This window comes from Eleutherodactylus coqui, chromosome 7, assembly GCF_035609145.1.
Source record: "Eleutherodactylus coqui strain aEleCoq1 chromosome 7, aEleCoq1.hap1, whole genome shotgun sequence".
Lineage (NCBI taxonomy): Eukaryota > Metazoa > Chordata > Amphibia > Anura > Eleutherodactylidae > Eleutherodactylus > Eleutherodactylus coqui.
Genome location: NC_089843.1, coordinates 164,905,415 through 165,019,788, shown reverse-complemented (window position 1 = coordinate 165,019,788; position 114,374 = coordinate 164,905,415). Strand labels below are relative to the sequence as shown.

The 114,374-nt window shown below is 46.3% G+C and overlaps 1 pseudogene; it reads right to left on the bottom strand.

Moving 5' to 3' along the window:
• Positions 1-29,253: 29,253 nt before the first annotated feature.
• On the bottom strand, positions 29,254-77,193 carry LOC136572925 (centromere-associated protein E-like; annotated as a pseudogene).
• Between the last annotated feature and the right edge of the window lie 37,181 nt (positions 77,194-114,374).

The following is a 114,374-nucleotide window of genomic DNA, read 5'->3' as shown; positions in this document are numbered from 1 at the left end:
TGGGTGAATGAGATGCTTATGGGGGGGCAGCACATAGTGATCGTGTCAACACTTATGAGCACCATAAGTTAAGTTATGGTGCTTGTAGGGCAGGTTTCGAGGAGTCCAGAGATGTCATTTTTATTGCCCCTCATTCCTTGGAAGTCGCAGGGACAACGCAGCACCCATCTCGGCAGGTTGTGCTCTCGCACACAGTGGAGTGTGCACACAGGCTGCAGAGATGAGTCCAACTGCACCGACCTCCACAGGTGCCGGAATGGGGAGCCGGTAAGTCTAAAAAGTACATCTCGGACGTCTCGGGACCCGTCGCAGGAGCGCCATAACTGCAAATGGAGGCTGTGGGATGCCTATGGAGTCCACAGGGGGCGTACGGTGTGTTGGTGCAGCTATTAAGATGTTATGTGGAGGTGCACTGAATGGTGAAATGCTTGTTAGCACTGTGTGGCGGCGCGTGTCTAGGGTGGGGAGCAGGAGACAAATGGGGAGCTGGGGGAGAGGGATTCGAGAGGCACATTGGATATTGTAGAAGTGTAATGGAGTTAATGGTAGAATGCTAGTTAACCATGTGGGGGTGCATGGGAGCACGTGCGGGGGCTTGTGTTCTCCCAACAGTCTACAGAAAAAGAAGTGATGATTCTCACAATATGACAACAAAAACAAAAGCTATAGTAAAACTTTGGTATTGTAATTAAGGGCAAAACTAAAAGTTTAGGAGCCCAGGTGCAAAAGTTCAGCTCAGGACCCCCCCCCCCCCCTCTTCCCCTTTCAACCTTTTGCGTAAAAATTTGTTTGTAGCCCCTTAAGACGGGCTAACATGAGCGTATGGTTACTGTAGTGGCCCGAAGTCTATATTTCTGGCCCCTCCATAATTGTCATACATGTCATGTCTTTTGTGTTGATGCACTGTGCAAACTGTCTAGTCTCTTGTTATGTGTATTGCACAGCTGCAGCAAGTGAGAGGTTAATGTCTGAAAGTGGCATGGACATGTTTGGAAAAGTATCAATTTATGTCCTGTCATGTGGTATGTTAGACCCTAAGGCCGCCCTGCACATGGGTGGAAATCCCACGGCGGGATTTCCCGCGGGATTTCCGCCGCTCAAAGCCTGCATAGGAGTGCATTACAATACGCACTCTTATGCAGACGGCCGCGGTTTGGCCGCGCGAAATCTCGCGCGGCAAACAAACCGCGGCATGTCCTATTTTTGTGTGGGGCTCGCAGAGCCTCGCATAGAAACGTCACTCACGCAGCCGCCGGCTCCGGTCTGCGCATGCGCCGGCTGCCCAGCAGCCGGCACATGAAAGAGCCGGGGGCCGCCGGGCGCGGGTGAGTACGCGCTCGTCTCTGCAGGCGCTCGGGTCGGGTCCCGCGGCGAGAATTCTCGCCGCCGGATCCGACCCGCTCGTCTGCAGGCGGCCTAAATGTGAGTGTCTGAGAGCGGGAAAGGGTCTTTGATCATCTTCTACGGTTGATTGTGGAGTAGAGTACCGGCCTGCCACATGGGGGTACCTTCAACCCTCATGTGGTGAAGCGATGGAGGAAGAGGAGAGGTATCCTGAGGCCTTCCATGCCAGGAACCACCTCCTGAGGAGCGACTGAAGTGAGGAGTCCGCTGTGCAGTGCTGCTTGCAAATACTAAGTGAGTGACTGTGGAGTGTTCCTACCCCCTTCCAGGAGCGGTACCATACAGATAACATGGACTGTAGGTCCGGTTTCATCCTGTCTCCTCCCTGACCTTACATTCTCTGTCTTTCCTGCACTGGCATGTGTAATGTTGTACTCTGACAAGCTTCCAGTAAAGTTCATTGGTCATTGCCCGTTCCCAGTGACTCAATTATCAAGTTTCAACTGTCTGTGTGGACTCTCTTCATTTAACCGCCGGGTACAAGCTACAGTGAGAAGGAGCGGTGGCGTCACGTGTGACAAATCTACAGTCCACCACACGTATACAGGTAATCGCTGTCTCAGCGTTGCTGGAAGAGGCCCAGCGGTGTCTTGGCCGAGGTTGCGTGCAGCCCTCTGAGGAGGAGTCTGGTAGAGCAACCTTGACAAGTGCCAACTTTACCCCGTGAGCTCCTCAGTGTGGGCCTTGTGTCTAGGTGGCCTCTGGGATGCGGCAGTTACCACGTATTACATATGTGCTATACGTGCGTGTGATATGTGGTAAAATCATAGAAATGTAGAGTTGTAGGGGACCTCCAGGGTCATCTGGTCCAACCCCCTGCTTAATGCAGGATTTACTAAATCATTCCACACAGATACCTGTCCAGACTTTGTTTGAACACTTCCATTGAAGGAGAACTCGCCACCTCCTGTGGTAACCTGTACCACTCATTGATCACCCTCACTGTCAGAAAGTGTTTTCTAATATCTAATCTGTGTCTCCTCCCTTTCAGTTTCATCCCATTGTTTCTAGTCTTTCCTTGTGCAAATGAGAATAGGGCTGATCCCTCTGCAGTGTGACAGCCCTTCAGATATTTGTAAGCTAAACATTCCCAGATCCTTTAGCTGTTCTTCATAGGACATGATTTGCAGACCTCTCACCATCTTGGTAACTCTTCTCTAAACTTGCTCCAGTTTGTCTATGTCTTTTTTAAAGTGGGGTGCCCAGAACTGGACACAGTATTCCAGATGAGGTCTGACTAAGGAAGAGTAGAGGGGGATAATTACCTCACATGATTTAGACTATATGCTTCTCTTAAAGGGGTTGTCCCGTGAAACAAAGTGGGGGTAAGCACTTCTGTATGGCCATATTAATGCACTTTGTAATATACATTGTGCATTAATTATGAGCCATACAGAAGTTATTCACTTACCTGTTCCGTTGCTAGCGTCCTCGTCTCCATGGTGCCGTCTAATCTTCAGCGTCTAATCGCCCAATTAGACGCGCTTGCGCAGTCCGGTCTTCTCCTTTGTTGAATGGGGCCGCTCGTGCCGGAGAGCGGCTCCTCGTAGCTCCGCCCCGTCACGTGTGCCGATTCCAGCCAATCAGGAGGCTGGAATCGGCAATGGACCGCACAGAAGCCCTGCGGTCCACCGAGGGTGAAGATCCCGGCAGCCATCTTCACAAGGTAAGTATGAAGACGCCGGACCGCGGGGATTCGGGTAAGTACTATCTGTTTTTTTTTTTAAATCCCTGCATCGGGTTTGTCTCGCGCCGAACGGGGGGGCCATTGAAAAAAAAAAAAACGTTTCGGCGCGGGACAACCCCTTTAATATGTCCCAGAATTCTGTTTGCCTTTTTGGCTGCTGCATCACATTGTTGACTCATGTTCAGTCTATGATCTATTAGTAATTTACAGGCAATCATATACATTGCCATACGCAGTCCCACTCACATTTGCAAGTAAGAATTGTGTAATGCGCGAGAACAAGAAAATAACGCAGCGTGTCCTGCTTGGCAGCATGTTACGCGTGAGAGAGCCCATTGTTCTCTATGGGTATGTAATCAACGCCGCCCCTATCCAATTACATTGCATATGTGAGGCGTATATATGCGCCATTGCGAAGCGATGGTGCAGGAAATATCACACACCCCCACCCCCAAAAAAACAAAACAGGTGAAGCGTATGTGCAATACGCTGTCATGTGCAGTACAATTTTGCTCTCATACACTGCGATAGGCCGGGTCACCAGCAGCTCCACAGTTGTAAAACGCTACATGACTAATACAGCATTTTACGCTTACAGCCATGTGAATCCGGCATTGGGCTGTGGTCATGTTTTTTGTTGCATATTTATGAAATTGCATACACTATTAAAAACCGCGTGTAGATTTAAACAATACATACATGTTTTTTGTTTTGTTTTTTTTAACCGCATGCAGGGTTTTGATGCAATTTTTAATTTTGTGGAAAGTGTGCAATCATATACAGGAGATACATGGTCCATATCACTATATACAGGAGATGTATAAATTATACCAACTGTACATATATCATTATATACAGGAGATACCCAAGTTATACCAGTATATTCCATATCACTATATACAGGAGATGTATAACTTACACCATCTGTACATATATCATTATATCCAGGAGATACCCATGTTATACCAGTATGGTCCATATAATTATATACAGGGAGATGCATATAAATCTTCTGTATGCAGTGATATTGACAATGCTGGTGTAAGTTTGGAGGGTCCATTACAGATGTGGCTAAAAATACTGGAAGAAAAAGTATTGAATGCAGCGCCTTTTTTTCCTCCAAAATATGGATGGAAAGCCGACGGACCCCATTATAGTCCATGGGGTCTGTTCGGTTTTGTCCAGAGACTGAGCCGCAGGGATTCCTAACCTGGGTATCTCCTGAATATAATATATGTACAGCTGGTATAACCTATGCATCCTGTGTATAGTGATATACCAGTTCACACCAGCATGGTCCATATTACTACATACAGGATGTATAGCTTAATGCAGCTATACATATATAATTATAAACAGAAGATACCCAGGTTATACCAGCATGCTCCATGTCACTTGTGAGTGAAAACACTTTTATGATCTGCCTCAGGTAACCAAATTGTTTTAACCCCTTAACGCCACAGGACGTAAATGTACTTGCTGCGGTGTACTTAACGCAACAGGATATACACTTATACCCTGGGGATAGTGCGAGATCAGAAGACATCCTGTGCTATCTGGCAGCGGGAGCCGGCTGTCACCGATAGATAGCCTCCTGCTGCAACAGCAGGGGTGCATCGGGACAGCGACCCCCTCTGTTAACCCCTTACACGCTGCGATCCATGTAGATTGCGGCATGTAAAGTGTTCACAGAGGAAGCGCACTCCCTCTGTGATGTCATTGGGCTCTCACGATGAAATCGCGGAGGGCCGATGGGTTGCCATGGCAATAGGACGCCAGCTACAGGCATCCTGCTTTGCCATTGCCTGTGATCGCTAATACAAGCAATAAGGCATTGCAGGACAGAAGTCTTGCAATGCTTTATCATAGCGATCAAAGCAGCTATGGTATAAATCCCCAACAGGGATATGAAAAGCGTAAAAATAGCGTAGAAAAAAATGTTTAAAACCCCTTTTTTGTGCTTTTCCCCTTAATAGTTTTAAAAAAAATCACACATATTTGGTATCGTCGTATCCGTAACGACTCCTACAACAAATTGAACACACTTTTTATCCTGCATGGCAAAAAGTATTTAAAAAAACTAAGGCAAAATGCTTATTTTTTTCATTTTGCCTCCCAAAAAACACAATAAAAGTGAACATAAAAGCCATATGTATCCCAAAATGGTACCCATAAAAACTACAGCTCGTCACGCAAAAAACAAGCCCTAACAGAACTCCGTCCATGGAAAATTAATTGTCATTTATGCTGCATGATTGATATTGTAAAAAAAAAAAAGCAATGCAGAATTGATGTGCTTTTTCTCCCTGCTATCATTAAAAAAATGAACATTTTACAATATAGTTTATGTATTCAAAAACGTCACCTATAAAGACTACAGTTTGCCACGCCCTCATACAGCCATAGCGACGGAAAAATTAAAAAGTTATGGCTTTTGAAAAGTGGAGGTAAAAGTCCCCCCAAAATCGTTGCGTCCTCAATGCCAAAATAGGCCATGTCCTCAAGGGGTTAAACAGGAAAATATGAGCTCAAAGAAGCCAATGAAAGACACGCATTATACAGTGTATACTACAGGACATCTGCCTTTACTTTTGGTGGGAAAAGGTTTATATAGTATTCAAACAAAGGAAGGTGGGACATTCAGATACATTATAACATTTGGTGTGCTGATCGGTCATTCTCATGGGGGGTGTTTATGATGTAACAGTTTAGCAAGAGGAGGGGGGAAGGAAATTATCAGACATGCTCAGTACAGATTTTGCCACATTTCACAATTAGCAACGGACTTGGCAATAGTGCCAACCTTATAATCTGCGTTCCGACGTGCGTTTTGCTAAAGCTTCCCCAAAGGGCTACATATGTAGTGTTCAATATGTTTGTTTTATTATAGTTATCAGTGGTAACATGACTGTGATAGTATTGGATATCTCCTGTATAGACATTTCTCTACTAACATGACCTACTATATGCCTTCCTTTTTTGATGCATTATTTCTTTTTGTTTGGGAAGTCATCTCTTCTGTTATGTGATATTTTAATATGATTCTATTCAATAAAATGTAATCCTTCTTTTGAGGCTTTTGTACCCTTTTTCATGTTTCCCCCATAGTAACATGCATTAAAAACGGGTCGCAGTTGCATGGCCTGTGAGTGTGATCTGTTTTTTTTTCTTTAATCCTCTCATAGAAAATAATGGTGATTCTTGAACAAAAATTACATAAAAATAGGATTGCTGCAATTTTTCAAATTCGTACTATGGGTCTGAGTTAAAAAAATTACATGTGTGAATTAACCTATAGAAATGAATGGGGTTTTTCTCCATGAGAGTTCTGTCCATCTCGGAACATGTGCGTGAAAATTGCCTGCGAGAATACAGCCTTTGGTCATCATACCTTTAGTAATGTATAAAATGTACTGACTCTAACCAATTCCCCAACAAACCGGAAAACAAGAATAGCACAGAACATCCCTCCTAGTGAGGAGGAAAAGCCATTTTTACATTTGTACCCTGGAGCGAATAAAACTATACTGTATGTTCTTAAACATTTCTGTAGCTCCCTGGATTTCTCAGCCCCATAAACTTTTAATTCAGAGGACTAATCCTGCATTTTGAACCACAGGTGATGAAAATTAAAGGGGTTGTCCCGTGCTGAAACGTTTTTTTTTTTTTTTTTTTCAATAGGCCCCCCGTTCGGCGCGAGACAAACCCAATGCATGTGTTAAAAAAAACAAACGTTTAGTACTTACCCGAATCCCCGCGCTGCGGCGACTTCTTCCTTACCTTAGCAAGATGGCCGCCGAGATCTTCACCCACGATGCACCGCGGGTCTTCTCCCATGGTGCACCGTGGGCTCTGTGCGGTCCATTGCCGATTCCAGCCTCCTGATTGGCTGGAATCAGCACACGTGACGGGGCAGAGCTACGAGGACCAGCTCTCCGGCACGAGCGGCCCCATTCACCAGGGAGAAGACCGGACTGCGCAAGCACGTCTAATCGGGCGATTAGACGCTGAAATTAGACGGCACCATGGAGACGAAGACGCTAGCAACGGAACAGGTAAGTGAATAACTTCTGTATGGCTCATAATTAATGCACGATGTATATTACAAAGTGCATTAATATGGCCATACAGAAGTGTATAACCCCACTTGCTTTCGCGGGACAACCCCTTTAAATGTATCTTATTTTCAGAAGTTAGTTGAACCAGGCACTTCAATAGGAATATCAACAAGATCCCTTACTTTTCTTAGAATGGTACAACTTTCTTTCAAATAGGGAATTCTAATCAGCACTGGTCTTGGAGGGGCTCCCGGTGGTGGAGAGTGGAATTGCACCCTGCGGCAACTTCCTGGAGATAATGTTGCTATCTCAAATTTGGTTTGCAACAAGAGTTCAAATAATTCCACCAGATTACGTTTTTTGGCTTGTTCAGGTGCCCCATCAGTCAGAGTGTTTTCAAGATCATCCAATTTATTTATAAGGAGGGAAACGCCGATTGCTTTCTTGAGGTCATGCTTAACTGCATGCATTTGGTCTTCCACAGTGCTGACTCTCTCCTCCGCCTCATTCATAAGGTCATTCACCTGTTTGAGACTGTCTCCTGAAGTTGACTTCCTCCTTTCACTCTGCCATCAGGTCACACCAAAGTGTTTTTTTTTTTTAATTAAAAAAAGTTTTATGCATTTCTTTTTATACAAGCATTTTTTGGGTAGCATATCAGAATGTTAAGCATATATTCTTTTAACTAACTCTCTGCTGGCATACTTCTGCATGCCAACATAGTCAGGCTGTGCATAGAGATATGCACAGGTACTTGTTGTATGCCCTAACGGGCTAATGCTGGATTCACACGAACGTATATTGGCTTGCTTTTCACGCGAGCCGATATAAGTCCTCTCTCTCTGCAGGGTGGAGGCTGGAAGAGCCAGGAGCAGTGCTCTGAGCTCCCGCCCCTCTTGAACTGGATTATGATTTTCTCCAGCAGGCTTTTGGGGTATTTTGTCGCTTTCCTAATTGTATCGTGTGCACACATCATCGTGGAGCAAATTAGACACAAGCTATCAGCCTCATATCCAAAATGGCTCTCTGCCCAGAAACAGCCAGACAGGGCCTTTTATTGTACAGACACACAATGGGCGTGCAACAGGTTACATCAGTAACATATAGGATTCTCATTTGTCGGATCATATAGAATCCCCCGCCTCCCCTTCTCCCCACCTCTCTCAAGTAGAAGCCTTTGTCTTTAACATGTGTCCAAATCTGAAAGTGAAAGTAGATATCCCTTTGTTCAAGAAGATTCTGTGTGTGGGGGATGGGGAGGACTGGGAAAACACTCAAGCAATAACATATAACACTGTGATTTAACTCTTTCCTTATGCAGCAGAGTTCCACATTAGGCTGAAGTCATTACAATAGCATAATACATTTGGGTTATACAAAGCGATAGACATTTTATAAATAATCATCATGTCTATCACAATCCCCCCTTAAAATGTCTATCCTCTAATTCTTTATCTAATTTTCACAGTCTTCTGCGCATGAGCCTATAACTGGAGCGCGTTGAAGGTTCGTTTTAGGGTCTTCAAGGGGGTGTAGGACTTGTCCACTCCTTCTGGGGATGCATCCAGCAAACTCATGGTGGGAGCGGCTTTTCCAGCATCAGTTTCACAGGTCTCTCTGACACAGGGGATAACACAGCAGACTAGAACAGAAAAGATAACCATCAGTTCACATACAACAGCGACGCCCGTCTGTGCCAGGATCCTTTACCACCCGCTCATCCATGGCGAGTGCTGGTCCCAAAAGTTAGCTCTTTTTAGTTAGTGCGGTCAGCTTCTTAATGGCAACTGCGTCTTTACCCGCGGGTCACGTGTCGTCTAGGATGTAGGTATGACAAGTCTCCCCTATCATCTTTCAGACACTCCCCTTTTTAGCTAAAGTCGTCTCTAAGGCCATTCTATTTTTAAAAAAGTCATAGTCGAGGTAGGTCCTATTGGTCGACTAGTCCCTATAAGGCGTCTCTAGTATAATTTATAAACCACTGCTAATTATAATAAACATAATTAATCCAGTCAACATTTATTTACCCTAATGATCAGGAAAGTGGACTCGAATCTAGTTTTAACTTGGTCTCTAATTTTTAAAACTTGTCAGGTACCCCCCTTGGCTATCCCATGACGTCAATGTACACGTGTAGATCAAAACTACCACCAGGGGTCTCTCTTCTCGCTCTAGCATAATGTTACAATACTAGTAGCGTACACAGGTACGCACGGCGTGGGACTCCCTAATCTTCACCCACACCAGTGTCCCTCCTGGAGATAGTCCTAATGGTGAACACGTCCAAGTCGCCTCACCCTTGCGTCAGGGTTTTCCCACTGCCCGTAAGTCCCTACTCCTAGGAGGGGGGGATCCCTACCTCACCTCAGAGGGAGGCCATGGATTCCCTGGGCTCATTTCCGGGCATCCATACCCTCTATCTGTACAAGTTAACACCCCACAGGGTGTGCCCTCGCCGGAACCTAAGGTCTTCTGCACTATCCCTAGGCAAATGGGAATTCCACTGACAATCCATCTTAGGAGATCGGGGCAGGCACAGTACTAGTACATTTCTCCTTTTTCTTTGGTAGCGCATGTGGTTGGCATTATCGGAACTGGCTCTTCATCTTTTTCAAACAAGGGAAACGTTGGTGTCTGACAGGATGTGGAGGAGCATAAGGGCTTTACTAAGGCACACTCCCCTGTCCAATTACCCTCCAGGCGGGTCCTCTACCTCATGTCTCCACAAAGCCAGTAAACGTCTCCTAAGGACTGGACCTGATTCTGCATCTATTCCCCTCCTATCATACTGTAGGAGGAGCAATACCCGTTGGTGAGTTCCCCAAAAATCTCCCTCCACCCTGCCTATTTGCCTGGCAGGTGTAGTTTCCAGGGTAGTCAGTAATACTCTCTCCGGTGCAAACACTTAAGTAGTTATAGAGTATTCCTTCTTTCATTTCTCACGGACAGTGAAATTAGCGGAAATGTTCGTGAAGAGACTAATAAACCACTCTTCAGCATCTACAGGGAGATTTAGGGGGACCATCCCCGAGTGTAGTCGGGCACTACCGCACACGCAACAGTTAGACTTGTTGCTCCTGTTAGCATTGTACCTCATCAACTCCAACCAGAGATTCTGGTCAGAGTAGCCAGTCGCTACTGTCAAGGTGTCCTCAAAAGGTAGGGTCGGCTATGATCATCATGTTCGTCAAGGTCTTTATCTTACGGCGGAGGGGGTTAATTATGGGCACGGGACTAAGTGAAGGCTTCCATTCGGCTGCATCTACCATATCCCTTATTTTAAACTTCCCTAAGGGATCTATCCTCCCGTACCGGTATGTCCCCAGACTATAAGTCTCCCCCGTCCCCCGGGCTTGGATCTCCCATGGTTAGTGTAACAACCGCATTAAAACCAAGCAGCATACTAAGTTCAGCCTTCCAATACCTGCTGTCCTTATTATTCTCAAGGAGGGTTATACGACTAATTAGGGATTTCCCGCTCCTATTTTTCTTATTTAAGGCACTTCGCGGTTTATAGGACTAGTCTGTTCCTGCGTTCCATCCCACTAATCCCCAATAACGGCAGTCTTCTCCCCAGACGTTATCAGTGGCGCAAGCATATTGTATTCCCCGGGTATATAAGTCATATAACCAGCTGGACTGAGCTAAATCTGGCCTGCGGTGGGATCTTGCGCCTAGACACGGGACCACAGTACAATAGTCGAAGGAATATGCGGCTACTTGAGCATTGGACGAGTTATACTAGAAGGTAACCATACCCCCATATTCTTCCGACTAAGGATTCCAGTTGCTACCTTCCTCTCTCACTAGCCCTAACCAGAGTAACGTCTTTGGCACAACTAAGACTGGTCTCCCGGATCTGAAGCTTTCTTACAGTATGAAGCGTTGATCCATGTAAGTCTTTCGGCTAGTTTCACAGCTGTGGCAGTAGTCAGAAGCACCTGGTAGGGGCCATCAAATCGGGGCTCAGGAGGGTGCTTCCTGGGGAACTTCTTGATGCACACCCAATCCCCAGGCTGCAAGATATGTGTCCCAGTGTCTGCCTCTGAGTCTGGAAGAGAACACCTGTGCATAGGCTTTGGTTAGTTCTTTAACAACGGAAATCACATACTCAGTCAACACATCAGATTGTAATTGTAACTACTGAGGATAGTAACGACCTAGTCTTGGGGCTAGCCCAAACAATCTCGTAGGGAGATAATGTATAATCCCCCCTGGGTTCATATCTAACACTGTATAAGGCTATTGGATGACAGTCTTTCCAAAGTGGCGTCATTTTTAAGTATCTTACTTTTAGCGTGCCACTACGTCTCTCCACCTTTCCACTACACTAAAGGTGGTACAGTATGTAAAAGGCCTGGGATACACCCAGAGCAGACATGACATGTTACATTCACCTGCGAAGTTTATACCTCTGTCTGACTCTGAATCACCTCTGGTACCCCATATTCACAGTTTACCTCGTTCATGAGCTTCTTTGCGGTTACCTACTTGTTTACCTTGGTAACAGGGTCGGCCTCCAACCTGCAAAGACATCAACAACAACAAGCACGTATTCATACTTCCCAACAAGTGGGAGCTGAACGTAGTCAATTTGCAATCCCTGAAATGGGTAGAGTGGTCCCGGCAAGTGTGGTGTGGCAAATTTACTTCTGCCCTGACTTACCCATGGCATAGATCATGCTAAACCGGACAAATGATGCAGCAGCTACAGAGAACCTAGAAGTCGCCCAACCTCTTTCAAGCGTCGTCGTCATTACTGCTTTACTAGGTGGGTCTTTGCGTCCATCAGCTGGGCCATCATGGGATACAGGAACTGTGGTGGGCAAGTGCTGTTGACTGTTCACCACACGCTGTCCTGTTTCTGCTGCTCCCATATTAGTCCATTTATTCTTTCCTTCCTTGCTGGCTGGTAACTGTAAAAGTCTTTAGCATATCAAAGTCCAAATTTTTGTCAATGTCCAAAGTTTTTTTTAACACTGACTCATGCTGTCAGTATCTTTCTTCTTTCTTCCACGGCTTGAGGGCCGCTGCCTTTGCTGCGCTGTCAGCGAGGGTGTCGTCTCTCGCCTCTCCAGTGTAGGAATCGGTGCGAACTCTCAACTTTGTCAGGTAGAAGTAGGGCCTCCATGCGACTCTGTACCGTTGCACCATTCTCAATTGGTTGTCCTGCTAAGGTAAAAAACTGTCTGGCCTTCCATATTGGGCCGTAATCATGAGCTATGCCAAATGCATACCAGGAGTCAGTGTAAAGGATTGCCGGTCTTACCTCTCGCCACTCTACACGCCTCAGTGAGGGCCTTCCATTCCGCTTATTGTACTGTGACATGCGGAGGCAGAGCTTCTGCTTCTAGGACATCTTGTTGTGTGACCACTGCATATCCGATGTGGAGTCATCAATCCTCACCCTGGTACCATCTGCAAAAAGCTCAACATATGCATTATCAACAGAGGTTCTGATAACTGTTTGCATATCTGCAGTTTCTTACTGAATTAGTACTAAATAATCGTTCTGATGTTCTATTTCACATGGCTCGGAATCTTGTAGCACAAAATCATTTATTTATTTTTTTTCCAAACCCAATAGCTGATCTACAACACCTAGATCATCTATGACCCAGATCACCTATGCCTCCCCCCTTTTGAACCGCAATACTCAATGGAAAAAGAGTCATTGCGTTCAAACTAGTAAACCAAGAGGCACAAAAACAAGCACTTTGTAGGTCAAGGTGACATTGTATGCAGCGAAGTCTGAGCAAAAATCTCCTTAAAAAAAAATTTTTTTTTTAATTTCAGGTCGCAGTTAGCATTTTTTAACACAAGGGGGCGCAACACAAGTAAAATTTTACGTCACCCAGTGTAATAGTATTTCAGGGTATGGCCAGCGTTTAGCTTTTACTCTCCTGTCGGAATATAATTATAGCTTCAGTGTAGACTGACACTAGAATATACAAAAGACTTAAAAAAAACTAAAGAATACGGATGAATTAACATCCTACTCTGGGCAATTCAGTCCCTCTTTCTTCACATAAAAAGTAAAATTAATTCACCAAATTGCATGAAAAAGTTTGCTGGGTGACTATAGGGAAATTATTCCATCTGTAGGAGCCTTCCATAACATCATCTGTCTGAGTATCCATTGGAGAAGCGGGCAGTGGAAAACAGAGCCCCTGGGAACATGAGAGAGCGTCCCCTGTCATGTATTCCCGGCCTCTGCCCCCCATGCATCAACTCCAATCTTCCATGCACTATAAACCAGCTTAGTCATCTACCATGTCCCAAGCTGCATCTCCACAAAGGTTTGTTTCCCTGAACTTATCACACATCCAAAGTGGCCACATCTTGGAGCGTAACAAAGTCTGGTCAAACAAAACCTTACTTCAGACAATCATGATGTTAGCACTGGATACAGTGGCATTGGGGAATATAGGCCTCCCAAATGCAGCAAAATGACCGCCAGAGGCAGAAAGGGGCGGGGCTACAAATCTCCCAAGTGAGGCAAAATGGCTGCCGGAGGAACGGGCGGGGCCAGGGGCAGCAGCACTTCCAGGTGAGGCAAGATGGCTGCTGGAGGAGGAAGGGGCGGGGCCAGGTCCTGCCCCGGATGGGGAGGGACCGGAAGTAACATCACACACCCTGAAAGTGAGCACATGGGGGGAAGTAACTTCAGGGTGGGGGCAGGCCTCACTACATTTACTGCAGAGTCACACCATGTTGGATTGTAAACATTGCAAGCACGGCCGCCATTACAGGGAGGGGCCGCAGTCAACACAAAGACATTACATTGTTCATTAGCAATACACATACCCCCCCTACATGCTTTCCCCTCTTCAATCTCTTAACTACATTATACCTCCTTCTAGCAATCTAAAAACACATTTCTTTCTGCTAGGCTTCCTGCTCATCTTCTGAAAACTTTCTACAACCTATCTTACCTGTCCATGACCTAGCATTTCTGCTTATCTGTCCATGACCTAACATTCCTTTCTGCAACTTTTCCTGAGCCTTCTCTTTGTATAACATTTCTACATGTTTTGCATATTCCAAAACATCCTGTACTGATCCCTCATTCTATTCTGCCTGCTTATTCTATTCTATTCAAAGTTTCTGCACACAGTACTGTTTCTTTTGTAAAATCTGCTTTCTTCAAATCCTTCCCATATAACCCTTCTTTCCCACTCAGATTACAATACGCATTAATTCTATAAAACACAGGGAAAGACAAAGTAAACAGAAAGGGTTAATTGAGAAGTGCTCTTAGTGGCTTAACTTCAGTCCACTCTCTTACCAGCACCCCTCCCCCAATAATCAACACTGCACATTGTTTCTATAATAGCAGACAGACGGGATTACTGGAGAATACCCACAACGGCTCAAGGTATATATATATATCCACCTTTATATCAACCCAAGGTATATATCTCATCTACCTTTATAACAGCCCACCGTATACTAGTAATCCCCAAGAGCACTCCTTGTACACGATCTAGACAGGACATTTAGCTATACACAGAGACTGACGATTATTTTCAATGACCAAAACCTCAATAATATTCTGGAGAAATCAGCCGTCACACCACGGCTATATTCACCCGTAAATACCTTTCCACATATGAGAACATAACACGCTCAATCATATGGTAAGTATTCGTATCATAAATCTTCCTAACCTCACACTAGTTTTACCTAGGAGCACGTGTCACTGGCGTGTTCCCTCAGACTTAAACAGCCGAGTCCGCCCTCCCGACACATTAACCCTCACAGAATTTATCTCTTGGTCTTGTATACACAATTTTTAACCGTCTCAGACATAACAGACACAGCATACAAAATACCCCTTAAGCAGGTTAAAACGGGGGTCTTTTCCGAGTAAGAAAGAACTATATTACCTGCCTTTCATTGATTTATCACTCTGGATCAGGTACAGGCAGAAAAGCAGTCAGAACCCAGATCACATCGGTAGATTTACATAAAGCAATCTTACCGTGTTCTGTAGATTTTCGGGCCCCTGAGTTCTGCGTGCCATCCGCCGATCTCTGTATTTTTCCAGAATGAAAGAAATCAAAATCTCTTAACTCGGTCCACCCAGAGACGCCACTGAACTGGATTATGATTTTCTCCAGCAGGCTTTTGGGGTATTTTGTCGCTTTCCTAATTGTATCGTGTGCACACATCATCGTGGAGCAAATTAGACACAAGCTATCAGCCTCATATCCAAAATGGCTCTCTGCCCAGAAACAGCCAGACAGGGCCTTTTATTGTACAGACACACAATGGGCGTGCAACAGGTTACATCAGTAACATATAGGATTCTCATTTGTCGGATCATATAGAATCCCCCGCCTCCCCTTCTCCCCACCTCTCTCAAGTAGAAGCCTTTGTCTTTAACATGTGTCCAAATCTGAAAGTGAAAGTAGATATCCCTTTGTTCAAGAAGATTCTGTGTGTGGGGGATGGGGAGGACTGGGAAAACACTCAAGCAATAACATATAACACTGTGATTTAACTCTTTCCTTATGCAGCAGAGTTCCACATTAGGCTGAAGTCATTACAATAGCATAATACATTTGGGTTATACAAAGCGATAGACATTTTATAAATAATCATCATGTCTATCACACTCTCTGCCTCCTCTCTGCCCCTCTGCACTATTTGCAATGGAACTTAGCCCCACCCCCATCCCCGCCTCCTTTCATTGCAAATAGTGCAGAGGGGCGGAGAGGGGGCGGGAGCTCAGTTCCTGCTCCTGGCTCTTCCACCCCCCCCCCCCCTCCTGCAGATGAGTACGACGTATATCGGCTCAGCGTGAAAACCGAGCCGATATACGTTCGTGTGAATCCAGCCTTACAGTGAAGAAAAATCTGGTACTCATTAGTGTTGCAGGAATATTGTTTACATTTTCTTCAACAAATATTTTATTGAATTTAAAAAAAAAAAAAGAGAACATGTAAATGACATATTGCAAATGTTACCCCGTGCATGGGCTGTACAATACACAATTTATAGCCCATAACTTTACTATAGACAATCAAGTAAGTTTTTATTTAAATGTATTTAAATCTGTTAAAATTTTGTATCACGTTACAATCCACAATATCGAGGTTCATTTGACATGTCAGTCGATTCAAGACCGCACTGAGATCGCGGGACGGTTTCCATCCTGCCATGGATTTCCTCATATATTTTGTTACCCAATTTCAAATATAACACACTTAACAAAAAAAGATATCAAAAGTCGTACTTGCCCTAAAATGGTACCAATAGAAGCTATAGCTCGCTCCCCAAAACAACACCCTGACACAGCTCCATCAGTGCAAAAATAAGTTTTGGGGGTTAAAAGATTTTCATTTAAAGCATTTTTTTTACAGCAGTATAACAGGAAAAAATGTTAGTAATGGCAGTAATTGTGCTGACTGGCAAACTAAATTTAACAAGTCATTTTTCAACAATTCATGGACAGCCTAAAATCCACAAAAAAATAGTGCAATTGGGGTTAATTCACACGTCCATATATTGGCCAGGTTTTCACGCCCGGCCGATATACAGTGTCCCTTTTTGCAGGGGGAGGAGGCGGGCCGGGAGCAGTGCACTGAGCTCCCGCCCCTCGCCACTGTTTGCAATGGGAGGGACGGGGCAGAGCTATGTCCCGCCCCATCCTGCCCCCTCCCATTGCAAATAGTGGCAAGGGGACAGGAGATCAGTGCACTGTTCCTGGCCCGGCCCACCTCCTTCCCCCGCAGAAAGGGACACCGTATATTGGCCGGACGTGAAAACCTCGCCCATATACGGACATGGGAATAAGCCCTTAGACTGGTTGATTAATAAAATTCAATTTATTACTTTTTAGATTGCAAGGATAGAAATCCCCTACTGCATCCATCACAGCTGCGGCAGGAGATTGCAATGTTCTTCTACTGTTTTTAATGGGGTTGGCGCTGCTACTGGTCCCATTGAAAACAATGGCGATATCACAAAAAGATAGATGTTGTGTTTTTTTTTTTTCTTCCACACTGCATCGCAGGAGTGAAAACTTCGCAAATGAGAATGAAGCCATTGAAAATTATTGGCTTCATAGTCATGCGTTTTCACTTGCTCTCGCATCGCCAGAAAACCGCATGATCTTCTCGCCAGTGTGAAGGAGCCCTTAGACCGCTATGTTAATGGATAAATAAAAGAGTTATGATTTTTCAAAAGTGGGGAGGAAAAGTTGAAAGAAAAAAAAAAAGGCTGCATCCTAAAGGGGTTAATTAGGAGTGTGCACTGAGCTCTGAATATATTTTGGGGTCTGTTCTGGGGTATTTTGCCTCTGCTGCCCCCATCCTATGTTTAATGCTTCTGAGGCTCAGGGTGCATTTAGACGACCGTATATCGGTCATGTATTCACGCCAGCCGATATGCGGCGTCTCTCTCTGCAGGGGCAGGAGGCTGGAAGAGCCAGGAGCAGGAACTGAGCTCCCGCCCCCTCTCCGCTCTCTGCACTATTTGCAATGAAAGGAGGCGGGGCTAAGTTCCAGGAATTAGCCCCGCCCCGCCTCTCCTCATTGAAAATAGTGCAGGGGGGTGGAGAAGAGGCAGAGAGGGGGTGGGAGCTCAGAGCACTGCTCCCGGCTCTTGCAGCCTCCTCCCCCTGCAGAGAGGGACACCGTATATCGGCTGGGTGTGAAAACCCTGCCAATATACGGTCGTCTGAATGCACCCTTATAGTGTGTATGATACCACTGATCCATTGAAAGAAAAAAGCATTCCTCTAGATTTTCTGTCTATGAGAAGCATGCCACAGCAGAGGTGCGGGCAGTTATTGAAGCCTGAAGAGAAGACGAGCACGCCAATGCGAACTGCAGCAGAGAGAGAGCCTGAGAAAACTGAGTACGGCAAACTTTGGCGCTGTGCATCCCTGTCCTCTCATCTTAGACTTCACAGCTTGGTAGATAAAAGTAGGGGAAAGAAGACGATTGAGGCTATTGAGGTTCACTTCCAAAATCCTGTATTTGCCCCTCTAGTGCTACTATAACAGCGTTATTGTGTTCCCCATTAACAACACAATACAGCAAATATGAACATTTTACTTTTCATTATTTGCGTAGTGTTAGAAACATATGTTGGACCTCGCCTTGCAGGGGAATCTCAATGTAGGACGAGGTCTGACACTGGATTGGAAAGGGTTAACCACTAGAGATGAGCAAACATACTCATTAAGGGCGATTTCGCAATTGAGCATCGCTATTTTCGAGTACCTGGCCATTTGGGTGAAAAGATTCGGGGGGGGCAGGGGGGCGGTGTGGTGGAGCGGGGGGTAGCAGTGGGGAACAGGGAGGAGCTCTTTCTCTCTCTCCCCCCCACTCCCCTCTGCAACCCCCCGCTCGCTCACCCCCGCCGCCCCCCGAATCTTTCCACCCGAGTAGTCAGGTACTCGAAAATAGCGATGCTCTATTGCGAAATCGCCCTTAACGAGTACGTTCGCTCATCTCTATTAACCACATAAAGCATCCTGTTTTTCTTTATAGCTTAGGGCAGAGGACCCCAACCTTTTATGTTTCCCTTTGGAGCCTCCTTGTTTATCGCATCGCACAAAACTTGCAATTTTCATGGGATGCGATTTTAATATTAGAAACTCCTATTGACTTTCGCAATAAAAAAATTTCCCAATTTTATTGCATGCGATGCAAGATTATTCTCCAGAAAAACATCGCTGACCCTACAAAATCACAGGAACAAAGCTGCGATATCGATGCGATTTTTGTATCAGCGATATCAGTCACCCGTGTGATAGAGGCCTAAGTAACAATTATTGCTGCATAGATTGTTATGATATATTCAGCTAATACGTTTAGAGGTTTTTAAGAAGTTTAGGAACTCCGATCAATATGGTGTACATATTATATATGATGAAGAAAGTTCTGTGTTCCTCAATGTTTTCTGAAGGACGTTCAGGACACAGAATCCCAGAACAGAATAAGCCAGACCGTCTCTGTTCACTGCTGTAACTACTGTGATTATATCCTCTGGCAGTGGAGCATTACCAGAGAATGGCCAGCATATAAAATACCATTTTAGAGGATACTTTGTGAGACATGAACGTCTATAAGACATAACTCTGGATTATACAAGGAAATGTTTTCAGCTCCCTCACAATCAGAATTTTATGCTATATTGAGGAAAATTGCATGATCGCAAGCATCTCCATTAAATGTGGCTTGCAATTCCGACAGTCTATCATGGCTTGTTTCCCTAATAATAGGCCCTACTGTGATTTTCGGGGGGAGGGTGGGGTGGGAGCTTAAAACATAAGCCTTCCCCGAAAATAAGCCCTAACTACACTACATGTAAAAAAAAAAACAATAATACTCTCCTAGCAGCCAGGGTTTGCTTCCCTTCGTCTGGGCTGCGGCGCTGCTGCAGGCTTCCGTGTCCTCCCGCAAGCCGACAGAGCAATTCTTCCTGATAGCAGGGTTTAAATACCCCACCTCCAGCAAGCTAATGCTCTGATTGGTTAATCAAGTCTGCGTTAGCCAATGAAAGCCGGCGCTCGAATAATCAATCGCAGCCATTCATTGAATGACATCATTGAATGGCTGTGATTGGTTAATCGAGCGCCGGCTCTCATTGGCTGACGTGGTGCTCGATTAACCAGTCAGAGCATTAGCTTGCTGGAGGCGGGGTAATCAAGCCCTGCTATCAGGAAGAACTGCTCTGTCAGCATGCAGGAGGACACGGAAGTCGGAAACCAATGCGAGAGCCGCGAACGCCGGCTGCTATGTAAGTATTATGAGACACCCCCGAAAATAAGACACAGTGCCTCTTTTGAGGCAAAAATTAATATAAGACAGTGTCTTATTTTTGGGGAAACACGGTAGTAGTGGTCTGTGATTTTACAATCCTATTGCTGACTTAAAGGGGGTTGTCCCGCGATAGCAAGTGGGGTTATACACTTCTGTATGGCCATATTAATGCACTTTGTAATATACATCGTGCATTAAATATGAGCCATACAGAAGTTATTCACTTACCTGCTCCGTTGCTGGCGTCCCCGTCGCCATGGTGCCGTCTAATTTCAGCGTCTAACCTCCTGATTGGCTGGAATCGGCACACGTGACAGGGCGGAGCTACGCGATGACGCGTAGAAGGGGCGGAGCCAGAACGCAGCTCGTGCCGGACCGAGCCGAAGGCAGACCCTTCTGCGCAAGCGCGTCTAATCGGGCGATTAGACACTGAAATTAGACGGCACCATGGCGACGGGGACGCCAGCAACGGAGCAGGTAAGTGAATAACTTTTGTATGGCTCATATTTAATGCACAATGTATATTACAAAGTGCATTAATATGGCCATACAGAAGTGTATAAGCCCACTTGCTATCGCGGGACAACCCCTTTAAATGAAGGGCGTTTGTGTGCATTCCAAACATTTTTATTGTAGTAAACATTTGTTATGATGCAAATTGTTTCTACTGTCTTTATGTTATTTTATCACAAAGCTAAGCTTAGCTAGTTAAAGGGGTTTGACATTGGTGGTAGTTGGGGGGACACATTACCTGTAAAACGCAAACCCTAACTTTCACCTCTCGCTGCGCGCTGCTCCCTCGCCACCGCTGGCTGCTCTAGTCTCTGTTTACTTGGACTGGAATGGTCATTCGGGTTATTTATCCACATGAGGACTGTTGCCAATAGGAAGCCGGGAGGGACGTCACCAGTGACATCCTGTAAGTCTGCCTCAGGACTTCTACATTAGAAGCCCACTTATAACAGGTTTACGGAAAGTCACCAGGCCTGCTAACTGGGGAACGCACCTGTCAGATGCTGCAGCAGCGGAGCGCCAAAGTAGTAGTCCGGTGTCATGGTGAGTACATTGGTTTTATATAGTGTTGGGCACAGAAGTCCAAAACTATATAAAATCAATAACTTGGAAAATTCCTTTAATGACATGAAAAAATAGAAATACATTAAGGGCTCGGCCAGACGAGCATTTTTTCCTGCATGTTTTGCAAAACGCATGTATAAAAATTGCGCGACCAAAGCAGGAGATGCCTTTTTAAATTCGCACTTGGTGTACGGTCACATGATTGCAAAAGTCACACAAAGTGTGGTGCCATCGCTATCCCCTGCTGCGGCTGTGACAGCTGCAGCAGGGGATTCCTTGGATTTGAAACCCCTGGATGCTGTCACATCCAAGGATTTCACTTTGTTGTTGAAAACATAGGGAGAAGATTGCGATCCTCTGCCACAGCTGTGACAGGTGATTCCTTCATCCCTGCGCACAGTCCCCTCATCTCTGAACACTGACAGTGCTGTCACAGTGTTCATTGATGAGGGGACTCCCCACGGGAATGAAGGAATCACCTGTCACAGCTGTGGCAAAGAATCGCGATGCTATCCCATTGCTTTCAATGCGGCCGCCGCTGCTGCCAGTGCTGTGGTGCTTCTGATCCCCATTGTATGGGATGAACAATATATGTAGCAGTGCTGTGTGTGTGATGTGCATGTAGAAGAGCTGTGTGGCGCCACCAGAAACACTGGTACTATGATTTCCTAACAATTACTAATTATTTTAAAACCAGCACATCTACACGTTTTGGGGCTAAAAAAGTCTCTTCCTCAGTATTTGCTGGGGATACACTAGACATAAAACAATATGGTGGAAAGTAACAGATGTGTTGTAGGTACGGTAGTAGGTAAGATATAGAGGAATAGGTTCAGAATAGAAAAATAGAACAGTATTTAATTAATACCTGGTGCATAATAACATTCAAAATCAAATAACCGAACAATACATAGATAAAAATGAAATCAAACATATTCTTCGGTTGCATATGTATAGTTTTTGCAGAGCGGCTGTGGGTTAATTGAATGAAGTGAAGCAGGGATGGATTTAATATTCTTACCTAGTGGTTTTGAAAATATATGGCTTAGCATTAGCTGCTAAAGATAATTTTTTAATATATAGCAATTTATCTATTTATTCATAAATATTATTTTATGCTGAATATTGAGGGGTTTTAGAAACATATTATGTGATCAGCCTTGTTGCTATTTTTTAATTAATACCCCTTACATCTGGAAGGGTAATAGAAAAGTTATCAGATATGTACACACATACTCCGTACCTTTCTTCATTATTATAGTGTGTTAAATGTTTAATTCGGTATTAAGTGCTAAGCCGGACACCGGTCAAGGCAGAGCGACTAGAGCAAAGCAAAAATGTAAACCTGTGTGTTTGTGTGTGTGTCCGGGTCTAGGAACTTCCTGATGAGGTGACATGGATTTAGTACGGCTGCTTTCTGCAGCAACATGAATACTTTTTTATGTAGATATAAAGTTTGTAGACTTTTATGTAGTGTATGTGGTCCAACCCCTGTGGTAGAAAAGATGACAGGCACAATAAGTACCCCATCCATTCTCCACCGTCTCCCCTCCTGTGCAAGATCAGTGTATTATTACCGTATATATTCGAGTATTAGCTGACCCAAGTATAAGCCGAGACAATAAGAGTTAACCACAAAAAACAGGAAAAACTTATTAACTCAAGTATAAGCCGAGCTATACTCGAGTATATACTAGGTAAAATAAAAACCTCCATACTCACCTCCCAGCCGGTGTCTGTGTCTGTGCGACATGCTGCTTGAATTCTCCACGCTGTTATCCCCCCCCGTCCTCTCTGCTTGGCTCTGTCAGTGCTGTGTAAGTAAGCGCCGTGATTGGATTGAGCGCCAGCCAATCACAGCTGGCGCTCGATCCAATCACAGAGCTTACTTACACAGCACTGACAGCGGGGGATTTGAAAGCCGAGCAGGGAGATGTGAGCGGGGGAAATTCTATAGCAGCTTGATTGGCTGTAAATAATCGATCACCAGCTGTGATTGGCTGACGCTCGATCCAGTCACAGCTCTTGCTTACACAGCGCTGACGGCTGGGGATGACGCAGCCGAGCAAAGAGGATGGTGGGGGATGACAGCGGAGAGGATTCAAGCAGCCTGCCACACCGCCGCCAGAGACACAGGCGCCGTCTGAGAGGTGAGTATGGAGGTTTTTTTTTTTTTTTTTAAACCTTCCCTGACTCGAGTATAAGCCGAGGGGGGCTTTTTCAGCACAAAAAAATGTGCTGAAAAACTAGGCTTATACTTGAGTATATACAGTATTTTAATTTTTTAAAATGCACATATAATAATTTTTTTTTTAATCAGTTAATACGAAATTATATATATATGCAAAACCATTTAAACATCCCCTGCTTGACTTGATTCAATTAACCCACCGCCGCGCCGCAAAAATTATACATATGCAACAGAAGAATATGTTCGATTTCATTTTTATTTATTCTTCGGTTATTTGATTTTGAAAGTTGTTGTGCACCAGGTATTAATTGAATCCTGTCCTTATTCGTCTATATCTTACCTACTACCTACAAAACATCTGTTACTTTCCACCAAATTGTTTCATGTCTAATGTGCCCCTAGCAAATACTGAGGAAGAGACTCTTATAGCCTCAACACATGTATATGTGCTGGTTTTAAGATCAATAGAGAAGTTAAGCAATAATTCTACTAGTAGGCTTGTATATGTCCACAGATTGCGCCTTTTAACCAGTTTTTTAACACCCTTTGGTATATACTGTCTCAAGAGTATTTGCAGCCAGGAAGGACTGAATTGAGCTTGTTGAGAGCTATAGTGCTGAGAAGGCACATCAGTAAATGTCTTGGTTACCCTTAGTCCTCCTTCCCACGAACGGATTTACGCCGCGTAAATTCGCGACAAAAATCCGCTGCGTTGCCCCCTGCTATTAGGTTCTATTGAACCTAATAGCACAATGCTCACGGTGCGGAATTCCACCGCAGAATTTCGCACCGTGAAATCACCCGCCCTCACCCGCGGCATGCTCTATTTGCCGCGGGTGTACACGCTGACGGCTTCCATTGCAGTCAATGGAAGCCGTCCGTTCACGCTATCTCCTGCTATAACACAGCGGAAGATAGCGTGAAAACGCTTTCCCGCCTGCCGCCGCGTCATATGACGCGGCCAGCGCGTCACGTGACACGGCCGGCCGCGTCATGTGACGCGGTGGGCGTGTCACATGACGCGACGGCGGTGGGCGGGGAAGCGTCTTCACGCTATCTTCCGCTGGTAAGTATGGGGTCTCTGGGGGGCGCCGTGACGGGCTTCACTGCGGAATATTCCGCGGCGGAGCCCGTCACGCTCGTGTGAAGCCGGCCTTAGGCCAGTGGCTGCTAAACTCCCTCCGTCTGCTCTTCTTCCCCCATGCAGGCTCACCTCTGCTCTCCTCCCTGCTGGCTCTTTGCAGTGGGAGGGGGGGCAAGACAGGGGCAGTGCTAAGCGCTGCCCCGTCCGGCCTTCCCCCATTACTGGCTGAGGACAAGGGGCGGAATGTGGGCAGAGCTAGGCTCCTGCCCTATCCCTGCCCCTTGTCCATAGTCATTATTGGGAGGAGGCTGGATGGGCCGACGCTTAGCTCTGCCCCCGGCCCATCCCATTGCAAAGAACGAGCAGGGAGGAGAGCAGAGGTGAGCCTTTGATGGGGAGGGTAGGAAAGGGGCGACAGCATGGTGACCTCGGTGCATATGAGCCGGGGCCCATGCCGTGTGAACGCGCACACAAACGTTAGAATTGTGCACCCATTCACGAGCTTCTATGCCCCAGATGGTAGCGTGAAAATGCCGGCCGATATACGCTCGTGGGAAAAAGCCCTAACGGGGTAACATGTAGTTGTTCTCAGCAAGAGAAACTTAAAGGGGTTGTCCGGCCACACAGGGTAAAAATTTTTATAATGCTGCTGCTTTCCTTTCAGTAAGGATAGTAACAGACAGCATACAGGGGCTCAAACCGGCCAGCAGATCAGCTGCAATGTCAGTTTCTTACCTTAGATTCTGATCTTCACTGCAGCTTTCAAAGATGGCGCCTCTCTGCGCTCTCCCTCTTCTGTGTGCGCGCTCCCGATGGTAGTAAGAGACATGAAAAGGCAGGATTTCCCTCAGCTCACGTCCTAGCCCCGCCCATGACACGCCCACCTCTACTGAACTGCTCTACAGTCTCGCCCCGCCCCCTGCTGCATACTATAATCAGAGGGGGTGTGGCCAGGGGAGACTGCAGTATACACTCATGTCAGGATAAAATCCTGCCATGACTGTAAACAGCATTACTGTGCATAGTGAATGGAGAGGGGCAGGGGAGAGCCCAGAGAGAACTCTCCTGCAGCCCCCCACTGCAAAGCTACCTACTGCCCCCCACCCTGCTAAAGTAAAACAAAACATTTCCCCACACTCACATGCCCTCATAGTGCCCCTCCCACAGCGACCCCCCCTCACAATGACCCCCCCCCTACAGTGCACTCTTCCACAGTGCCCCCCTAATGATCCCCCACAGTGCCACAAACAGTGCCCTCTACAGTACCCCCTACACATGCCCCCCAGTGTCACCCCTACAGTGCCCTCCAAAGTAGCCCCCCTCATTCCCCCCAACCACAGCATTCTCCACAGTCCCCCCTCAACAGTGCCCCCCCCAGTATTCCCCCCCACAGTGCCCTCCGCAGTACCCCCCCTACACATGCCACCCCCCCCACTGCACTCCAAAGTAGCCCCCCTCCACATGCCCCCTATCCACAGCGTCCCTATACAGTGCCCCCCCCCGTGACCTCCCCCACAGAGTCCCCCTTTACAGTGCCCACACACAAGTACACTAACAGCACCCCCCTCCCCCCGGGACTTCTGACAGCCGGGTCTCCTGACATTGCACACACACATCACTGCCGCTGAATAACAAAACTACATGATGTTATAGCGAGCTTTTGGCCTGAGCAAGGATCCTAAGTAGATTGGAAAGCTTGCTATAACATCATTTTTGATCATTTTGGTTTTTATTACTGAGAACAATCACATTTTGCTCTACTGGCTAACACTGTGCCAAAACTTTTTTTTTTTTATTAAACGGGGTCAAATGTATGGGGCATATCAATCTTCCATGATAAGGGCATTACTATGTTAGCACTCAGCATGTTAGCTAGCTGCAGAGGGCAGACTGTCAGGGATAGTGATGGCCAGGTTAACGGTCTTCTTTTCTGTGCTGCTGTACAATATCTTGCCAGTCCCTACCTTTTTTATCTGACTAGGAGAGGTGCAGCACAGTTAGTGACATCACAATCACATGGTCAAGGTCCTGCACCAAAGTACTGCAGAGGATTGTGGTGTGCGTGCATAAGTAGTGTGTCTGCAGGGCATGCTGTGTGTAGCATGCAGTGTTTGTAAACACGTACATGGGAAATGTCATGGAATAGCAGTATATAAATTAGTTATGAATTGTTGTTCCCTCAGCTGACGGCTTGGGAATGCCCACACCCATATAAGTTGTGAAGTTGAACACCGGCCAGCGTGCTCATGGCAAGGTGACATGAATTATTGGAGTTCGAATGAAGTATAATAATGAATGCCAGACGGGTAGGACATTGCTTTTCCGAAGTTGTGCGGGTATTTAATATTCTTTGGTTCACAGTGTAACGTGTGTACCGAGAATACATCATAGAAGACATTACCAGGCAGTATGGGCAGCAGAATGGTTGCCCACAGGTGCTTAATGATTGCAACCATGATTGCAATGTCTGGCTTGGTTTGTCCATGTGAACAGACAATTGCTTTTGGCAGAAATTACACCCATATTCAATTCAGGAGGCTCATCATGCTGTGTTCTTTTACTGTCATTGGATACTGGAGCAGAAGACCCACCAGAGTGCTTCTGTTACTGTCATGACACTGGACACAGCGTCTCACCTGGGCTTGTAAGGTTACTAACTGGACCCTAAAGGACTGGCAATATTGCATGGTCGGTTAACACTTTCCAATCCAGTGTTGGCCCGCATCTGACATTAAGATTTCCCTACAAAGCTCTGATGCCGGATGAGGGCAGACACATGCTTCTAACAGTATGCAGGACAGAGCTCTGATAGTAGAGTTTGTTCTGCAAATATACATTACAGTATGCAGGACAGCGTTCCAATGTCGGAAGCTGTTCTGTATATGTATTTTACAGTATACGTAACAGCTAGAGATGAGCGAACGTACTCGTCCGAGCTTGATATTCGTGCGAATATTAGGGTGTTCGGGATGCTCGTTACTCGTAACGAGTACCACGCGGTGTTCTGGTTACTTTCAGTTTCCTCTCTGAGACGTTAGCGCGCTTTTCTGGCCAATTGAAAGACAGGGAAGGCATTACAACTTCCCCCTGTGACGTTCAAGCCCTATACCACCCCCCTGCAGTGAGTGGCTGGGGCGATCAGATGTCACCCGAGTATAAAAGTCGGCCCCTCCCGCGGCTCGGCTCAGATGCCGTGTGAGTTAGTGAGGGAAAGTGCTGTTCTATTGGAGTTGCTGTAGGGAGAGTGTTTGTAGCGAGTGTAGGCTTCAAGAACCCCAACGGTCCTTCTTAGGGCCACATCTACGTGTGTGCAGGCTGCTGTTAGCAGTGGAAAAAAATTTTTTTTCTTTCTCAAAATCGGCAGTGCAGAGCATTGCACCCGGTATTAGGGACAGAAGTGGTGCTTAGGCAGGGAGAGTGTTAGGAGTGAGTGTAGCCTTCAAGAACCTCAACGGTCCTTTCTAGGGCCAAATTTAACCGTGTGCAGTACTGTGCTGGCTGCTGTTAGCAGTGTTGCATTTTTTTTTTTTTCAAAAAATCGTCTGTGCAGAGCATTGCACCCTCCATTGATACTACAGGGACAGAATTGTGTAGGCAGGGCCACAACACAGTTATTGTTCATTGAATATCCGCAGTGGGGCCCTCCCTTTGCAAATTTGAGAAAAAATTATATTTGGCCTGCCTGTGTCAGTCCTAAGGTCTCTGTGTACGTGTGTGCTGCGTGGAGAACGTACAAAAATCAAACGGTGTTCCGGTTACTTTAAGTTTCCTCTCTGAGACGTTAGCGCGCTTTTCTGGCCAATTGAAAGACAGGGAAGGCATTACAACTTCCCCCTGTGACGTTCAAGCCCTATACCACCCCCCTGCTGTGAGTGGCTGGGGCGATCAGATGTCACCCGAGTATAAAAATCGGCCCCTCCCGCGGCTCGGCTCAGATGCCTTGTGAGTTAGCTGAGGGACAGTGGTATCGTGCTGGTGCTGCTGTAGGGAGAGCGTTAGGAGTTAGTGTAGGCTTCAAGAACCCCAACGGTCCTTCTCAGGGCCACATCTAATAGTGTGCAGTACTGTGTTAGCACTGTATTATTATTTTTTTTTTCAAAATTGGATCTGCAGAGCATTGCGCCCTGCAATAGGGACAGAAGTGGTGGTTAGGCAGGGAGAGTGTTAGCAGTGAGTGTAGGCTTCAAGAACCCCAACGGTCCTTTCTAGGGCCACATCTATCCGTGTGCAGTACTGTCCAGGCTGCTGTTAGCAGTGTTGCATATTTTTTTTTTTTCTCAAAACCGGCTGTGCAGACCATTGCACCCGGCATTAATACTACAGGGATAGAATTGTGTAGGCATTTAGCAACCTTTTAGTCCACGTGTGGGATTTTTTTTTTGCCACAACTATATGAACCTGCTTACTGTTGGATTGGTTCATTTTTCATAGATAGAGTGTATTTTGGTACATGTCACACACATGTAAATGTTGTGGATCCACGCGTGGATTTAGCCCCATCAATGGGCAAAATCTGCAAGCAGAATTCAGACTAGCAAGAAAGTTTTCCTCTTTCCCGAGAAGCGCCATTTTGCATACTATGCCTAGGAAGCTTTGAAGGCTCCCCCACTAAGTGCTGCATGTCCAGAAAGAGCAATAGGCCAAAAACACGCGAAGGCCCTGTTCTCACTGGTGTAATTTTTTTAAAGGATCTATGACATATTTGACATTAGTTTTTTGAGCCCATCAGACAGGTTTCTTCTTCCACTTAACGTTTCTGCCCACTAAAGCCAATGGAGAAGAAAATACACAGATGCCAGGGGGAAGCACATACAGCAGCTTGAAAATAAGCACAGCAAGTGGATTACGTAGATTTTTAAAAATCCCATCCCCAGCAGCCCGAATAACACGAACAGGGGGTTTAAGCACTCAACTAGAGGCCTCATGGCTCCTGTACATACTTCCCTTTGGAATAATATGCTGATGGCAATACCTTTTAAATAAACTACCTTCTTTTATTGTATCAGCAATAAATATTGGACTTTATTAATAAAGACATCAAACTCAAATTCGAAAACAAAACACACAAGACGATTTAGAATAAGTGGTAAATGATGTAAATAGGCGTACTATCTAGTGCCACATTTAACATGGTTACTGGTTTAGTAGATTGACTGAAGGAACGTGAAACTTAAAACGTTACCTTTTATTAAATATATTCTAAAATGTAAACTAAAAATCATTATCTTTTGGAGCTGGAAGGAACAATATCCGGCTTTGCAGAATTCAAATTTTTTCTTTTCACATTGCATTTTTTTTACTGTACAGACTAAGATGAGGGAGCCTCGTATATTGTGTATGGAGAAGCTCAGGAGGCTTTGCATTCATTGGGTTTATCCGTTGGTGCTTTATCCCACCAGTTATTGACATCACTAGTTGTTTCGGTTGCTCCAGTGTGCAAAGTTTTATCTGCAAGAGAGAAAAACTTGTCAGCCCACAAATATTTACAAGGACGGAAAAAAAAAAAATAAAAAATACAGGTGTTATTTCACCAGAGACGGCACCAATCATGTTCGTGGCATGTGTAGGGTATTTTGCCTTTCCACACGCTGCTGGGAATAGGCGGTTGTACGCGCCCAGGTACCTCCATATGGCCTTTTCCTATAAAGTTTGAATAGATTCAATCTATTTTTCTGTTATTTGTGGGAAGCGTTTGGTATTGCAACTTTAACCCCTTAGTGACGGAGCTTTTTTGCTTTTTTCCATTTTTGTTTTTTCCTACTCCCTTTTAAAAAAATCGTAGCTCCTTAATTTATCCATCGACGTCGCTGTAAGTGGGCTTGTTTTTTGCGGGATGAGTTGTGTTTTTCAAATGGCACTATTTATTGTACCATATTATTTACTGAAAAACTTTTAAAAAATTCTTAGCGGAGAGAAATGGAAAAAAAACCCGACATTCCACCATCTTTCGGTGCGTCCCGTTTCTACACCACACAAATTGCAACAAAAACGACCTGATATTTTTATTCTATGGGTCAGTACGATTGCTACGATACCAAACTTGTATAGTATTTTTTTTGCTGTAGTACTTTTATTTATTTATTTATTTAAGATATTTAATTTTTTTCAATTATTTTCTGCGGTCAGTTTGTGCGCGCAATACCTTTTTTATTTTTTCGTCGACGTAGTTGAGAAAGGGCTCATTTTTTGCAGGATGTCCTGTAGTTTCCGATAGTATCAATTTGGAATACATATGACTTTTTGATCGCTTTTTATTGCGTTTTTTTCTGGGAGACAGGGTAACCAAAAAAGTGTATTTCTGGCGTTCTTTATTTTTTTTTCAGACGACGTTCACCGTGCAGGAAAAATAATGCACTACTTTGATAGATCGGACTTTTACGGACGCGGCGATATCAAGTACATATTTTTATTTTATGATTTTGATTTTTTAATAAGGATATGGCAAAAGGGGGGTGATTTAAACTTTTATATCTTTTTTTTTTTTTAACAATTAAAAAAACTTTGAATATTTTTTTTACATTACTTTGAAGTCCCCCTGGGGGACTTTAACATGCGATGCTTTCATCGCTCCTGCAGTATGACGTAATGCTATAGCATTACGTCATACTGCTTTTTTACAGGCAGTCTTTCAAGCCACCCTGTGTGGATGGCTTGGGAGGCAGTCTGCTAAGGCAGCCCTGGGGCAATTCATTAGGCCCCCGGCTGCCATGACACCTGCACGGCTTCCCCAATCTCACCGCGGGGGAAGGGGGTCGGGCGGGACCCCCGAACAGCGTTTGGGGGATTTAAATGCCGCTGTCAGAATTGACAGCGGCATTTAAAGGGTTAATAGCCGCGCTGGCCGAACGGCCGAGCGCAGCTATTGCCCGCGGGTGTCAGCTGTAATAAACAGCTGATGCCCGCGCTGTATGGAGGGAGATAGCGCCGCTACCTCCCTCCATACACGTGCTGCAACAGCAGGACGTAGTTTTACGATAGAGCTGTCACTAAGGGGTTAAACGAATAGTAAGTAATTACTGTAATGCGCCAGAGTATCAGGGCCGGGTTTCATGGAGTTTTTATGGTTTTCTCTTGTTTAAAGGTAACCTGCCACGTCTCCACATGTGATGCTGTGGGGAAGTGACCACTTCCCTTTTAGCTAAATCCCACATACAAGAATAGCCAATAGTTTGTAGTTACATGTGAAGTGACAATTTATCAGTTTCCATTTCTAAACTCTTGTGATTTCAACAGAATATATATCTTAGTTGAAAATTAAGTCCCCTGAACCATCTAGGAGATTCGAACACTTAAATCCACATGTAATTTTGTACTAACTGATGCTTTCAGTGCGACTAACTGCTCCATACATCTCTATGCGAGCCCAACTAGATGGGGTTTCCAGGGTTTACATTGTAAAGAGAACTATAAACGCAGGGTAATGCAAAAACAATGGTGCAAAAGCAAAGCCAGTTTATATAATCCAAAACATGGCGCACTTGTCTTACCCTCTCGGAGTTATACTGCAATATGCAGGGCGATTCAAGAAGAATGGTGTAAAAGTCAGGCAGATTTAGTCATACACGAACAGACAACAGCCAGAAAGACATGAAAAGACAACAACTCAGTCATTTGTAATACTAGACGACCTAAAACAAGGCATCTCGACTGCAGTGGATTCAATACGGGTGCTTTCACAGCGACAGAAATGTGCTGCATTACATATGGCAGATTCTGCGCCAAGAGCTGCATGCTGCCATGTGGATATTGTAGCGGAACTGAACCATTTTGTATTCCACATCAGAATCTACAGGTATACCTGTGGGTTTTGGTACGTTTTTCTGCAGCACCAGAATCATCTCTGTGTTGCGGCACATAATGGAGAGAAATGTTGCCCACGTGAAAGCAACAGTAGATACGCCAGGATACATCTGGGCAGACCAGGACCATCAACTTGACATCTGCTATGTCACCAATGGCACCTACATCAAACATCTGTAAGGTACGTCAATGTGAAGAGCCTTTCTATCTTTTCATGCCATTCTAGCAGTTATGCAAATTCAAGTATGGAATAAAATAAATTGGTTTACTTTTGCACCATTGTTTTTGCATCACCCCGTATATTGCACCAAAATAGTATAAAATTTAAGATGGTAAAACTGCATTTTTTTGGATTGCTCTACTTGGCTAAAGGACTTTCTATGCTTGGGCCAAATTAATCACTTCTACACGTACTCATGTTCTAGGGTAATTGATGGTGCCACCATAACTGCAACCCCTCCCACCCCCTATATTAGGTATATGTAGACTGAACTGTGCTACTGGCAGTTATTGGAGTATGACAGACTGCGAAAACTGGAAGTGGGTTTAGCAAGCCCAATATTGACCCGTGGACCCTATGGGTGATGATCTGCTGCCCTGGCCTCTTGAACTGTGTGACTGTGGCCTTGTGTAGAGCTCTACTGAAGGAGTTCCCTTCAGCAAGCATTGATGGTAAAAAGTGTAGTCCGGCATGTACTGCAATCAGGTGAACTGCAGGGAGTGTGAAGAGGCATAGTGTGCATCAAGAGTGTAATATAACCCACTCCAACTGTATTTCACACCCCAAACGTGCAAAGTGATCACATTCTTTATGTCAAGACCAAACCTTCCAAAGCAAATACACATAACAGACTCATTCAAATAAGGTATCGCAATATGCTAGTTACATATTTACAGGGAATTCGCTTTTGGTCAAAAAAGCACATCATTGCACCAATCAGTATTGGGAAGCAAGTTGTGCTCCTGCATCTCCGTGCCCTTCACGCCGGCATTGCAGACGGGGGGGGAGGGGGGGGGGGGGCAAAAGTGGTTTAATGTATAGGAGGTCTTGTCATAAAGCGTGTAAAACAAAACATCTGACGGTTACCCAATTCTCCTCTAGGATTCCCATCGGCAGGTTCTGTACTTAGATCTGTCAATGATATAGTAAATGCATGTTGAATAAAATATCCCATACCCCTTGATCAAATAGCTTTTAAGCACCTCTGTGTATTGTATAATCCTGGCCTCCCACTGAAACCCTAGTAAAATACACCACAGCAGACTCTTCCAGTTCAGTCGTGGACACACTATTGTACCTACCTGTCAACAAGCTCCAAAAGTTTTTGTGACACTCGCTTTTAGCCTAAATAGCCGTCAGGCAGTGTGTCTATAGCAACTAGACTGTCAAACAACTAGTCTTTTCCATGCGTTTCTCTAGTTTACCTAACACTAAAGGCCCATTTAGACAACGCTTTTCGCTCAAAAGCCATCTTTTGAGCGATAATAGTTGCATGTAAATGTGCCCATCTTTCACTTTTCTGCCAAAAGAGGATTTTCAGTTTGGCATAAAATCCATCATTCAGCAGAACAGCTGATAAAGACTGCACGCTGTGTTCTGCCCGGGGAGCGCGGATTACATAGTCTGTTCTGCTGCGGGGCTGACAGCTAAAAGAGAACTTAGTCAGAGAACAGCGGGTGGTCTGTTCCCTGAATACAGTTCCCAGCGGCTCACATGCAAAATGATCGCTCAAAAGCCAAAAGCTTAAAAGCCGTGTAGACCGCTCCTCGAGCTGCTCTGCCTCCATGCTGGCAACGATTTAGGATCTAACTCAACGTCTCTGGAGAGAATACATAGGACATTCCACAACGGTCTACTGCCCATACAACCCTGTGATACAGAAATACACCTTTTAATTACCTGATAAAGTGCCAAGGTTGGAGTTATCAAAAAACTTGTCCGGCCAGTAAGGTAAAGATTTCGATCTCACGTCAAAGAATTTCTCTTTAGGCGAATCGGTTTTCACTGGCAACTTTTGCTTTTTGCAAGGTGATGCAGTTAAAGTGCTGAACAAAGGCCCATCTGTCTTGTGTGGAGAAGCTGGATGCTTTCTGTAATGATCAGTATTTCCCGGAGAGCTAGCAGGAACGCTGTGTCGCTCCCTATTTGGGGACATTGGTGGAGGTTTGTGAGTTACGGTCTTACTTTGAGACAAGTCCCGCTTTCTCTGTAGCCCAGTTTTGCCCAGTGAAGTTATATAGCAAGACGACATCTCGGACTTCCTTGGAGAAACCTCTGTAGCGCTGCAAAGGTCTGTATTGCTATGAGACATCATGTCATCATGCAATGAACTAAGGAGTGTAGTAGGGGTCTTAGGAGACTGTTTCTTCAGCTGTTTAAGCTCTTCTTCATAAGAGGATATGTTACTAGGAAAAGCAGAGAGGAGGAGAGAAAAAAAGTCAAAACAGTAACAGGTTGTATTTCCTAGGAAAACCACAATGCCGCTGATCAACATTTAACCCTTTCCAATCCAGTCTGGAGCTGTACAGCCTTCAATCAGAATGTCTTCAGACGTCAATGTCAAAAAGATATCTGGCAGGGTATTCTTACTGTAGATTACTGGCTGCTCTGTTGTCAGGGGCCTCTCCAGCATGTCCCATACCGCAGTACTGGCTTTAGCCAGCAGATGGCGCCATTGGATAATGGCAGAAAGAGAAAGCCCCCTAGGAAACCCTGAATCCAAAATTGGATTGCAAAGGCTTAAAATAAATATATGGTCAGAAAATCATCCCATCATTAGAAGATGGACAAGTTAGAAGGGGGTTTCCAACCAAAAGCCATTCAGGACATCCTCAGGATAAACTCCCAGTGATCACGAGAATGGTGCATTTGAAGCCCCCCTACTGAACAGAGTGGTAGTGTGCATGTGTGACTGCTGCGCCATTCACTTCTATAGGACCAACTGAGGTAACAATGTATCACTCAGCTATCTGTACACAATGAATAGAGCGCTGGTCACATGTACTTACCATTGCCCCGTTCAGCAGGGGTCCTGCTGCAGTTGGACATTACTTGTAGTTTAACAAAGACATTTTGGTCAATGGTGTTTCTTTTCTTCAAATGTAGCATAAGGTTTGGCATTCCCCCACCACCATAGAAAAACTAAACAAAAAACATAATACACTATTGCATCCATAGACCGCTCACCGCCGTCTCCCACGGTGGTAAAATGCTGTGATCCACCCCTGTGGGAAGGAGCCTGAAATGTGGCTCTGCTGCAGTATGCAGCATATACCATAAGAGGCCATTTGTGAGCTGTATAGAAGGAGAAGCTTTTTTGCATTTAAGACCCCCCTTTTCTCTGACGTATGGTAAGAGGTGGAGTTTGTCATCCCCAAGTGCTTTATAACACTTCCTAGAAATGCCCTACTCTTACCGCATAGTTTAGAGAAGCTAAGGCAGGAGAGATGGCAGCCATACCTTGACAACTGATGGCATTTTCTCTTGTACTGCGCAATTTCCCTTTTCAGCTCAGCATTCTTTGACTGTAGCACAAGCATAGCCGTGCTCTGCACGATGCCACTACCATCGCCGCAAGTCAGAGGGTACGCTGGGGCGCTGGAGCTTCCAGGACCAACTAAGGAAAAACATAAGAAATATTTTTAATTTTTCTGATATGATCAAGGAACACCCTCCTCTAAGGATTGAAGCCTCATTTACATGCCTGTATCATCTAGGTCTTTTTGTGATCTTCTGAGCTGCTCTCTTAATTTTCGTAAGCGTTCTTCTTTGTCCTCTACACAAGCTTTCAAGGATGAAATTCTAGGGAGCATGAAGAAATACATTTTAGTGTGGCTTATTGAGAGTATCAAGAAAAATCCCCTCCAGTGACTAGTCACAACGTTCTGTGGTCCTACAACAAAAAAAAAGCATCTCCCAAGGGCTCTAGAGCTGCTGAATTGCCTGGAGGGCTGCAAAATCTCTGCAGACATGTGAATTTTTATTTCCTTCCAGATCCAGCTTACTATATTTCCCCTTACAGTCTACATAGCAGCACAATGAGGAGGGTTAATTCTCCCTGTATACTATTAAGATGGGGTTTTAACTGGTTTCATTAAAATTCCATCCAACTACAGCCCCCTGACCCTTTAGAAAGGATGCCTCTCCCCCCCCCCCCCCCCCCCCTCACTTTGTTTTTTTCCCTGTTTTGTGTGGACGAGGACAGATTGTTAAACTGGTTCCCTACTGCTTTACCATGCTGGACTTCCTAGATGGTGCATTCCCCAGCACAAGCCATATACTGCGTTCTGCCATTGAGCTTGTTGGCACTAATGCACCTTTACTTTTCTTCCCTATAGGCAGTCCATTATAGCATTCTTCATCACATCATATGTGTGGGGAAGAGGTTCCCTAAGGCCCAATGTCCATGGGTGGATTTGAATTGCAGAGGATCCGAAATTCAAGCCGCCCATAAGGAAGCATGGGTGTCCGCAATGGAAGTAAAGCTTGCGGATTTGCTTTGCAGATCTTTTGGTCCGGAAAACAAATCACAGCATGCTCCATTTCAGTATGGTTCCCGCAAGGACGGCTTCCATTGAAGTCAATGGAAGCTGTCCGATTTGCGGCCCACCCACAGCTGACACTGCGGACGGGCTGCGAATGCCGTGGGAAAGCAGAGGATTTTAAAAGAATACATAAAAATCTGTACTGCGGATGTCTGAGGTCTAAAAAGGGCTATAGTTAGGAGGTTAACTCTTTTGTATGTTATGACAGATAGAATATTTAAAGAATCGATTTAAACACCATCATTGTACCATTTGGTCTAAGGAAAAGCAGATCAACGAGAGTAAAAGGGCTTTTCGGGGGATTGATGAAGTGGATTTTATTCATGATGCATACTTTTTATATCACACACAGCTAAACCTGACACACTTACTGCTGCTCTGTAGATTTGGTCAGCTTCATTCTGTCCATCTCGCCCTTCACGACTTGATCTCTGAGGCGCTCTATTTCATTCTTGTAGGGTGCTGCACCTTTGGAAACCTTTTCCTTGTTTAAGAAAGGAATAAGTTAAGCCCCAAAGTCAAAACCAAGTTTTATCAGATTTGTGAAAACAGCTGAAAGTGTTTAAGGGCCTACAACGAGCCCTACAACAAATAGTGCGCAAATATTACCATACACAAGACTACATGTACAGAGGGGAAGACTTCCCAATCATCTGAATACTTACATATTGCAATCTTAGGAGTAAACAGCAAAGTAGCCATTAACCCATAAAAGGCAGCACTGAATCCGTTAAAGACGACTCATGGAATAACATTCATAGAGATGCATTGTCTTAATGCCCTTTTACACGGCCTGATTGTTGCACATAACGTTCTTTGCTTGGGCAGTGTAAAAAGGCACAGACAATCCGCCGACGAACTAGTGAACGCTCATTTGTCAGCTGATCGTTGCTCTTCATAAAAAGGTTTGCTGGTCAGCCACATAACTCCCCGTCTGAACTGAGACATCTATAGCCGGATCATGTAATAAGGAAAGTAAAACAGTGTTGATCTTGTCAATGCTTGAAGATCGACAATCATAACATGGGGCTGAGAATCGACCCATATTAAAAGAATATAACTAGAGATGAGCGAGTATACTCACTAAGGCACATTACTCGAGCGAGTAGTGCCTTAGCCGAGTATCTCCCCGCTCGTCTCTAAAGATTTGGGGGCCGGCGCGGGTGACAGGTGAGTTGCGGCGGGGAGCAGGAAGGACCGGGAGGGGGGGGGGGGGGCGGGAGAGAGAGATCTCCCCTCCGTTCCTCCCCGCTCTCCGCCGCCAGCCTCCGAATCTTTAGAGATGAGCGGGGAGATACTCGGCTAAGGCACTACTCGCTCGAGTAATGTGCCTTAGCAAGTATACTCACTCATCTCTAAATATAACCTAACCTGTACAAAAATCAGCTGCTTCACTTTTTTCTACCACTACCATCGATTCCAAGAGTACAGAGATCTGAGAGAGAGCAGTCTAAAGGCTAATGCTACATCCCCGAGGTCCAGTAGGATATCCCCCTCTCTAGGTCCCATCGTTATCTTGGCTGGAATAGAAGGGTGAACGATGAGGATTCCGCTTCCCATTTGTTTTCTGTACTCACGAGTGCAAGAAGTGGACAGAGGACTATATAGCGCTCTGGAGCACTACTGTAGTACTCAGGAGGGCATGCTGCGATTTTTCAATCAAGCGATCTTGCACAAACAGTCTTTAATGGGTCCATGGACAGCTCACAGATGGAAAAAAGATGCCTACGTGAATGCTCCCCAACAGATTACTTCTAGAGAGGTGGAGAAAAAAAATCTGTTGCTACCTGGAAACGAACCTGGATTACTTTTTACCATGAAAAGCCCTGCCTCCTCCTCTCCTTACACAAACTTCTACCTGGCCCTCCTTACTTTACCACTACCAAGACGCAAAGTACCGGCCAAGTTTCATGCAGGAAGCGCCTACAGCTAAATGGTTAGTAGAGCAGTGTATTTTGGCATTGCCTATTTTACCTGGAGAACCTGTATTTCCTCCAGCGCTGCCTGGAAATGCTTTTCCTTTTCATTCATCTTAACCTCCATCTCAGAAAGCGCGGACTCTGCGGTGTTGGAGCGCAGCTGCTCTTCCAGCAGTAATGCCTTCTCCGCTTTTTCTTTGGCATCTGCTTTGGCAGAGCTCAGCTCATTTTCCAGACTCTGGACCAGACGCTGCTTTTCCTGCAAAACACCAGTAGACACGAGTCATCTCTAGGACATTAATGCATGTAATTGGTTGAAAGGATGCCTTCTGCTAGGCTTGCATAGACTATACACTGGCACAGAACAGTTAGCATTGTAAAGCTCCCAAGATTACTTAAACTGCCAAGTGAGGGGAGGAAAGACTAGGAAGCCGTCCAACAATAACTGCAGGGCTACAAAACAATAGTCCGCTAGATTAGAGCAGCTCAGCTGTAAGATCATTTGAATACAGCTTCTACTTCTGAATTATAAAAAAGGCAAATGAGAAATCATGAACTTTAAACTTTCAACTAAGGCACATTATACAAGTGGCAGTAGAGAACTTTGTTTTTTTTTTTAGGAAACAAAGTGTAATAGATACTGAATTTATACGATTAGTTTTGCCATGTGTAAAAGAGTAGACCCTGCATGTCAGAGCAAAACAAATAAGCCAGATAGGACAACAGCATATCAGAGTGAATCCTTGTGTTTGTGCACAAATCCACATGGAACATCCCCAGAGGATACAACAGCAGCTCCGTTTATGAGATTTGAACACACAAATTGACTATTTGGATTTCTCAACTCTGCAGCACATCAATTCATTTCAGCCCTTACAATGCAGAGGGGTGAAATATGTATGTTACACATATGGAGATTGATGATTTCCCATAACATTTGGGAGTGGACAAGAGGCTTCTGCCCACAACTAAGAAGATGCTCAGGTGTATAAAGTTACTACTCCCTTGAACCGCATACCGTACGTATTTTGCACTTTATAAGATGCACTTTTTACCCCTCCAAAGCAGGGTGGGGAGGGGGGGGGGGGGGGGGGGGAGGAGTTGCTAAGTCTTCTAAAGCAAATATGCCAAAAACTTCGTTCCGATCGCCATTTTAGCGCGATCGCGAATTTACAGCGCGAACGCGATGTAGTTCGCGCGATTGTGTGTTAAACTCGCGATCACACAAACAAATGTGCAACCAGTCTCCTCCCCACTGCTGCCCATACATACCTGTGATTGGTGGTGAGCGCCGGTGGGTACTACTGCTGCTCCCCGCCTCCACCAAACGGCTTCCTTCCTTCCTCCTGCGTCAAAGACGCACCGCTGTGATATAGACCGGTGCGTCTTATAAAGCGGAAAATACGGTACTTTTACCGAGGTAAAAAGTATATCAAGGTCAAGCCACAAAATCTATATTCCTACCCTTTATTTGAATGGTATGGCTTCATAAAAAGTTCTAAGCAAATGAAAAGTTACTTGTGTTGGCTAAAAAAAAAAAAAAAAAAAAAATAAAAAAAGGCCCGACATGCAGCAACTCCCCATTACATAAACCAAGTAGCAATAATATTTCAGCTGCACTTGATTAAGCCTTAAATGGTGCAGGCAAGGACTACGTAAGAGTCCGGAGGATTGTATAATTTAGGTCAACATCGATGACCTATCTGACCCTAGCACAGTCCAGTAAAAGCATAGAAACAGATTCTTAATGCATGTTGAACTACTATACCTTTAATTCCGCCTGGACATCTTTCAGAGTTTCACGCAATCGTACATTTTCTTCTTCTAAGATGTCAGAATTGACAGATGGTGCAATTTGTTGTATCTTTTGCAGCAGTTCCTTATTTTCTTTTTTCTTCTTTTCCAAGTCGGCATCTAAACTCTTGAGATACGTCACCGTGTCTCGCTTTATTTTAGGCTGAAAGATTATCTGTGAACAAACATTACAGAATTTCCATGATATCTTCCAAGTGTTAAAAAGGTATCAAAACAGAAACTAAATGTTTTCAGTCATATGCTTTAACAAATATTTGTTGGTGCATCAACATTTAATGAACACCCTTTAGAAGTGCTCAGCAGAAGGTGGAGCTCACTGGAACAATATGGCCAGAAAGAAATTACATCAGCTTGTTCTATCGAACTACTAACGACAACTTGTCAGTAGGTATGTATGCGAGTGCTTTTTCATGCTCCGCCCTCCATCATCGAAGGTCCTACAACATATATAAAACACAGAGTCTGACCGACAGAAGAAGAACAACACAGTTAGGGCTCTTAAAGGTGATGACAAAAACTACAAATGAGAATACAACTCTGATGTTATCTCAGACAACTCAGCGGTCCTGACAGGAGACACCGACCTACTGCCCCCCCACCCAGAGATCCAGGGGCCTGAATGACCTGCAGTGATGTCACTGCTGTGGGAGGAGCCAAACTGTCTTGCGTGAGAGACAAGATGGATGTAGTAGAGCTGTTTGTGTGTTGTGTGATCATAATGGATGTACCATGTAGCACAGCTGTGTAGTGCATTGCGCCACCAGGAACACTGGTACTATAATTTCCTAATTACTAGTCCTTTTCTGAAAAGTAGATGTCGTGCATGAAACGGATTAAGGTTTTTTTTTAAAACAACTAGATCTACCATAAAAAATTTATCTGTGGTGGTCTGACCAAACACTCACCATGAACGTGAGACATGGAAACAACCAAGCAACCACGATTGTTTCCATATGTATTTGAACTCTTTGAGGATGGCTCGACTTTTGGCATTAAGGAATATAATTTTGTCTCTGCGAACTAAAGCAAAGGGTGAAATTTCTTCCGTTCGCACCAGTAGAAGAAAGACTTCCAGACACTGTGGTATATACATGAGGAAGATTTCTTGGCTAACAGTCTGAATGACTTGTTCCAAGAAGCCACAAGTTCTTAACATGACAGCCTCAACAGCCATGCCGTTGACTAAAGTATGGACATACTGGGATGGAAGAGGGGTCCTTTTGAAATAAGATGATCTGAGGCGTAGGCACCAGTAGTAAGAAGCAGGATGGCTATATGGACAAATTACCTGTCACCCGGGCCGTTCTGACCAGATTATTGGGAGGTGTTAGGACCAAACTCCCTGCCACGTTCCTTCAAAAACTGTGTGCAAGCATACAAAGAATTGATACTGTTCTGAACGCAAAAGGATAGTCACACCAAATATTGCTTTGATTTAGAATTCTCTCTTCACCCACTGTGCTAATTGACTCTGCAACATTAGTTTTTGTTAGAGGGTTTTTAAAAATAGAACGTTTTTAGTTACTTTTTTTCCCACACCTGCCTAAAACGTTTGCACAATAAAACTCATACATTATGCATGATGTAATCAGTGTTGATGGCAGCACTCAAGCCTTTAAAAGGAAACGTTCAGCGATGTTGACGCTCTCTGCTGTTAGAGGTTGTGGGCACATTAGCAGAGCATGGGTGGTCATAATATCAACTATCTGCCGCTCAAGACTGGCATACATATCAGTCAATAACCAGTCAAAAATAAATAAATATAGACACCCTTGTGGGGGGGGGGGGGGGGCGCAAGTTTTTCACTGAAATGCAGGCATCATGAAGGTGATTAGATGAGAAGGAACCAAGTAAAGGAAGCCCGCCCCTGGCCACAGTAAACTGAGTGGAGGCCAGGAGAAAGAGCCCTCCCCTGTCCAAGCCCACCCACCACGTGTGCTACACCAAAGCCAGGGACTAAAGTAAGGCTTGAGGCCCGGAATATACCACTGTCAGCGGCCATCCCTGACAATACCCAGTGGCGATCTGCACCCACGGATGCCGTGAACACCACTCTGAAAGAAGAGAACACGCAGCCACAAAAAGCATGTGGCCTACCCACAGGTGAGACCCAGAAATCTTGCTTGTTTGTAGGTGACAAAATACCTATTTTCCACCATAACTTGCAAATAAATTTGTTAAAAATCAGACAATGTGATTCTCTGGATGTGTTTTCTCATGTTGTCTCTCATAGTTGAGGTCTACCTATGATGTCAATTACAGGCCTCATCTTTTTAAGTGGGAGAACTTGTACAATTGGTATCTGACTAAATACTTTTTTGCCCCACTGTATAACCTACAGAAATGCATTATTTTATTTTATATACAATCATAAAAGCTTATAATTCGCTTTTCTGTGTGCAATTTACTAAGCTACTTTATCACCAAAAACAAGTAGGGAACCCACAGTCCATTTTATTTACCTTCAGTCTCCTTGTTAGATGTTCGATGAGTCCAGCAATGCGCCTGTTTTCCCCAAGTACTCGGTCGCTCAGCCTTGTGGTATCACAGTGCAGGTCTTTAAACTCTTCCAGCCACACCGTGAATTCTTTTTTGCATTGCATTTCTTTTTTCAGATCAGTTTCTATACCATTTAGCTCCACTTGGGCCTCAGACAGGTCATCTACAACAAGCTACACATAAGAAAAATTACGTTAAAATCCTCCAGTGACAAACCTTACTTTATTAGTAGTGTGGGGTCACGTGGCATACATACCGTCATCATATCCGTTTTTTTAATTATCAGTTGGTTCATATATTCAGCTTGACGGCTCTTAAGCTCCTTTGCTGCCTCCTTAGACCATCTCGTGCCATGCTGTTCAAGAGACCGACACTGAAGCAGCAACTCCTGGTTTTTCTTTTGCACCTCACATAATTCACTCTCATAGTCCTGGACCAACTCGTAATTTTTATCTTTCACTGCTGAAGACCTATCGATAGCCTACAAAACAATTTTTAGAACCATCGTTAGGACATTAAAATATGGTCAAGATTCAGAGCTGCAATAATAGACAGATATCTATATGGATGAGCCAATGCGCCTGTGTAAGCAGTGAAGGGGCCATGGCTCCTAAACCCTTTAAAGACATGACCATTTTTGGCAATAAGGAAAAAATTTTAGGGGGGGGGGGGGGAAGGAATATTTTTTTATCTCCATCTCTACTTTTCAAAGCCATAACTTTATTTTTCCGTCAACATGACCATATGAGGACTTGATTTTTGTGCTTCCGAATGTAGGTTTTTATTGGCATCAATATTTTGGGTATCGATTTGTGTATTTGTATAGGCTGGGCAAAATGGTGGCGGTAATTTGTTCTACATCTGCTTGTCGCAATGGAACGCAGTTAGAACAAAGCTCTGGATGGCCCTTGTCTGGAGTCGGACATGGCGCTAAAGCAGCAATTATACAATTTACTGTATTATAGACAATTGCAAGATGTACTGCAGAAGAGACAGAAGCACAGGACAGCCAGCCACCAGGCAGAGCAGAGGTGTGGGATAATGATCCCAGGATTCCTTGCTGTGAGAGTTGTAGCTTCTTGTGAGAAGAGAAACTGCTGCCTGCATAGCAAGTCCTCACCACCTACCACGGCGAACACACCCTTAGAGTGCCCTGCCTAGGCCTGAACCTGGGACCTAAATTTTTGATGTTGGTAGTGAAGAACCAGTGATGAAAGTAGTAGCCAGCGGCAAAGCGCGGCGCAAACGAATCCGCCCATTGCACAGAGCTACGTCATCGGGCACAATTTACAGCTTCACACACGCGGCTTCTGACTTTCTGCACCAATAAAAGGAAAAAAAAGGACCTAGCGGGTCAAGAGTTACAGGAGCCGCTGCCAGGGAAGAGAAGCTCATAACTCCCCTGAAAAGGACTTTGATGTACCCCTTTTTCTTTCAAGGTTATGACAGACAACTGCACAGTTAACTCCATGGTTATTCCTCCTTGATGGGTCAACAGGGAAAGTCCTGCATGCCTGTATTCCCTGAACCCAAGAGCTAGTTGGAGTCCAGCAAGAACAATATCTGCCCCTTACAGACGCTAAAGGCCCATTTAGACAACGATTATCGCTCAAAATTCTCTCAAAAGCCAACATTTAGGCGATAATCATTGCGTCTATCTTGCGCCCGTCGTGCAGTTATCGTTAAAGATTCGCTTATCGTTGTCTTTCAGTCCGCTTAAAATCCATCGTTCGGCCGTTTGCTTTTCGTTTGGTCAAAATGACGTCATTCAGTGATTTTACAGGACTTTTCAATGCAAACATCACACAACGATAATAAAAACGACTGAAACGACTTTTTAATTAGGGAAAAAATGTCCGTCTTTAAAAGCAAAACCATTGCTCACTTTTATCATTATAATGAATTTCAAGCAATAATCTGTGTGTCTAAATGGGGCTTAAGCTAAAACTAGGAGCGGTGCCCACAGAAGGGGTGTAGCTAGTGGGAGGAGAGAACACTTTCTGCTTAGTGTCTGCCTGCCAGTAGCTATATCCAAGGTCTTCAGCTGTGTCTTTCAATGATACAGGCAAGAAAAAACTGGACGTCAACAATGTAGACCCTGAACTGAATATTTGAATTGCCTGTAAAAAGGAGTTGTTTTTTTTTACCTGGAAGCATTACCTTCACCACTTTGAACCTGCTAGATCTCTGCAGGGATGATTAGTACCTTCTGACACCTGGATTACATAACCTTTAGTATAGTATAATATATATATCATATATTTGGGGGGGTTGGCACGGCAATTGACTTAATCAATCACTTATCCAAACGATAGGTCTGATTAGTGGGAGTCTCACTGCCGAGACCCCCACTGATCCTGAGAATGGAGGTCCTGTGCTCCCCTTCTCCTTTCCGCAGGCTCACTGCACCCATTACAGCGATATGGAGATTGAATGGGGAGACAGTAGCGCATGTGCTGTACCACCCTTTCATTTTTCATGACACTTCGGGAGATGGCAGAGTACAAAGTGCTTGGCCATCTACGCCAGCCCCATTGAAATGAGTGGCGTACAAGAGTGGTTGTTATTCCATTGAAGATCCACATCACCGAGGGTGGGTGCAATGAGCCAACAGTGACCAGAAGAGATGCATTTCCCATCTTGGTGGAGGCCTCAGCAGTGAGACTCCCACCGATCAAACTTATCACCTACCCTACGAGTAGGTGATAATTCTGGTGCAACCCCTTTATGTCACCCAGACCAGAATTATACCTTAAACTTATGCAGCAGATTTTCGATTTGAGAATTTAGCTTGGTATGTTCAGTTTCCAGATTTCCAAAAGTCTTGGAGAGTGTTGATGAAAGACCTTCTTTTATCGCACTCATCGATTGTTTTTGAGCTTCAGTTTCTCTTTTGAGATCCCTAGAGAGGTTTTTCAGCAAACTGTGATGATTTGTATAAATGGTGGAAACATTTTCCACAAGATCCTATAAAAAGAAAAAAAAAAAAAAAAAGAAGGACATTTCTTAGAGATTGTCATATTTCATTTAGCCAGCCAATAGGAAATCCTGTTCTACAACTGTAAACATCAATATTACCTTCCATTCTTGATTCTTTCTTTCTAAAGATTCAGTACATACTGCTAGTTGATCTACTTCTTCAGAAGTTTCATTCCGTGTTGAGCGCAAAAGAGTAACCAAACTTTCCAGAGAAGAGATCTTTTTCTCCAGTTTCCAGTTCTTCACCATTGCATCTGACACTTTCTGGAATAAATGCACCAACATCCATGTTCAGCACAAGAGAGGCAATCTATTCCCCTCACAGAAACAAATCCCAGTAGTTTAGGAATTTGTATTCTGAAAACCTAGGTTTATATGCAAGCACAAATGCAAGAGATACATAGAAGTTAAATATCACATGGTGGCCGATCTGCATGGCTAACAGACTTACCACCACCCATTGTTCGTTCTCCTCTTCCACAGAAGCCTTCTCCTTTAACAGTTCCGTTACTTCATTAACTTTCTCAGCTAGTTGGGCGTTTCTCTCATTACACTCCTCTTTCACAGTCTCAAGTTTTGTCTGAGAAGTGATCAGTTCGTCTTGTAGCTGAGCAACCTAGTAAAACAACCAGACAACTCAGGGCATTTACTACAACTGCTAAGTATTAAGTAGTAGTCTCATCTCAGGAACCCCAATCCAATGCGCTTCCAATGTGAAAATAAAGCACTCACCCATTAAATGCAAGTTTCAAAAAAAAAAAAAAAGCCTCCTTTTCTTGAAAAGCTGTAGTGTTCTTTCACGTTTTTTACCCCTTGTTGCTACGGGTACCAACCACCTCCACTGTGACCCAGAAATGGTTAGCACCCACACACCTTTAACTCCCCATGTGATGCTCCTTTACCTGGCTTGTAACATGTGTTTTCCTTTTATATTTGGGCACATTGGAATGGGGTTCTCAAGAGGCAGCAATTACATAACCAAATCCACTAGACCAGTGTTCCAATTCCAGTCCTCAGGGACCACCAACAGGTCATGTTTCCAGGATTTCCTCAGTTTGCACAGGTGATGTAATTGCCGGTGCCTCAGGCATTGCCACAGATGTTCTTACCATAAGAGATCCTAAAAACATGACCTGTTGGTGGTCCCTGAGGACTGGAGTTGGGGACATATGAGGAGCGCTGGTTTGCTTCCACCAGGAGGCAGTGCAGGAGGAGTTTGACTCCACTTTACAGTCAGTTTCTAAGTGTGACTAGCACAATTTTCAAAATTTATGTATATCAAGACAAAATGATCCAAAAAACCCTGCACAAACCTAGAGGGATATTCCTGTTGCACAAAACTGCTCTCAAATGAATGCTAAACCATTAAAGTTTGCAATGTGCTTCTGTTCTGGATTTTGTGTCGGTAGATCTATAAACCCTCACCTTCTCCCGGCTCTCCAGAAGTGTTTATTCCCAGGTTACCTTGGATACGACCTGTAAGTATTCGAGAGCTACAGGTCGAGGTTGCTCAGCAGGAATGACCGGGCTGACTTTCTCTGCAGCTCTCAAGATTGGATTTGCTGACCACTAAAGGGCAGCGCTTAGTGGGGGTATACATACACAAAGGGAGTACAGAGCTGGGAACTGTGAAAAATGTACTTTCAAGCTGCATATCGACAGGGATGTGGCGGCCACCTTGGAAAATAGCCGAAAAACCGCAGAGGACAGGCTAAGCTGGGAAAGGCTGCACAATTTATACCCATAACCAGTTGTACATAAACATGGCGCCAACACTATTCATATCTGGAATTTTTTAAACTTCGCTTCCCAACCAGAATACCCCTTTAAGTTATGTAAGCTGAACACTGAATTGTTGAAAAAGCTGAAAATCACTCTAAGATCTTGGGAAAATATAAAAGGTAATCCAAGTATTGCAATTTTTTCTCTGTTAGAGGCACTTTTCTAAGTCCGCGTGAGTCTTGGCAATCACCAGCCTGCCAGTGGGACTGCACAATCTATTTTCTCCCACACGGCACTACTATATAGATCTATGGTATACCTACCGCTTTCTCTTGGTCTTGCAGACTGGCATATATAGTTTGTTTCTCGCTTCGCACTCTCTCGAGCAGCTGCTGCATCTGCTCCTGTTCTTGGTGAAGGGACGCCACCTTCAGCTCACATTGTTGCAGCTGCTTTTGTAGAGCAACTTTCTCGTTCCCCAGTTGTTTAATGGAAGTGTCACTGAGGCGCATCTTCTCTTGCATTTGTTGGAGCTCGGTTTCTAGTTCATCTATTTGGCTAGTCTTCCTAGTTTGTTGGTCGGCTAAGAGGTTATGCTCATGCTTTAGCTGCTGAAATTCCTCCCTTAATTTCTCCGCCTGATTTAAAAAACAGGGAAAAGAAATGGGTTAGCGGTCAGGAAAAAAATGTAACTAAATTTTTACATTAAAGAACCACCAAAGGATAACACAGAAGAGTTAAAGGAGACTGCAACTCAAGTGCCACAACCAAGTTATATTAGCCACCGACGAGATCTTAATGCCTAGGTCCCCTACAGACCACAACCTCTGATAGGTTTCTATGACCTTACAGAAGTTGAGCACAACTGATGTGACTCTCGTGATAAGGTACATAACATTTGTTTAAAATTAGAGATGAGCGAACGTACTCGGATAGGCACTACTCGTCCGAGTAATGTGCCTTATCCGAGTACCGCTCTACTCGTGCTGAAAGATTCGGGGCGCTCCGCTGCTGACAGGTGAGTTGCGGCGGGGAGCGGGGCAGAGCGGGCGGGAGAGAAGGAGAGAAAGATCTCCCCTCCGTTCCTCCCCGCTCTCCCCTGCAGCTCCCCGCTCCGCAGCGCGTCCCGAATCTTTCAGCACGAGCGGGGAGGTACTCGGATAAGGCACATTACTCGGACGAGTAGTGCCTATCCGAGTACGTTCGCTCATCTCTATTTAAAATACAACAAATTTACCCTTAAAAAAAAAAAAAAAAAAAAAACATAAGAGACAAAAGTCATATAAAAGTTCTGAATCCTAGTAAAGTCAAGCTGCTGCATCTTGGGTGTTTGCAGAATACTCAGCGATAAATATGGCAAATTTCACAGATTCAAATTATTGGAAGCCAATTGGTACAACTAAGTGCCCTACTAACAAAAACAGGAATTAGTAGAAAAAGATGCTTGTAAAACTTTTATGGCTTACAAGTGAAACAGAGGATTCATCTATTGGGAAACCCAACTGTTCAACAGCATTAAGAGGTCTATAACCAATGCAACTTTGGGGTGGTCTTTTTTTTAATTCCAGAATCACACTGATTTTATAGTAACTGCCTGAGAAGAGCACCTCAAGGTTACAAGGCTGTGGCCATAGCATTGCTAAGTGTGAGGCAGTCCTCAGACGCCCTTTGCTCCATAGTGACCCCACATAAGGGAGATTGACAGAGTGCAGTACTCAGGGTAACGGTTTAAACCGGACAGTTACGGTAAAGGAAGTAGTTTTCTTCTGTCCACAATATAATGTACCTCTTCTTCCAGCTTCTTCTTGGAATGCACCAGGTCATCCCTTTCTTGTGCAATACTTTGCATTTTGTTGGTAAGTTCAAGTATTTTCTGAGACACTGCTTCTTTTTCCTTCTCCGCTTGTTTCAAGTCAGAGTCCTTGTTCTTTAAGTCCTCCATAACCTGTTCCATTTCAGAGACGAGACCTTGTTTAGACTGGTCAAAAATGTGTCTGTCTTCAACAGCTTTGTTCAGGATGTGACTCTTTTCTTGCAACTCTCTTTCTAGCTCGGAGGACTTTTTGAAGGAAAAAAAACAAACAAGAGTGAGCACATCCCTGGACAGTTCTCTATATTCCATACGGGGAATGATAGATCATAGAGTTATCACTATAGCTAAATGTATACCTTTTCTTCAAGCAAAGAAATTTCATTTGCCAGCTTTTCAACCCCCTGCTTCTGCTGATCAAGTTCTTCTTGAGTCCTTTTAAGCTCCTCTTCAGTTTCAGCAGACTAGTGTGCGATAAAAGTGGCATTACCAATAGACTAATGGAAACTTAAACAACTTCTTAAATCAAGTCAAAACCAATCTGATCCCTAAAGAGTATGTAGAGTTTTCCAGCCAATATTGTGTGAAGGTGTAAGTTGAACGTAACATCAAAAAGAAAGATCACAGGTGGCAATTCATCTCTCCCCTTGTACAGTCTCCAGAGACTACAGGAACATGACGTCATGTTATCACCACCCATGTGATGGATCATAGAACAATCACATTTAGGGATGGTTTTTTCCTTCTACTAAAAGAGCAAGAAGATGACCAGTTACACACTCATTCAGGACATTTCTCAACCCTGACATGTTTACTGGCAACTGGATGGAGTTTTGGTTTGTTTAGTTCTGATGATATGTAGAAAAAGGTTACTTTTTTTCTTAACCAAACATGATGGACTCCTGTCAAGTACTTTTACATGAATCTGTAAAAGAATATAGATCTATGACCTGTAGCTATAAAACCTTTACCAAGTTCCTCCTGAGTTACCTGCTTCTGCAACTCTTCCCTCTCCTCTGACATAGACTTCAGCTGTACAGTCAGGGCAAGGACTTTTTGTTCAGCTTCAGTCCGCTCTTTTTCAGATTCTCCTATGGTCAGTTCTTTGTTCTTAATATCATTATGAAGATGTTCTAGTTCTAATACCAGTTTCTGCTTCATCTGCTCAAGAAGATCTCGCTCATTGTTGGATTCCTTCAAAACTGCAATAGTTTCCTGCAATTCGTGATTTAGTATAGACGACTGGTTGAAGGGAAAAGAAAAAAAAAATAAACATAAGATCTGTGGAATTTGGATGGTTCAAGATAAAATGCAACATTGATCGTCCAAAATAACATACTTTTTGTTCTAAAGATGCAATCTGACATGTTAACTCTTCTATGCTCAGTTTCTGCTGCTGAAGGTCATGTTGTGCCTCTCTAAGGTGATCTTGAGTTTCAATAGACTACAAAGAGGAAGAATTAAGAACATTCATTCAAAAACTGTTTATAATTCCATGCGGTAACTTCCAAAAGAAGAAAACCTAAGGATTTCCTAGTTACCATCTCTACGTTCTCTCTAAGGTCTTCCTTCATCTGGTCCCTTTCTGACACTAGGCTCTGAAGTGTAGTCTTCAGCTCATCGCTTTCACTTGTCATCTTGTCAATGTGTTGTTGTAGGCTGAAAAGCTTCTCCTCAAGGTTTAATTTCTCATGACGCAAGGAGCAAAGCTCTGCTTCCATGTCCTGCAAGTTATCAAACACATCATTACACATGAGTTGGGTTTGCGTAGTCTCTTCATTCTCAAGTATCCTTTGACGATTCTCCTCCATGTTCTACAACAAAATAGTTATTTCAGTAACAAGCTATATACAGTGGGAATGTTGCCCGTCTTTATAACTCAGGAAGGGATTCCACCTTCAATTTAATTTGAAGATGAACTCTAGTTGGAATCCATGAGCTAGGACTCATGGTGGTTCAGAAAGCAAGAAGCGGTGATGCTAGTTTGGATTTTTAAAAAAAGCCAAAACTCAAAAAAGTGTTTTAGCAAATGACAGTGACCCATTTGTACATCTATAATAAATATGCCATACGGTCTGACAGTTTCCTTTCCCTCAAAGAAAGCGACAGCTTTAAACCTACATAGAAATGGCATGTGACATCAGATTCCTAAGTAACCATTTAAAAAACACATTACTTGGGGGTCTAGAGCACGAACTAATGAATCAATTATAGGAAGAATTTAAAATTTCTGTTTAACCCCTTAGTGACCAAGCCTGTTTGCGCCTTAATGACCAGGCCAAATTTTGGAAATCTGACATGTGTCACTTAACCTATCATAACTCTGTAAAGGTTTTGTATATCCAAGTGATTCTGACATTGTTTTTTCGCCACATATTGTACTTCATTTAGGTGGTGAAAATAGTCTGATAGAATTTGTGTATATTTATGAAAAGTGCCAATATTGGGAAAATTTTGAAAAAAAATATTTTTTTCGCATTCAATTGTAATATATCAAATATGTGCAAACATGCTGTACAGATTTTTGCTAAGTTATATATTTCCATAGGTTTACTTTATTCTGAATGCACATTTGAAAAACGTGTGTTTTTTTTAACCATTTAGGAGACGTACAAATGTAACATTACTTTTCAGCATTTTGAGGAAAACTTTGTTTTCCTACACCAAGCCAAGATTGTAAAGGCTCATAGGTGTCAGAATGATAGATACCCCCACAAATGACCTGATTTTAAAAACTACACCCCCTTAATGTATTCACTGAGGAAGGGGGGGGGGGGGTCGGGAGTATTAACGCCACAGGTTCTTTTTCAGGAATTAATTCAATTTAGAGAGGAAAAAGTAAAATTTCATATTTTTGCAAATATGTCAATTTAAAAGACTTTTTTTTTCTATAGGGCACATGAAAATGAGGATTTACACCCCAAAATGGATACTCTTGTTTGTCCTGTGTTCAGAAACATACCCATTATGGCCCTAATCTTATGTCGGGTGCCGAACATGAAAGGAGTAGTCTGTGTCTTTCAGAACAGAAATTTTGCTTGAAGACCTTTTAGGCTCCATAGCACACTTGCAGAGCTCTTGAGCGGCCAAAACCATAGAGAACCCCCACAAAATTACCCCATTTTGAAAACTAGACTCCTTAACGAATTTATCTTGGGGTGTACTGCGTATTTTGATCCCACAGTTTTTAAAGGAATCTAGGAAGGTTCACGGAGGAGGATCATGTCGGGGATCAAATACGGAGGCCTCCGGTAAAAAGTTTCATCTCCTCTCACCGATCGCATTGGTGAGGGGAGCTGAAATTTCAAATTTTTTTTTTTACTTTTAAGTGATTGCCGTTATCCATTGGATAACGGTGAACACGTGATCAGGAACCGCTTACCGCGGCCCCCCGTGAAATCTCCAGGCTCTTGGCTAAGCTTTCTAGCCAGGAGCAGGGAAAATTTAAATTACCCTGGCAATCCACGGATTTTGCGCATGAGTCTGCCATTTTGGTGAAGGGTGTGCGCGCAGAAGCTGGGGTAAGGTCCGCAGAAAAATCCAGGGGCCTTAGGTACGTCATTTCATCCTCCCTCGCGGATATGATCCATGAGGGGAGATGAAATGTAAGCTTTTTAAACTTTTTTTTCGCCTGGCTTTTTTTTTTTACACTTTTTTTTTTTACTTTAAATGATCACTGTTATTCATTGGATCCGCATTCAATTTTGCCCATAGGGAATCATTGGCCATCCGCAGTCAATTTAATTGAATTTTGCACCTGCGGATAACATTTTAATAGATTTGCGTTTTTTTCCGTGCAGGAGGAAAAACGTGGCATGCTCCATTTTACCGCGGATTCCACGCGGATCGGCCACATTGCTAGCAATGGGTGCGGATATCCACATGAAAAAAAAAAAAAACCATTTAAAGCAAATCCGCGCGGAATCTGCTGTGGAAATCTGCAGCAGATTCTGGGCGGATTGTATTTTTCTAGTGGATATGAGGCCTTCAAGTTCCCAGTATCCAAAAACCATGTTTCAGAGCGCCTGCAACTAGCGTTAATACCAGGCCCAATCATTTTCTTCTGACAACACAACTAAAGTAGCCATTCAAGTGGTCAGTGACAGCCTTATCTCCGTTTATCGTTAACCACATTTTTAATTTTTGCAATCGCACAGTTTTTCTTGTCACTAAAACACCCAAATACAACTTTATTCCCCTCCTTAGGGTTTGGCCATTTCTTCCTCATTTGGTGCTTTAGCAGCATTACTGTTTAACCTAATTTCATACATCCGTCAGCTGCATCTTGTAGACAGATGTCTTTTCTTTGACTAGATTACCAACTCCTCTAATGAACCGTAGCAATTTTTTTTCCTTTGATGTTTGCATTAAAAGGGGTTCTGACAATAGAAAACAAGAATTCTATACTTGTTTATTCCTCCCCCATCAGTCTTCTTACCAGATCTTCTCCCTGCCAGGTTATTGTAGAGACTGCGCATGTTTGCTCTGCAACAGTATATGAGCTCTGCGCGGAGAGCCAGCACGCATGCGCAGTCTCAGCAATAGATAGAAAGGAATGCCTAGGCAATGAAAGTTACGTCACTAGTGATGTAACCTACACTGACCTGCCGGAAGAAGAATACCAGGAATGGACACTCCATAATAAGCGCATCTGGCTGGCTTGCGGTGAGGTAACCCGAGGGACCGAATAAGATCAGCCAGGAGAAAATGCTGTAAGACGACTGCCTGGGGAGGAATAGGGGAATAGGCAAGTATTTTTTTTTTTTTTAAATGACAGAACCCCTTTAAAATTTAGTTACTTTGAAGATGGCTTTACCAGGCCGCTGCAGAAAATGTAGAGTTTTGAGCCTTTTGGCCAGCTGCTCTTTCGTGGATCGCCAGATCAATAGTTATGGACCAGAAAACTCCTTTAAAGCGAGTTTACACATTTATGCAGGTTACAGTACATAGCAGAAAATCTACAGCTTTTTTTTAACCACCTCTACATGTCAACAGGATTTGTTTTAATCCCAGTCACTTTAATAAAGGATTCTGCTGCGGTTTATCAGCAGCGTTTCCGCAACTTTTACACAAGTGTACAAAGTTCAGCATTTGTAAGCCATAACCAGGAGTGCAAGTAAAAGAAATGCAGTCCTCAGCTCTCACTCATGACCTGAAGGTTGCGAGTTCAATCCTGCATGATTCAGGTAGCCGGCTCAAGGTCAACTCAGCCAACCAAGGTCGAAAATGAGTATCCAGCTTGGTAGGGGTAATAAATAAATTACTTGAAAACGCTGCAGAATAAGTTGCCGCTATACAAATAAGATTTTTTTTTAAATTTAAAACCCAGAAGAGGCACAAATCTTACCATTATACCTTTTCTGTTCACGTTTCTGTACTCCTGCTTTTGACCTACAAATATGTCTGTGTGACAAGATTTGGACATCACTTACACAGCAATTTTTCACTCAGTCAGAGTTTGAAAAGTTGCTGCATGTTCTATTGTGTTCTGATTCTCGGACGACGTTAGCACATGTAATGTGCAGCACAACACACCTCAGACAGCACACGGAAAGGGGGTCTGTGTGCTCTGCAAGTTGCGCCTGAGATCTTCGGGTGCAACTTGCTCTAGGCCGTTTGAATACAGTCTGAGGAAGTGGCTTAAAGTTTGTGACCAATTATGCAAAAGGTACATTCCATGCTGTCGTACTGCAAAATCAAGCCACAAGCCAGTTGTCAACCACCTCCATTGCAGCTCTTCCGAGCCCACATCAGTGGTCAGCCAGCTTTCTAAGAGTTTGGAGAGACACAGGAGGACGTGTCTCTCAAGGACTTATTTTACAGGTAAAAGCGGTTAAATAACTAGAAAAAAAAAGACAATGTGTTGACCCTCACATTTACTGGACTCTCATTTCCTTCCAAATCTGCTATTTTTTGCTCCAGCATTTGGATTTGTTCCCGGCAGAGATCATGAATGGGGCTTGCAAGTAGTCCTAGAACTGGATCCTGGTCCACACCATCTGTCCGATTGCTGAGAGGGGAATCGTTCAGTTTTTCCAGCTCTTGTTCATCAGTTTTCAGAGGGGACAGTTTTCCAGGCATCTCCAAGCTTCCTTCTGGCATAGGATTTTGTTCGTTACCATCAGGCACAGATTCACTCCGGTCACTTAAACTGGTTATTTGCAGCTCATCTTTATCTTCTGAGTGAAGTTTCTCTTCCAAATCTGCAGTCACATTTACAAGACAATCTCTTTTCCGAACTACTGCTTCATATTCCTCATTCCGTCTCTTTAACTCCTCTTCTAACTCCGCCACGTTCTGCTCCAGCTCTTTACATTTTTGAAGGGAAGAGTCTTGTCAGAGCACTATACAAAAAGGAGAATCATCATTTTACTGGAAACAGAAGAGCTTCAGAGAGTAAATAAATTCCGTACAAGACGCTGTTCTCGCACTTTCTTGCAAGAATTCAGTGTAGAGAGCCACGTCATTACCAACCCATTGAGTACAACGGGAAGCCGTGCTGCAGCTCATACACATTTTCCAAAAGCAGATTTGAAATCTGCAGTGCAAAAAAAAAAGTTATACATATATTTTTTATAAAAACACTGCTGTCAGTTACAAAAAAGTGTTGATATTTAATGTATAAAAGGGATTGTGTGGTTTCAAATTAAAAATAATTACCAGCTGCACATGGGTTAAAATAAAAAGTATATTCACCTGTCTTCATCCCCCCAGGACACCATTAACTGGCTCCAATGCTTTGTCTCCATTGGAAGTCAGATGACCACTACTGAATCCTTGGCATCAGCACTCACATCCTAGTCACCATTTCAGGAGTTTTGGAAGGTGATGTTGCAGCCTCCAATTGGTGGTCAACTGACTTCCAGCGGTGGAGCCTATTCTTGGGGAATATGAAAGAAAAATAATAAAAAAAAAAACAAAAAAAAAACACGCATGATCACAGATGAGTTTTTTTTTAAATTTTAGCCCATGCCCATATAAAAATAAGTTTTAAAATTTGAAACCACACAACCCCTTTTAACAAAGTCTTCTTAATAAGTACAGTATATTTTATAGTTTATTGTTTTATTTGTACTTACATGCAGATTTCAGGCTTTTACTTAATAGCTTTTAAAAGCCAATAGTTACAAAAACCAACTAAACAAAAACACATCTAGTCTGTAGGAATAAGATGAAATGTAAACAATTAGACGCTGCTTATTATGGCCAATTAGAACAAAAAGCACCAAATATTTCTTTGGCAGGTACTTTGCCCCTATCAGCTCTCCTTCACAGCACACTTCAGACTTATGAAATGCTCTAAATGAAAAAAAATCATTTCCCTTAGTGTACGTTCACAGGTAGCAGAAATGCTGTAGAATTTGCACATCAAATTCTACAGTATTTCTGCATCAAAAACAGTCAACATCCACGGGACTTCCGTAGCAGATTTCTGAAGGTACCGCGTGCTTCTTTCAGCGGACACCTGGAGGCCGCTAGTGAGCGCAGTGCTAGTCACTTTGCATCACCTGAACAGTGGCACTGCACTCACTAGAGGCCTCCGAGTAGTGAAGGATGCGCCAAGAGTGCAAAGACTTCAGAGGTTAAGGGGAGCACAGTATCTTCTGAAATCAAATAATTATATACACGGAAGTCTCTAGACATCCATATATCCAGTGACATGATTTTGGGGTGACTTTTTTTTTTGGAAAAGAAGAAATTATTATATATGCGCACACACACACACACACACACACACACACACACACACACACACACTATATATATACATTATACATACACAAAAAAATTTAATTCTTGTTTTTTAGGCAAAAGTGCGTGAAATTAGAATACAGGAATGCGAGGCTGTATACAAAAAAACAAAAAACAAAAATAAAGTTATAACCCAAGTATTCACGCAACTTCACAGAGTGCCAATGAGTATCAAACACAGCTCCCCGTTGTCTGACCTTTGAGCACCATAATGTAGTTTATGGGGCACAAAAAAGGTCATGATTGGTTCACTTAAATTTTTTTAATTGTATATAATATTGCTGCCAAGTTTTTATTTTCCCAACTTACATTTGGTTTAAAAGCAATAAAACCTTCAAAATCTATCATTAGGCAGGACTTTTGAGCACTGCAAAACACACACTAAATAACAGACCTGGTACTTTCGGATGAGAAGTCGATCATGGAATGAGACAGAGCCGTCATCTTCTCCCTGCTAGTGACTCCGCTTTCAAAATTCCAGGTTGGGTCTTGAGCGGAGTTATCGAGTGCGCAGCCAGCACCTTCAAAGACTGAAGTCTCTGCACAAATAGCTGAGTGAAGAGGAAAAAAAAATCCCACACATTAAATATGCTCAATAAATCCCTTTCAAAAAGGAGCATGAAGACCTTACTGCTAGATTACAGTGTACACATACAATCGTCAATCTCCGGGATCGATAAAGGTTCAGACATCTTGGGTCGCTTTGCAAAGCTCATGGTTAATGTAGATCCCATCTGAAACGATGAATCCCCAGCAGAACACAAGCTAGCTTGGATCTTTCCAGGAGCCCATGTAACCCTCCTTTTCAATTTAACCTTTAAAATAAGAATTGCAGAAAGAGTGTCATGTTATATATAGTTCAACGAAATCTTGAAAACCGTGTTGAAATTCAATAAAAAAAAAAAAGAGGAAAAAAGGAAATGCTACCCTTTGGTCTTCACGGGCCTGTTGTGAAGATCCAATAACTACGTTGCTTAAATTCCAGATCCGGTCTTCCTTTTCTTTTAGAAGTTGTTTAATTTCTGCTAGCAATTGGGAGTGTTCTTCTTTAGCCATGGCCTGGGCTCTTATCTCAGAGGATGCCTTTATAAGAGGGGAGGGAGGGAGAAAGAAGAAGTGCTCTACTACAGTATTTAGAGATATAAACATAAATGTACATTCTGCAACCAAGAACCAAGGGAACAACTATACAGGGAAATCCTCTTACGTTTTCAACCTGCTTCTTCAAGTCGAGGATTTGCTTCTGATATCTCTTAAGTAGAGCTTGGTCATCCAACACTTCATTAACATGCGGAGTGTTTCGGACGTGCTTCGCTGTACTTGCAAACTGGGGAGAAAAAAAAAAAATAAAGATGAACAAAAGATTTAAATGGACTCTTCCACATGTGCGTAGTGTGAACCTGCTCTCATCTGAAGTGAGCGAGGCGCTAATGGTAGACCTGCCTGGCGCTGGGCTGTGAGCATTGGTTCCACTATAGGACGCTGGGCCCTCAGGGAATCTTTCTGGCAGCTTGGTCAGAAACACGCAGACCAGTAATCCACTGGAGATTATTTTGTAGAGCTCTGGCAGTGCTCTTCCTGTTCCTTCTGGCACAAAGGAGCAGATACCAGTCCTGACACACTTCTGTCTAACTCTCATTGTTTAACAGCCCGCATCCTGATATCTGCTCCACGTTCTGGAGACTGTGCTGGGAGATACAGCAAACTCAAGACGGCACGCATGGATATGCCACTATGGAGGACCAGGACTACCTGATTAGACTCATGCTACCAACAGTGACAAGGATACCAGTAAGATTAGAAAAGAATTAGTTAGGAAAGATAAGAGATTGTCTGGGCACCAACTGCAAAACCATTCCTATTTGGGTGCAGTTTTGCTGAAGGGATGCCGATCCTATTGGAAGACGAAACCTGGGATTCCCTGTTCCGGCTGCGGTAGAAGCTATATCTGTAGCGTCCAGGTACAAAATACCCGGGACTGTTTCCTCATGGATTAAGAAGCAGCCATATGCTCTTCTACAGGTTATAGTGCAGAACACATTCACCTTGGGGAGTCACACATACGCTCCATGTAAACAGGTGGGCTCCCCCACCACCCCAGATTCTGACATATTTGTTAACCAATTGAAAGCTGGAAGGCGGCTTCATCACTAAAAATCATCAGTTTCCATTAGTTTGCATCCTCTCGCAGACAGAACGTCGCCTACCTTTCTCCTTTGGTTTTAGCGTAACAATTGCAGTTGGTAGGAATAACATTGCAAACGTTTGCGCAGAATCTTCCGCACAGTCAGACAATCGGCAGGGCTTCCAATTCTCCGCTTGCTGCGACGGTGGATTTATGAGCACTTTGTACGAAACTTGCACAGATGCGCCGCTGTTTCCACGCCTACTGGTGGACGACCAGATGATTTTCACTTACAGACTTTTCTCCTTAAGATTGGGTCACCACTTACAAAATTGCACATCCGCTGGGTGGATCATCACCAAACTGTTCGAAAATGACATTGCGCACTAACAGACTGGTAGACGTGAAAAGCAAGGACAAAAAGCGGTCTTGTATTCCTCTAGCGACGATGACAGAATAGGTTTTTGAGCCTCACTTAGCATAACTGTCTAACATAAGATCATCCTTGTTACCCATAGCAGCCAATCACAGCGCAGCTTTCATTTCTCTAGCTGTTGAGGTAAAATAAAAGCTGTGCTGTAATTGGTTGCTATGGGCAAAGACAGCCTCGCTAAAGGAACATTGTGAGATTGTTTCCATTAATATCAAGTTTATATATTAGATGGTCATTAAAACAGGAGTTAGGAGGGTTTCAAATTGGGAAAATCATAGCGGGGTGGCGTATGCATCGCCTCCTATAGGCCATGTATTACACACGGACATCGTTGCATACGCTGCCCACAGAACAGAATAGGGCTCACGCTGCGTGGTATGCGGAGAAAGGATGTTGCGATCATCTCGCATGTATCTACACACTATGTTTACATGCTAAGGAGAATGGATCGACAAAAATCCATTTACTTCATTACATTGACTCTATTCACTGCGCATCACACGAACGTATATTACGCCATGAAAATACGGTTATGTGAATGAGCCAAGTGTTCTAGTAAGTTTTGTGCTGTGCATTACGTTTGCAGTGACCCAATCTGTAAGTTTCAGTACTAACAGACCGTCACCTACTTCTGGCCCTATAAACCACCCCTAGCAGGTACAGTATAGCAACTTGCAATCATGTTAGAAGTTTGGCAGCACATGTAGTAGTCACATTTTGTAAGACTAGGACAACGAAAAAAGGATAAAGAGGCTACTACTAATTACCTGCAGAGTACTGAGGGTCTCATCCAATGAAACGGGTGTCACAGTACAAATTACTACAGTCTTTGTATTGCCACCAAATGAATTTTGCAGAATCCGGGTGAGCTTACTATCACGATAGTTTATAAAGCCGCTGTTTAAAGAAATAAATAAGATAAAGGTTAACTGCTGAAACATAAGCTATAGCAATACTTTCATGAGGGTTTTAAACAGAACAGAAGGGTTTACATTACCCCCTTATGGACGCGGCCCTTCCCCCGCCCCTCTCCTTTAAAAAAAAACGCATCAACCTAGTCGTATGAGGGCCTGTTTTTTTGCAGGACGAGTTGTCTTTTTTATTGGTAGTATATAATATACTGAAAAGCGTAAAAAATTCTAAGTGGAGTGAAATGGAAGAAATAACAAAAACAGAATTCCGCCATCTTTGGGTGCATCTTGTTGGTATGGTGCACATACTGCAAAAATGACCTAACTTTATTCCATGGGTCAGCACAATTACTACAATCCCAAATTTATAAAAAAATTTTTTTGCTGTATTACCTTTATTTTTTCTAAAAATAACTAGATTTTGTAAGAAGTTACCATAAAATCTCTTTCTCGTCTTGTTCATTGGGGGACACAGCTCTGACTTTGGGTATAGCTTCTGCCACTAGGAGGCGACACTAAGCATAAAAGTGTTAACTCCTCCCACTAGCTATACTTCCCCTGCAAGCATCATACTGCTTGCATACAAACAGCTAGCAGGAGCAGCCAGTAGGATACGACAATAATACATAGTACAAAACCATACTCACGAACTGTAACTCATTCCAACCCGTGTGCGACTGCACCGAGAATCCTCCCACTCAGGATATGTTACAGACCCAATACCAGACTGGGTGGGTGCTGTGTCCCCCAATGAACAAGACGAGAAAGAGATTTTACGGTAAGTTCTTACAAAATCTAGTTTTCTCGTCTGTATCATTGGGGGACAGCAAAGACCTTGGGACGTTCTACAGCAGTACCCAAGGGGGCAGGAAAAAATAAGAAGTTGCATGAGTAAGGAGGCAAATCTTCTCTTTAACCTTAATGGATGACTAGTTACCCAGCATACTCCGAACGGAGTGTAAAGAGCCTAAGTGACGGCCACAACCATCTTTTGGAGAAAAAAAAACTCCTGATAAGAAGCTTTCAACCAGGTACCCGTTGTCCAAGTACTGTGAGCCGTAACCCGGCCTGAGAATATAACTGCCTGGTACTGTCACCGTGTACTGCAGTGAGGCAGAGTCCGTGCAAGAAGTCCCCTCGGATTTGCCGAAACTACCATCAGCGTGCCCGCGCGATAAAGATGCTACCTGAGAGAGGTACTCTTGTGTAGTCAGACCGCGCCCACTTGCCACCGGAGCGCTCCTTGGCAGAGGCACTACCGAGAAGGGTGCCCACTGGATACTTCACTGAAGTGGATCCCCATACCAACTGCAGCGGGAGAATATTCGACAGGTCAATAACAACCGTCTCCTGATGATGACCTTTGGTACAGCGTCCAAAACAAGACTGCGGAGCCATCTGTGTCGACACTCCGGGGAGTTGCATGCCTTCCAACATCCGACCTAGTTGTACATCAGCTTCCATAACGTCAGGTTGTCAATATCACCTTGCCAGTCCCGCTGCGAGGGCGTGATCCCTTGTAGTCCCTAACCGCTACTGGTCGAAGAAGCTTGTGACGGAAGGTTCCCGGTTACCTTTTAAGTATCTGAAGGAGTCATCTTTGCAGCTGACTGCCACCGAATGTGGGAGACCCAAGGAGCCCAGGGCTGAACTCTGGTCCCAGGCCGCATAGCTGAAGCGCAGCATTGCTCTAATGCTGCATATCCCTACGGCCCATCCATGTTGTTAGAAACCTGGTTAGCTGTAGATTGAGAAGGACTTGTGTCCAAAGATCCTTTAACCCCATATCCTGTGAATGGCCGCAGCATTCTCCTTAGCATGTGATCTTGAGCTCCCGAAAAAGTGTAGCTTTGGACAGGGACTGACGGATTGGTTAACTAGGGCTGGTCCTGTACCGACATATCCGTGCCACCGCATGAAACCAGTAGACACAGGACGTTGGAAATACAGTACTGGCACACTGGTACGGAAATCTCGCTGGTCCCTTTTGAGGTAACCTAAGTAAAGGGAGGTAACCTAAGTGTAAAGGGACGATCCCCAGGGGTTGCCAACAGTACAAGTATAGAATGTCACACGGTTTCCTGCAAAGCAATAATGCAGGCAGGGCGCGGTTGGGTCACAGCTTGCTCCTGGATCCGTCCAACTTAACTCCGTTGGACGTGTTAACCTCCTTATGCGATCTGTGGTGAATGCTCGAGCAGCTAAATTAGAGACTACTCTGACTTACAGTTCACCTTATGTCCCGCATCTGCCCAGTCACAATATAGGGGAAACGTGGGCTGTTCTGCACCCATCAGGGGGCAGCAGGGTATCATGGCTGTAGGCTATCCACGTCCGAACGTACGCGGCTGAATCACAAAGGCTCACTGGCTGCAGGGCAAAGAGGAGGCGCAATGCGTTTGACGAGTTCCTATGAATAGTACTCTTTCCATCTGGAAGGTACCGCCGGTCTCAGCAGGTTGGAGGACGCCAACAGGCCGTTGACCTTGTTCATAGGACGTATTCTGGGCGTCTCCCCACTGTAGTGAGCGCCCATAATACTTGGCTGTGCTGCAGGAAACCGCCGGCGGCAACAACCGGGTAGCTAGCCGTTAGGACCGGCCCATCCAGGACCGGCATGATGAGTGATGCCTGCAGGGTATTCCCGTGCCGGTACTTCTTCCATAAGGAAGGTACCCCAGGTCCCATCGAGGTCAGAATACAGCTGACCGTCAAATAGAGTCATTGCCTGTGAGCAAGATATTTTCCGCTGGAGGTAAAACTCGAATTGCAGGGACCACACACATAGCCAGTGACTCTGGTCACCCCCTGTCCACGTGTCATCCTGGTCACGGATACTGCAATATGTTGCCTGCAGGGGAGTGCAGGAGGGTGCAGAGAGCTGCCGCTAGGGAGGTCTCGACCGGGTCCGGACCAGACATGAGGGGATGTGTCCGGAGGATCCCTGAGTAGGAGAGCTCCTTTCAGATGGAAGGTACCACATGTGTCAGCAAGCCTGGAGCATGCTGACTATCAGTTCGAGCCCTTCATAGGACGATATATCCTCCGGCTGAATGGGACTCTCGTAATGTAGCAAGAGCGCACATGGAACGTGGCTCTGGACGCCCCTGGACTCAGACACCGCGGCACGTCTGGCTGCAGGGAACTGCAGGGGGCACCTGGAGAGCCTGACAATAGGGATGGCTCAACCAAGCACATACACGAGGAGCGACGAGTTCGGATAATTCCCTGATCACAGTATTCCTTCCGCAGAGAGGTACCACAGGTCTCAGGAGCCCGGAATAATGCTGACAAGAGTTTGGCACTGTTGTCGCAGATGAGATATTGTACGACTGGGTGTAATCTCGTACGTAGCTCTGGCCGGTCCTGTCTGCGTGTCATCCTGGATTGCAGGAGGAGCACCGGGGAACTACAGTTAGTGAAGACTCAACCCGGTGTGGGGCGGACAGGCAGGGGTGCTGCGTCCAGCGAGTCCCTGTGTAAGTGCTCCTTCTGTATGGAAGGTACTACAGGACTCAGCACGCCCGGGATAGTGCTGACAACCAGTTTGAATACTGCTGTCAGTAGGACGAGATTTTGTCTATTGGCTGTACTCTCGTGCTGTAGCGAGAGTGCATATAATATGTGGCCCTGACAGATCCGTCCGCATGTCATCCTGGATGCGGACACTGTTGTAGGCTGCAATAACCGGGGGGCTAGTAGGCAGCCAATGTTCAACCCAGGCGGGGCAGACAAGAGGAGCCATGAGTCCAGGGACTCCCTGTATGAGCACTCCTTGGGTATGGAAGGTGCTACAGGACTCAACATGCCTGGGAAATGCTGATAATCAGTTTGAACGCTGTTGTCAGTAAGACGAGATTATCCTTTGCTGGAAGTATGTTGTACTGCAGCGAGAGCACACTTGGCAGTGGCTCTGGTCGTCCCCGTGTCATCCTGGGCAGAGACGTTGCGGTCCGCTTGGCTGCAGGGAACTGCAGGAGAGCAATAGGGGAGCTACCAAGCAAGGCTCAAGCCGGTCTGGAGCACAGTATAGCTGAGTACCCGGTGTGATCTGCACGCTGGCCAGCTGCACCACCAGAGACTGTAGCCGCGTAACGATAGAAAACTGCGGGCGCCTTCTAACTGCGACCGCACCCATGACACGTAGCCGTGCACTGGTCAATCAATGGTCGCATGGCAGCAACATTCAGTGCTTGCAGCAAGAGGAACTGCATCTCCCTGCAAACACCCGTGGCCGCAATTTTACATGGCCGGGGCGTCTTCAAGGAAAAGGGAGGGAGTTCGTGAAGCACGTGATCGTGCTGCCCGCGCGGCAGCGAAGCAATAAATCACAGTGCCCGCACGGCGGGAAAATCACAGTGCCCGCACGGCGGGAAAATCACAGTGCCCGCACGGCGGGAAAATCACAGTGCCCGCACGGCGGGAAAATCACAGTGCCCGCACGGCGGGAAAATCACAGTGCCCGCACGGCGGGAAAATCACAGTGCCCGCACGGCGGGAAAATCACAGTGCCCGCACGGCGGGAAAATCACAGTGCCCGCACGGCGGGAAAATCACAGTGCCCGCACGGCGGGAAAATCACAGTGCCCGCACGGCGGGAAAATCACAGTGCCCGCACGGCGGGAAAATCACAGTGCCCGCACGGCGGGAAAATCACAGTGCCCGCACGGCGGGAAAATCACAGTGCCCGCACGGCGGGAAAATCACAGTGCCCGCACGGCAGCACTTGTTCGCATGCCCTGCCGAGGGCAAGCTGTCTCCAGGTGACCAGCCGAGGCAGCCCCATCGCGGGCCTCAAAACGAGCCACAGGCTTCGGCAGTAGATGCATGGCAGAACTAGGCGCGCACACTGCGGCAACACAAATCAGCCACGGGCGGCATTAACCCGCCCCGGGCAGCAAGTACACAAGCCGCGGCCGGCCTATCAGTTAGAGCCGACCCAGCAGCGCCACGGGGGCAGTAACAAATCGCAGCAGGCGAAGCAGCACTGCAGGCGGCACAACTAGCAGCGGAGGGGTTGGCAAAAACAAGCCTGGCGACAACCATTATGGTCTGCACAGCGGCAGACTAACAAAATAAACTCACATACTTACCTCTTGACCAAGATAGGGTCGCTTCCCGGCTCCAGCAGAGCTTCTCCCCACCATCGCCTGCCTTTGATGGGGCAGGGGATGCCGGACCATTAGAAAGAGTGGGGGGGGGGGGGGCTCTATGGCTGGCGGGTCACAGTGTGCCTCTTTGTCTTCTCAGGGACCCGGCCGACAACAGAGGGTTGGGTTCACCTCTGTTTGCTGTCCTCGGGGGGTTAACGGGGAGAGTCCTGCCTCTCCGTTATTCCCTGGTATTAGTCTCTGTAGGAGAGACAGTCCTGCCTCCTGGACACTAAGCAAAAAACTGAGCTAGCACGATGCTTGCGGGGGGTGGGGGGGTGGGGGGTTGGGCTAGTGGAAGGAGTTAACACTTTCATGCTTAGTGTCGCCTCCTAGTGGCAGAAGCTATACCCAAGGTCTTTGCTGTGTCCCCCAACGGTAACAGACGAGAAATTTAGTTTTTTTTAAACTTTCTTCCGCTATCTTCTGACAGCCATAACAGGATTTTTAGTGACATCATTGAATGACTGATTGGCTAACGCAGCGCTGGCTTTCATTCAAGCCCCGCATCCCGAAAGCAATGCTGTGGCGGCGCGGAGGAGGGAGCGACAGCCTGCAGCAGCACCGCGGGAGGGGCGTATTTTTTTTTTTTTTGAACACCGTATTCCCGGCGTATACGTCGACAGTTGGGAGGGGGGGGGGGGGGGGGCATGGCTTGATAGGCAATCTGCCTTTTAGAAGGTCCCCAGTTGCCATGGCAACTGCACAGAAACCTGCGATCTTATTGCAGGGGGCAGTGTGAGAATCCCCCCCCATCCTTCCCCAACGTTGATCATAGCATTTAAATGCCGCTCTCAGAATTGACGGCAGCATTTAGAAGCTTAACAGCTCCGATGAGCAGTGCGGCTTATCGGAGCTGTTGCTGGTGGGTGTCGGCTGTAAGAAACAGCAGGCACACATGTTGTATGGAGCGGGAACAACCCACGATTCCCCTCCATACCGAACCTGCAGGATGCAACTGTACAGCCTGCAGTTTTAAGGGGTTAAAGAACTCAAAATAAACAAAGAAAAAGAAAATATTTTAAGCTAATACACACTTACCCAACTTGGCCATCACTAAGTTTTTTAATAACTTGGCCAAGGACAAACAAACTGCGGTTGATATTACATCCTTCTTTAAGTCTCACACCCTCTGCGGCGGTCTGGCTTGCTCTTTCACTGCCAGCCAAATCAACAAGATTCTGAAGAGGGGAGAGGCAAGAAAAACGAAATAAAACATTTTAAATGTGTCTAAAAACAGATTAGATTTTTAGACTTTCCAGAAACATCCTTATCATATTAGGTTTAAAAATGGGGATATTACTTACCAGATGAGATACCATAACGGCTCCATCACAGTTCTCTGCATTTCCTGATTCAATCCTCTCACGGCTTTCAATAATCTACTCAGACAAATGTTTGTTAAGACACACTAAAAAAAGAACGACCCCGCCCCCACCAAAAAAAAAATAAAAATACAAAATCACTTACCATTCTGAATATAGCATGAGAGCGGTTGCTGCGATCATTCATTTTTGTCTCTCCGTAATGCCGGTTTTCTGCAACATAGAAGGGAACAGTGAATATTTTGAAACCTACCGAACTGCTTGGAAAGTGATGAATATGGTTAACATAGAATATTCTACTACTCTTCATGGTAAATTCAAAGTCTGCATTGTTTTACTGCCCACAGACAGGACCATGTGATTTGTATCCCCGTGTGTTTATGAGGGTATCACTGGTGTTCCCAGTTCTTAATATGCAATGGTCATTTAAAAAGGGAGTGTTCCCTAGTATTAGCCCTATAAGTTTAGTTTATGGGCCTGAAGTAACTGACCCGTTGAGTCTGGGGATGTAAAGTTTTATCTTCCCCGGTGTGAGCACTGAAAGCCACCGCTGAATGCATTGAGCAGTGCGCTTTAACTTAAAGGGGTTGTCCCGCGCCGAAACGTTTTTTTTTTTTAAACCCCCCCCCCCCCCCCCCCGTTCGGCGCGAGACAACCCCGATGCAGGGGTTAAAAAAACACACCGGGTAGTACTTACCCGAATCCCGGCGTCTTCATACTCACCTGCTGAAGATGGCCGCCGGGATCCTGTCTCTGTGGACCGCAGGGCTTCTGTGCGGTCCATTGCCGATTCCAGCCTCCTGATTGGCTGGAATCGGCACGTGACGGGGCGGAGCTACACGGAGCCGGCATTCTGCACGAGCGGCCCCATTGAAGACAGCAGAAGACCCGGACTGCGCAAGCGCGGCTAATTTGGCCATCGGAGGCCGAAAATTAGTCGGCACCATGGAGACGAGGACGCCAGCAACGGAGCAGGTAAGTATAAAACTTTTGATAACTTCTGTATGGCTCATAATTAATGCACAATGTACATTACAAAGTGCATTATTATGGCCATACAGAAGTGTATAGACCCACTTGCTGCTGCGGGACAACCCCTTTAAAGATGGGCGGACTACTTAGCAATGTAATACATTCAGCACTCACAGCCAGGGAGTAAGGTCTAAAACTTACATCCCCGGACCCCACGGCTGACCAACTTTAAGTCCATAAACTTAGCTTATAGGGCTAAAAGTAGATGACAAACTCCCTTTAAAAGCCCACGTACAACATGACGTTCAGTGTTTGGTTAAGATGCACCAAGTAAGAGATAAAAGCCAACTAGCCTGGTCCTGTAGGGGGGATATAAACCTGCATACAAGGGGCAAACCGCTTCTCTACCCAGTGTCAGCCTCATTGTGGAAGGCTCTATACCCATGGTGCCATGCACCGCAATACTAACAAGCAATGAAAGACTTACTCTCGCCTCTTTTGATCCATTGCATAACATGCTCTGGAGTCATGACGAGTTCGTCAGTCAAGTCGGCGACGTATACATTACGCTGCAAAGAAAACAAAAAAAAAAAAGGTTTTAGCAATTTTATGGACACAACACTAAGTAGACTGGTTTTAACCCCTTAACGCAACAGGACGTAAGCCTATGGATGGTGCGGGATCAGGAGTTACAGATAGCTGGCCTCCCGCTACAACAGCAGGGGTACACAAGGACAATGACTATGTAGATCACGGTATGTAAAGGATTCACATAGGGAGGGCACTCCCTCTGTGTTGTCATCGAACCTCTGCGATGTAATCGTGGAACACATATGGGCTGTCATGGTAACAGGGCGTGAGATACTGGCGTCCTGCTTTCCCATTGCCCATGATTGCTATTACAAGCGATAAGGCATTACAGTACAGAAGTCCTGCAATGCCTTACTAGAACGATCATAGTGGTTAAGCATCAATTCCCCTACAGAGACAGAGTGTAAGAAACAAGAAAAAAAAAGTGTAAAAAACACGTTTAGAAAAAAAACTTTTGCTAATTTTCCCATATTTGTATGAATTTTTTTTCCAAATCTAAGAAAATCCTGCACAACAAACTATGCAAAAAAAAGGTGAAATTCTTACAGCTCGTGACCCAAAAGAGGAAAAAAAAAGAAAAAGGCATGCAACTTTGAATGGAACGATGTAATAATAATTATAGTTTCCAAAAAAAAAGTTTTATTGGGCAAAAGTGGAGAAACCTAAAAGAAATTATATTTTTAGTATCGCAATCGTACTGACCCGCAGAAAAAAAAAATGTAGTGTCATTTATGCTGTGCGATTGCGGCTGTAGAGAAAAGTAGAAATAAAAAACATAATGGCATAATTAATGTTTTCTCGCACTTTTTATAATACATTATATGCACCCAAAAATGCTACCAATAAAAACTATAGTTTGCCATGCAAAAAAACAAGCCCTTATATACGGCCATATCGACAGAAAAATAAAAAAATAATGGCTTTTGAAAAGCGGAGATGAAAATCCCCCGCCAAAAAACAGTCAAAATAGGCCATGTCCCTAAGGAGTTAAATACATCCAAAAGTTTAGCTTCTAGAAGGGTAGGCAAAAGATTTTAAGTTTCCACTTACATTAATATCTTCTCTTACGTCCAAAGGTTTCCTTCGTCGGTCATCACACAGAAGATCTGTGACCGTTTCATTGTAAATTTCCATATAAGAGACACGCAACAAGAACTCTCTAGTAGGGTCCTTAAGAAAGTAAAGATTATATAATGTTACATACATAAAGTCATCAATGCGCTACACTCTGCGCTCTCTAAGGCCCTCTGCACACTAGCATATTTGTGCAGGAGACCTTGGAGCCCTCCAATCCAGACAGCACACAACCAATTATATGCCTACCAGGACATACACCTCAACTGGAGGTGGGCACGGCATAGGGCGAGCACAGGAACGAAAAGGAACAGGGAGGTAAGGTGGAGGACCGCAGCGATAAGGTGCTCAAGGCCCTGATTGGAGGGGAGGAAGAGAAGCCCCTCCCCAGTCCTGGGCAGACATGATAGCCTGAGAGGGTGCCTTTATTTATGGCTTGTGATTAAGAACACTTTAGTCGCTTTGAAATGCAATGGCATCTTACTGTGCTGATGGGAACTGTCATACTTTTATAGAATCGTCACAACTCCTCTTTATTGTAACAAGTGTTGGACTTTTTCTGGTTTTGAGAGGGTCTCTTGCCAGACCTGCATTGCCAATCCAGAAAAAAAGCGCCAGTTAAAAACCGACGAAGGAAGAGATCCGCCTCCCACAGACACCAACCTAAAATCAATTAGCTCGGTGTTTGCAGGAGAAGTATAGCTGGTAGGAGGAGCCAACACTTTTGCTTAGTGTCCACCTCTAGTAGCAGTAGCTGTACACATGGTCCTCAGCCATGTCCCCAATGACATAGGTGGATTTTTGTTTTCTTTTAAAAACCCTCATGGCAGGTCCTATTCCTGTCTGTACTATGGACGTGAAATAGGACATGCCAATGTACATCAATGAGTTGCCTCTACGATCATCGAACAGCACGTGGGCTTTTATCCGTGCGGTGTCTAATGAGAGCTGCACCCAAGCCTCTCGGGTACAACTTTAAACACACCACAAAGTGCATGCAGCCTGAGGGTATATTCTCACGGTGAACTCAATAGATTCCAAAACCTTCAAGCAAGCTATTAGTTTGAATCAATATCCAGCATGGGATTTGAAGTCCGTGTGGGAAGAGGGACGTGGGGAATATGGAGGTAATAGATGTGACTGCTCTTTGGATGCCCCTGTATTGGCCAGAGTGTATAACATAGCAGGTACATAAACCTACCTCCTGAATGATTCTGAACACCTCCTGAATTGCTAGAGAAATGATTCCCGGGTTGTCTTTCGTACCCATCATAGTGAAGGTTTTCCCAGATGACGTCTGCCCGTATGCAAAGATTGTGCCTAATGGTGAAAATAAAGCCTCAAACACAAAGTTCCAACATACTGAAAGTTACTGAAAGTTAACTCATTGCTGGCGAATTCCCAAGACCCTCACCGTTGTACCCCTGGAGAACAGAACGAATGATGGGAACGGCTGCATCTCGGTAAACTTCAGCCGTTGTTTCATGCAACGGAAAGACACGATCTATAAAAGACAGGTACAAATAAAAAGGAAGAAACTTTAAAAAGTTAATACAAGTTTTAAACCAGCTGGCCATGTAGAAAAACCGCACAAAACAGCCTGTAACTCACCTACTGCCGACTCCCGCTGCTCCGGCAGCTGTACGTAGGGGCCATTGTGTCATTTTCCTGCCTAGCCAGCGGCAGTACCCCTAAGGCCGCTCTCACAGGCGGTTTCTAGAGCGTTTAGATCGCCAGCTAAAACCGCTGTACTGAGCCTCCATTACAATACATTAAATGCGCCCCAAAATGATGCCATTAAGAGATACAACTCATCCAGGGAAAAACAACAACGAGCCCCCATACGCCATGTCAACAGAAACATGTTTAAAAGTTCTGGCTCCTGGAATGAGACGGTCATTAGGGTATAAAGTGGGCCCGTCCAAAACCAGTCCTTAATCTTATATGGAAAACGTGAAACCTGTGTTGTACACAAATCCTTAGTTCTGGTCCGATTTGAGTAAAATTTTGCATGAGCGTTCTCCAGCACCAGGCAATGAAGACTGGCAGAATAAAAAAAAAAAAAAAAAAAAAAAAACCCCTCAGACTTTTGGTAATTTTATTACCAATAGCAACCAATCACAGCGCAGCTTTCATTTCTTACACAGCTGAGGTACCATGAAGGCTGTGCTGTGATTGGTTGCTATGGGCAACACAGATTCTCTTTTGGACATCTTTCCTAACAGTGCGGTGCTGGGCTCATTTTTGTAGCCCACTTTGTAGATTCCAGGACTGCTAATCACAAAATTGCACAGATCTAACCCCTGGTATCACCCAACAGCCGTGCCGAGATATACCCCTAGTATCACCCAACAGCCGCGCCGAGATATACCCCCTAGTATCACCCAACAGCCGCGCCGAGATATACCCCCTAGTATCACTCAACAGCCGCGCCGAGATATACCCCCTAGTATCACCCAACAGCCGCGCCGAGATATACCCCCTAGTATCATAAAACAACGCGCCGAGATATACCCCCTAGTATCATAAAACAACGCGCCGAGATATACCCCCTAGTATCATAAAACAACGCGCCGAGATATACCCCCTAGTATCATAAAACAACGCGCCGAGATATACCCCCTAGTATCATAAAACAACGCGCCGAGATATATCCCCTAGTATCATAAAACAACGCGCCGAGATATACCCCCTAGTATCATAAAACAACGCGCCGAGATATACCCCCTAGTATCATAAAACAACGCGCCGAGATATACCCCCTAGTATCATAAAACAACGCGCCGAGATATACCCCCTAGTATCATAAAACAACGCGCCGAGATATACCCCCTAGTATCATAAAACAACGCGCCGAGATATACCCCCTAGTATCATAAAACAACGCGCCGAGATATACCCCCTAGTATCATAAAACAACGCGCCGAGATATACCCCCTAGTATCATAAAACAACGCGCCGAGATATACCCCCTAGTATCATAAAACAACGCGCCGAGATATACCCCCTAGTATCATAAAACAACGCGCCGAGATATACCCCCTAGTATCATAAAACAACGCGCCGAGATATACCCCCTAGTATCATAAAACAACGCGCCGAGATATACCCCCTAGTATCATAAAAGAACGCGCCGAGATATATCCCCTAGTATCATAAAACAACGCGCCGAGATATACCCCCTAGTATCATAAAACAACGCGCCGAGATATACCCCCTAGTATCATAAAACAACGCGCCGAGATATACCCCCTAGTATCATAAAACAACGTGCCGAGATATACCCCCTAGTATCATAAAACAACGCGCCGAGATATACCCCCTAGTATCATAAAACAACGCGCCGAGATATACCCCCTAGTATCATAAAACAACGCGCCGAGATATACCCCCTAGTATCATAAAACAACGCGCCGAGATATACCCCCTAGTATCATAAAACAACGCGCCGAGATATACCCCCTAGTATCATAAAACAACGCGCCGAGATATACCCCCTAGTATCATAAAACAACGCGCCGAGATATACCCCCTAGTATCATAAAACAACGCGCCGAGATATACCCCCTAGTATCATAAAACAACGCGCCGAGATATACCCCCTAGTATCATAAAACAACGCGCCGAGATATACCCCCTAGTATCATAAAACAACGCGCCGAGATATACCCCCTAGTATCATAAAACAACGTGCCGAGATATACCCCCTAGTATCATAAAACAACGCACTGATATACCCCCTAGTATCATAAAACAACGCGCCGAGATATACCCCCTAGTATCATAAAACAACGCACTGATATACCCCCTAGTATCATAAAGCACAGATTTATCCCCTAGTATCATATAACACAGATATATCCCTTAATAACATATTACACACAGTTATATCCCCTAGTATCGTATAACAGCTGCACGGATACATGACCTAGTGTGTTATAAACATATTATAGAGCTTCGCTTCTCATCTGACAGCATCACTTATGTGGGTCGTACACAGTGATTATTAACCCATAACACCATCGGACCCCCAGTTACATCCTGGTTGTGTGGGGTTTATGTGGCGTGGGATCATAAGCCAAATCAGACTCCACAGAAGGCAGGTGCTGGCTGATAGCAATGGACACCGTCCACAACACCTGCGATCAGCGCTGATGTCGCCACGGCTGTTAAAGCTCTAAATACAACCGTCAATTCTGATGGCAGCATCTAAATGCACACATTGTTGTTCGGGGGTCCTGAACCCCCAGCGATGAGATTACAAGGTGCCATCCGGTTACCAAGACTATGGTAGAACACGGCCCATCCATGCCTTATACGGTCAGCTCAAGAAGAATAAAGAGTCCCCAATACATAACCATGTAGCTGACATCTTGTTGCAGCGACTCAATATTAAAGATTTGACCCGCTTTGCTCCAACAGTGGCACAAACTGAGTCGGAGGGCCGACCGCGTTCACCCGCTGCGATCTATCTGCACGCGTACAGCCGCCTCGGAAGCACCAAGTAACCAGATGTAAGGAGTTATGAATGCTTACCGAAAGTGAAAGATCTTGAGCCGTCAACTTGAGATATAACGTTATTGTTGGCCTGCCACAAGACATTTACTTGTTCTCCTTGTTCCCTGCAGGTTAGAGGAGTCGGCGTTAGTGAAGACAGATTTTACTTCTTAAATACTATTTTTCAAGTCTATGAGAGCGCTTGTGGACAGCAGAAAAAAAAAAGTCAGCTTTCCGGCTGCCGTGCAATCTTCAGCAGGTGACCGCGCAGGAGTCAGGGGGTTAAAGGGGTTGTCCCGCGAAAGCAAGTGGGGTTCAGCACTTCTGTATGGCCATATTAATGCACTTTGTAATGTACATCGTGCATTAAATATGTGCCATACAGAAGTTATTCACTCACCTTCCCTGCGCTGGCGTCCCCGTCTCCATGGTGCCGGCTAATTTCAGCGTCTAATCGCCCGATTGGACACGCTTGCGCAGAAGGGTCTTCTCCCTTCTGGTCGGTACGGGCACGAGCGGTGTTCTGGCTCCGCCCCCTTCTACGCGTCATCGCGTAGCTCCACCCCATCACGTGTGCCGATTCCAGCCAATCAGGAGGCTGGAATCGGCAATGGACCGCACAGAGCCCACGATGCACCATGGAAGAAGACCCACGGTGCATCGTGGGTGAAGATCCCGGTGGCCATCTTGGAGGAAAAGAAGGAAGAAGTTGCAGAGAGGGGATTCGGGTAAGTAAAAAAATTTTTTTTTTTTATTTCAACACATCCCTTGGGTTTGTCCTGCGCTGAACGGGGGGCCTATGCAAAAAAAAAAACCGTTTAGGCGCGGGACAACCCCTTTAAGATTAAACAGTCCATCACCGGACTCAGTCAGCTCCCCCAACGGCAGCATAGCTTAGTTTATGGTGCCCTTGGGAGGTACAGGTTCCTTTGAAAGCCACGACAAAGCTGGTTCCTATTAAAGTGAATTATGGAAGTTTTCTTCAAGATTTGTAGAACTGCTGCTCAACTTATTAGTTTTCAAACGTCTTTAAAGGAAACAAACAAAAAAACAACAACAAGAACTACTAACAAAGTACACACAGGGTAAAATGTTACTTATTGACTTTTTGTGATACAACTGTCTTAAAAACAGAAAATGTAGTTTAAAATGTTAACCCTTTACAATCCAATTTTGGATTCAGAGTTTCCTAGAAGGCTTTCTCTTTTTGCCATTACAGAATGACGCCATCTGCTGGATAGAGCCAGTACTGCGGTATTGGACATGCTGGAGAGACAGCTGACAACAGAGGGGCCAGTAATCTACAGTAAGAATACCCTGCCGGACGTCTTTCGACATCGGAGCTGTACAGCCTTCAATCAGAATGTCTTCAGACGTCAGACAGTGGATTGGAAAGGGTTAATTATTCAAAATTCTCTCTAGATTTTTTTCTATTAAACATAAAAGACGCAGCGACAAATATTCACCAGCAGCCAAATAAGCCTCAATCAGTGGGTGAAGTAAAAGCATTCAGAAGTCCCTGCCACATCCAGCCACCCCATCCCTGAGGTGGAGGAGATCTCCCACACCAGTCACCCAAGTCCCATGCATACGCCGTGACCACCTAGATTATAACCTGTCTGTGCTGAAGACCACTGACTGACAGGCATGTCGGCCGGCACTGATCGGAGGACCACCCACTATTAGACCCCATCCAGCTGTCATCATCCCGTTCATTTACATAGGGGGATACACAGCCGAGCAGCCAGAATCTTCATACTCACCCAAATGACAAAATCAGCCAACGAATGAGCGTTGGTTAGTCGGCTGACCAGTCCTCCTATTCCACAGCCCGGTGTTCAGGTGAACGGGCATTCGTAGGGACACTTGTGCCTGGTGACCCGCCAGAGTAAGAGGACTTCACTTCCCTCGCACCCCATAATGTAAGCTTACGTCCCAGCAAACCCTGTTGGGCTGCCTTTATCCTGGATACAAGATGTGATACAGGCTGGCATGGAGGCTCTAGTACCCTGTTGTACCACCTCTAGCTTGGGATACAAGATGTGATACGGGCGGGCATGGATGCTCTAGTACCCTGTTGTACCACCTCTAGCTTGGATACAAGATGTGATACGGGCGGGCATGGAGGCTCCAGTACCCTGTTGTACCACCTCTAGCTTGGGATACAAGATGTGATACGGGCGGGCATGGATGCTCTAGTACCCTGTTGTACCACCTCTAGCTTGGATACAAGATGTGATACGGGCGGGCATGGAGGCTCTAGTACCCTGTTGTACCACCTCTAGCTTGTATACAAGATGTGATACAGGTGGGCATGGAGGCTCCAGTACCCTGTTGTACCACCTCTAGCTTGGATACAAGATGTGATACAGGTGGGCATGGAGGCTCCAGTACCCTGTTGTACCACCTCTAGCTTGGATACAAGATGTGATACGGGTGGGCATGGAGGCTCCAGTACCCTGTTGTACCACCTCTAGCTTGGATACAAGATGTGATACGGGTGGGCATGGAGGCTCCAGTACCCTGTTGTACCACCTCTAGCTTGGATACAAGATGTGATACAGGTGGGCATGGAGGCTCCAGTACCTTGTTGTACCACCTCTAGCTTGGATACAAGATGTGATACAGGCAGGTATGGAGGCTCTAGTACCCTGTTGTACCACCTCTAGCTTGGATACAAGATGTGATACGGGCGGGCATAGAGGCTCTAGTGCCCTGCTGTACCACCTCTAGCTTGGATACAAGATGTGATACGGGCGGGCATAGAGGCTCTAGTGCCCTGCTGTACCATTACTACTGGGGGCCCTGTAGTGGGAGCCGCAATCACCGTTGGAGCCTCGCAGTATATTACACACGTCTCTGTGCCGGAGACATTACCTGTGGATGAGCGGGCGGACCCGCACACACACTTTGACGGCGTCTCCCTCCGCCATGTCCCTGCCGACTCTCCTCCGCCTGCTTCTCTGTCCACCGGCTTCAGCTACAAATTTGAATTTCCCTCGTCCAACACGCAGAAATTGTCAACCTCCTAGTGACGTCACGTAGAGGCGAGGATGGATTGGCTCCTGATTTTTGAAGAAAGATCTGACGACGTAACCGTCACGTGGTCTTGAGGTCACATGGCCGGACTAGAGGGGAGGAGCTTAATACGAATTCCGTTCTATGGAAGGGAAAGAAGAGAAAGATCCTATTATAAGCTGCTGTTGCAGAGGGATCAAGAGGGGAAGGAGGGCAACGGAAGTAGTGTGTGAGGAGGACGAAGCGGTCAACGTTACGACCATATTGAAAAGCAGTAACGGCTCCATCATATATTCCGTAAGGACCTGCTGACGTCAGAAGGTCAGGTGACTTTTCTGCAGTCACATGACTAGCAGCGCTGGGCTTTCCAGCAGATGCATATCGTAGGGGTTATGGGGCATATGATGAGTATCTGGAGGTGAAGGGGGAGCTGTGTGATACTACAGGGGGGATTCCAGGCATGTACAGCCGATGACCTATCCTTTGGTAGATTGTCAGGGGTCTGCCACTCAGGATACCCATTGATCAGCTGATCATCCCCCTATCAGTGCAGCGGGGCCGGACGTCTAGGGGTCAGGGGGGTAAGTGTACTAGCCAGCATCACTCTCATCGCACTGCACCCCTATTGGGCCACTCTCACACTGCGTTGCCAAAACACCGCATTCGGAATCGCAGCGGTTTACAGTGCTTTTTGCACATAGTTTTGAACGCATTCTACTGTGTCTGACAGCGTTTTGTAACGCACCCATGCATTGTGCTGAGGTGCGTTAAAAAGCGCTAAAACGCCTGAAAATAAGCAGCGCTCAAAAATCGTGTCGTTAGAAAGGTGTTGCACTGTGTCCAGCACGGCGCCTGAAACACGCACTAATCACGGTAAGAAGCAGGCTGTGTGAGAGTGGCCTTACACTTCCTGCTTGTCAGGACTAGCCCTCTGGTGCTCGCGCTTATTGTAATGGGCTTGTACACATACCCCCTTAACCCCTGATACCCACATCCGGCTCCGCTGCACAGGCCGGATGATCGCAGGGGATCCCAAGCATTGGATCTCCACCAATCAACTACTGATGAACTACCGAGAGAATAGGTCATTGGTTGTAAAAGCCCAGAATCCCCCTTTAAATACACGTAGGGCTGTGTGATGCTCGTGGGGGCCACAGGAGGCAAATAGTGACGTGTGAATTAAATGTACGTGGGTGAATGAGATGCTTATGGGGGGGCAGCACATAGTGATCGTGTCAACACTTATGAGCACCATAAGTTAAGTTATGGTGCTTGTAGGGCAGGTTTCGAGGAGTCCAGAGATGTCATTTTTATTGCCCCTCATTCCTTGGAAGTCGCAGGGACAACGCAGCACCCATCTCGGCAGGTTGTGCTCTCGCACACAGTGGAGTGTGCACACAGGCTGCAGAGATGAGTCCAACTGCACCGACCTCCACAGGTGCCGGAATGGGGAGCCGGTAAGTCTAAAAAGTACATCTCGGACGTCTCGGGACCCGTCGCAGGAGCGCCATAACTGCAAATGGAGGCTGTGGGATGCCTATGGAGTCCACAGGGGGCGTACGGTGTGTTGGTGCAGCTATTAAGATGTTATGTGGAGGTGCACTGAATGGTGAAATGCTTGTTAGCACTGTGTGGCGGCGCGTGTCTAGGGTGGGGAGCAGGAGACAAATGGGGAGCTGGGGGAGAGGGATTCGAGAGGCACATTGGATATTGTAGAAGTGTAATGGAGTTAATGGTAGAATGCTAGTTAACCATGTGGGGGTGCATGGGAGCACGTGCGGGGGCTTGTGTTCTCCCAACAGTCTACAGAAAAAGAAGTGATGATTCTCACAATATGACAACAAAAACAAAAGCTATAGTAAAACTTTGGTATTGTAATTAAGGGCAAAACTAAAAGTTTAGGAGCCCAGGTGCAAAAGTTCAGCTCAGGACCCCCCCCCCCCCTCTTCCCCTTTCAACCTTTTGCGTAAAAATTTGTTTGTAGCCCCTTAAGACGGGCTAACATGAGCGTATGGTTACTGTAGTGGCCCGAAGTCTATATTTCTGGCCCCTCCATAATTGTCATACATGTCATGTCTTTTGTGTTGATGCACTGTGCAAACTGTCTAGTCTCTTGTTATGTGTATTGCACAGCTGCAGCAAGTGAGAGGTTAATGTCTGAAAGTGGCATGGACATGTTTGGAAAAGTATCAATTTATGTCCTGTCATGTGGTATGTTAGACCCTAAGGCCGCCCTGCACATGGGTGGAAATCCCACGGCGGGATTTCCCGCGGGATTTCCGCCGCTCAAAGCCTGCATAGGAGTGCATTACAATACGCACTCTTATGCAGACGGCCGCGGTTTGGCCGCGCGAAATCTCGCGCGGCAAACAAACCGCGGCATGTCCTATTTTTGTGTGGGGCTCGCAGAGCCTCGCATAGAAACGTCACTCACGCAGCCGCCGGCTCCGGTCTGCGCATGTGCCGGCTGCCCAGCAGCCGGCACATGAAAGAGCCGGGGGCCGCCGGGCGCGGGTGAGTACGCGCTCGTCTCTGCAGGCGCTCGGGTCGGGTCCCGCGGCGAGAATTCTCGCCGCCGGATCCGACCCGCTCGTCTGCAGGCGGCCTAAATGTGAGTGTCTGAGAGCGGGAAAGGGTCTTTGATCATCTTCTACGGTTGATTGTGGAGTAGAGTACCGGCCTGCCACATGGGGGTACCTTCAACCCTCATGTGGTGAAGCGATGGAGGAAGAGGAGAGGTATCCTGAGGCCTTCCATGCCAGGAACCACCTCTGAGGAGCGACTGAAGTGAGGAGTCCGCTGTGCAGTGCTGCTTGCAAATACTAAGTGAGTGACTGGAGTGTTCCTACCCCCTTCCAGGAGCGGTACCATACAGATAACATGGACTGTAGGTCCGGTTTCATCCTGTCTCCTCCCTGACCTTACATTCTCTGTCTTTCCTGCACTGGCATGTGTAATGTTGTACTCTGACAAGCTTCCAGTAAAGTTCATTGGTCATTGCCCGTTCCCAGTGACTCAATTATCAAGTTTCAACTGTCTGTGTGGACTCTCTTCATTTAACCGCCGGGTACAAGCTACAGTGAGAAGGAGCGGTGGCGTCACGTGTGACAAATCTACAGTCCACCACACGTATACAGGTAATCGCTGTCTCAGCGTTGCTGGAAGAGGCCCAGCGGTGTCTTGGCCGAGGTTGCGTGCAGCCCTCTGAGGAGGAGTCTGGTAGAGCAACCTTGACAAGTGCCAACTTTACCCCGTGAGCTCCTCAGTGTGGGCCTTGTGTCTAGGTGGCCTCTGGGATGCGGCAGTTACCACGTATTACATATGTGCTATACGTGCGTGTGATATGTGGTAAAATCATAGAAATGTAGAGTTGTAGGGGACCTCCAGGGTCATCTGGTCCAACCCCCTGCTTAATGCAGGATTTACTAAATCATTCCACACAGATACCTGTCCAGACTTTGTTTGAACACTTCCATTGAAGGAGAACTCGCCACCTCCTGTGGTAACCTGTACCACTCATTGATCACCCTCACTGTCAGAAAGTGTTTTCTAATATCTAATCTGTGTCTCCTCCCTTTCAGTTTCATCCCATTGTTTCTAGTCTTTCCTTGTGCAAATGAGAATAGGGCTGATCCCTCTGCAGTGTGACAGCCCTTCAGATATTTGTAAGCTAAACATTCCCAGATCCTTTAGCTGTTCTTCATAGGACATGATTTGCAGACCTCTCACCATCTTGGTAACTCTTCTCTAAACTTGCTCCAGTTTGTCTATGTCTTTTTTAAAGTGGGGTGCCCAGAACTGGACACAGTATTCCAGATGAGGTCTGACTAAGGAAGAGTAGAGGGGGATAATTACCTCACATGATGTAGACTATATGCTTCTCTTAAAGGGGTTGTCCCGTGAAACAAAGTGGGGGTAAGCACTTCTGTATGGCCATATTAATGCACTTTGTAATATACATTGTGCATTAATTATGAGCCATACAGAAGTTATTCACTTACCTGTTCCGTTGCTAGCGTCCTCGTCTCCATGGTGCCGTCTAATCTTCAGCGTCTAATCGCCCAATTAGACGCGCTTGCGCAGTCCGGTCTTCTCCTTTGTTGAATGGGGCCGCTCGTGCCGGAGAGCGGCTCCTCGTAGCTCCGCCCCGTCACGTGTGCCGATTCCAGCCAATCAGGAGGCTGGAATCGGCAATGGACCGCACAGAAGCCCTGCGGTCCACCGAGGGTGAAGATCCCGGCAGCCATCTTCACAAGGTAAGTATGAAGACGCCGGACCGCGGGGATTCGGGTAAGTACTATCTGTTTTTTTTTTTAAATCCCTGCATCGGGTTTGTCTCGCGCCGAACGGGGGGGCCATTGAAAAAAAAAAAAACGTTTCGGCGCGGGACAACCCCTTTAATATGTCCCAGAATTCTGTTTGCCTTTTTGGCTGCTGCATCACATTGTTGACTCATGTTCAGTCTATGATCTATTAGTAATTTACAGGCCATCATATACATTGCCATACGCAGTCCCACTCACATTTGCAAGTAAGAATTGTGTAATGCGCGAGAACAAGAAAATAACGCAGCGTGTCCTGCTTGGCAGCATGTTACGCGTGAGAGAGCCCATTGTTCTCTATGGGTATGTAATCAACGCCGCCCCTATCCAATTACATTGCATATGTGAGGCGTATATATGCGCCATTGCGAAGCGATGGTGCAGGAAATATCACACACCCCCCACCCCCAAAAAAACAAAACAGGTGAAGCGTATGTGCAATACGCTGTCATGTGCAGTACAATTTTGCTCTCATACACTGCGATAGGCCGGGTCACCAGCAGCTCCACAGTTGTAAAACGCTACATGACTAATACAGCATTTTACGCTTACAGCCATGTGAATCCGGCATTGGGCTGTGGTCATGTTTTTTGTTGCATATTTATGAAATTGCATACACTATTAAAAACCGCGTGTAGATTTAAACAATACATACATGTTTTTTGTTTTGTTTTTTTTAACCGCATGCAGGGTTTTGATGCAATTTTTAATTTTGTGGAAAGTGTGCAATCATATACAGGAGATACATGGTCCATATCACTATATACAGGAGATGTATAAATTATACCATCTGTACATATATAATTATATACAGGAGATACCTAGGTTATACCAGCATGGTCCATATCACTATGTACAGAATATGTATAAATTATACCATCTGTACATATATAATTATATACAGGAGATACCTAGGTTATACCAGCATGGTCCATATCACTATGTACAGAATATGTATAAATTATACCATCTGTACATATATAATTATATACAGGAGATACCTAGGTTATACCAGCATGGTCCATATCACTATATACAGGAGATGTATAAATTATACCAACTGTACATATATCATTATATACAGGAGATACCCAAGTTATACCAGTATATTCCATATCACTATATACAGGAGATGTATAACTTACACCATCTGTACATATATCATTATATCCAGGAGATACCCATGTTATACCAGTATGGTCCATATAATTATATACAGGGAGATGCATATAAATCTTCTGTATGCAGTGATATTGACAATGCTGGTGTAAGTTTGGAGGGTCCATTACAGATGTGGCTAAAAATACTGGAAGAAAAAGTATTGAATGCAGCGCCTTTTTTTCCTCCAAAATATGGATGGAAAGCCGACGGACCCCATTATAGTCCATGGGGTCTGTTCGGTTTTGTCCAGAGACTGAGCCGCAGGGATTCCTAACCTGGGTATCTCCTGAATATAATATATGTACAGCTGGTATAACCTATGCATCCTGTGTATAGTGATATACCAGTTCACACCAGCATGGTCCATATTACTACATACAGGATGTATAGCTTAATGCAGCTATACATATATAATTATAAACAGAAGATACCCAGGTTATACCAGCATGCTCCATGTCACTTGTGAGTGAAAACACTTTTATGATCTGCCTCAGGTAACCAAATTGTTTTAACCCCTTAACGCCACAGGACGTAAATGTACTTGCTGCGGTGTACTTAACGCAACAGGATATACACTTATACCCTGGGGATAGTGCGAGATCAGAAGACATCCTGTGCTATCTGGCAGCGGGAGCCGGCTGTCACCGATAGATAGCCTCCTGCTGCAACAGCAGGGGTGCATCGGGACAGCGACCCCCTCTGTTAACCCCTTACACGCTGCGATCCATGTAGATTGCGGCATGTAAAGTGTTCACAGAGGAAGCGCACTCCCTCTGTGATGTCATTGGGCTCTCACGATGAAATCGCGGAGGGCCGATGGGTTGCCATGGCAATAGGACGCCAGCTACAGGCATCCTGCTTTGCCATTGCCTGTGATCGCTAATACAAGCAATAAGGCATTGCAGGACAGAAGTCTTGCAATGCTTTATCATAGCGATCAAAGCAGCTATGGTATAAATCCCCAACAGGGATATGAAAAGCGTAAAAATAGCGTAGAAAAAAATGTTTAAAACCCCTTTTTTGTGCTTTTCCCCTTAATAGTTTTAAAAAAAATCACACATATTTGGTATCGTCGTATCCGTAACGACTCCTACAACAAATTGAACACACTTTTTATCCTGCATGGCAAAAAGTATTTAAAAAAACTAAGGCAAAATGCTTATTTTTTTCATTTTGCCTCCCAAAAAACACAATAAAAGTGAACATAAAAGCCATATGTATCCCAAAATGGTACCCATAAAAACTACAGCTCGTCACGCAAAAAACAAGCCCTAACAGAACTCCGTCCATGGAAAATTAATTGTCATTTATGCTGCATGATTGATATTGTAAAAAAAAAAAAGCAATGCAGAATTGATGTGCTTTTTCTCCCTGCTATCATTAAAAAAATGAACATTTTACAATATAGTTTATGTATTCAAAAACGTCACCTATAAAGACTACAGTTTGCCACGCCCTCATACAGCCATAGCGACGGAAAAATTAAAAAGTTATGGCTTTTGAAAAGTGGAGGTAAAAGTCCCCCCAAAATCGTTGCGTCCTCAATGCCAAAATAGGCCATGTCCTCAAGGGGTTAAACAGGAAAATATGAGCTCAAAGAAGCCAATGAAAGACACGCATTATACAGTGTATACTACAGGACATCTGCCTTTACTTTTGGTGGGAAAAGGTTTATATAGTATTCAAACAAAGGAAGGTGGGACATTCAGATACATTATAACATTTGGTGTGCTGATCGGTCATTCTCATGGGGGGTGTTTATGATGTAACAGTTTAGCAAGAGGAGGGGGGAAGGAAATTATCAGACATGCTCAGTACAGATTTTGCCACATTTTACAATTAGCAACGGACTTGGCAATAGTGCCAACCTTATAATCTGCGTTCCGACGTGCGTTTTGCTAAAGCTTCCCCAAAGGGCTACATATGTAGTGTTCAATATGTTTGTTTTATTATAGTTATCAGTGGTAACATGACTGTGATAGTATTGGATATCTCCTGTATAGACATTTCTCTACTAACATGACCTACTATATGCCTTCCTTTTTTGATGCATTATTTCTTTTTGTTTGGGAAGTCATCTCTTCTGTTATGTGATATTTTAATATGATTCTATTCAATAAAATGTAATCCTTCTTTTGAGGCTTTTGTACCCTTTTTCATGTTTCCCCCATAGTAACATGCATTAAAAACGGGTCGCAGTTGCATGGCCTGTGAGTGTGATCTGTTTTTTTTCTTTAATCCTCTCATAGAAAATAATGGTGATTCTTGAACAAAAATTACATAAAAATAGGATTGCTGCAATTTTTCAAATTCGTACTATGGGTCTGAGTTAAAAAAATTACATGTGTGAATTAACCTATAGAAATGAATGGGGTTTTTCTCCATGAGAGTTCTGTCCATCTCGGAACATGTGCGTGAAAATTGCCTGCGAGAATACAGCCTTTGGTCATCATACCTTTAGTAATGTATAAAATGTACTGACTCTAACCAATTCCCCAACAAACCGGAAAACAAGAATAGCACAGAACATCCCTCCTAGTGAGGAGGAAAAGCCATTTTTACATTTGTACCCTGGAGCGAATAAAACTATACTGTATGTTCTTAAACATTTCTGTAGCTCCCTGGATTTCTCAGCCCCATAAACTTTTAATTCAGAGGACTAATCCTGCATTTTGAACCACAGGTGATGAAAATTAAAGGGGTTGTCCCGTGCTGAAACGTTTTTTTTTTTTTTTTTTTCAATAGGCCCCCCGTTCGGCGCGAGACAAACCCAATGCATGTGTTAAAAAAAACAAACGTTTAGTACTTACCCGAATCCCCGCGCTGCGGCGACTTCTTCCTTACCTTAGCAAGATGGCCGCCGAGATCTTCACCCACGATGCACCGCGGGTCTTCTCCCATGGTGCACCGTGGGCTCTGTGCGGTCCATTGCCGATTCCAGCCTCCTGATTGGCTGGAATCAGCACACGTGACGGGGCAGAGCTACGAGGGCCCCATTCACCAGGGAGAAGACCGGACTGCGCAAGCGCGTCTAATCGGGCGATTAGACGCTGAAATTAGACGGCACCATGGAGACGAAGACGCTAGCAACGGAACAGGTAAGTGAATAACTTCTGTATGGCTCATAATTAATGCACGATGTATATTACAAAGTGCATTAATATGGCCATACAGAAGTGTATAACCCCACTTGCTTTCGCGGGACAACCCCTTTAAATGTATCTTATTTTCAGAAGTTAGTTGAACCAGGCACTTCAATAGGAATATCAACAAGATCCCTTACTTTTCTTAGAATGGTACAACTTTCTTTCAAATAGGGAATTCTAATCAGCACTGGTCTTGGAGGGGCTCCCGGTGGTGGAGAGTGGAATTGCACCCTGCGGCAACTTCCTGGAGATAATGTTGCTATCTCAAATTTGGTTTGCAACAAGAGTTCAAATAATTCCACCAGATTACGTTTTTTGGCTTGTTCAGGTGCCCCATCAGTCAGAGTGTTTTCAAGATCATCCAATTTATTTATAAGGAGGGAAACGCCGATTGCTTTCTTGAGGTCATGCTTAACTGCATGCATTTGGTCTTCCACAGTGCTGACTCTCTCCTCCGCCTCATTCATAAGGTCATTCACCTGTTTGAGACTGTCTCCTGAAGTTGACTTCCTCCTTTCACTCTGCCATCAGGTCACACCAAAGTGTTTTTTTTTTTTAATTAAAAAAAGTTTTATGCATTTCTTTTTATACAAGCATTTTTTGGGTAGCATATCAGAATGTTAAGCATATATTCTTTTAACTAACTCTCTGCTGGCATACTTCTGCATGCCAACATAGTCAGGCTGTGCATAGAGATATGCACAGGTACTTGTTGTATGCCCTAACGGGCTAATGCTGGATTCACACGAACGTATATTGGCTTGCTTTTCACGCGAGCCGATATAAGTCCTCTCTCTCTGCAGGGTGGAGGCTGGAAGAGCCAGGAGCAGTGCTCTGAGCTCCCGCCCCTCTCTGCCTCCTCTCTGCCCCTCTGCACTATTTGCAATGGAACTTAGCCCCACCCCCATCCCCGCCTCCTTTCATTGCAAATAGTGCAGAGGGGCGGAGAGGGGGCGGGAGCTCAGTTCCTGCTCCTGGCTCTTCCACCCCCCCCCCCTCCTGCAGATGAGTACGACGTATATCGGCTCAGCGTGAAAACCGAGCCGATATACGTTCGTGTGAATCCAGCCTTACAGTGAAGAAAAATCTGGTACTCATTAGTGTTGCAGGAATATTGTTTACATTTTCTTCAACAAATATTTTATTGAATTTAAAAAAAAAAAAAGAGAACATGTAAATGACATATTGCAAATGTTACCCCGTGCATGGGCTGTACAATACACAATTTATAGCCCATAACTTTACTATAGACAATCAAGTAAGTTTTTATTTAAATGTATTTAAATCTGTTAAAATTTTGTATCACGTTACAATCCACAATATCGAGGTTCATTTGACATGTCAGTCGATTCAAGACCGCACTGAGATCGCGGGACGGTTTCCATCCTGCCATGGATTTCCTCATATATTTTGTTACCCAATTTCAAATATAACACACTTAACAAAAAAAGATATCAAAAGTCGTACTTGCCCTAAAATGGTACCAATAGAAGCTATAGCTCGCTCCCCAAAACAACACCCTGACACAGCTCCATCAGTGCAAAAATAAGTTTTGGGGGTTAAAAGATTTTCATTTAAAGCATTTTTTTTACAGCAGTATAACAGGAAAAAATGTTAGTAATGGCAGTAATTGTGCTGACTGGCAAACTAAATTTAACAAGTCATTTTTCAACAATTCATGGACAGCCTAAAATCCACAAAAAAATAGTGCAATTGGGGTTAATTCACACGTCCATATATTGGCCAGGTTTTCACGCCCGGCCGATATACAGTGTCCCTTTTTGCAGGGGGAGGAGGCGGGCCGGGAGCAGTGCACTGAGCTCCCGCCCCTCGCCACTGTTTGCAATGGGAGGGACGGGGCAGAGCTATGTCCCGCCCCATCCTGCCCCCTCCCATTGCAAATAGTGGCAAGGGGACAGGAGATCAGTGCACTGTTCCTGGCCCGGCCCACCTCCTTCCCCCGCAGAAAGGGACACCGTATATTGGCCGGACGTGAAAACCTCGCCCATATACGGACATGGGAATAAGCCCTTAGACTGGTTGATTAATAAAATTCAATTTATTACTTTTTAGATTGCAAGGATAGAAATCCCCTACTGCATCCATCACAGCTGCGGCAGGAGATTGCAATGTTCTTCTACTGTTTTTAATGGGGTTGGCGCTGCTACTGGTCCCATTGAAAACAATGGCGATATCACAAAAAGATAGATGTTGTGTTTTTTTTTTTTCTTCCACACTGCATCGCAGGAGTGAAAACTTCGCAAATGAGAATGAAGCCATTGAAAATTATTGGCTTCATAGTCATGCGTTTTCACTTGCTCTCGCATCGCCAGAAAACCGCATGATCTTCTCGCCAGTGTGAAGGAGCCCTTAGACCGCTATGTTAATGGATAAATAAAAGAGTTATGATTTTTCAAAAGTGGGGAGGAAAAGTTGAAAGAAAAAAAAAAAGGCTGCATCCTAAAGGGGTTAATTAGGAGTGTGCACTGAGCTCTGAATATATTTTGGGGTCTGTTCTGGGGTATTTTGCCTCTGCTGCCCCCATCCTATGTTTAATGCTTCTGAGGCTCAGGGTGCATTTAGACGACCGTATATCGGTCATGTATTCACGCCAGCCGATATGCGGCGTCTCTCTCTGCAGGGGCAGGAGGCTGGAAGAGCCAGGAGCAGGAACTGAGCTCCCGCCCCCTCTCCGCTCTCTGCACTATTTGCAATGAAAGGAGGCGGGGCTAAGTTCCAGGAATTAGCCCCGCCCCGCCTCTCCTCATTGAAAATAGTGCAGGGGGGTGGAGAAGAGGCAGAGAGGGGGTGGGAGCTCAGAGCACTGCTCCCGGCTCTTGCAGCCTCCTCCCCCTGCAGAGAGGGACACCGTATATCGGCTGGGTGTGAAAACCCTGCCAATATACGGTCGTCTGAATGCACCCTTATAGTGTGTATGATACCACTGATCCATTGAAAGAAAAAAGCATTCCTCTAGATTTTCTGTCTATGAGAAGCATGCCACAGCAGAGGTGCGGGCAGTCATTGAAGCCTGAAGAGAAGACGAGCACGCCAATGCGAACTGCAGCAGAGAGAGAGCCTGAGAAAACTGAGTACGGCAAACTTTGGCGCTGTGCATCCCTGTCCTCTCATCTTAGACTTCACAGCTTGGTAGATAAAAGTAGGGGAAAGAAGACGATTGAGGCTATTGAGGTTCACTTCCAAAATCCTGTATTTGCCCCTCTAGTGCTACTATAACAGCGTTATTGTGTTCCCCATTAACAACACAATACAGCAAATATGAACATTTTACTTTTCATTATTTGCGTAGTGTTAGAAACATATGTTGGACCTCGCCTTGCAGGGGAATCTCAATGTAGGACGAGGTCTGACACTGGATTGGAAAGGGTTAACCACTAGAGATGAGCAAACATACTCATTAAGGGCGATTTCGCAATTGAGCATCGCTATTTTCGAGTACCTGGCCATTTGGGTGAAAAGATTCGGGGGGGGCAGGGGGGCGGTGTGGTGGAGCGGGGGGTAGCAGTGGGGAACAGGGAGGAGCTCTTTCTCTCTCTCCCCCCCACTCCCCTCTGCAACCCCCCGCTCGCTCACCCCCGCCGCCCCCCGAATCTTTCCACCCGAGTAGTCAGGTACTCGAAAATAGCGATGCTCTATTGCGAAATCGCCCTTAACGAGTACGTTCGCTCATCTCTATTAACCACATAAAGCATCCTGTTTTTCTTTATAGCTTAGGGCAGAGGACCCCAACCTTTTATGTTTCCCTTTGGAGCCTCCTTGTTTATCGCATCGCACAAAACTTGCAATTTTCATGGGATGCGATTTTAATATTAGAAACTCCTATTGACTTTCGCAATAAAAAAATTTCCCAATTTTATTGCATGCGATGCAAGATTATTCTCCAGAAAAACATCGCTGACCCTACAAAATCACAGGAACAAAGCTGCGATATCGATGCGATTTTTGTATCAGCGATATCAGTCACCCGTGTGATAGAGGCCTAAGTAACAATTATTGCTGCATAGATTGTTATGATATATTCAGCTAATACGTTTAGAGGTTTTTAAGAAGTTTAGGAACTCCGATCAATATGGTGTACATATTATATATGATGAAGAAAGTTCTGTGTTCCTCAATGTTTTCTGAAGGACGTTCAGGACACAGAATCCCAGAACAGAATAAGCCAGACCGTCTCTGTTCACTGCTGTAACTACTGTGATTATATCCTCTGGCAGTGGAGCATTACCAGAGAATGGCCAGCATATAAAATACCATTTTAGAGGATACTTTGTGAGACATGAACGTCTATAAGACATAACTCTGGATTATACAAGGAAATGTTTTCAGCTCCCTCACAATCAGAATTTTATGCTATATTGAGGAAAATTGCATGATCGCAAGCATCTCCATTAAATGTGGCTTGCAATTCCGACAGTCTATCATGGCTTGTTTCCCTAATAATAGGCCCTACTGTGATTTTCGGGGGGAGGGTGGGGTGGGAGCTTAAAACATAAGCCTTCCCCCGAAAATAAGCCCTAACTACACTACATGTAAAAAAAAAAACAATAATACTCTCCTAGCAGCCAGGGTTTGCTTCCCTTCGTCTGGGCTGCGGCGCTGCTGCAGGCTTCCGTGTCCTCCCGCAAGCCGACAGAGCAATTCTTCCTGATAGCAGGGTTTAAATACCCCACCTCCAGCAAGCTAATGCTCTGATTGGTTAATCAAGTCTGCGTTAGCCAATGAAAGCCGGCGCTCGAATAATCAATCGCAGCCATTCATTGAATGACATCATTGAATGGCTGTGATTGGTTAATCGAGCGCCGGCTCTCATTGGCTGACGTGGTGCTCGATTAACCAGTCAGAGCATTAGCTTGCTGGAGGCGGGGTAATCAAGCCCTGCTATCAGGAAGAACTGCTCTGTCAGCATGCAGGAGGACACGGAAGTCGGAAACCAATGCGAGAGCCGCGAACGCCGGCTGCTATGTAAGTATTATGAGACACCCCCGAAAATAAGACACAGTGCCTCTTTTGAGGCAAAAATTAATATAAGACAGTGTCTTATTTTTGGGGAAACACGGTAGTAGTGGTCTGTGATTTTACAATCCTATTGCTGACTTAAAGGGGGTTGTCCCGCGATAGCAAGTGGGGTTATACACTTCTGTATGGCCATATTAATGCACTTTGTAATATACATCGTGCATTAAATATGAGCCATACAGAAGTTATTCACTTACCTGCTCCGTTGCTGGCGTCCCCGTCGCCATGGTGCCGTCTAATTTCAGCGTCTAACCTCCTGATTGGCTGGAATCGGCACACGTGACAGGGCGGAGCTACGCGATGACGCGTAGAAGGGGCGGAGCCAGAACGCAGCTCGTGCCGGACCGAGCCGAAGGCAGACCCTTCTGCGCAAGCGCGTCTAATCGGGCGATTAGACACTGAAATTAGACGGCACCATGGCGACGGGGACGCCAGCAACGGAGCAGGTAAGTGAATAACTTTTGTATGGCTCATATTTAATGCACAATGTATATTACAAAGTGCATTAATATGGCCATACAGAAGTGTATAAGCCCACTTGCTATCGCGGGACAACCCCTTTAAATGAAGGGCGTTTGTGTGCATTCCAAACATTTTTATTGTAGTAAACATTTGTTATGATGCAAATTGTTTCTACTGTCTTTATGTTATTTTATCACAAAGCTAAGCTTAGCTAGTTAAAGGGGTTTGACATTGGTGGTAGTTGGGGGGACACATTACCTGTAAAACGCAAACCCTAACTTTCACCTCTCGCTGCGCGCTGCTCCCTCGCCACCGCTGGCTGCTCTAGTCTCTGTTTACTTGGACTGGAATGGTCATTCGGGTTATTTATCCACATGAGGACTGTTGCCAATAGGAAGCCGGGAGGGACGTCACCAGTGACATCCTGTAAGTCTGCCTCAGGACTTCTACATTAGAAGCCCACTTATAACAGGTTTACGGAAAGTCACCAGGCCTGCTAACTGGGGAACGCACCTGTCAGATGCTGCAGCAGCGGAGCGCCAAAGTAGTAGTCCGGTGTCATGGTGAGTACATTGGTTTTATATAGTGTTGGGCACAGAAGTCCAAAACTATATAAAATCAATAACTTGGAAAATTCCTTTAATGACATGAAAAAATAGAAATACATTAAGGGCTCGGCCAGACGAGCATTTTTTCCTGCATGTTTTGCAAAACGCATGTATAAAAATTGCGCGACCAAAGCAGGAGATGCCTTTTTAAATTCGCACTTGGTGTACGGTCACATGATTGCAAAAGTCACACAAAGTGTGGTGCCATCGCTATCCCCTGCTGCGGCTGTGACAGCTGCAGCAGGGGATTCCTTGGATTTGAAACCCCTGGATGCTGTCACATCCAAGGATTTCACTTTGTTGTTGAAAACATAGGGAGAAGATTGCGATCCTCTGCCACAGCTGTGACAGGTGATTCCTTCATCCCTGCGCACAGTCCCCTCATCTCTGAACACTGACAGTGCTGTCACAGTGTTCATTGATGAGGGGACTCCCCACGGGAATGAAGGAATCACCTGTCACAGCTGTGGCAAAGAATCGCGATGCTATCCCATTGCTTTCAATGCGGCCGCCGCTGCTGCCAGTGCTGTGGTGCTTCTGATCCCCATTGTATGGGATGAACAATATATGTAGCAGTGCTGTGTGTGTGATGTGCATGTAGAAGAGCTGTGTGGCGCCACCAGAAACACTGGTACTATGATTTCCTAACAATTACTAATTATTTTAAAACCAGCACATCTACACGTTTTGGGGCTAAAAAAGTCTCTTCCTCAGTATTTGCTGGGGATACACTAGACATAAAACAATATGGTGGAAAGTAACAGATGTGTTGTAGGTACGGTAGTAGGTAAGATATAGAGGAATAGGTTCAGAATAGAAAAATAGAACAGTATTTAATTAATACCTGGTGCATAATAACATTCAAAATCAAATAACCGAACAATACATAGATAAAAATGAAATCAAACATATTCTTCGGTTGCATATGTATAGTTTTTGCAGAGCGGCTGTGGGTTAATTGAATGAAGTGAAGCAGGGATGGATTTAATATTCTTACCTAGTGGTTTTGAAAATATATGGCTTAGCATTAGCTGCTAAAGATAATTTTTTAATATATAGCAATTTATCTATTTATTCATAAATATTATTTTATGCTGAATATTGAGGGGTTTTAGAAACATATTATATGATCAGCCTTGTTGCTATTTTTTAATTAATACCCCTTACATCTGGAAGGGTAATAGAAAAGTTATCAGATATGTACACACATACTCCGTACCTTTCTTCATTATTATAGTGTGTTAAATGTTTAATTCGGTATTAAGTGCTAAGCCGGACACCGGTCAAGGCAGAGCGACTAGAGCAAAGCAAAAATGTAAACCTGTGTGTTTGTGTGTGTGTCCGGGTCTAGGAACTTCCTGATGAGGTGACATGGATTTAGTACGGCTGCTTTCTGCAGCAACATGAATACTTTTTTATGTAGATATAAAGTTTGTAGACTTTTATGTAGTGTATGTGGTCCAACCCCTGTGGTAGAAAAGATGACAGGCACAATAAGTACCCCATCCATTCTCCACCGTCTCCCCTCCTGTGCAAGATCAGTGTATTATTACCGTATATATTCGAGTATTAGCTGACCCAAGTATAAGCCGAGACAATAAGAGTTAACCACAAAAAACAGGAAAAACTTATTAACTCAAGTATAAGCCGAGCTATACTCGAGTATATACTAGGTAAAATAAAAACCTCCATACTCACCTCCCAGCCGGTGTCTGTGTCTGTGCGACATGCTGCTTGAATTCTCCACGCTGTTATCCCCCCCCTGTCCTCTCTGCTTGGCTCTGTCAGTGCTGTGTAAGTAAGCGCCGTGATTGGATTGAGCGCCAGCCAATCACAGCTGGCGCTCGATCCAATCACAGAGCTTACTTACACAGCACTGACAGCGGGGGATTTGAAAGCCGAGCAGGGAGATGTGAGCGGGGGAAATTCTATAGCAGCTTGATTGGCTGTAAATAATCGATCACCAGCTGTGATTGGCTGACGCTCGATCCAGTCACAGCTCTTGCTTACACAGCGCTGACGGCTGGGGATGACGCAGCCGAGCAAAGAGGATGGTGGGGGATGACAGCGGAGAGGATTCAAGCAGCCTGCCACACCGCCGCCAGAGACACAGGCGCCGTCTGAGAGGTGAGTATGGAGGTTTTTTTTTTTTTTTTTAAACCTTCCCTGACTCGAGTATAAGCCGAGGGGGGCTTTTTCAGCACAAAAAAATGTGCTGAAAAACTAGGCTTATACTTGAGTATATACAGTATTTTAATTTTTTAAAATGCACATATAATAATTTTTTTTTTAATCAGTTAATACGAAATTATATATATATGCAAAACCATTTAAACATCCCCTGCTTGACTTGATACAATTAACCCACCGCCGCGCCGCAAAAATTATACATATGCAACAGAAGAATATGTTCGATTTCATTTTTATTTATTCTTCGGTTATTTGATTTTGAAAGTTGTTGTGCACCAGGTATTAATTGAATCCTGTCCTTATTCGTCTATATCTTACCTACTACCTACAAAACATCTGTTACTTTCCACCAAATTGTTTCATGTCTAATGTGCCCCTAGCAAATACTGAGGAAGAGACTCTTATAGCCTCAACACATGTATATGTGCTGGTTTTAAGATCAATAGAGAAGTTAAGCAATAATTCTACTAGTAGGCTTGTATATGTCCACAGATTGCGCCTTTTAACCAGTTTTTTAACACCCTTTGGTATATACTGTCTCAAGAGTATTTGCAGCCAGGAAGGACTGAATTGAGCTTGTTGAGAGCTATAGTGCTGAGAAGGCACATCAGTAAATGTCTTGGTTACCCTTAGTCCTCCTTCCCACGAACGGATTTACGCCGCGTAAATTCGCGACAAAAATCCGCTGCGTTGCCCCCTGCTATTAGGTTCTATTGAACCTAATAGCACAATGCTCACGGTGCGGAATTCCACCGCAGAATTTCGCACCGTGAAATCACCCGCCCTCACCCGCGGCATGCTCTATTTGCCGCGGGTGTACACGCTGACGGCTTCCATTGCAGTCAATGGAAGCCGTCCGTTCACGCTATCTCCTGCTATAACACAGCGGAAGATAGCGTGAAAACGCTTTCCCGCCTGCCGCCGCGTCATATGACGCGGCCAGCGCGTCACGTGACACGGCCGGCCGCGTCATGTGACGCGGTGGGCGTGTCACATGACGCGACGGCGGTGGGCGGGGAAGCGTCTTCACGCTATCTTCCGCTGGTAAGTATGGGGTCTCTGGGGGGCGCCGTGACGGGCTTCACTGCGGAATATTCCGCGGCGGAGCCCGTCACGCTCGTGTGAAGCCGGCCTTAGGCCAGTGGCTGCTAAACTCCCTCCGTCTGCTCTTCTTCCCCCATGCAGGCTCACCTCTGCTCTCCTCCCTGCTGGCTCTTTGCAGTGGGAGGGGGGGCAAGACAGGGGCAGTGCTAAGCGCTGCCCCGTCCGGCCTTCCCCCATTACTGGCTGAGGACAAGGGGCGGAATGTGGGCAGAGCTAGGCTCCTGCCCTATCCCTGCCCCTTGTCCATAGTCATTATTGGGAGGAGGCTGGATGGGCCGACGCTTAGCTCTGCCCCCGGCCCATCCCATTGCAAAGAACGAGCAGGGAGGAGAGCAGAGGTGAGCCTTTGATGGGGAGGGTAGGAAAGGGGCGACAGCATGGTGACCTCGGTGCATATGAGCCGGGGCCCATGCCGTGTGAACGCGCACACAAACGTTAGAATTGTGCACCCATTCACGAGCTTCTATGCCCCAGATGGTAGCGTGAAAATGCCGGCCGATATACGCTCGTGGGAAAAAGCCCTAACGGGGTAACATGTAGTTGTTCTCAGCAAGAGAAACTTAAAGGGGTTGTCCGGCCACACAGGGTAAAAATTTTTATAATGCTGCTGCTTTCCTTTCAGTAAGGATAGTAACAGACAGCATACAGGGGCTCAAACCGGCCAGCAGATCAGCTGCAATGTCAGTTTCTTACCTTAGATTCTGATCTTCACTGCAGCTTTCAAAGATGGCGCCTCTCTGCGCTCTCCCTCTTCTGTGTGCGCGCTCCCGATGGTAGTAAGAGACATGAAAAGGCAGGATTTCCCTCAGCTCACGTCCTAGCCCCGCCCATGACACGCCCACCTCTACTGAACTGCTCTACAGTCTCGCCCCGCCCCCTGCTGCATACTATAATCAGAGGGGGTGTGGCCAGGGGAGACTGCAGTATACACTCATGTCAGGATAAAATCCTGCCATGACTGTAAACAGCATTACTGTGCATAGTGAATGGAGAGGGGCAGGGGAGAGCCCAGAGAGAACTCTCCTGCAGCCCCCCACTGCAAAGCTACCTACTGCCCCCCACCCTGCTAAAGTAAAACAAAACATTTCCCCACACTCACATGCCCTCATAGTGCCCCTCCCACAGCGACCCCCCCTCACAATGACCCCCCCCCCTACAGTGCACTCTTCCACAGTGCCCCCCTAATGATCCCCCACAGTGCCACAAACAGTGCCCTCTACAGTACCCCCTACACATGCCCCCCAGTGTCACCCCTACAGTGCCCTCCAAAGTAGCCCCCCTCATTCCCCCCAACCACAGCATTCTCCACAGTCCCCCCTCAACAGTGCCCCCCCCAGTATTCCCCCCCACAGTGCCCTCCGCAGTACCCCCCCTACACATGCCACCCCCCCCAGAGTCCCCCCCACTGCACTCCAAAGTAGCCCCCCTCCACATGCCCCCCATCCACAGCGTCCCTATACAGTGCCCCCCCCGTGACCTCCCCCAAAGAGTCCCCCTTTACAGTGCCCACACACAAGTACACTAACAGCACCCCCCTCCCCCCGGGACTTCTGACAGCCGGGTCTCCTGACATTGCACACACACATCACTGCCGCTGAATAACAAAACTACATGATGTTATAGCGAGCTTTTGGCCTGAGCAAGGATCCTAAGTAGATTGGAAAGCTTGCTATAACATCATTTTTGATCATTTTGGTTTTTATTACTGAGAACAATCACATTTTGCTCTACTGGCTAACACTGTGCCAAAACTTTTTTTTTTTTATTAAACGGGGTCAAATGTATGGGGCATATCAATCTTCCATGATAAGGGCATTACTATGTTAGCACTCAGCATGTTAGCTAGCTGCAGAGGGCAGACTGTCAGGGATAGTGATGGCCAGGTTAACGGTCTTCTTTTCTGTGCTGCTGTACAATATCTTGCCAGTCCCTACCTTTTTTATCTGACTAGGAGAGGTGCAGCACAGTTAGTGACATCACAATCACATGGTCAAGGTCCTGCACCAAAGTACTGCAGAGGATTGTGGTGTGCGTGCATAAGTAGTGTGTCTGCAGGGCATGCTGTGTGTAGCATGCAGTGTTTGTAAACACGTACATGGGAAATGTCATGGAATAGCAGTATATAAATTAGTTATGAATTGTTGTTCCCTCAGCTGACGGCTTGGGAATGCCCACACCCATATAAGTTGTGAAGTTGAACACCGGCCAGCGTGCTCATGGCAAGGTGACATGAATTATTGGAGTTCGAATGAAGTATAATAATGAATGCCAGACGGGTAGGACATTGCTTTTCCGAAGTTGTGCGGGTATTTAATATTCTTTGGTTCACAGTGTAACGTGTGTACCGAGAATACATCATAGAAGACATTACCAGGCAGTATGGGCAGCAGAATGGTTGCCCACAGGTGCTTAATGATTGCAACCATGATTGCAATGTCTGGCTTGGTTTGTCCATGTGAACAGACAATTGCTTTTGGCAGAAATTACACCCATATTCAATTCAGGAGGCTCATCATGCTGTGTTCTTTTACTGTCATTGGATACTGGAGCAGAAGACCCACCAGAGTGCTTCTGTTACTGTCATGACACTGGACACAGCTTCTCACCTGGGCTTGTAAGGTTACTAACTGGACCCTAAAGGACTGGCAATATTGCATGGTCGGTTAACACTTTCCAATCCAGTGTTGGCCCGCATCTGACATTAAGATTTCCCTACAAAGCTCTGATGCCGGATGAGGGCAGACACATGCTTCTAACAGTATGCAGGACAGAGCTCTGATAGTAGAGTTTGTTCTGCAAATATACATTACAGTATGCAGGACAGCGTTCCAATGTCGGAAGCTGTTCTGTATATGTATTTTACAGTATACGTAACAGCTAGAGATGAGCGAACGTACTCGTCCGAGCTTGATATTCGTGCGAATATTAGGGTGTTCGGGATGCTCGTTACTCGTAACGAGTACCACGCGGTGTTCTGGTTACTTTCAGTTTCCTCTCTGAGACGTTAGCGCGCTTTTCTGGCCAATTGAAAGACAGGGAAGGCATTACTACTTCCCCCTGTGACGTTCAAGCCCTATACCACCCCCCTGCAGTGAGTGGCTGGGGCGATCAGATGTCACCCGAGTATAAAAGTCGGCCCCTCCCGCGGCTCGGCTCAGATGCCGTGTGAGTTAGTGAGGGAAAGTGCTGTTCTATTGGAGTTGCTGTAGGGAGAGTGTTTGTAGCGAGTGTAGGCTTCAAGAACCCCAACGGTCCTTCTTAGGGCCACATCTACGTGTGTGCAGGCTGCTGTTAGCAGTGGAAAAAATTTTTTTTCTTTCTCAAAATCGGCAGTGCAGAGCATTGCACCCGGTATTAGGGACAGAAGTGGTGCTTAGGCAGGGAGAGTGTTAGGAGTGAGTGTAGCCTTCAAGAACCTCAACGGTCCTTTCTAGGGCCAAATTTAACCGTGTGCAGTACTGTGCTGGCTGCTGTTAGCAGTGTTGCATATTTTTTTTTTTCAAAAAATCGTCTGTGCAGAGCATTGCACCCTCCATTGATACTACAGGGACAGAATTGTGTAGGCAGGGCCACAACACAGTTATTGTTCATTGAATATCCGCAGTGGGGCCCTCCCTTTGCAAATTTGAGAAAAAATTATATTTGGCCTGCCTGTGTCAGTCCTAAGGTCTCCGTGTACGTGTGTGCTGCGTGGAGAACGTACAAAAATCAAACGGTGTTCCGGTTACTTTAAGTTTCCTCTCTGAGACGTTAGCGCGCTTTTCTGGCCAATTGAAAGACAGGGAAGGCATTACAACTTCCCCCTGTGACGTTCAAGCCCTATACCACCCCCCTGCTGTGAGTGGCTGGGGCGATCAGATGTCACCCGAGTATAAAAATCGGCCCCTCCCGCGGCTCGGCTCAGATGCCTTGTGAGTTAGCTGAGGGACAGTGGTATCGTGCTGGTGCTGCTGTAGGGAGAGCGTTAGGAGTTAGTGTAGGCTTCAAGAACCCCAACGGTCCTTCTCAGGGCCACATCTAATAGTGTGCAGTACTGTGTTAGCACTGTATTATTTTTTTTTTTTTCAAAATTGGATCTGCAGAGCATTGCGCCCTGCAATAGGGACAGAAGTGGTGGTTAGGCAGGGAGAGTGTTAGCAGTGAGTGTAGGCTTCAAGAACACCAACGGTCCTTTCTAGGGCCACATCTATCCGTGTGCAGTACTGTCCAGGCTGCTGTTAGCAGTGTTGCATATTTTTTTTTTTTCTCAAAACCGGCTGTGCAGACCATTGCACCCGGCATTAATACTACAGGGATAGAATTGTGTAGGCAGGGCCAGAAGACATACATTATTCATTGAATAGACGCAGTGTGGCTTTTCCTTTGAAAAACAAGGGAAAAAATTCTACTTCGCCTGCCTCTGACAGTCCTCAGGGCTCTGGGTACGTGTGTGCTGCGTGCAGAACGTTAAAAAAAATCAGACGCAGCCAGCTACGTTTTACTGCAGGCTTGCGCCAATTTTTTTCCTGCATGGGAAATCCCTGATCTGCTGGAGCGAATAACTTTGCATCACTGCAGTTCTCTGACACATTTGCAGGGCCACAACACAGTTATTAAACTTAGTAGTATTCATTGAATACACGCAGTGTGGCTTGTCCTTTGAAAAACAAGGGAAAAAATTCTATTTCGCCTGCCTCTGACAGTCCTCAGGGCTCTGGGTACGTGTGTGCTGCGTGCAGAACGTTAAAGAAAATCAGACGCAGCCAGCTACGTTTTACTGCAGGCTTGCGCCAATTTTTTTCCTGCATGGGAAATCCCTGATCTGCTGGAGCGAATAACTTTGCATCACTGCAGTTCTCTGACACATTTGCAGGGCCACAACACAGTTATTAAACTTAATAGTATTCATTGAATACACGCAGTGTGGCTTTTCCTTTGAAAAACAAGGGAAAAAATTCTATTTCGCCTGCCTCTGACAGTCCTCAGGGCTCTGGGTACGTGTGTGCTGCGTGCAGAACGTTAAAAAAAATCAGACGCAGCCAGCTACGTTTTACTGCAGGCTTGCGCCAATTTTTTTCCTGCATGGGAAATCCCTGATCTGCTGGAGCGAATAACTTTGCATCACTGCAGTTCTCTGACACATTTGCAGGGCCACAACACAGTTATTACACTTAGTTGTATTCATTGAATACACGCAGTGTGGCTTGTCCTTTTGAAAAACAAGGGAAAAAATTCTATTTTGGCTGCAGGCTTGCGCCAATTTCTTTCCTGGCTTGGAAATCACTGGTAATACAGCATGCTGAGGGGTAGGGGTAGGCCTAGAGGACGTGGACGCGGTCGAGGACGCGTAGGCCCAAGTGAGGGTGTGGGCACAGGCCGAGCTCCTGATCCAGGTGTGTCGCAGCCGACTGCTGCGCGATTAGGAGAGAGGCACGTTTCTGGCGTCCCCACATTCATTGCCCAATCAATGGGTCCACGCGGGAGACCTTTATTAGAAAATGAGCAGTGTGAGCAGGTCCTGTCGTGGATGTCAGAAAGTGCTTCGAGCAAGCTATCATCCACCCAGAGTTCTGCGCCGTCCAGTGCTGCAAATCCGAATTCTCTGTCTGCTGCTCCTCCTTCCTCTCAGCCTCCTCACTCTACTACAATGACACATGCTCAGGAGCGGGAACACTCCCAGGAACTGTTCTCGGGCCCCTGCTCAGATTGGGCAGCAGTGGTTCCTCTCCCACCAGAGGAGTTTATCGTCACTGATGCCCAACCATTGGAAAGTTCCCGGGGTCCGGGGGATGAGGCTGGGGACTTCCGGCAACTGTCTCAAGACCTTTCAGTGGGTGAGGAGGACGATCACGATGAGACACAGTTGTCTTGCAGTGAGGTAGTAGTAAGGGCAGTAAGTGCGAGGGAGGAGCGCACAGAGGATTCGGAGGAAGAGCAGCAGGACGATGAGGTGACTGACCCCACCTGGTGTGCAACGCCTACTCAGGACAGGTCTTCAGAGGGGGAGGCAAGGGCAGCAGCAGGGCAGGTTGCAAGAGGCAGTGCGGTGTCCAGGGGTAGAGGCAGGGCCAGACCGAATAATCCACCAACTGTTTCCCAAAGCGCACCCTCGCGCCATGCCACCCTGCAGAGGCCGAGGTGCTCTAAGGTCTGGCAGTTTTTCACAGAGACGCCTGACGACCGACGAACAGTGGTGTGCAACCTTTGTCGCGCCAAGATCAGCCGGGGAGCCACCACGAACAGCCTCACCACCACCAGCATGCGCAGACATATGATGGCCAAGCACCCCACAAGGTGGGACGAAGGCCGTTCACTGCCTCCGGTTTGCACCGCTGCCTCTCCCCCTGTGCCCCAACCTGCCACTGAGATCCAACCCCCCTCTCAGGACACAGGCACTACCGTCTCCTGGCCTGCACCCACACCCTCACCTCCGCTGTCCTCGGCCCCATCCAGCAATGTCTCGCACCGCACAGTCCAGCCGTCGCTAGCGCAAGTGTTGGAGCGCAAGCGCAAGTACGCTGCCACGCACCCGCACGCTCAATCGTTAACCGTCAACATAGCCAAATTTATCAGCCTTGAGATGCTGCCGTATATGGTTGTGGAAACGGAGGCTTTCAAAGCTATGATGGCGGCGGCGGCCCCGCGCTACTCAGTTCCCAGTCGCCACTACTTTTCCCGATGTGCCGTCCCAGCCCAGCACGACCACGTCTCCCGCAACATTGTACGCGCCCTCACCAATGCGGTTAGTGGCAAGGTCCACTTAACTACGGACACGTGGACAAGCACAGGCGGGCAGGGCCACTACATCTCCCTGACGGCACATTGGGTGAATTTAGTGGAGGCTGGGACAGAGTCAGAGCCTGGGACCGCTCACGTCCTACCCACCCCCAGAATTGCGGGCCCCAGCTCGGTGGTGGTATGTTCGGCGGTGTATGCTTCCTCCACTAAAGCACCCTCCTCCTGCTCCTCCTCCTCAACCTTTGTCTCGCAATCTAGATGTGTCAGCAGCAGCAGGACGTCGCCAGCAGTCGGTGTCGCGCGGCGTGGCAGCACAGCGGTGGGCAAGCGTCAGCAGGCCGTGCTGAAACTACTCAGCTTAGGAGATAGGAGGCACACGGCCCACGAACTGCTGCAGGGTCTGACAGAGCAGACCGACCGTTGGCTTGCGCCGCTGAGCCTCCAACCGGGCATGGTCGTGTGTGACAACGGCTGTAACCTGGTGGCGGCTCTGCAGCTCGGCAGCCTCACGCACGTGCCATGCCTGGCCCACGTCTTTAATTTGGTGGTTCAGCGCTTTCTGAAAAGCTACCCATGCTTGTCAGACCTGCTCGTAAAGGTGCGCCGGCTCTGCGCACATTTCCGCAAGTCCCACACGGACGCTGCCACCCTGCGCACCCTGCAACATCGGTTTAATCTGCCAGTGCACCGACTGCTGTGCGACGTGCCCACACGGTGGAACTCTACGCTCCACATGTTGGCTAGGCTCTATGAGCAGCGTAGAGCTATAGTGGAATACCAACTCCAACATGGGCGGCGCAGTGGGAGTCAGCCTCCTCAATAATTTTCAGAAGAGTGGGCCTGGTTGGCAGACATCTGCCAGGTCCTTCGAAACTTTGAGCAGTCTACCCAGGTGGTGAGCGGCGATGCTGCAATCATTAGCGTCACCATTCCTCTGCTATGCATCTTGAGAAGTTCCCTGCAAACCATAAAGGCAGCCGCTTTGCGCTCGGAAACAGAGCCGGGGGAAGACAGTATGTCGCTGGATAGTCAGAGCACCCTCCTGTCTATATCTCAGCGCGTTCAGGAGGAGGAGGAGGAGCATGAGGAGGATGAGGAGGAGGGGGAAGAGACAGCTTGGCCCACTGCTGACGGTACCCATGCTGCTTGCCTGTCATCATTTCAGCGTTTATGGCCTGAGGAGGAGGAGGAGGAGGAGGATCCTGAAAGTGATCTTCCTAGTGCGGACAGCCATGTGTTGCGTACAGGTACCCTGGCACACATGGCTGACTTCATGTTAGGATGCCTTTCTCGTGACCCTCGCGTTACACGCATTCTGGCCACTACGGATTACTGGGTGTACACACTGCTCGACCCACGCTATAAGGAGAACCTTCCCACTCTCATTCCCGAAGAGGAAAGGGGTTCGAGAGTGTTGCTATACCACAGGACCCTGGCGGACAAGCTGATGGTAAAATTCCCATCCGACAGCGCTAGTGGCAGAAGGCGCAGTTCCGAGGGCCAGGTAGCAGGGGAGGTGCGGAGATCGAGCAGCATGTACAGCCCAGGCAGTGCAACAGTCTTTAAGGGCCTGGACAGCTTTATGGCTCCCCAGCAAGACTGTGTCACCGCTCCCCAGTCACGGCTGAGTCGGCGGGAGCACTGTAAAAGGATGGTGAGGGAGTACGTAGCCGATCGCACGACCGTCCTCCGTGACGCCTCTGCCACCTACAACTACTGGGTGTCGAAGCTGGACACGTGGCCTGAACTAGCGCTGTATGCCCTGGAGGTGCTTGCTTGTCCTGCGGCTAGCGTCTTGTTGGAAAGGGTGTTTAGTGCGGCTGGGGGAATCATCACAGATAAGCGTACCCGCCTGTCAACCGACAGTGCCGACAGGCTAACACTCATCAAGATGAACAAAGCCTGGATTTCCCCAGACTTCTCTTCTCCACCAGTGGACAGCAGCGATACGTAAGCAATACGTAGGCTGCACCCGCGGATGGAAGCTACGTTCTCTCTCACCATCCAAAACGGGGACATTTCTGCTTCATCAATATGTGTCTAATATTCCTCCTCCTCCTGCTCCTCCTCCTGAAACCTCACGTAATCACGCTGAACGGGCAATTTTTCTTAGGGCCACAAGGCTCACTCATCTAATTTGTCTAAACAATTTTTATATGTTTCAATGCTCTTAAAAGCGTTGAAACTTTAACTTGAACCAATTTTTAGTTAAACTGGGCTGCCTCCAGGCCTAGTTACCACTTAAGCCACATTAACCAAAGCGATTAATGGGTTTCACCTGCCATCTTGGTTGGGCATGGCCAATTTTTACTGAGGTACATTAGTACTGTTGGTACACCAATGTTTTGGGGCCCTCACCTACAGTGTAATCATAGCAATTTGTATGTTCTTCGCCTGCACTCATGGTACAGAAGTGTGTGCGGGGTTGGCCTACACTTTAGCTACATAAATGTAACTTGGGCCTTGGCTATACTGCAGCTACTGAAATGGAACTAAGACTATGCTCCTCCTATACTGCTGCTTCGGAATTGTTCCTGGGGCCTGTGTAGGCTGCTACAATGACTTAAATGGAACTAAGACTATGCTCCTCCTATACTGCTGCTTCGGAATTGTTCCTGTGGGCCTGTGTAGGCTGCTACAATGACTTAAATGGAACTAAGACTGTGCTCCCCCTATAATGCTGCTAGTGATATGTTAGTGGGGCCTGTCGCTAATGCTACGGCTGAAATGTTACTAATTCTGGGCTCTGCCTATACCGCTGCTAATGGTATGTCTCTGGGGTGTGGAAACAGAGGCTTCCCAAAGACATGATGGCGGCGAGGCCATTTCCCACCAACGCTGTTACTGTTAAGGTGCATATAACCACGGACACGTGGAGAGGACACGTAGTGCCTCCAAAACATCCCCCGCCACGGCCCACTTAATCCTGGCCACATTCCGAAAACCAACAAAATAAAACCGCGCTACTAGGTCCGCAGTCACCACCACATTACCACCAACGCGGTTACTGTTAAGGTACATATTACCAGTCTGACTGGGGCATGCAGTGTTGGCCGGAGCCCACCTGCATTAAGCATGACATTACTACCTCAGCTGTGTTGGGCAATGCAATGGGATATTTCTATGTACCGCCGGTGGGTTCCAGGGAGCCACCCATGCTGTGGGTCCACAGGGAATTATAAATGCATCTGTTTCCACTTGTAAAGAACCACAGTCTGACTGGGGCATGCAGTGTGGGCCGAAGCCCACCTGCATTAAGCACGACATTACTACCTCAGCTGTGTTGGGCAATGCAATGGGATATTTTTGTGTATCGCCGGTGGGTTCCAGGGAGCCACCCATACTGTAGGTGCACACGGAGTTTAACCTACATGTGTCCACTTGTAAAGAACCCCAGTCTGACTGGGGCATGCAGTGTGGGCCGAAGCCCACCTGCATTAAGCACGACATTACTACCTCAGCTGTGTTGGGCAATGCAATGGGATATTTTTGTGTATCGCCGGTGGGTTCCAGGGAGCCACCCATGCTGTCGGTCGACAGGGACTTCACAATAGGGAGTTGGACATGCCTGTGTCTATGAATTAAAAAGCCCGGTCTGACTGGGGCATGCAGAGACACCTTGACAGAATGAATAGTGTGTGGCACATAGGTTCCCCAATGCTATGCCCACGTGTGCAGCTCCAGATGGAGGTGGCACAGGATTGGATTTCTCATTGCTTCTGTACAGCATTGTGGGCTATCGCCCCGCCCCTTTTAAAGAGGGTCGCTGCCTAGCCGTGCCAACCCTCTGCAGTGTGTGCCTGCGGTTCCTCCTCATGGCAGACGCACTTCTAAATAGACATGAGTGTGGTGTGGCATGAGGGCAGCTGAAGGCTGCGCAGGGACACTTTGGTGTGCGCTGTGGGCGGGAGGGGGGGCGGTTGGGCAGCATGTAACCCAGGAGAAGTGGCAGTGGAGTGTCATGCAGGCAGTGATTGTGCTTTGTTGGAGGTAGTGTGGTGCTTAGCAAAGGTATGCCATGCTAATGAGGCCTTTTCAGAAATAAAAGTTTTTGGGAGGGGGGGGGGGGGGCCCACTCTTGCCGCTATTGTGGCTTAATAGTGGGACCTGTGAACTTGAGATGCAGCCCAACATGTAGCCCCTCGCCTGCCCTATCCGTTGCTGTGTCGTTCCCATCACTTTCTTGAATTGCCCAGATTTTCACACAAGGAAACCTTAGCGAGCATCGGCGAAATACAAAAATGCTCGGGTCGCCCATTGACTTCAATGGGGTTCGTTACTCGAAACGAACCCTCGAGCATCGCGATAATTTCGTCCCGAGTAACGAGCACCCGAGCATTTTGGTGCTAGCTCATCTCTAGTAACAGCGCTCCAACATTAGAACTATGCAGAGAAATCTTAATGTTGTAAGAAAGCCAACAATGGATTGGAAAGGGTTAATTTAAAAAAATTGCTAATAAAATCATCACGACAGTTCATTTTTGTGAGTTTCTGTAGAGTAATTCCAAGAAATCCACAATCTGCTCTTTCCCCAGAAATAAATAAGAACTGGGGAGTGTGTGTCTGTAAGGGAAATTGGATTTGAAAGGGTTAAGTCACGGTACCAATGTTTTCAGGCTGATGGCAGGGTTCATGTGTGGTGCTGACCGCATGAAGTCATGGACCTCAGTTGTCAACAATACACTCTACAGGCTGGTGGTGATTTCATGCTGGTGTAGGGTGTGTTCTCATGGCTTGGGCTGGGTCCACAGGTCTGCTTAAACATATCATTGGTTCACGGAGCATTCTGGGGAAGTCCTACAAATGGTGTGGCCTGCACATTCACCTCACATGAGCCAGATTGAACATTTATGGAATGTGATGGAGAGGACGTTCATTTGCACCTGAGATCCTGCACCTACAAATCCCACCGAGCTGTGGGTGGCTATCCAGTTGACATGGCTCAACATCCCTCCAGACATCGTCTGTCCACTTGTGGGATCGATGCAATGTCAAGTCGCTGCACTTCGCTGAGCTAGAGGGGGTTCTACAGGAAATTAGTTCCTGTCTCATGACTTTTGGCATGCCATTGTATAGTTTATGTGTAGTTTATGCTGTGTGTAATATGCCTGTAGTGAATGTTGTCTAAATTAATTCTTCAAATAGTTTTTAACCCCTTAACTCATCATGATGTACAGTTATGTCATGGAGGTTCGGGGTTTGTATGAGGGGGACCAGGAGTCGATCCTACTCCATGCAATGTGGGTGCTGCCTGTTTCTTACAGCTGACACCCGACTGCAACAGCTGTGATCAGTACTCCGCTGATCATGGCTGTTAACCCTTAAAATGCTGATGTCAGCTCTGACAGCAGCATTTTAATGCCGTGATCGAAGTTTGTGCGTCTCAAACCCCCCCCCCATCTCCGTGATGAGACCTTGGGGTTCAGTTGCCATGGATAGCTGGGGGCTTTTAGAAAGCCCCCAAGACTGCCAATGCAGATTGCTTATTAAGCCATGGTGTGGTTTGATAGGTTCTGTCTAGAGATGAGCGAACACCAAAATGTTCGGGTGTTCGTTATTCGGAACGAACTTCCCGTGATGCTCGAGGGTTCATTTCGAACAACGAACCCCATTGAAGTCAATGGGCGACCAGAACATTTTTGTATTTCGCCGATGCTCGCTAAGGTTTTCATGTGTGAAAATCTGGGCAATTCAAGAAAGTGATGGGAATGACACAGTGACGGATAGGGCAGGCGAGGGGCTACATGTTGGGCTGCATCTCAAGTTCACAGGTCCCACTATTAAGCCACAATAGCGGCAAGAGTGGGCCCCCCCCCCTCCCAACAACTTTTACTTCTGAAAAGCCCTCATTAGCATGGCATACCTTTGCTAAGCACCACACTACCTCCAACAAAGCACAATCACTGCCTGCATGACACTCCACTGACACTTCTCCTGGGTTACATGCTGACCAACCGCCCCCCCTCCCCCCCACAGCGCACACCAAAGTGTCCCTGGGCAGCCTTCAGCTGCCCTCATGCCACACCACGCTCATGTCTATTTAGAATTGCGTCTGCCATGACGAGGGACCGCAGGCACACACTGCAGAGGTTGGCACGGCTAGGCAGCGACCCTCTTTAAAAGTGGCGGAGCGATAGCCCACAATGCTGTACAGAAGCAATGAGAAATAGAATCCTGTGCCACCGCCATCAGGAGCTGCACACGTGGGCATAGCAATGGGGAACCTATGTGCCACACACTATTCATTCTGTCAAGGTGTCTGCATGCCCCAGTCAGACCGGGCTTTTTAATTCATAGACACAGGCAGGTACAACTCCCTATTGTGAAGTCCCTGTTGACCCACAGCATGGGTGGCTCCCTGGAACCCACCGGTGGTACACAGAAATATCCCATTGCATTGCCCAACACAGCTGAGGTAGTAATGTCGTGCTTAATGCAGGTGGGCTTCGGCCCACACTGCATGCCCCAGTCTGACTGGGGTTCTTTATAAGTGTACAGATGTAGTAAAAACTCCGTGTGCACCTACAGCATGGGTGGGTGCCTGGAAGCCACCGGCGGTACATAGAAATATCCCATTGCATTGCCCAACACAGCTGAGGTAGTAATGTTGTGCTTAACCCTTTCCAATCCAATTTGTATATGGTTTTCCTAGGGGGCTTACTCTTTTTCTGCCGTTATACAACGGCGCTATATGCTGGCTAAAGCCAGTACTGCATGAGCTGACACGTAGGATAGGCTCCGACAGCAGAGAGGCTGGCAATATACAGTAAGAGAACCCCGACGGACGTCTACCAACAACGGAGCTGTACAGCCTTAAACCCTAATGTCTTCACAGGTCACACAGTGGACTGGAAAGGGTTAATGCAGGTGGGTTTCGGCCCACACTGCATGCCCCAGTCAGACTGGGTTTCTTTATAAGTGGAAACAGATGCATTTATAATTCCCTGTGGACCCACTGCCTGGGTGGGTGCCAGGAAGCCACCGGCGGTACATAGAAATATCCCATTGCATTGCCCAACACAGCTGAGGTAGTAATGTTGTGCGTAATACAGGTGGGCTTCGGCCCACACTGCATGCCCCAGTCAGACTGGGGTTCTTTAGAAGTGTACAGATGTATTAAAAACTCCGTGTGCACCTACAGCATGGGTGGCTCCCTGGAACCCACCGGCGGTACACAAAAATATCCCATTGCATTGCCCAACACAGCTGAGGTAGTAATGTCGTGCTTAATGCAGGTGGGCTTCGGCCCACACTGCATGCCCCAGTCAGACTGGGGTTCTTTACAAGTGGACACATGTAGGTTAAACTCCCTGTGGACCCACTGCCTGGGTGGGTGCCAGGAAGCCACCGGCGGTACATAGAAATATCCCATTGCATTGCCCAACACAGCTGAGGTAGTAATGTTGTGCGTAATACAGGTGGGCTTCGGCCCACACTGCATGCCCCAGTCAGACTGGGGTTCTTTAGAAGTGTACAGATGTATTAAAAACTCCGTGTGCACCTACAGCATGGGTGGCTCCCTGGAACCCACCGGCGGTACATAAAAATATCCCATTGCATTGCCCAACACAGCTGAGGTTACGTCAGCTGTAATGCAGGTGGGCTAAAAATTAATTTGATTACACTGTAGGCGAGGACCCACAAAAATTGCTGTATCAACAGTACTAATGTACATCCCAAAAATTGGCCATGGCCAGCCAAGAGGGCAGGTGAAACACATTAATCGCTTTGGTTAATGTGGCTTAAGTGGTAACTAGGCCTGGAGGCAGCCCAGTGTAACGAAAAATTGGTTCAAGTTAAAGTTCCAATGCTTTTAAGCGCATTGAAACTTTTAAAAATTGTTCTGAAAAATTATTTGACTGAGCCTTGTGGCCCTAAGAAAAATTGCCCGTTCAGCGTGATTACGTGAGGTTTCAGGAGGAGGAGCAGGAGGAGGAGGAATATTAGACACATATTGATGAAGCAGAAATGTCCCCGTTTTGGATGGTGAGAGAGAACGTAGCTTCCATCCGCGGGTGCAGCCTACGTATTGCTTACGTATCGCTGCTGTCCGCTGGTGGAGAACAGAAGTCTGGGGAAATCCAGCCTTTGTTCATCTTGATGAGTGTTAGCCTGTCGGCACTGTCGGTTGACAAGCGGCTACGCTTATCTGTGATGATTCCCCCAGCCGCACTAAACACCCTTTCCGACAAGACGCTAGCCGCAGGACAAGCAAGCACCTCCAGGGCATACAGCGCGAGTTCAGGCCACGTGTCCAGCTTCGACACCCAGTAGTTGTAGGGGGCAGAGGCGTCACCAAGGATGGTCGTGCGATCCGCTACGTACTCCCTCACCATCCTTTTACAGTGCTCCCGCCGACTCAGCCGTGACTGGGGAGCGGTGACACAGTCTTGGTGGGGAGCCATAAAGCTGGCCAGGCCCTTAAAGACTGTTGCACTGCCTGGGATGTACATGCTGCTCGATCTACGCACATCCCCTGCTACCTTGCCCTCGGTACTGCGCCTTCTGCCACTAGCGCTGTCGGCTGGGAATTTTACCATCAGCTTGTCCGCAAGGGTCCTGTGGTATAGCAACACTCTCGAACCCCTTTCCTCTTCGGGAATCAGAGTGGGCAGGTTCTCCTTATACCGTGGATCGAGCAGTGTGTACACCCAGTAATCCGTCGTGGCCAGAATGCGTGCAACGCGAGGGTCACGAGAAAGGCATCCTAACATGAAGTCAGCCATGTGTGCCAGGGTACCTGTACGCAACACATGGCTGTCCTCACTAGGAAGATCACTTTCAGGATCCTCCTCCTCCTCCTCCTCCTCAGGCCATACACGCTGAAAGGATGACAGGCAATCAGCCGGTGTACCGTCAGCAGCGGCCCAAGCTGTCTCTTCCCCCTCCTCCTCATGCTCCTCCTCCTCCTCCTGTACGCGCTGAGAAATAGACAGGAGGGTGCCCTGACTATCCAGCGGCATACTGTCTTCCCCCGCCCCCGTTTCCGAGCGCAAAGCAGCTGCCTTTATGGTTTGCAGGGAATTTCTCAAGATGCATAGCAGAGGAATGGTGACGCTAATGATTGTAGCATCGCCGCTCACCACCTGGGTAGACTCCTCAAAATTACCAAGGACATGGCAGATGTCTGCCAACCAGGCCCACTCTTCTGAAAGGAATTGAGGAGGCTGACTCCCACTGCGCCGCCCATGTTGGAGTTGGTATTCGACTATAGCTCTCCGTTGTTCATAGAGCCTGGCCAACATGTGGAGCGTAGAGTTCCACCGTGTGGGCACGTCGCACAGCAGTCGGTGCACTGGCAGCTTAAAGTGATGTTGCAGGGTGCGCAGGGTGGCAGCGTCCGTGTGGGACTTGCGGAAATGTGCGCAGAGCCGGCGCGCCTTTACGAGCAGGTCTGACAAGCGTGGGTAGCTTTTCAGAAAGCGCTGAACCACCAAATTAAAGACGTGGGCCAGGCATGGCACGTGCGTGAGGCTGCCGAGCTGCAGAGCCGCCACCAGGTTACGGCCATTGTCACACACGACCATGCCCGGTTGGAGGCTCAGCGGCGCAAGCCAGCGGTCGGTCTGCTGTGTCAGACCCTGCAGCAGTTCGTGGGCCGTGTGCCTCTTATCGCCTAAGCTGAGTAGTTTCAGCACGGCCTGCTGACGCTTGCCCACCGCTGTGCTGCCACACCGCGCGACACCGACTGCTGGCGACATGCTGCTGCTAACACATCTTGATTGCGAGACAGAGGAGGAGGAGGAGGAGGAGGAGGGTGCTTTAGTGGAGGAAGCATACACCTCCGCAGATACCAGCACCGAGCTGGGGCCCGCAATTCTGGGGGTGGGTAGGACGTGAGCGGTCCCAGGCTCTGACTCGGTCCCAGCCTCCACTAAATTCACCCAATGTGCCGTCAGGGAGATGTAGTGGCCCTGCCCGCCTGTGCTTGTCCACGTGTCCGTAGTTAAGTGGACCGTGGCAGTAACCGCGTTGGTGAGGGCGCGTACAATGTTGCGGGAGACGTGGTCGTGCAGGGCTGGGACGGCACATCGGGAAAAGTAGTGGCGACTGGGAACTGAGTAGCGCGGGGCCGCCGCCTCCATGATACTTTTGAAGGACTCCGTTTCCACAACCCTATACGGCAGCATCTCAAGGCTGATGAATTTTGCTATGCGGACGGTTAACGTTTGAGCGTGCGGGTGCGTGGCGGCGTACTTGCGCTTGCGCTCCAACAGTTGCGCTAGCGACGGCTGGACTGTGCGGTGCGAGACATTGGAGGATGGGGCCGAGGACAGCGGAGGTGAGGGTGTGGGTGCAGGCCATGAGACGGTCGTGCCTGTGTCCTGAGAGGGGGGTTGCATCTCAGTGGCAGGTTGGGGCACAGGGGGAGAGGCAGGGGTGCAAACCGGAGGCGGTGAACGGCCTTCGTCCCACCTTGTGGGGTGCTTGGCCATCATATGCCTGCGCATTGTGGTGGTGGTGAGGCTGTTGGTGTTGGCTCCCCGGCTGAGCTTTGCGCGACAAAGGTTGCACACCACAGTTCGTCGGTCGTCAGGCGTCTCTGTGAAAAACTGCCAGACCTTAGAGCACCTCGGCCTCTGCAGGGTGGCATGGCGCGAGGGGGCGCTTTGGGAAACACTTGGTGGATTATTCGGTCTGGCCCTGCCTCTACCCCTGGCCACCGCAGTGCCTCTTGCAACCTGCCCTGCTGATGCCCTTGACTCCCCCTCTGAAGACCTGTCCTCCTGAGTAAGCGTTGCACACCAGGTGGGGTCAGTCACCTCATCGTCCTGCTGCTCTTCCTCCGAATCCTCTGTGCGCTGCTCCCTCGGACTTACTGCCCTTACTACTACCTCACTGCAAGACAACTGTGTCTGATCGTCATCGTCCTCCTCACCCACAGAAAGTTGTTGAGACAGTTGGCGGAAGTCCCCAGCCTCATCCCCCGGACCCCGGGAACTTTCGAATGGTTGGGCATCAGTGACTATAAACTCCTCTGGTGGGAGAGGAACCGCTGCTGCCCAATCTGAGCAGGGGCCCGAGAACAGTTCCTGGGAGTGTTCCCGCTCCTGAGCAGGTGTCATTGTAGTGGAGTGAGGAGGCTGGGAGGAAGGAGGAGCAGCAGACAGAGGATTCGGATTTGCAGCAGTGGACGGCGCAGAACTGCGTGTTGACGATAGGTTGCTCGAAGCACTTTCTGCCATCCAGGACAGGACCTGCTCACACTGCTCATTTTCTAATAACCGTCTCCCGCGTGGACCCATTAATTGGGCGATGAATGTGGGGACGCCAGAAACGTGCCTCTCTCCTAATCGCGCAGCAGTCGGCTGCGACACACCGGGATCCGGAGCTCGGCCTGTGCCCACACCCTGACTTGGCCCTCCGCGTCCTCGGCCGCGTCCACGTCCTCTAGGCCTACCCCTACCCCTCAGCATGCTGTATTACCAGTGATTTGATTTCACAGGCAGGAAATAAATTGGCGCAAGACTGCAGGCCAAATATAATTTTTGCCCTTTTTGGAAAACGAAAGGCCCCACTGCCTCTAGTGAATGAATAATCTCAGTTTAATAACTGTGCTGTGTCCCTGCTAATGTGTCACAGAAGGTGAGGGTAGCAGAGTTATTATAACTCTGGCAGAGCAGGTATTTTTTTTCCCAATTAAGGAAAGCAAATGGCGAAGCCAGCAGTAAAGCGTAGCTGGGTGCATATGATTTAGCAATGTATTTCACGCAGCTCACACGTGTCCACAGGCGTTAGGACGGACAGAGGCTGGACAAATAGATTTGTTTTCAGTTTTTTCCCACCAAAAGGCAGCACTGCGTATATTCAATGAACATGAGAAGTTTAATAACTGTGCTGTGTCCCTGCTTATGTGTCACAGAACGTGAGGGTAGCAGAGTTATTATAACTCTGGCAGAGCAGGTATTTTTTTTCCCAATTAAGGAAAGCAAATGGCGAAGCCAGCAGTAAAGCGTAGCTGGGTGCGTATGATTTAGCAATGTATTTCACGCAGCTCACACGTGTCCACAGGCGTTAGGACGGACAGAGGCTGGACAAATAGATTTGTTTTCAGTTTTTTCCCACCAAAAGGCAGCACTGCGTATATTCAATGAACATGAGAAGTTTAATAACTGTGCTGTGTCCCTGCTTATGTGTCACAGAACGTGAGGGTAGCAGAGTTATTATAACTCTGGCAGAGCAGGTATTTTTTTTCCCAATTAAGGAAAGCAAATGGCGAAGCCAGCAGTAAAGCGTAGCTGGGTGCGTATGATTTAGCAATGTATTTCACGCAGCTCACACGTGTCCACAGGCGTTAGGACGGACAGAGGCTGGACAAATAGATTTGTTTTCAGTTTTTTCCCACCAAAAGGCAGCACTGCGTATATTCAATGAACATGAGAAGTTTAATAACTGTGCTGTGTCCCTGC